General features: G+C 40.3%; 3 protein-coding genes across 4 annotated transcripts in view; 2 read left to right on the top strand and 1 right to left on the bottom strand.

Moving 5' to 3' along the window:
- Positions 1 to 3,145: 3,145 nt before the first annotated feature.
- Positions 3,146 to 54,459, bottom strand: SYCP2L (synaptonemal complex protein 2 like). The gene is made up of 33 exons (XM_034759561.1): positions 54,451 to 54,459; positions 52,328 to 52,393; positions 51,033 to 51,170; positions 50,811 to 50,930; positions 49,691 to 49,795; positions 45,610 to 45,634; positions 44,650 to 44,735; positions 44,380 to 44,468; positions 44,047 to 44,081; positions 43,120 to 43,262; positions 41,792 to 41,844; positions 40,768 to 40,813; positions 39,697 to 39,789; positions 39,550 to 39,610; positions 38,418 to 38,570; positions 34,802 to 34,908; positions 34,319 to 34,394; positions 34,130 to 34,208; positions 32,574 to 32,631; positions 31,598 to 31,659; positions 29,150 to 29,201; positions 24,831 to 24,886; positions 19,015 to 19,160; positions 17,754 to 17,803; positions 16,065 to 16,161; positions 14,657 to 14,733; positions 14,435 to 14,504; positions 11,240 to 11,371; positions 10,072 to 10,184; positions 5,984 to 6,175; positions 5,835 to 5,893; positions 4,865 to 4,934; positions 3,146 to 3,208 (listed from the first exon to the last, which is right to left on the bottom strand). The coding sequence occupies exons 1-33, from the start codon at positions 54,457 to 54,459 to the stop codon at positions 3,146 to 3,148; spliced, it is 2,781 nt and encodes a 926-aa protein (XP_034615452.1).
- Positions 54,460 to 60,199: 5,740 nt separating this feature from the next.
- GCM2 (glial cells missing transcription factor 2) lies at positions 60,200 to 68,724 on the top strand. Its single transcript, XM_034759427.1, has 5 exons — positions 60,200 to 60,289; positions 63,778 to 64,030; positions 64,868 to 64,980; positions 67,469 to 67,594; positions 67,846 to 68,724. The coding sequence occupies exons 1-5, from the start codon at positions 60,200 to 60,202 to the stop codon at positions 68,722 to 68,724; spliced, it is 1,461 nt and encodes a 486-aa protein (XP_034615318.1).
- Positions 68,725 to 91,155: 22,431 nt separating this feature from the next.
- MAK (male germ cell associated kinase) overlaps positions 91,156 to 123,614 on the top strand; it is a 50,202-nt gene continuing 17,743 nt past the window's right edge. Inside the window, exons 1-11 of one of the 2 annotated variants that reach the window (XM_034762296.1) lie at positions 91,156 to 91,238; positions 96,635 to 96,977; positions 100,948 to 101,002; positions 101,873 to 101,994; positions 103,026 to 103,105; positions 105,390 to 105,522; positions 105,610 to 105,781; positions 107,204 to 107,371; positions 113,718 to 114,053; positions 116,250 to 116,440; positions 117,443 to 117,573. In XM_034762296.1, coding sequence (XP_034618187.1) covers positions 96,877 to 96,977; positions 100,948 to 101,002; positions 101,873 to 101,994; positions 103,026 to 103,105; positions 105,390 to 105,522; positions 105,610 to 105,781; positions 107,204 to 107,371; positions 113,718 to 114,053; positions 116,250 to 116,440; positions 117,443 to 117,573 — 1,489 coding nt within the window. In that variant the 5' untranslated portion in view covers positions 91,156 to 91,238; positions 96,635 to 96,876. Of the gene's footprint in view, positions 91,239 to 96,634; positions 96,978 to 100,947; positions 101,003 to 101,872; positions 101,995 to 103,025; positions 103,106 to 105,389; positions 105,523 to 105,609; positions 105,782 to 107,203; positions 107,372 to 113,717; positions 114,054 to 116,249; positions 116,441 to 117,442; positions 117,574 to 123,614 lie in introns of those variants that run through there. The other variant, XM_034762297.1, reaches the window with a different exon arrangement.

Here is a 123,614-nt window from a genome sequence, read left to right as displayed (position 1 = left end):
GCTGCGCTGGGGAAGCGCCCAGCCGGGGGCACAGGGTCTGGAGGCTGCCCGGCAAACCGTGAAGCCGGTAGCGCTTGGGCTTCAGGCAGCCCCCTTGCCTCCGGACCCTGCGCCCCCCAGCCGGGCACTTTCCCTCCCGGGCTCCGGTGGCACAGGGTCCGGAGGCATGGGGGCTGCTCGAAGCCGGTAGCGCTCGGGCAGCCTGGCTCTTAAACAGAGCCGAAGAGTCAGGGGAGGAGCAGAGCCGCCGCGGGAGGGGAAGTGCCTGGCCGGCATTTTCCCCGGACATGTTCAGCTTTTTGGCAATTCCCCCCGGACGGGGGTTTGAGTGCCGAAAAGCCGGACATGTCCGGGAAAAAGAGGATGTATGGTAACCCTAACTAAAACAGTTGAAAAGAAGGTTCAGGGTTTTGTGTACAGAGACCTCAGCCTGCTTACTACCATGGCAATTACACTATTAAAAAAAAATCTTTTAAACCTTGTATTAAAGATAAAGAAGGAAAATCAGTTCAAGCATTTGAAATGCAAAGTATTAAATAAGGCTTTTGTTTGATCATCCTTTGTTCCCTTTCCCTTTTGCTGGACAGAGGTTTTTTAAAAAGAACCCTTCCTCCCTGCACGCCCCCCACCCCTTGCCTGACAGTCTTTTAAATGGCATTCAAGATAATAAACTGTCCTTTTGAGGAAGAAGTTAGCAGAGATGGGCTGTTGTTGCAAGAGGCCAGTCCCTTCTCCTAGCAGACAAAACAAGGGGAAAGAAAAGAACAAAGAAAAGGCAGCTTCTGTCTCTGGTCTTGACTCTCATTTGCAAATTCACTGCTTGAAAACTAAAAAAAAAAGATAGAAACAGAAACAGCTCATGGTCTTATCTCCTATTCAGAGACCTGGCAAACTTGTATCAGCATTGGACTTTTTAGGGAATTACATTAGCTGCCTTTTTGGTCACCGTTTACAGCAACGTTGCAAACTATGCAGTCTTGGCCAGCTAAACAAGACTACTGTTAGACAGAAAGCAAAAGGAGAGAGAGATCGGAAAGATGAAAAAAATATGGCAGGGAAGAGAAAGAGAAAGAGTGTCTCGCATCCCAAGTTGTGTTCAGGATTTAGCTAAAGCCAGTGGAGGTGGTGCAGCCTTCTGGCTCCCTCTGGTTTGGTCAGGACAAGACATCACTCAAGAGTAGGAAGAAGAAAGTCTCAGGAGATGGCAGGGTGGTAGTCATGATGGAAGCTCATGCCTTCCCCTTCTTTCATCTTTCACTCAGCCAGCATTCACATCCCCTCCTTTAAGTCAGCCAGCATTATGGTAGCCAACTTCACCCCCCCACCACCCCACAATCTCTTTTTGAGGATCCCCCAAAAAGGAGCGATGAGTGGAATAATCCATCCCCTCATTAATTTATCCACCAGTTAGGCCTAATTTTGGACATGCCAATTTTGGTTCATCAATTTCTAGTCCTACCCTTCTCTTATTTACCAGGCATGATCTTAACAGACCTTGAGTTACATCAGCAGGGCTTTTAGTTTGGACTACTTTAGTCAGTCTCTTTTGTTCTCCTCCCCACCCCCCCAAATCAATAGTTCTTGTTATGGGTTATTGTGACATTTTATTAATTTTCACTCACTTTTCACAGTTGAGCTCACAATTATGGTAAATGTGTAGGCCCAAATATCACAACAGACCCCTTCCTCCACCCTTCAGAGCCAGTCCTGGTGGGGAGAAGGTTGTGGGGGACCAGGTCATCCTTGTCCTCAATGGCTGTCTCAATGCTGCTGGAATTTGAAAGGTTGTGGACAGCCATAGCAACTTGCAAATTTACCAAGTTTAGGTTTCCAGTGAAGTCCTTGATACCGGCACCCGGTATCTCTCTATAGGTCTGTCGCATCTTACGCTCATTTAACATGCGCGATTTCAGCTTTACGCGGTTGGCAAAAACAAAAACAAAAAAGAGAAAAATAACAATTTTAATACTGTACCTGTAGTGCGGGCGATTCCGCCCGCCATTGAACTCAATGTAATTTTGACTATACGCGGTTTTTGCTTTACGTGCTGACCGTGGCACGGAACCCCCGCATAAGATGAGACAGACCTGTACTTTCTGCTATACTATTAACTATTAAATGCAATTTGTCTGTACAGGGCAAACATGATTTCTGAACTCCATTTAAGTAGGAATCTCCATTAACTTAACTTTGCTTAGTCTCTGTCCAAGCCCAGGAAACATTTCCTGAGAGCCAACATTCTCTCTTCCCTGCGTTTTGGGCTCCCACAGGCCATAGACACGAGCCTCTCCAGTGCCAGCCAGCTTCAAAGTAGAAGGTGCTAACTGAAAGACAATGGCTTCAAATCTAGAGAGGTGGGAGTCTGGGGTTGGAAACCTGGAGCCCAGTGAAGAGCATGGAATCTTCTAGACCCAAGAGAGGCATCCTTGTGGACTTTGAAGTCTTCCAGCTGGGATTGGGGGTGGGGGTGCGCACTGGAGCTCAGATTTCAAAGTCTATTATGGCAACTCCCTTGACATCAGGTGCACATAGGAGGTAAGTGAGCAACAGAGTCAGAGATGCACCCTAGATTACCCATTAGGCCCTGGTAATACATCCCAGCTAACCAAAACATAAGAATAACAGGCTTTTCTTAAGTTACTAAAGGGTTAAAAAGATGGAGAAATTGATATTTTTCCTCATTTAGAGAAAATTTTCTCCTTTTTATAATACAAAGAAACGAAGGGGAATTTAATTGTCACAAGGGAGCAACATGTTGCTTAAATCATTAAAATGAACAGCCTATAGTGACTAAAGGAGTTTATTTGTAAAGGTATTAACAAAACGTCTAATGCAATCCATTTTACATCAATTTGTGATATAAAGCATGTGTAAGTATATCAAGTATTTGGATTTCTGTTCATCCTTGAAACTCATCAAATATAAGTTGGACCTAAAGGTAGCACTGCAATGGAAGGAGACATCTGAGAAATTAGCAGCACCTTCTTTTAAAAAAAGTCAAAAATAGCATCGTAATTATTTTGAGAGGGGAGAGATTGAGGAAAATACATCTTCCATATTTTCCACAAGACTCAAAGTTCTTCTATAGAACTTCGTAAGGTGTGTGATGTCTTCAAAAATTGTTTTACAGTACAATAGTGTTTTGTTAATCAGAAGCAACAACGAACACCTTACTATTTTCTTCCACCTTCTCCTGTGGATGTTCATACTGCAGGGAGAAAAACACAAGTATTTTAGAAAAAAATATGAGCATATTAATATAAAGACTTGCAAAAGTAATCTGGAATTAATTGAAATTTAGAAATCAATTACTTTTTTTTAAACAACCTGTGTTTTATTTTTAATTGCCAATTGTTCAGTTAAGAGCATAATACTGCAAGGTACTGAGCATCTTCTGTGATGTGACAACTCCAGGATTCAGCATTCTACCTTTCACTTTCAAAAGTGCTGCCCACAACAGAGCAAAGGGCTGCACTCCCTCCACTGGCAAGTGCTTGCAAAGCCATCAGTTTCATGGGAAACAGAATCATGAATTCAGGATCTGACATGTAAGTGAAAGAAGGTTTTCTCTGAAGTGCCACATGAACATCACTTTAGCTAGTATAATTATCACTAGCATACGGTTTACCCTCCTTGGCATGGGGACTTGGCCTTCTTGAGTTCCTGAAGCACCATGCACACCAATAGCATTATGCACAAATCATGAAAACCAGAAGATCCCACCATCACAGGAATACTAAAGCAGTGGTCACAAGCTTCTAAAGCTATGCCAGAGACATTAAACAGGTCTACATATAAGAAATGAACAGTGGAACTAGTGTGTGGGGTGGGGGTAGAGCTTGATAAAACCTTTGTAATTCATCTATAACATTTTGAATGTTTAGTTCATCTGAACACGCTGTTAAAGATTCTCCTGATAGGAATCTATCACCTGCTCAATGGCTTATGCAAAAATATGTAGCTTAGATCCTTGGTAGAGTCATAATTCAGCATGAGTTATATCGTCTCCTACTGTAAAAGGAACCAGTATTTATTTTAGAGATTTTTCACATTTTACAAAAATTAGGGTTTGAATTTTGCTTTAAAAAAATAAAGCAAACAGACAGAGGCAAGAGAAAATGCAAGTGACCTTCTACAGTTATTCTCTTTAAATAATGAAGTGACCACAGGAGAAGTATTATTCTAGCACTTTAGAAGATTAATGGTTCTATTAGGCCATTAAATCTTAGCCATAAGTAATAATCCCAAGAGGAGCCCCAGAAAGGAAAATCCTTCCTTGTCCCCCATGGGTGATGGTAGAGACCCCTGGGGGCACTAGAAGGAGGTATGACTGTGCCTGGCTCTTTCATGGTATGAATGCAAGAGGAGAAGGACTGGGCAAAAGGCTAAAAATGGCACGTAACCAATTCTGCAGTTTTGTACTATTTTTAACTGGGTCCATGAAATGCTGATTTCACTGTTCAAAGAAGAAACACCAAGGTGACTTTATGGCAAGAAAAGGGACAAAAAACATGAATTAGGAAAAATCTCATCTCAACAACATTGGTTGATCTAGAGTCTGTTTCAGAACAAGCTGAAGTTTTATCATCAACATGCATCGTGTTTAACAGATCTTGTAACAAGCTGTTTAATAGGTTGGGGAAGGATGAACTGTGCTTATATGCACAGTGTTCCACAGCCAACCATCCCAAAGCATGTTGAACCAGACGATGAAACAACCTAGATGGGATAATCTTGCCTTATCTACTTAATGGAAAAGTTTCTCATTAACAATTCCTCAGCAAATAGAGTCATACTTCATTTGCTTATCAACTGCTCCCCAGCTCAGAATCCGGATACAAAGCGGCTGGTGTACAGCACCTACCTTTGTATTTTGTATTGTATCTTTAAAACTCCTTGCAGTTTCTTCCAATACTGAATCCATAGACTGAATCCTGGAAGAAAAATAAAAATAAAACTTGGAAAATCTCTTTGGCTGGCCTCATTTCAGTGTGTCCATGCTTACTGTTTCATAAATAAATTCCTGGGATTCCCCTAACTGCAGCTCAAAGGCCAACATAATAGCTAGCATAAGGAAAACCCTAGTACCAAGTGCACACGGCTCTCACTGTTAGCCACAGAGTGAACATGCTTTTATTTTGTCCACTGTTACCCAGACTGAATAGCGAGAGCCTCCAGCCTCCTCAAGAAAACCATTTCAGAAATTTGGGGGGCAAATGCATACCAGACATGCTCTCAAATACAGAAGATAGGGACTAGCCCTCTGGCACCTCCTCAAAAATCCCAGTCAGAGGCCAACTGCTCCAGAACAGAAGATACTGGAGCAAGGATGCTGGACTTGACAAGCTATTTTAAGGTGGTAAGGAGGTACAAGGACCAATTTGGGGGAGTCAAGGGTTTCATTTGCATTTTGGGTTTATGCAAAACCAAAACTCCAGGGAAGCCTGTAAAGAACTACCACCACGTTACAGTTTACGAAACCTGCTAACCAAAGTAAGTTACTTCAAGCACATGTAAGCAACATAAAGGTGGTCCTGTACCAAAACCTCAGATCCAAACACCTGAAAACTATGGAACTATTTAAATCCAAATTTTGCTGCTCTGGTCTGTATCTATTAGTTACAGGTTTCCAAGCAGCACTGGTTAAAACAGAACAAAAGCTTGTTTCTCTCACCAACAGAAGTTGGTCCAATAAAAGATATTACCTCGCCTACTTTGTCTCAGAAGTAATGACCAGCATCAGAACTGATCATTTAACTAGATGACTAAGACTGAGCAAAGATATTTCCTATCTCTAAAATGACACATTTAAAAGACAGCTGGAAGATAAATACCTTTGCTTTTGATGATTACAGAAAGAGCTCAGTTTGATGGACTGTTTATTCCAAAAGTCCTACAAGAGTTTCCCAAAGAGTACATGTGTTATTTTGGAACTGGACATACAATCCATGTATGGGTCAAAAACAAATTAAGACATACACACCACTGTGTCCTTCTCAAGGATGGATAAAATTTGAGCATCCTTCTCAAGATTGGCAAGTTCTTGGACAACCACCTTGTGGAAGTTCTCCAATTTATTCAGTCTGTAGGCAATAAATATAAATTCAATATCTTTAAAATGCAGTGTCACAAGGCAGCAGATGACTGCTGCAAGTTGGTTTATGTATTTTGCAGGCTTTGTAAGGAAAAAACAACAACAACAACAAAAGCAGGTGTTTTCTTTCCAACCCAACATCAGCTGATTTTTTAAAAAATATCTATTTAGCAGAACATAAACAATGTGTGACAAGATAGCCAGCACAGGAAATACTATGCCAAAAAACGGAGTATACGTCTTCAGACAAGTGCAAGGGCAACATATTGCAAAGGTAAACATAAGGAAATTCTTGGAAATAAGGCAAAAGCAGGTACATTTCTCAAGTCAGAACTATAAAAGAAATTAGAAATAAAAAAGAGAAATTAATGGAGATATCCCATCTCCTAGAACTGGAAGGGACCTTGACAGGTCATCGAGTCCAGCCCCCTGCCTTCAGTAGCAGGACCAAGTACTGATTTTGCCCCAGATCCCCAAGTGGCCCCCTCATGGATTGAACTCTCAACCCTGGGTTTAGCAGGCCAATGTTCAAACCACTGAGCGATCCCTCCCCCCCTGGATTTAGCAGGCCAATGCTCAAACCACTGAGCTATCCCTCCCCCTCTGGAACTATCCCCAGGGACATACATTGCCAAGATACCACAGCCATATACACACACGAGCAAGCAAGAATAATTTGCACACATGGGGATTAGAGGATTCAGGGGATTGGTTATAGAACGTAAAGGCTTTACCTTCCTAGGTTACGGCTTTTAGGTAGGTGCATGAACAGTACGTACCATAGGTGTTGTACTAGATGGCAGCTTTTCAGTGGTCTGCATTAGACAAACATCTCTGTCCAGCTCATAGCAGGCAATTATAAAAGTCACTGACTCCTACTGCTCGTGAGCACCACTAAAGTCAGTGGGCCAAAGGTGCAAACACATGCTTTAAGCCCATTTTACAGTGGGTTTTGGCACAACAGGACAGCAACTTCATCAGCCCGGCTCCTCTGAAGAGTATATTAATTCCATGGAACTATCCAGCGACATCACTATTAAAATGGAGCCTGTTGCTGATCAAGCATGTCTGTTAGTGGGAACACAAGGCCATTTACCAAGTTTTCCCAATTACAAATATTCTACTGAATTAGAAAGTGACAGAGAGAAAGTAACCTAAGAGCTGGGTGAATTTTTTCAAATCTGAAAACTGACAAAATTTCATAATTAGAAATAAAGACCAAAAGTTTTGATTTTTTTTCCCTGTTAAGTAGCGGTTTCCATTTCTGACTGGTTCTAGAAAAATCAGTGTACAAAGGCACAACAGCAGTTTTCTATTGTAAACCCACTCTAAACTTCTGTGAGAGAAATTAACAGATTTTTATCGTTGCTTCTGCATTTACTTTCATCAAGACAAGGGCATAGTACCATGCAAGCGATATATTTTATACAACAGTGATACAATGGGTAGTACTTGCATCCTGTGTAGTTTATAAGTTAAAGGTGCAATACTTGCCACGAATTTGGAACTATTTCTCACTGCCAAATCCCACACACTGATGCACATTTGCGAGAGATGTTCATGATTATTCTGTATCAATATTGATCCCAAACTGTGCTTGTGCATTATTTATATACATCCATATACAATTAGATTTATATTTATGCAGTTAAGCACAACAGTTTAACGGACTATAAAGATGACATTAAGAGTATGAAGAGCTTTCTAGAAATTGACTTCTGTTTCATTATTTTTCTATTTAAAGGGGAGGCAAGTGATGCCGTTTGAGGATAAACAAAAATAATTTAATGGAAGCATACTTTTTAACCTGGCCTGCCAGTCAATGGCACACAAAATGCCTCTGTTGTCCATTCTCTTGGCTCCAGTACCCTTTGCATTGACTCCATGCTCATTGCCCTTGCAGGGAAAGTGGTTCATGCACAGGGCTGGCTCCAGGCACCAGCTTGGCAAGCAGGTGCTTGGGGCGGCCGCTCCGGAGAGGGGTGGCATGTCCAGGTATTCGGCGGACGGTCCCTCACTCCCGCTCGGAGCAAAGGACCTCCCGCCGAATTGCCACCACAGGTCGCGATCACGGCTTTTTAATTTTTTTTGGTCTGTTTGGGGCAGCCAAAACCCTGGAGCCAGCCCTGGCCTACACATACAGCTCCATGAGTTCGGGAGGGATTCGCCTATACGTGAATAGCCCCATTCACCACAAACGAGTGAACTTCACAGGAGCTCTGCTCCCAATGTTGTTGTTTTTTAAAAAAGTCAGATAGTGTCATTTTGTTTTGTAACCCTAAGAAGTACAACACTTTACTGCCAAGTTCTATTACAAAAGGCATTAATTTTTAAGGATTACTAGAAAATTCATGCAAAGTTTAAGCTGTTTTTGGCACGTAGCAAACTACTTACCTGCATTGATGTATCTGATTTAATAAAGCGGACACACTTTTTTCAGAGGTCTTCAAAGCATTCTTTGCACAAATCTCCATTCTTTTGTACCTGGACTAGACCACAATATATACATCTTAACATGCAATGTCAAAACAAAACATTAAGTCTAAAACTTGTCCATCCATACATTTGTACTGGTTTAGTTGAACTGGTGCCACTCCTTATATGGCAAACTTATTTTGGTTTGGTTTAAACCTACTTCTAATCAACATAAGCTAAACTGAAATAAGACCCAAACAAAAAGAGTGTCTACACCAAGGTTCACACTGGTTTAACTAAATCAATTTACTTTTACTCCTTTACTTATACTATTGGAACTCTGTAGATAAAGCCTTAAATTACACAGAGTATGCTACAAGTGAACATCTAACCCATAAAGAGATCAGTTTACTATCTGAGACGTTACTAAGGGCCTTATCCTAAAGTCCTTACTCACACCCTGAAATGGGACAGAAGGGCTGCAAGATCACACTGTTAGTTAGCACCATCTCAAATCAACAATAATATGAATTTTTCCAAGTGTGTGTTGGGGTCATAACCAAATTCCATGGTAAATGCAACTGCATGCATGTAATATAAATCCAAAGAGACATGTCTAAGTCCTTATGAGTTTGTCTATACAGCATCTTGGAGCAAGCCTTCCAGCCTTGGTCAATAGGCTTGAGCCTACAGGGTTTGTGGCATGCTCTAAAAATAGTAGTATAGACAGCGCTTTGAAGTTGTGACTCAGGGTCTGAGGCCCACACCCTTCCTTCCTACACCCTAGCCCGAGTAACATCTTCAAAGTGCTGTCTACACAGCTTTTTGGGGGGGCACTAGTGCGAGGCCCGCTAGCCCAGATCTGTTGACCCAGACTGGGAGGTCTGCTCCCACAAACGCCAAAATGCTGTGTAAACATACCTACAGGTCTACGTAAGCTCTAACTACTAAGTCAGACTATATAGTTTTTTGTCTCATTACAGAAAAAAAATGCTTAGTTTATGGACATTACTGGTCACTGTTCTGTCTGTACAGTAGCTAATAATTTCCATAAATTAAAGAATCCACCCAAAACAATACAATCTCTATCTCCACCCACCGTATATGTACACGTATACACTTAAATATATATGTGGCCCCAACCCTGCAACTAGAAGAAGTAGATATGCCACTATTATGTGGGATAGGATTAAAAAGTGTTGTTCCTTTCCTTCTTTCCATCAAATTATTTGGAACATCTAAATACAACTAAATTGACATCACAGAATAAAGTTTCATTTAAAAGAACTCTCCGTTCCAATTAAAACCATCCTCTCACAACCAATCCATTACCGCCCCTTGGACATTTCTGGGAATAGCTGGGCCTTGCAGCATACCTAGATGTGGTGGGATGAGCTCCTGAATAAATTACTCTCCAACTAACTCCCTTCCCCCAGTTGTATTAATTTAGGGACAGTAAGGTCAGGCATCTCAGCTAATCTGCTGTTTGGTTGCTTTGTTTAGGTATATGCATACCACACACTGGATACACACTAGGAAAATCATGCACACTGTAGAGTTACCCAGAATGTTTTCGTTAGTTGTTTGGTAAAGCTTTCAAAGGCAGCAATGACACTGACGTCCTCATGCAGTATCTTGGAGACAAAGATGTCATCTGATTCATCCGATTCCCCACCTGCAAGAGAGGAAGGTGCAACTCCATGCAAAACGTTTCTAAAGCACTCGAGCAGACCTGATCCTAATCATTATATGTTGCACTACACCACATTCCTTCACTCCAACGAGATGCAAGTGACAACCTATGTTAGGGGTGAGACGGTGTTTCATGGTCACTCTTCCAAAGTTCTTGGAAACTGAAGCGGAACAATCTCAAAATGGAGGAAGTCTGAGAAGGAATTGTCAATCTATTACAAACGACTGCATTGTAGAACAGATATTTGGACACCAACCAAGTACACAATGTATTAACATGTAAATATGGGGCAATCAGACCAAAAAACATTGGGCCTCCTAATATCTTACTGATGAGCAGGCTTGTTTCCAGACAAACACACTTTACTAGGAATGGAAACTATGTACAGAAATGCGGCAACAAAATGCCCTGCTACTCTCTGGCTGAAACCTGTGACATCCCCATCCTGGGCTCCTTTGCTTCCGTTCCCCGAGGGAAGTGTGTCCGAGGAAAACCAAAGACTATACACTCTTCATAAAGTGTGTGGTGTCTGCACTTTCAGGCCCTGATACCACTGCTTTGCCTCTTGTGTAGTTCTTTACAGTCACTTTGCGTTGATGTAACCCACTCCCATTCTGATTTGGTAGTGATTTCCATGTACTTTCCACAAAGGTTGCTAGTAACTATAGAAGGGGCAAGACAGTGGGCTCGACTGTCAATTAAGTTGACATCTGAAAGCAGGTACACTTGAAACTGCTGTCATTTCTGGGTATTGATATGTCAATTCCATGCAGCTTCCCCACCAGAACTTGCAAACAATGGGACCAGTTCTCCTCTCATTTAGACCTCTAAACTCCATTTATTTCCATGGAGTGAACAGTTATTTACACTCTTGCAAGTTCACAATCTGATCCACTATCTACCCCATTAGAATGGCTCACTTGTAAAGGAGTTCACTATAGTTCTGTCTAGGCTTGGACACAAACTACAATTTCAGTCAATAAGGCCAAGTGACAAAGACTTTGAAATGCTCATTTTAAACACTGGCTTGGTGTTACCTGTTTGAATCTCCTTTTTCTTCTCTATTGAATCAAAAAGTTTTCTTGGCTCAGGGGAAATGCCAGGAGATGACTGACCCATTTCCCATCTTGAAAGTTTGCGCTTTTTAACGACACCACCAGGCGATAGATCTAAAAGACAATAATACCGGTACAGTAGAGATCTAGAACTTAGTTCCACATTGGGTATTTAGCACGACTGCACAGTGACCTACCACCCTTGCAATAGCTAGCACTGCTTGCTGGTTTACAAGAGTCTTGGTGAGCAATCTGAATTTATCTGAGACATTGGTTTTGCATCTCTGCAGGACAGTTTGGAGTCTCCTTATTCCTCTGCACAGGCTACCTGCATCGTCAGACCCTGCACAGCCTCTGCAGAACTGCTGCTTCTCCCATGCAAACATGGCTGGAGGCAGGAGCGCCGCCAGCTTTTCTGCTGCCCCAAAATGCCACCCCCCACAAAGGAGGTGGAAGGTCCCACCGCCGAAATACCGCCACTGTCACCGACCCCCAAATTGTAGCACCCGGTTGCCTAGTGGGTTGCGCCGGCCCTGGCTGGAGGAGTGAGTGGATGAGGGCAGTGAGTGCACATAGCCTCATCACCACTTCTTCCAGCATGCCAGCAAGAGCAGCTGAGCTGCTGGAAAGAGGGAAATAAGGATCACAAGTAAAACTTCAAACTTCACATACCAGTTTAATGCTATTAGGACTTGGGCTCATCTAAGGAGATGGAAGCCATATTTTAAGGAGGAGATTTATAAAACCAGTCCTCATTGTCAGCTTTAATGTTGTGCGATGGATGGTGTGTGCATGGTACATGTGCTTTTTTAAGTTTACGCAGGGCTAGGAGAACAAAAGAGAAATAGGAACTCTGTGGATTATTCCTAAACTCCGTAAGGCAGTGCACAGCAGGAGCAGCTGGGGCCCCTGAGCGGCTCATGAGCTCCACAAGGCAGTGGTATCTTGGGGTGCTGGCACCCTCCCAGAGCTCATGAAGTACATATTCAATTACACCCCTAAGTAGATCTCCAAACAAAAGCACTCACAATATCACCATGCATGTTGTCCATAAAATAACCTTAACTCTGCCACCAGATAGCCATGCAACCATGTAATAGGATTGCATTTACACTGTAGACTAGAGCTATCACAACTGCTGACTTAAAGCCACCATTAACCGCAAATGATAATAAATTCAGACACGCTGACTCCCTTCTCTCCTGTTTGATAATTAAGAAAAGTGCTATCCTGATCTGGTGTATGGGTACTCATAGGTTACATCTACACCTGGTGCAGGGGAAGTGATTCCCATCTTACCTAGACACACCCACTCTAGCCCTGCTTGAGTTAGAACACTAAGAACAGTAGTTTAGCTGCACTAGCACAGGGAGTGGTGGCATGGGCTAGCCTCCCTGAATACATACCCATGGGTTATGGGCAGATTTGTACTCAAGGTGGCTAGCCCATGCCATTGCTGCTGCCCATGCTACTCTGGCTGGCATCTCATCTTGAGCACCTCCTCTTGAGCAAAGCTAGTGCAGGTACGTTTACTCGGGCTGGGAACCACACCCTCTGCTCCAAGTATGGACGTAGCCTGAGGTTTACTTCCTACAAACATTGGGTGGATATACAGCCTGTATCTGGAAAATGAGGTCTCAGACTCACAACAGGTTTTTGGTGTGTGTGTGGTTTTTTTTTTTAAGCCAACAGTTCCTTGGTATACCATATATACACATAGTAAAATAGTAGCAACCTTACAGTGAACCATGTGTTTTATCTGATAATTGGATCAGTGTCGAGAACATTTGCATGAACACCACACACCAAAACCCTATTGTTGTTTAGCTAGCATACAACTGGTTTTCTTCCAACAAGGAAGGATCTGCTGCAGCTCCACTTGAATAGCAGATTAGAAAAGGATTATGTGAATTCATCCTCACTGAAAACATGTCCTTACATGTCACTGGTAATGTATTTACTTAGAGCAGATGACAGTAGTTTGTACTGATGCTTTTTAAGTGTGGGAATTAAATATTCACAAACAGCTTGCAAACACAAGCAATACCCCACCATTAAACTGTACACAAAATAGGTTACAAGAGGGGGGAAAAGATATAAAAGAAAGAAGTGATTAAAGGAATTTCTCTTTCACTAAACCCAGGAAAAATTCTTTGATTTTGCTTCAACTAAGATTTACAGCATTGTCAAGAAGCCGTTCTTACAGAACACCTTTAATGCAGTAAAAGTCATTAGCGACTTAATGAAGAACTGAGTGGCCAGGCAAGATATGGGTCATGCACCACTATCAGCATGACATTCCATTTTGACGCCTCAGGCCAGAGAACCTGAACCCTTATGCTTCTCTAACAAGATGCTAACCCTCCACATGCTCTTGGCTTTGCCTTCTTCTAGTTGCCAGATAGTTATGCAGAAAGTGTTAGTAGAGAAAAGTATTATGGAAAGACGATCCTCTGAAGATCTTCTGCTTCCTACAGAAGCAGTGTCATATTGCTAATTACAAAGATAAAGCACACCCTCAAGATAAATACAACTACACATACACTCTGCTACAAATGAATTGTGCTCACTCAAAAAAAGACAGCAGATGGTAACCAAGCAAAACAAGAAAAGAATTGGATTTCTACGTGCTGGTGTTCAACAAGAGAGCAGCTAAAACATTTCAATATTGTGAAGCTTCACACTGTACTCGCCTTTAATAGAAATAGTGTGCAGTAAAACCAAAAAGGTTATTATTGGAAAGGGGTTAAATATAAGGGATAACCTTGAGCACAAAGTTTACCCTCCGCTCTTATACCTGGGGAATGTAACTGACCATTTTTAAATGAAGTGCTGATTTAATTACATCATAGTTCCAAATCTGTAATAAGTTTCAGATTTCCCCACCCTCACGCCATTCTTAGGGTCTTCGCTGTGTGTCTCTCTGCTCAAGATAGTCACATTACTGACTAACTGAGGCCAAAAATAAATATGAGAAAGCACTAGACAGGAGTAAAGTTGTACAAGAGCTACAGCATGGAATTAACAGTCTCACAATTTGCACAAGAAAATGAAGTCTAGTCAAACCCTTGACATATAGGGGGAGATTTTCAGAGATGAAGGGCAGTTAGGTGCCCCACTCCATGCAGTTATGCTTTTGAATAGCTTCTGTGTTTACTTAGATGGTGTCTACTATACCTGAACCTTTTCGTTTAAATTTGGAGACTTTATCTTCTCCTGGTAATTTACTGGATACCTCTGCATATTTCTAGAGAGAGAGAGATGCATTGCATTAGCTCTGTATATGGGGAAAAAAAAGGCCACCTCATTTCCAAACAAAACGTATTGTTCTCTAACTATTCGTATTAAAAGTAATATAAACAGAATAGAATAAGGTAAAATAAGTACTCTAAACCTCACCTTCTTCTCTCCAGCATCAGAATACTCATGGGAAGATGCACTTAATGGTAGTGTCAGATCGTCTGCTTCCAAATCATCTGAAAGAAGTGCATAAGTGATGTATTATTAGTCAGGTAATACAGGCAATTGATTTTGGATTGTATATTGACCAAGTCAATATCTCTGTGCATTGAATAGTGAGTAACAACCACCACACCACCACCACTTTCTTCTACAATCAATATACACAATACAGCTATTGTATTTTGAGCTGCAGTTAACAGCATTCTTTTCCCTTCACAGGACTGCTATAGTGGCAATACACACATCACTATCTATTCCAGCCAGTATGCTCCTGGAGGGAACAAAGTAAGGAAGAGCAAAATGAAAATACTTCAGAGTACTATATATAAAATTCTGTACTACCAGACAAGCTACAAGCAGGGACACGACCAGCAGGATAATTTTTATGATGCCAGGACATGAAAGGAACGAGATAGCATTTTATTACAGTAGCTTTTTCAGACATGGAGACATTAGGCTGTAAAAACTGTTGGACAGATAGCTAATTTTTCCAGCCCCAAACCGTAAGGTTTAGCATACCATAATATACATCACACTAGCTCCAAATATCCTAGGACACAACAGCATTGTGTATGTAGATCCATAACTGCTATATAGTTATTTGCATACAGTAGAAGCACTGAAGGCAGTATCTAAATGTATGACAGATGCACTAATATACTTACAGTTTACAATGTAATTTCTTTCCACAGATCAGTGTTAGGAATTTTAACGTCATAAGAGAGACCAGCATTCCAGTGGAATGGAAAAATCTTCAGCAAAGATTTGTTTCAAGTTTAAAACAATACAAATCATTAATCAGTTTAACGGCCTCTTTACAAATTTAAGAGTCCTAGTCAGAAAAGAAAATTCCAATTTTCATGGACTTGGGAACTGAACATCTGTGGCTCAAGTGCCAGAAATTCTAAATCTGATTTCTTCCCCTTCCTCTCCCCTCCATCTATTGGGATTGGAAATTCAAGCATGGATGACAAACCAGTCTAGCACAAAGCATAAGCATAAGCAGCCCTCCTAATGTAGTGATGAGCTGAGCCGACTTGAACCTGTGTATCAGGAAACAAAATATCACTCAGTGCCCCCCTCCCAAAACAGCTTACTTAAAACACTGATGAAGTCTCACCACTGCTATAAGAGGGGCAAGTAGGCAGGAATTTATGGGGTACAGGGGGATAAAAGAAATATAAAATGTATGTGACCTCTTTCTAGTAGACTGTATGGGAATGGGGTTTGGGGGGGGGGGGGGGGAAAAAAAAAAAAAAAAAAACCGGGGGAGCCCCTTTGGAGGGAGGAAGGGTGGGGGGGGGGGGGGGGGGGGGGGGGGGGAGAAAAACATAATATAACATACCAGGGAGCTCCACTGCAGAGAAATCAAGCCTCATTGCACTGGATTTAATTTCCTTCTTCAGCACTTCCCTGTGCATTGTTGGTCTTGAAACAGCAACCTAAAATATATGTATTTTAAGTACCTATTTTATTCAAGAAGTAAAATTAACATTAGTAGTAACTAGGCTATTAGCATGTATAGACTCCTAGAGGGAGATTTCCTGAAAAACCCAAGCGGTTTAGGAACATAGGCTCCATTGATTTGCAAAGGACTCACGCTCTTAAATCTGAGGCAACTCTAAAATTTCCTCCTGAGCAAGCAGTTACAGCTCAAGTCACTCTTCATATGAAACACCACAAAATGTTTTAACAGAGCAGAAGGAGTGAAAATTTAAGAAGCCTGATATAAGCTTTCTGATGTTTGCAAAAACATGATAAATAGTAACTATCTTAGACTTCATACAGTATCGCCTATGCTCACAAGACATGGCACTAACATTTGGAACACTGGAAAAGTTTGGCATCACTACTGTCCATTGTTTGAAGTGTAGTTTGGCGGCATGCCATGCAGCCTGTAGCCATGTTTATGGCCCATATTTCTGAATCAAATGGAAACATTGATTTGAAGTGAGGGTTATCCAGGGAGCATGTGGGAGTATGGGAACATGAGCCCAAAAAATGGCCAGAGGGAATCCAGTCTACCACTGAAGGAAGTGGGACAGGAGGCTCAGACAAAAACAGAGGAAGGAGGGGAGAGGAGAAACAGTGTCGGGATAGTGGAGCACAGAGCCAGACATGAGGTTCCAAATATTCAAATAAGCTGCTGTAGCTCTTGGATGCTTATCTGAAATTGAAGTACCACTGGGTTTCCAAAGCTGATGTTGGATTATGCACATTAATTCCTGCCCTGCTCCCAAGAATGACAGGTAAATAAAATCTAAGTGAGGCTCATTTGGGGTAGAAATTGTAAAATTTTACATGTTCCATATACCCCTAGGCCTTAAATCTCTAACTAAAATACATCTTATCCCTAATCTCTAGGGGATTCCTTACTAAAGATAGAGGAGAATGTAGGTAAGATCCTTTAGTGAACATTGCTTTGAAGTGTGTAGTATACACGAAGGTGCACTCCAGGACTGTCACTGCACTGTAGCAGTGTCCCCCTGGCTAGTGACTGTGAAGCAAGCTGGTGCACTGTAGATTCACACTCTGGCTTGCTGCATAGTTACTCACCCTGTAGACAAGCTCTGAGATGCAACACACCTGCAGCTAACAGCTCAGTATAGCTTGATGATAGCAGACTACAGTAGTTGACTAGTCTATTACTATACGTCTATGACTAATTATGAACTATATGTTTCCTCAAAAAATAAATATTTAGGTTGTATTTGAAAACCCAGTTACACCTCTACCCTGATATAACACTGTCCTTGGGAGCCAAAAAAAATCATACCGTGTTATAGGTGAAACCATGTTATATCGAACTTGCTTTGATCCACCGGAGAGAGCAGCCCCGCGGGCCCCCCCGGAGCGTTGCTTTACCACATTCTATCCGAATTCATGTTATATCGGGTCGCGTTATAGCGGGGTAGAGATGTACAACTCTTGATATTTACCTAGCTACATGCTACATATTCATCCCTTAATATGCTTCACATAAGTAATGCATTAGCATCAGTAGCAGCATAATCTAAATACCATAACATCTTACTTTCTTTGTGTGGTAATCACTGCCACTACTTGCAGATGATAATGGCAACACTGTAAGAGAAAAAGAAGGTTTTAACCAATTATTGCAGACATTGCACACTTTTGCTCCTCACCTGTCGATTTACAGTTATCTGCAACATGGTTAAGTCTCATTCAGTTTTATTTGGATTTTCATAGCACGTACAAGGCCCAACTTAATGACATCTCCATACAAAAATGTTAAAAAAAAAAAAAAAAAAAAAAAAAAAAACTCATTTGCTTACAGAGCTGCCCATTAGCACAAATGCAAATAATATTAAGACTATTTCATCCTCGAACATCTGGGCAAAGAGGTGGACCTTGCAGCTTGTCTGGAAGGGCAACAAATCCAAAGTCTGGCGAACAAGTGTGGAGAAATGGGAAGAGGTCTTAAAGTTGAGGGACCCGCACTGAGGACATTCTGCTGCCACTTCCTTTTATTTTATTTAAAACACACACACACACACACACACACACACTCTCTAAAGGGCTCCATCATGAGTAGTTGTGCACTTCTCATCTCCTCATGCCGATGGTGAGGAGGTTCCAACCCATTCAGAAGATTATAGGTTAAACTCAAGGGTGTCAGAAACCACTGCTGATTATGGAGCACTGGAGCTGTGTACTACTTGGGAGAGATATACAGTATATGATGTGAGAGTGAAAGACATCAAAATTTAGAAAGTCCATTTATATTTTTTTTTGCAGAAGATGAGCACTCATGAGTCTGAAAAAGTAAAAAAGTCGGCAGCCTCTTTCTGCAGCAAGTTTTGTTTCTGCTGGGTTTGAGGATGCAGCCCCACGTAGCTCGCATTTCAGCAATCTTAAAGATACAAAGGCATGGAAAATTGAAGCAGGGTCCCCAACCTCAAGGAAAGCTCATAACATTCTTGCTGGGCAGAGATCGAAAGCAGCACTTTGAACATTGCCACTACCTGAGCATCCATGAGCACCCCAAGATCTCATTTTATACCCAAATTACAAACACGTGTTGCTAAGAGCTGATGCACTCCCTCCAGGCAGGGACAGGCAGACAAAAATCTTGGCCAAATCTTCCCTAACCTATTAGAATACCAGCATGATTTTAGTCTTGTGCAAACTGGGCAGTTTTCATCCAAGTCCTCAATCTCACAAACACTGCCTAACCGAAACCCAGACTTGGACATTTTCACCATTCAGTTTACACCTTTGTTACACAGTAGGTTACATCAGCTATGTTGTGCCACACATGACATAGTCCTTACCTTTTAATTTACTCCTGACCCTGGGCCTTCTTCGGGTATAATCTAGGGTTTTTGGTAGTGATTTTTTCTGAGAATCAAGGATCCAGCTCTTTTCACTGTGACTATTGCTTGCAGTGTCACGATTACTTTCGGAGAAAAGATGTTTCCTATAATCAGACTAAATATACTAATAAGTCAGTTCTAACTCCCAAAAACAAATGACGGTGCAAATCTTTTTACCATCAGATGAGCAACGGCCCACCACACCACCCTGTGTGGTGGGAGGGTACCAGACCTCCGGCTCGAGCCCAAGCCTGGAAGGCTACACTGCAAATGGAACAGTCCCACAGCCCGAGTTCAGTGAGCACAAGTCAGATGGCATGGGTCCATTGAGAGTGTCTAGTGGCTGTGTAGACATACCCCATATGTCTACAGCTGTCGGTCCAGCACCTCTTATCAGTATTAAGATCACATACACATTTGGGGTGCAGGGGCAGCCGCTACCAAATCATAATTTTAAGACACAGCAATAAAGTCACCAATGGACGCAGGTTTTTCTTTGCTGTCTAAACATACTCTCAGCTGCTCTGAATTACAAAACTGTAGCAGCATGCAACATAAGGACTATCTATACAAACGGTTTGCCCATGGCAAATGGAGTATAAATCTACCCCAGGTTAGCCTACCAGTGTGCACCCAGCTGATGGGTGTTATCAGTTCATTAGAGTGCTTTGAGCTAGTTTGCTTTGAAAACAGGACTAGCTCAAATGTTCTAACAAACTTAACACATGTCAACAGGATGCATATGGACAGACTATAGTAGGCTAGTGTGGGGTAGATTTACACCACAGTTTGCCATAGTCTAACTGTTCATGTAGATAAGCCCCTCAGCCCATCTATAAAGCCCAGTTCCCTGCTCACCCATCTCACTCATTTAAGACTCCATTAGACACAGGGCCCAGGCAGCGACTTACTTTCATAGACTGATAGATTCCAAGGCTGGAAAGGATTACAGTGATTATTAGTCTGAGTTCCTGTATAATACAGGCCATAGGATGGCACCAAAATAAAGCCTAGAGCAGCTCTCAGAACAACATCCAATCTTGATTTTAAAATGGTCAGTGATGGAGAATCCACTACAACCCTAGGTAAACTGTACCAATGGTCAATTACTCTTAACATTAAAAAATTACACCTATTTTCAGTCTGAATTTGTCTGGTTTCAACTTCTGGCCTTTGGATCATGTTAGAACTTTCTCTGGTTGATTGAAGACCCCGTTATTAAATATTTGTTTCCCATATTCCCATGTAATCTAATCACTCTAACTTTCTCTTTGTTAAGCGACATGAGCTCCTTCAGTCTATCACTATAAAGGCATGATTTCTAATCCTTTAATCATTCTCATGGCTCTTCTCTGAACCCTCTCCAATTTATCAACATCCTTCTTGAATTGTTGACACCAGAACTGAACACAGTTATTCCAGTAGCAGTTGCACCAATGCCAAATACAAAGGTAAAATAACATCTTTACTCCTACTCAAGATTCCCCCTATTTTTGCATCCAATGATTGTGCTATCCCTTTGGCCACAGCATTGCACTAAGTAGGTGCTCATGTTCAGCTGATTATCTATCACAATCCCCAAATCTTTTTCAGAGTTACTGCTTCCCAAGAAAGCAGTGTAAGTATCCTGTAAGTATGGCCTACATTCTTTGTTCTAAATGTATACATTTAGATTTAGCTATAGTAAAAATACATTGTTTGCTTGCACCCAACTTACAGAGTAACTTGGGTCGCTTGGTATCAGTGACCTGTCCTCTTTGTTATTTACCTCTACCTCAATTTTTGGGTCATCTGAAAACTATCAGTAATAATTTTATGTTTTCTCTGAGGTCATTGATTTATAGAGTAGGGTCAAAAACTGATCCCCTGTGGGACCCTGTTAGAAACACACCTACTCAATGATGAGTTCCCATTTACAGTTACATTTTGAGACCTATCAGCCAGCTTTTAATCCATTTAATATGTTCCATGTTGATTTTGATTTAAAAAACTAGAGTATGAAATTAAGTCAAAAAGTCTATTATATCAACACTATTACTTTTGTCCACCAAATTTGTCATCCCAAAGAAGATACCAAGTTAGTTTGAGACGTTCTATTTTCCATAAACCTAAGGTGATTGGCATTAATGGCTATCCTTTAAGTAAGTCTTATATTAGGCACTCCATTATTTTGCCTTGCATCAATGTCTGACTGACAGGCCTATAATTCCTCAGGTCAACTCATCTCATTTACCATGTTGAAATATTGGCATAATATTAGTTTTTTTCCAATCCTCTGGAACTGTCCCAGTGTTCCAAGACTTAAAATCATCATTAATGGTTCAGTGAGTTCCTCAGCCAGCTCTTTTAAAACTCCTGGATGCAAGTTAGCTAGACCTGCTGATTTAAAAAGTGGAATAGATAGTGTGTTGTTACCATATGACTAAATCATCTGGTTTTCCCCAAATACAGAACAGAAATATTTATTGAATACTTTTGCCTTTACTGCATTATTAGTAATAGTTCTACCATTTCCTTCTAGAAGATTCTTTTTTGTTCCAAATGTAATTTTTTTAAAATCCTTCTTACTGTCCTTAACTCTGCTGGCCATAGATATCTCTTTGTGTCCCTTTGCTTCCCTTATCATTTTTCTACAATTTCTAGCTTCTGATTTAGACTCATTACTATGAACTGCCCCTCCAACCCCATTCTGCACCCACCTCCACTAGCTGCCTTCTCTTCCTTTCAAAACTGGGTCAGTTTTTAAACCAGTATGGGCTTCTTTCTTGATTATGACTTTTTGGCACCTAGTAAAATGTTTTTAAACAATTTCCAATCACTCTCAGTTTTTCAGATTAAATTCTTCCTCCCAGTTGTTTTCATAATTGTTTCCAGCTTTGTAAAATTAGTCTTTTTAAAGCACCAAGTATATACATATAACTGGACTATATGGCACTTCATTCTGCTTGCACATTGTAAATGTGATTTAGTTAATGTCACTTGTACCTAATCCAATTTTTAGTTCTGTCATCCTCTTATCTCTTAAAACAAGGTCTAATGTTCCAATACTTTGTAAGATTAGGAAATTGTCATCTATAATGTTCAGAAATTCCATGGATGTTTTAGTCCTGGCAGCATGAGACCTCCAGCATGTGTCACTCAAACTGAAATCCCCCATGAATCATGCAGTTTCTTTCTTCTACACCTTATAGATAGGGGTGTAAGGAGCCAGTCATCATGTTCCCTTGGGTAATGTGGTGGTCTGTAGCAGACACCAACTAATACCCCATCTTGCACTTTATCTATTAGCACCTTAATCCATAAGCATTTAAGATCATTTTCTTCTAAGTTATCAGTGATTCAAAATGGTAAAGCCATTTTTGATGCGGAATGGTACTCCTCTTCCCTTTTGCCCGCATGATCCTTCCTAAATAGATGATTGGCATATTAAAATCAATGACTATAATGTGAACCATCCTATCAGGTTTCAGTAATACCAACTAGATCAAATATTCTCTCATAAATGAGCAATTGTAATTCCTCTTGTTTGTTACCCAGGCTCCTAGCATTAGTGTACAGGCAAATGAATAATTAATTAATTTTCTTCATGTTGTTTAGTTCCTTGATTAATTTTGTTCTCAACACCTTGATTTTTTTGCCCAGAGGTCCTATCTTCCTTCTTTTTACACTCCCATTTTACTATTAGTTTAACCCCTTCCTGACTACTCAAGCCAGGCTGTCTGGGCATCAGCTGTCCGACTTCAGATCCAGAGTGCTGGGCACAAGAGTGCGCATCTAAATTTTCAGTTCAGTGGTGATCATGACCAGGGCTGGCTTTAAGCCAATTCGGCGGATTCCCCGGAATGGGGCCCCGCGCCTAAGAGGGCCCCACAACGTCCGGGGTGAGGAGGAGGAATGCGGCAAAGATGCGGGGCCAGGGCGGAGATTTGGGGAGGGATCCAATATGGTAGTGAGGGGGTGGGGATGGGGGCAGGGCCAGGGAGGGGCTGGGGCAGGGGTGGGGGGGTGGCACGAGACAATTCGCGTCCCGGCATGGGGCCCCACACCTGCTAATGCCGGCCCTGGTCACGGCCACACAGAGTGCCCCAGAGATGCTAGCCTCTATAATAGGTTCTCTAAAGGTATGCAAGTTTGGTTAGGTGGGAGAAAGTAATCATGCATCTGAATAAATATGGGGGAGGTTTGGTTCACCATCACCAATTCTAATCTCTCCATTTCCCCAAGTTAATTTAAACAGGCCATGCTTTCAGTTTATTTACATGCAGAAACAGGCCACATTAATATTTACACAATCTACCATAATGAAATATATATTACCTACCGGCCTTCTCTCTAGTTTGCTTGATTCCCGTTTCATGTTTCCATTTTCATGACTTCTGTTGAGTAATCCACAATTATGCATGTTAGAACTAATCAATTAAGCTTGCAACAGATCATTATGGATTAGGAAAGATATGACCATTCTGCAAGCAGGAGCATTGCCAACTCCATGCATTCAAAAATCATGAGTCAAACAGAAATAATAATAAGAAGTGGGCTGTAGTCCACGAAAGCTTATGCTCTAATAAATGTGTTCGTCTCTAATGTGCCACAAGTACTCCTGTTCTTTTTGAGAAATAAGATTTTTTTTTTTTAAATATTTCAGTGTGGAGTTTATTTGCCTTCTGGTTTCTGAGTCTTTAGGATGCATTCATTTCACATGTTCAACTTTTTCCCTGCAACACTCAGGACCAGAAGCTTTTAATTTTTTTTTTTTTTTTATTTATTTTATCTAAGTGGAAGCCAAGATTCTCAGACCAATTTCTTGATTCCAGGAGCTTTTGCTTTAAGAAAGATACCAACTACTGTGAACCTCAGGATAAAGATGTGAGAGTTGGCAATGCTGCAGGAACAGCTTGCATTAGCAAGGGGTCTGAAGGGCAAAGAGAGATAAAGGTGATATGTTTGCGCTGCTAAAAGATTTTCCATATTCCCCCTTTTCTAACACTCTACCGGCTGATCCTTTTGTAGGCACCAGACTTCAAAGTATCCTGCCTCTTTCCCATCAGAAGACAGATATTTGGTCAGTGATTTAAAAACAAAAAAACAAAAAACCCCACCCACACACACGACGAGTAGCAGAGAACTCCAATTCTTCAGATGCACAACTCCCCCAACCCCTCCAACAAGGGCAGTCATAACAGCAGCCATCATTTAGAGGCAAAAATGAAGGCCAGATCCTACTTTCCACATTTCACACAGGTAGTCATTGGCCAAGATTTAAAAGGACATCTAAACTAGGTGCCTTAGTGGCCTGATTTTTCCAGAAATGCTGAGCCCCCCCACAGCTCTCTAACTTCACAGGGATGCTGAGAGTGGTGTAACTAGCACTTCTTGGGGGCAGCGGGGGGAGGGAAAGAGATCAGGCCATTTAGTTGGGCACCTAAAGTTAGACGCCCAAGTTGAAAATCTTGGGCACTGAATAGAATAGGATCTCTTTTGTGAGAAAAACGTACAGGATTTAGATGGTTATTTTCTTCTCCCAGAGGCTGTGTGTATCAGATATAATACCAACAACTAAGATATTTCTAATGAAAAATATATTGCATCTTCCTTTTTGTTCTAACCTCATAAAAGCAAGTATCAGGGGTAGCCGTGTTAGTCTGTATCCACAAAAACAAGGAGGAGTCCAGTGGCACCTTAAAGACTAACAGTTTTATTTGGGCAGAAGCTAACGCAGCGTGTTCTTTACCAATGCAAGATGTTATTATGAAAGAATATATATGATGCTGTACCTCTGGTTTTGTAAAGAAACCCTCTGGCCAAGAATTTTTTGTTTTGCTTCAGAAACCTAAAATAGAAGCAACATAATTTAAGTTTCAATATCCCATACAATAATCTATTAAATGAATACATGTCAGATCTTGGAAGGGATAAAATGGGAATTGACTAAAAATATTCTGGAATAAGAGTGCTTTATAAATAGAAGGAATTAGCTAAGTGAAACAATTTAATATATAGGGAGACAGAGGTTTCTCAAAACAGCATTTTTTCCACTTTTTCCTTGCTTTATTACTAAAAGAATTCTGAATCACAGAATATATTACTGAAATGGCATTCAAATCAGGATAGTCCTGATAATTGCTAAGGCACTCTGGATAAAACACAAAATGATAGACATGGCAAATGTTGGATAAAGATATTTAGACGGAGATAAACAATAATAAGTGTAACATATTGTAGAATGTATGAGAGCAGTGCTTTATGCTGACACCCAGTGGTAGTGCTGAAAGGTGTAAGATGCCAAATACTTGACTGAGATTCAGATTTTTCTTTTCAGCTAGAATTTGAGGGATATTAAACCAGAAAGAGGTAATAATGGAGTTAATAGCAAGCATAGGGGCAGTAAATGGAATCTGGCTGAGAGCAGTTAAACTGCTGTTGGTTACAATAACCTCATTTCTTTGCACCATCTGTTTAAATATTTCACTAAGGGCTGACTAACATAAGTTCAGTTAATTCCTAGGAGAACAGTTGAGTTTTGACACTTTGCTTTACATCAAAAACACTCAAGGTGCATCTACATTAGCAAACGTCTTAACTAGGTTTCACCAGCGTTGCAGCTGCACCATTCTACTACCAGAAACAGAAGCTTTAGGGGCAACTGTAACTCACCACAAAACAAACATGAATTCTCCTGGCATAATGGCACTTAGTAGACTGGTCTTACCTTATGTAGGCTAGTTAATATCTCACACACACACACACACACACACACACACACACACACACACTTTAAAAACAAACAGTAAAATTGCAAAGCCAAGTACTCCAGAGTTAAAGTGCCAGAATTAAGGTTGCCCATGCAACCTTAACTTGAACCCCCTTGTGTGTGTATGTATTGTGAAACAGTCTTTAAATTACATGATCACATACTACTTTTTCCACAAGATCCACTGCCTCATTCAGTGCACAGGATGGACAGTTCTCATGTAACAAGCAGCTATTCAATTTTTCATTTCCTCCTCTTTGTTCAATGTGTGACCCCAGGCCTTATTTACTGTACACTATTCAAATCCTGAAAACAGAATTATTAATTTCCTCGTGGGCTTTTCCTGGTGCCCATCACTATAGTATCTGAGTATTGCATAAACATTAATTTATCTGTACAACACCCCTGTGAGGGGGTATGATCTCATTCTTACCAATGGGGAACTGAAGCACAGAAGGATTAAGGTAAAAAAATATCCATTCATTTTGGGTACCCAGTTTGAGATCCCTAGGAACTCATTTTTCCCCAGAGTATTTAGCTTTACATATACACACTAAAGTATATAGTTTTATACATACAAAGCACAGCTCCCATTGACTTCAGCTGTAGCTGAGTGCTTAGTACTTCTACCAATGAAACCCTAGGGTATCAAGTCAGCTATTCATCAGCCATGGGATCATCTCTTCTCTTCCTGCAATCCTCTGCCTCATTCACCACACACATTCCAACTTATGCAACAAATGAAACAGAGGTCCTAAAGTCTTTCACCACACACCCCATGATCCACCCCTGAAACAGGTCCAGCCTGGGCACTGAATGAGGCAAGGGTCCTGTAAAAAAATATATATATTATATGATCATGATCATAATGTATACATGACAGAGTTGATGATGAATCCCTGGTATTTCCTACCTTGTGAAGGCTTGACTTTAGAATAACCTTTTAATTTAGGTTTGTGTGTGCAGTTTTCTAGGTTGTTGGGTTTTTTTTTAAACAAACAGTCTTAAATAAAAGAAATTTAGTCTTGTTCCATCATATTGACATCCCCATGGGTAGAGTGGAAACCTTTAAATCCACTGGGGAGACATCTGCCACTTGAAATTACAATGCATTAGTAGGTTATCATCCTCTTTGTGGATAACCATTAGAGGGGGATGTGAGACATGACAGCAGAGGAATGGTGAGACTCAGGAATCTTTGGGTCTGTTTCAGGCTCTAGAGAAGACTGTTCTCCAGAGGGCATTGAATCTTTTGCCCATTCCTCCCCACCCTGTGCCTAACTCCTTCTATATCTGTGCCAATCCTAGCTCTCCCTATCCTGGCTCCTTGTCCCAGCCTCCTTCCCCAGACAGTCCTAGTCTCCTCTTCTAGACTCCCCATCCTAGTTCCCCTAGGGCTTTATATGTCCCTTTCACCCTTCTTGCCAAATCATTCTCAGTTCCTGCCCACCCAGCTTCCGTCCAATCTGTCTCTGACCCCCCACATACCCTCCAGTGGCTCCTGCCTCCCATGCTCACAATCCTTATCCCCACTGGCTCCCAGTCCCTCTCCCCAGCCATCCCATCGCGGTGTGATTCATTCATTCATTCTCTCTCTCTCACACACAAACACCCCTTGACCCCTCCTTGTTCTGTTCTCTTTACCTAGCCAAACGCAGTTCTCAATCAACACCTTGACTTCTCATCAGAGATGTTCCCCCCCAATCCCACCTCCGTTCCCCCAACCGAATGGTTCCCAGTCCTAGTCTTTCTGCCCAGCCTGTCTCAGTCTCCTCTCTCCCCTCTACTTCCAGTCCCAGTGTCCTTTCCAGGCCAGCCTCCAGCCCCTCCCACCCTTGCCAGCCTCCTTCCTAATCTACCACACCAGGTCCAGCTCTCATGCCCTCTGCATTTGACTCCAGCAACTTTCTTCTCTATGCTGCCTGGGCATCAAAAGGGTACAAGGGGCATTGAGAGCACAGGAGAAAGAGCCTCCCTGCTTTCAGTTCTGGTGCCCAGACCTGGCTCTGGCTTGCAGCAGCCCAGAGCTGCAATTGCAGAGAAAACCCTCCGGAGCCTCCAGGTGGAACATGCTCAGGATGGATGGAATCTTCAGAGATTTTTAGCTGTGCTTCTCCAGCAAGTCCCAAGTACCTACAAATTGTGACTTTTCAAAGGCTTAGAACTTTTTTCATGAGGATGTTGAGAGGCACATCCATGACAAAGGCTATTGGCCTCACCAGCTCCCGATACACACACCAAATTTCAAGTCCATGGTCCCAAACATGGAGTGTTAGAACTTCTCAAACAAAAAGGTCACCGGAATTTTAACGTGTGCGAACACTTTTTCCCTAGCTTTGTTCTCAGAAGTGACAACCATTTTGGCTGAACTTTTCCAAACCATTTCAGCCTGAGGCAGAGACCTGGCATGAAAAATTTCAGCCCAAATGGTTAAAGTCGGAAAATTATAAGCAACTGAGAACAGGATATGAAAACGAGAAGAAGAAGTGTTAGGCAACCATAATACCAGCCCTGCCTATACCACCACTTTGAAGGACAGGGACCAAAAGACTATTTTTGTATGCTACCAAATGGTAATGATAATTACAGTAACAAAAATCAGAGGTTTTATGTGTAAAAGCTATCCTGAAGAAAGTTATCAGAAGTACTTATTAATTTCTTGTAAAGACATGCACCATTCAGGCAACTTTTTGGCTTTCATTAAAGTTCTTGACAAGTTTCAGGCTTAAGTCAGACACCTATTTTATAACGAAGAGTATCTTCTCAATTATTGACTTAGTTGGGGTTTCTCAACCTGTGAGATATGACCACCTTCCATTTCTCTATGGCAAGACCAGGATCCCAAAACATTCTGTTGTAACATGGAGTCATGATACGAAAGAGGCTGAGAACCACTGACTTTAGTTCATCCTCTCTATCCAGGGAAGGGAAAAAATTGGACTATTTAAACACAACAAGATATTCTCAACCTCATTTAAATCAAGTTAATGTACATTGGTAAGGAAAACAAACTTGATGGTCTGGACTCAAATGCCTGCACCATATGACTTCCACTACTACCTGCAACAAATTATGATTACTCCTTCAAAGAGAAACACAAGCTTTTGCGTCCAATCCTGTGAAATGAGATATGAGTCTCACATCTCCGGTTTTCATCCATGTCTATCATTACTTGATCCTAGCTTATAGGATCAATTTCAACCTTCTCAGAAAAGCTTTTCACTTCATCTGCAGTTAAGAGACGCAGCCTATTGAAAAACTTATTACCATTGACTGGTTGCTGAATATAAAGCAAACGTGATTTAGTTTTGGTTCCTATGCCAATATTTTCCCAAACTTTACCTTCTCATAATGCAGAGAGTCAGATGAATTTTCAAAGTCATAGGAATTCATCCTGCAAAGCAACACATACTTAATATGTGAAATGTTTCTGGCTTACAATTATGAAAGAACACTCAACTTGCCTAACTTCACTAAAAATAGAGTGCTGAAAAAAACTGCAGCCATTTACAATATTTATCATTAATATTATTCACAGAGTTCATGTATCTAAAACTTACCAAGATGCATTAACAACAGTCAGAGCAAACATTTATTCTTATTTTAAGTCTTGGTTTCTTATCTCTTTCCCCTCCCCCTTATACTTTTTTGCGGGGGTTGTTCTCATGCCTTGTTTCCTTAGAAAGTAAGTTCAAGACAACTGTGCATCTTTTGTATGTCCTTTAAGCCAACTTAGCATGTTATGTTATATAAATTAAGTATCTCTCTGCTCCCCAAAAGCCATCAATAATAGTAGAGAAAGGCAAGGAAAAAAATATCACTAGTGGATGCAGACGGGATTTTGAAAAGAATTTAAGAGGCTTTAAAAGGGACCTTTTCCCTAACCACTTCTGAAAATGTCACCTCTTAATGGTTGCTCTCTAGTCACATCTCTATATCGCATCTGGAAATAGGCTTCATATTTCCCAACATTAGTAAAAGTGTGTAAAGTCGTCAGTGTTTATTAGATTCAGCACCATTTAAAAATTAGCTGTCAAAATGGCTGTGTATTCTACTCTTCTGTTTAACAGCGGAAAAGCGGTGCACATACAGAACTAGGTCCTTTCTCCCATGCTGTGGATTCCCAACAGGAAAGACAGAAGCCACTTTGCTTTCAGAACTACATTGGAGCAATCCTGCAGTGGCAGAGTGATGGAGAGCTAGACAACCTAGTATTTCATCTTCTCCATTTCTAATGTCTGTGAAGTCAACCCCTTCCTCAACAGGAGGCACCTGTTGTGATAGAAATCTTAGTGAATATTTGAATTTATGTTTTGAACCAAAGATTTTCTATGTCAATTACTCAGTTTCCATTCACAACCACTTCAAAAATTCAGCTAAACATAAAAGTTCTTTTTTGTTTGTTTGACATCTCATTTTTGAACACTTGGGGATTGAAACTGCCACATTTTTAGCTAACTGCAATGTAAACCTCAATATCACCCTAATTTTAAGAAGAATAATTCTCATTTGTTCTGATAACACTAAGAATCTGACAGAATATTAGATATTCAAAACTTAAAATGTTATACATATGAAGCATAAACATATCATCTAAGGATACAAAAAAAAAAAAAAAACCACCCAGATACTGTGGAGAACTTTGTGAGGGAAGTTGCTGTTCCTACAAGCAGCAGAGAATTGGTTTCCATAGTTTAAATGATATACTTGTGTTTGAATCAACACCCAGTCATATGGATGAGATTTAGCGATGTTCTTCCTTCCTGTTTTTCTGCCTGCAGATTCAAGACAACAATGCCTGAGTTTATAGTGGTATGGCTCTCAGAGATGTAGGCACTAAAAAAGATTATATTCAGATTTTAGAGAAAACATGTATTTGAAAGAAGCAACTAAATTCTTTCATTTCCTATTGTCTTCATGTGTGAGTGATCGTCTAAACCCTCTAAATGGAGCCAGTCAGCTAAACCCCATTTCCTCTCAACCTTTTGGAAGAATTTCTCAAAGTTTCACTTTTAACGAGTCTAGAAAATGGCAGTCAGCATCCTTTGCTACAGCAGACCATGAAGTACTCCATGTGTGCCTTTGGAATCCAAGCGACCGGATTTTAATTCAGCGGCTCACAGAGTGGTGTTGGGTTGTTGCATGACAAAGGTGCAGTTCAGGAGCATGGTGTTAAAGCATGGCACTCTGGCTATCCTCTGCTCCCTAGGTCCCTAAAGGGGCTACTCAAATGCTAGGCAGAACCCTTCAAAACCGAAGATGACATCAGTCTAGTGCTTTCAAGTTTAAAAAAAAATATATATATATATATATAAAAAAACCTATACGCTACATGCAAAAAAATTATTGATGGAACTTACTATAGGATGTCAAATAATTTCAGAACAGAACAGATTAGACATTTGCAAATTAAGTCACCGGCAGCCATACTAAAGTAAATTTACAGAGGCCACCAGTCTTCCACTGATTGATTATATTTATGCCCTGAAAGAGGGAGTCAAAAAGAAATTTCCTCTGTGGTATATCAGTTAGCTCTTGTATGTTATTGGCAGTATAGGAATGGATCCTCGTTTGAAGCACTGGTAATCTCAACCAGACTGATTAATTGCTATACTGGAAAATATCACTAGAGGGCATGGCTGCTCTAGTCAGTTTACACTCGATCTTAGCTGAGAGCAGCCGAGAAGCATTTTTTCCTTAATCCAGTTTTAACACTGAACATGAACAGTAGGAACATTTAAGCAACAGTGCACCAAGGTTTAATATACATTCAAGACTCATATACCGTACTTTGCTTCTATTATTTCTTTGCCTACGCTTGTTCTTCTATTTTTCTTCTCCCATTCATCAATCTAAAGGAAAGGAAGTTACAGGATTTAAAACTATGGCACACAGAATAAAGTAGGGTGACCAGATAGCAAGTGTAAAAAATTGGGACAGGGGGTGGGGGGTAATAGGTGCCTATATAAGAAAAAGCCCCCAAAATCGGGACTGTCCCTATAAAATCAGGACATCTGGTCACCCTAGAGTAAAGCTATTTACTCAGTATGTTGAAACTGAAAATAGACACACCCACCCGTATTAGTTCATAGAATCACTCCAAAACTAATTAATAGCATAATCCACAATAACAACATGTTCTATAATACTTTATACCCAGAAGTTAAGGAAGGGGTGGACCAGTGAGGAAACAACCAGAAGGAGGGTAGAGAAGATAAAAGATTTTAAGTATTCTAATTCATTCACAGGATAGGTATAGTCATGAAAGTTTTGACCTCGCCTGCCCAGAAAAGACAAAAAAAAGTAAAAGTTTATTTCATGGTACCTGGGCACCCAAGGCCAGGCACAAGTTATAGTAGGTTGTATTTTCATAGGTACTGACCACTAACCTCAAATCAAATATCACTTTTATTTAGGTGTACAAATCCTTCTGAAAAGACATCAGGCTACTTCTGCTGAGGTACCCTATTTTAGGCATTTATGTTTGAAGATTCTAGCTAAGATTTCTAGGTTCTGTATTATTATTTCTCTCCCACATTACAAGGGTGAAAGAACAGACCAAGAGGCAATAGTGGTAACACTTAGGAGCCCCAGTCACAGGCCTGGTTACTGTACAAGTACTGTACAAACACAGAACAAGACTGTTCTGTCTCAGTATGTAATCAATATTTGCAATGTTCTAATTTAATTGTTCTACTGTGAAGGAAAAAAGCACTTGAAGAAAATTTTTTGCATGTAAATTGTGCCCCAAGACAGACATACCTACCTCTGGGGAATGTTCTTCTACAAACTGTATATCTGGCTGTTCTTCTATGGATGGCTCACTATAAACAGAAGGAAAGGGCAAGAAAACAGTTCTAAAGTACCATCAATTTAAAGCCAATTAAAACAAGTGATGTGAAAGTAATGTCATAGCCCAGTTAACTCCAATGCAATAAAGGTTGGGGGAAGAGGGGAGAGAACTGTTCAATTCCAACACCACAAACTAGTAATAAGGGAAATACTATTCTGTACCACTATTAAGAAAGAGGAGATAACTAGGCATTAAGGTTGGAGCCAGTTAGTGTGACTACTACATGGTAGAGATAAAACTGTTTATATAGCTACTTTACAACCAAACAACCCAGAGCACATTAGAAAAGTTAACCCTGTAATACAAAGTATTTTAACCAATCTAAAAAATTGGTCAATTAAAAAAAACAGCAGTTAAGTCACAGCAAGCCACTAAAAACAGGAATAGCACTCGGAAGAAAAGTTTATAATCAGAACTTCTATAATCACTAGGCAGCTTCTCCCCACCTCAACCCTTTTTCCTATTAATGTAGTGTAACCCCTTTAGAGTCCAGACCCACTAGGGACTCACTCCTGGACTATAGCAGCAATGGCTACAGAGGCTCAGGATCCCGTTGCCCAGATTGCCCAAGATCCAGGGTAGAGAGAGACCTGGTAGTGTTGCTAGCCAGAACTCAGAGACAAAGGGTTTGGTTTTACTTTTGTTTTTTGGCCGTGTAGCAGGGAGAAAAACCATCACAGCCAGGGAGGACCCTGCTATTCTCCACACTCCTTACCAAGAGAAAAACCTTTTGGGATTCCTGGCTCAGTGTCCTCTCAGCAGAGACCAGAAACTTAGAAGGCTGAGGACAATCATGGAATCCAGACCAGAGAGCCACAAGGATGACCTTGCCATCCTTGGTGTGGATGCTTTGTAAGAATACCCTTGTTTGTTTATTGTGCTATTTTATTTTAAGATGCCCACTGAGTTCTGCACTGCACAACCCATCACAGACTGAGCCTAAATTCACTGTTTGCCTAGGCATGTTCTGTCAGGGAGCACAGTGTTGTTTCTTCTGGCTGTAAATATTGGGAGAGGTAGAGTTATGTATTATTGTTTGTGCTTATCTTAATTCTCTTTGACACTGTCCCTTATTCTGAATGCCCCATACCTAATAAAGCCCCAGTTACTGTTTTATTACTCTGGGAATTGTGACTGCTGTTTTATTTGTGTGTTCTGACTGACACTCCTCTGTATGAGATTGTGTGTGAAATATTTTTACAAGGAACCAGCCCTCTGTGTTCTCTGAGCTAGGAGGGGTTTCCTTGAGTGGAGGCACCAGGCACCTTATAGGTAAATCCAGGACCCATAACTATGAAGAGAAAAGGAGAAGGCTGCAGCCATGCTTTAGGGCTAGGTTTACAGTAGTAAATACCAGTTTTGATTTAGTAACAACTAAGTTCTGGATGTCTTGTTAAACAGAAACATACAGAAGTCCCCTAGGAAATTTTAATCTTTTGGACAAGATCTTGTATCTCCAAAGTGCTTACCTGGTTTTATCATTCAGTTTAGGTGATGGAGTTTTAGACTTTTTTGCTGAAAGAGTTTGGGAAACTGCAGCTTCACACTCTGAAAATTTTAAGAGGTAAAACAGTATTTGTGCAGGTCTACAAAAGCAAACCATTTCTTAAGTGTTATACATGAATGATATTTATAAACTACAAGAAGTCATGCCTGACCTTGGCTTAGCTTAGCATCTTCGGTTTCAGTCTGTTGGCTTCCCATGCTCGTAGTGATACCAGAACTAGTTTTATGCTGGTTTGAGATATGAAATTAACAACATGATATGCACATGACACTAACATTTATGTTCCTACTCCCAGAGAAGTGCAGCTAGGAAACATTCCTGAATATTCAAATGTGTTGTTTCATTTGGTGGGAAAGTGCTAGTCTGTGTGACTTAATTATGGCTACACTTATGAACCGAAATATTCCTGGGCAGTAAAGTCTAGCATCTTTTTTTGAAAGTTTGGGAAAAAAACATTTTTACCTTCCCCTGATAGCTGTGAGACTTGGAAAGACTGAGTAAAATTTTCTAAAATGGCCTAAGTCACTGAAGCACATTTGAAAGTACCATCCACCAGGTCTATGAAAAGAAGGGAAAAACTATTACATTTCTACATAGGATCCCAAACACTCATACTTACTGTAAAAGTACTTACTGATTGATCACTATATTGAGATGTCAGGATGTCAGATAAAGAGTCTGTTTTTTCAATGTTTGTAGAATCTTTCTTCCACTGTAAGTAGCTGGATTCATTAGTTATTACTGTGAAACAGCAATTTGGGAAAGAATATCTTAATACATAGATTTTCTCCCTTCTATATTTCCTGCAAAACGTGAAGGGCACTACAGCCTTCTAGATCATATTGAAGAACAAAAAAAAGATACAAATCCTCCACATTGAACACATAGCCAATAGAAGCAACTAGGTTCGTATTGTCTGCCCCCTGCTACCTCTCCATTGTGTACTACACCTTTGTCCCTAATCAGGCTATATGCTCTTTGGAGTAGGGACTATAATTTATATCTGTACAATGCACAGCATAATGGGACCAAACCCTTCCCCACAAATCATGACTGGGTCCTCTCTGTGCTATTATTCTGCAAATATCAAACAACCAGCGTTCTGCAGTTGGCATTAACCCCACAAATACATTCCATGGAGCATCTGGGTGATCAAATACTTTTAAGGGGTATCTATTTTGGTGAGGTTTGCCTTCGTGCATATTTCAGATGGACAAAGAATGAACAGCAGCAGCTTCTAATCTACCTGCTGTCCACTTTACATAGCTGAACCTCCATTGAATTTGGGGACCTTCAGTGATAGATTGATTTAGGGGCATTAAGGTTGGCAGGGAGAGGGGGGAAAAGCTACTAAACAAGTGCTAGTTATGGTCATAATTAACATAATTGGAGCTAGAAAACATAGTTGAGTAGCTGCCTTAGGCATTTCTAATGCTCTAATTGTGGCATCAATGCATCACCACAGTGAATAGGAAAGTGGTGAGTTGTCTTTATGTTGTACATCAAAGGGAGAGTGTTGCCTAAGAGATTTGCTACAAGCTTTGTCAATTAAATCCAGAGGTAACATGAATGGTGGTAGTTAAGGGCTATTGTAGGAGAAAAAGCAACCCAGAGGATACAAGACAAAACTGTGGTGCCTTCTTTGTCTTACACCTTCCTGCAGTATTTTGCCCCATCAGCATATAAAGACAGCACCAAGGTCTAGTCTTCATTAGAAAATTGGGTAATATTAGAGCCTTTGCAGTTAGTGTGAACAAGGACAAGTTATGTTTAACATCTTATCAACGGGTTGTGATATACCCAACAGAAACTAGGGGTTTTACCCAAGTCCAGGTGACACAGTGTTAAACAAATTTGTACCTGTCAATATTGACTGCAAAAATGAGATTAATCTGTTCATTAGTATGACTTCAAGGTAGTCTTTTAACATGACCTAGTTTTCTAGAAGAGGTAAGCCCCAATTTACCAATGTATAACTACTTGCATTATTTCTGAATTTGGCCGTATAATATTATACAAACAAACAAAATCAAAGAGGCAGATTTACTTGCCAAAACAAGTAACCATTCCATGGGTTCAATATGCAAGATGAGTTATGAGAAGGTCTACAGTTTTAAGATTTTATTAGGAATGCTTTATTTTTCAATTTCAAAGTTTGGAACCAGGATTTAATTTGAAAATAAATTGGACTCAGCATCATTAAGAGTCTCCAAGGCAGGAAAAAAAAACGTAACCATAAGAACTGCAAGAAAACATTGCAGCTCTGGAAACGAAAGGAAGCCCAAAATGCACTTACTGGTGTTCTTATTGAAGATGACTTGGTAAAACTTTTTGAGGTGCCTAGGTGACTTTGGAGGGTAAGTCCCAAAGTGAACTTTTGAAAGTTTTACCCAGTCTTCTCATTCATAGAAAACTTACATTTTAGAGACTAATGCTAAGACTTCATATTTGAGTCTTCCATCTTCCATAGATATTTTTAAGGCATAAATTCTACTTCAGCTGCTAAATCCTGTTTGCAATTTTGAACCTCTTCATTAATGTTGCTTTTTGTCTTGAGACATTTTCAATATAGCCGTATGATTTCAGCAACAGTATCTCAGTTCCCACTATTAAAGATCTAATCACTATGGAAATTATGTAGAAAGTTACTTTAAGTGAAAATCTCTACAGCTGCTGATGCTTTCTGGAGAATATGCCATTTTCTGGTGTCATTCATAATTCTTAGAATTTCATCAGCTACAGGAAATCTAGGTTTTTAAAAACTCACATGTTCCATTTTGCTTTGTTTGTTCCTCGGTGCCAATGAGATCCTCTCTATCAGTCTTGATCTGTTGGTATAAACTAATCTAACATTACTGTTATCTTTAAAAAAATTGGTACTGCTTTGAGCAGGGGGTTGGACTAGAGGACCTCCTGAGGTCCCTTCCAACCCTGATATTCTAGGATTCTATGAAAAACAAACAAAAAACAAAACAAACCAGAATTCTTTATCCAAGAATTCCTATACAGAAATATTTTAGGTAACAAAGCATTGAATAATGCTAGTGACATATAATGTTGTTGCTCTCAGTGTATTACTGTAGTCAGTACTTGGAAATCATTTACTTTGCTGCCAGGATAAAGTATGCTCATTTACTACACATCTTTATTCCCTCGGTATTTAGGTACTTCTATGGGTTCCATAATGCAAGTTTCTCCCAAGTACTTAAAAAAAACAAAGTCAGTCTTCCTTCCTTCCTTGCCCATAGAGTCTCATTTACAGAGTATGATCATAGTTTTTACTTTCATCTGAACATTTGAATTTTGCAGGACCCACAAGCTTCTCTTTTCCCAATGCGCATGGCATGGTCCATTTTACACTATGAGCCAACAAGAAAACACATTTGTATTTTTAGGTTACCCATTTATCTAAATAGAATGATGTACTTCAAAGCGCAATAATAGGATAAACTTAAATACTCTTATTGATTCAACTATGCAGGTAAACAAACCCATTATTAGGCAGCCAGTAATAGCTCAAGGCCTCACCTTCTAAACACAGCCATTCTTTTGGGCATTAGAAAGAAACTTTTTAAAGGGGCGGGGAATGTCTTCCCTTTGGGTCAAAGTGCCACAGCATCTAACTTACATATGGACAGTTACTGAACATTAGAAGGAGAAGGAACATTTAAATTACAGATATCCGTAAGAGTGCAGACATCAGCATTAACTTGAGTTCATGTCCAGTATTCTGGTGGAAGACCAGGTAGACAACCTGAATTTCTAGTGTAGAAGACTAAAGACTAGTCTATACTACATAGGCTTTGCTGGTATAACTAGACAGGTATAGCTATTCCAGCAAAGCTCCCTAGTGTAGCTGTAGCATATGCCAACAGAAGGAGTTGGCCTGCCAATATAGCTGTCTCTACACTGAAGGTTTTGCTGGCATAACTATGTTGTCTAGGATGTGGGGGTTTTCCCATACACTTGACCAACATATCTATGCCAGCAGAACTTTTTAGTTTAGACCTGGCCTCAGTAGGGGAGACACGAAAAAGACTGCATGGTATACTAAGAAGGCTTGAAAGATTTTTCCATAGCATCAAAACAGGAAACAAACATTTTTCTTCTTCTCTGGTTAAATCTAACAGCCAAGATCTTCAGGGCTAGTTAAACTTTCAACCAATGCATTTGAAAAGCGGGTGTTAACTAGGATGTTAAAAAAGTCTTATGACTGTAAAGGATTATACAATAAAGCCGAAAACTAATACTTGCCATCATTTTGTCTTTTCCCAGAACTTCATTGAGTGTATTTAAAATATCAAATTTGGCACTGAAGTGAATTTTGATTTTTGTTACTTCTTTGCCATTGATCATAGTAGGGTTCTTCATGTAAATTTTAACTATCTCTTCTCCGTTATCCTCTATTTAAAAAAGGAAATTAGAATCTGCTTTAGAATTACACAGAAAGCGCCACTGAAATAATTTGCATGCCATTTCCCACACCAAGAGAGTCACTCTTTTGAAAAGTGAATAAATGTTGACTATGCACAGAGTTTTATCCTCCTCTCTTTACAGGGTACAAATAAGTCTATAAACCATGTCCTGGGCCTCTCCATAAACCAACCAGTGCACTTAGATGACACAGCCCTCATGGAGCTAAACTCTATACCACACAGAAGGTTACAGAGTCCCCCTATGAGCCCTCTCTGCAGCCTTGCCTCCTGCATATCTAAACTGTAGCAGCTAGGTCATGTTTGTGGCTGTCTACTTCACCATCACAGCTAGAAGTCTTTACCCCTAAGGATCCATGTTTGCCCCCGATGGGAGGGAACTGCCAATTACATCCATAGGAGTAGGGGGAGGCCTAAATTAGCATTTATTGCTTCATGGTCCCAGCACATATTTGATCTCTATTTTAGCTATGCTAGACAGAATCTAGTACATCCCTAAAAAGTATCCTTTGCTAGGTTAGCCTTAGAAAAAAGTCTTTCGGGGCCCATTCTCTCTCCCAGTGAGAGCCTTTCCATTGACTTCAGTTAGCATTACATTGGGCCCATGGGGAAAGAGAATTCATTTTCATGGTAGGTATTCATAGCAGCAGACATTTATGTATATGCAGAATACTTAAAGTTATTTCAAAAACATGCTATTTGTTACAGTGGATTGAACTTAATTTCAATTCTTATTTAAATATATTGCAGAAAATAAAGCCAAACACACAGTGAGTTTTATGAGTTAGACTCTCAACCTCAAATTATGTTGCAAATTTTCGTGTGTTAGCAGCTGACTACACTTGGCAACTGTGATCCTATTGGAAGTTCAGTGTAAGGTATGAATATAAATCTGCAGTTTCTTTTGGCTACTTGGATTGTAAAGATAATATCCTTTGTATAATCTTACCTCTCAGACTGTAACTACTGACCACTTCCCTTGGCAGCCTCACTGAGTCCCAAAGAGCACCCTAAAAAAAAAAAAAAAACAGATTTGGGAGTGAATTCTCTTCAAGTATTTTAGCCTAATCAAAAAGTAATCAGAGGATATGTTTACCTCAGCGCTGTCTATGTAGAAAGACACACTTTGACTTCCAACATTGAAGTCAATCCAAAACTCCTCCAGTTTCTCATCTGATGGCTTCTTCACCTTAAGAAACAGAACAGCCATTGCCATTATTTCCAGAAGAGCCCATACAAAAATACAGTACTAGTGCCCTCAACTGTGTTAACTAGCTTAACTAGAAACAAATTATCCTTATCATGAACACTTACATTTGTTTCTAAATGGTATGAAGAGGTGAACTACTAGCCTGTAACTGACTTACAATGCCAGCAGAACCAGAAAATTGCTGTATATTAGCCAAGGGAAAATGTTTACTTAAGACTGAAGCAAATACTGCACAATTGTTTTGTTCAAGCTTCTAGGAAGTCCTATGTATTTGTCAGTACTTATTAAGCAGAGCTGATGGTAGCCTCTTCAGACTAATACTTCTGTTACTTAGGTTAGTTTGATAACCTTCTAAGGAGCACAGTGCCATGTACTTAACATTCACTTACATAATTAAAGAATTGTGAAACCTAGCCATGATATAGGGATCCTCTTGTGGATCTGTAGGGTGAGCTGCTAGCCTGTGATCTGTTCTGTGGGGTTAGGGAGGCAAACCTTGCCCTTTAACACCTATTTTGGGAGGAACTGTACAAGGGCAATCTAGTTCAGTTTTGATTTAGTTGGGAATTGGTCCTGCTTTGAGCAGGGGGGTGGACTAGATGACCTCTTGAGGTCCCTTCCAACCCTGATATTCTATGAATCTCTGTTTTCCTCCCTGTTCCCTTCCTAGTGTTTTACTACAGGAACAGGTGATTCATCTCATGGTCTTTAAGAGAGAACCAGTCTATTCAGCTTCTTTATTGTTTGGCTGACACAAATAGTAGGTAACTAGACAATAAAATGGAAAGAGAAGTAAAACAGCAGTTTACAAAGCAAACATGTACAGGAACATTCCTTTCACATGGTTGTAGGATGCAGCAGAACTAAATATCTTTTAATCACATGAGGTTATTTTGTCCATTTTTAACAGTGTAGTAACAGTATAAGGAGTGCACCTCAGTATATAAAAACACTTACCTCCTCCATGTCGGCAAAAGCAGATATGCAGGGAAATGAATAAACTCTGCAAAAGAAGCATACTTGAACATAATAAATTGCTCCTGAACACAAGTCAGAATGGGAATTTAAATGAAAAACCAAAAACCTGAATGAGAGGTTAAGTCTCTCTAGACTTGTTGATCAAAGGCTAATTTTTCTAGCAGTCAAATAAGTTTGTTTTCCTTTAAGAGACTGCAATATCCTTTTAGGCAGATACTATACAGGTATTGGGTGTTCATTCTGTCAGTAGAGGAGATCAACTGTAATAATTTATTTTCTAGTGTAAGGTGACCCACTGATAGGTTACAGAGTTAGTTTTAAAATGTGTACTTTAGAAAATAATGTGTGACCTGTGGGCCACCATTTCATTTATAAACAGCAGTAAAGGAAGGAATACTAACTGATGAGTACAGATGAAAGAATAATATTATCCCAGTGCCTTCTTTTATGAATATCTAAATAGTGTAAACAAACAATCTTCCAAGGGAAGTATCAGTAGTTCAGCACATTGGTTGTGTAACATTGGACTGAGAAAAAGGCTAGATAAATTTATAGGAGCCACTTTGCACTAACTGGAGACCAACTGAACCAAATAGATTCTCACCCATTGGTAGCTTTTATAAATCTATGCATCAGACTTTTAGAAGAGCTTGAATAAGCTAGAATACCTCCCTCATCACTGCAGTTTCTTAGCACCTTTCAGAAGGGCATTAAGTGATGTGACTAGCATAACATCATTAATTTCCTTTCTGAGTGTTGATAAACACATAATAATAAATGAATTCAGGTTTTTAGATGTGAAAGTTTTCTCTTCCATCAAAATAAATGCAGATACCAGGATTGTAAAAGGGGTTTATTAGCCACTCATTTACAGACATGTTGCAATTTACACACCACATAACCAAAGGTTTGCATTTTTCTTCCCAATATGTATAGATCGAAAGTCACTGTGACTGTCTAGCAGGCCAGATACTATATTCCATGTTCACCGTGGAGAACTTACCTTTTTTTATCCCCAAGTCTGTCATTTAGTTGATTGAGAAATTTTCTGCAGTCCTTCAAAACAAAGGACAGCTTGTTACACACACAAAAATGTGTTGCTGTTTATACTTGTAAGCAATATTTTGTTGGGCAAATAGTGTAGTGACTAAGACCACACACAGGAACACTGTTGAATGATCCAAACCCAAGCTGTTAGTATAGTTGGAGTTATCAGTTGAGTCAAACCCAATTTAGTTAAAGCCCACATTGGAACCACACAAGTCAGTACGGGAACACTTGAGAGAAGGGGAACAATTCAAAGGAAGAGAACATATTGTAACATCACAGGTCAAACTAATGTATGTTCTCTAGGGGGCTTAGTTTAGTTACCACTGAAATCAGTGAGAGATGGATTGGGCCCATAATAGGAAAAAACTCTCTATCCAAATTCTATGTACCATATCACATTAAGCTTCTGCTCAGTTTTCTTGAGCTGCTAGACAACACTAAATGGCTTGTCATTTAAAAAGTAATTCCCCGTGGTTATTTATATTCACGTTCTATTTGAGCAATTTTCTTCACAGAAAAGAATGTTATTGTTACGTTTTTGTCATTCATTGACTTCACTCAATTGAGGGCACATTACATGCCTAGGTAGAATGGTCCCACATGCTTGCATCTTAGCATAATCTGTCCTCTTTCTGCTGTAACTGTCTATACTACATTCGTTTTCTAGTGGTGGGAAAGGGCATTTTAGCGTGGATATAAAGCTTTGATGAATAAGTTAGGCCACTCTGGAATGAGAGGATGCATGTGGAGAAGTCTTGAGCACAAATTTTAAAAAAAAGGGCTTGACATAAGATGGAGGCTTGACAAGACATATCTAATAGCAGATGACATGATCCAAATGGCTTGAGTCAGCTGTCCTTACTTACAGTGAGTCACATCTTACTCGCATTAGGACTATTTAAGAAGTAGGGTTGTGAGAATCTGGTCATACAGTTAAATCAGACTTTAGAAGGTCTGGTGTAAGAAGAAGGAGAAAGCAAGGCACAACTGTACTTGTTCTTGTAGCCTCTATTCCAGGTGATTAGTTCTATTTTGTAATTAATATTTTTAAATAAATAGCATTAAAAAAAGTACATAATCATAACAATATGAAATTTCTTCTTCAGCTTACTGAAGGATACATTGTCATTAATTGTATTAACATAAGGTAATTGAACCAATTTTTTACAAGGAAATTAAAACTTCTCTTTGACATTATCAGGAACTTTATATACTAAACCCATATGAAACTAACCCCTATATAGAACTGTCAGTTTTTGTTTTCAAAATAAGGACCCTTACCGTCTCAAATTCTCTATCCTTTATCTCTTTGAAAGCTTCAGCAAGATAATCATCTTCAAACCAGTTGTGAACAAGGTCATCCCTCCATTTTTTTGTTATCAGCCTACACAGTGCTTCCGAAAGAGCAACCTGAAGGTCATAATCTACATGTGATAAATACAAGAATAGAAGCGTCCCTCAAAAAACCAGAAGGTTAATATGATGGTTTAATGAATATCAGCCCACTGCATAAAATTTTATCCTAAGAAGCTGGTGCTTTGATTCAGTGATGACAAAAGCCAAACTGTCCTGCAAAATATCACAAGCTATTTTGAGATCTTATATAGTCCCTTTATTTTATTCAACCAATTATCGTGCACTGTTAACTCTCTGTGCATGAGTGTCTGGAGACATTCCCTGAAGTAAAAAGGAAGAGGACTTCACCTCCAAAACTCCTTAGGGCTGTTATTTCACCTACCAAAACACAGATACCTCAAAATGCTGTTATTACAGAGAAAGGCTATGATCTACATTTATATTATTTACTTGGTCAAAGCTATTATATTGGGAAAAAACAGATGAAACTCATAAGTTTTATTTTTAAAATGTTAACAGGAAGATGGACTTCTTAACCACTTAGCAGGCTAACAGAACAAAATGCTACCACCTGACGCTGATCTCCCACCAGTTCAGTTTTGACTTACTGTACCTCAGCATAACCTTTCCTACTATTTAATTACTTGAGTGTTTTTAAGGTCAGTATTAGTAGCTTTTTGGTTTAAGAATGAATTTGTCCTAAAATATATTTCATCTTAATTTTTTATTTTCCTCAACAATCCTATTCAAAAAGTTAAAAATACAATATGAAGTATAACAAAGTAACAATTCATTAGGGATTTTAGGGGAAAGAGCTTCAATTCATGAAAATAATGACTAAGTATTTCTTACCACCAACCTCCAGAATTGTTTTTGCCAGATCTTTCCTGAAACAACATAATCCATTAATGTTTTTTCCTTCCATTTTAATCTATTCAAAGCATATGGACAGTAAAAAATACATTTTTTTTCTATAAAGTTGAACAAAAGTGCAACCACTCATTAAAATAAAATGAAAAGCTTGCAACTTTTATCCATACTTGTACAATCCATCAGCTTTTCACCAATTAGGTTCTATCTATAGATTATGGCCTCAGATTGTTGAAAAAAAAAAAAAAATTACACCCCATAACTAAATGCTTTTCTTGCTGCAACAAATGTTACAGTTGCTGTAGAGATACTTACGTAAGCGAACACATTTCTTCAGACATAGGAAATTTTCTTCTCTCTTCCCGTGGTACACTGTCCAGCATGGAGTTCAGAGTCCTCAAAGCCTTTTTTGCAGGGATTTTTTTGTAGAGGTGTGGGGGGGGGGAAGGGAGGAAAGATGGGGGAAAGAGACAATATGGAGAAGAGGAGAAATAAGCCATTAAAACGTTTGTGTGTGGGGTTTTGTTTTTGTTTTTTTAAATAATTTACATACATTTGTAGTTTGTATTCTCATTTGAGTCTCACCTCCTGCCGAAGTGCACAGCCAACCTTTGTTTCAGTCACTAGCTGTCCTAGGTCAGGTAAGAATGAATCCAGCAACTGTTTCTTTCCTAGGTGAATAGTCAAAGTTTTACATCTGGCTTAAGGCTTGTCTACACACAGAATTGCACTATTTTAGCTACATCAGTATAGTTGAAACAGTACAATCGCCTAGTCTGGAAGCAGTTATACTAGTATAAGGGGGCTTTCTACATGGTAAGGGGAATAAGCTATTCAGATAGAAGTCACCTTTATATAGTTATAACTGCACCCATCTAGAGGGGTTGTACCAATTTAACTATTTAAGTAGACAAATCACACCCCTAAGCAAACTAGTTAAATTGATCCAAAAAGTGTGTAGACCAGGCTATTAGACAAGCATGTTCTGAATAATGCCATTTCTCCTCTGCTTTAAAAATAGCAGCTAGAAGAGGAGTAAGCAACTTATCTCTTATTCCATGGGGATGCCCATATAGATCATTCCTTTTTGCAATTCTTATTAACCCAGAATTCTAGTTTCTATACACAGACAAATTAAAAACTACACAGCCATTTTCAGTGGCAAATGATCTTTTAAAAAAATATTCTTGTGGAGGAGGTGGGGGAAAACAACATCAGGATTTTGACTATACTAAACCCATTTCATGAATACCATTTACCTTGGAACAAGCTAATTACTTACTACCAACAATTTGAAAGAAAATATTTCATTTTAGTTGTAGCACTAGCAAGGCTACATGTTCTCAGTATATCCCAATAGTTACTAAAAAGGTTTAACACTCTTATTTGCAGGTTACAGTAAAATTTCCTGTAAATAGTTATACATGTGGCTTTGGATGAACTCTTACTCATATAAGATCTATTTTTCCCCCCTTTTAAAAAAATGATACAAAGAAAAGGTTACTGAGACATGTGCAGAATAAAAGTATTTGGGAAATTACTGACCTTCACTGTTGCATTTGCAAATGACCTGATTTGGGGCGGGGGGGGGGGAGGGGAGGGAGAGAAAGAAAGAGGGGAATCTGGATTACATACTGGATACAGTAATAATAAACAGTGTTAGTAAAGTGAACCGCTATGTGTTTATGCAGCCAGCACCATCCCACTCACCCCTCACTGGCATTTCTGAGACACTAACTTCAAATTTACATCCAGATAAACCCTTCAGAAGCTGCAGTTACATTAATTAAAATTGTTCACTAAAACTTATATATTGAGATTTGCAGAAGCACTTAATGGAGTCCTCATAAACGTCAAGGAGGGTTGGGTGCCTAATTCCCTTAGACATGGTTCCTTTGAAAACCCAAACCATAGTGGGAAAAGGGTTATTTTTGCCATCTATTTGTATATATAAACACAATTGAAACTTGTATGGTATAGTGCTAAATGTCATAACAAGACATTGATATCTGAACAGTATCTGAAGTTCTGGGGGAAATTTAAGTAGTTTTAGAAAGTCAAACTGACCTGGTTTAAAGGGGAAGTGAAGGTTGCTTTTAAAAATAAAATAATATAACAAATGGAAGAAAGGGTAAATTGATAGTAATTAATATAAATCAGAATTTATGGCCAGCAGAGTTAGTGATAATAGGGAGTTTTTAAAATGTATTAGGAACAAACAGAATCCTGACAATGGTATCAGTTCATTACTAGATGGAAATGGTAGGATTATCAACAATAATGTAGAAAAGGCAGAAGTATTAAATATTTTGTTCTGTATTGGGGGGGGGAAAAGATGATATCATCATATATGATGACAACGCTTTGTCCATTCCACTAGTAGCTCTGGAGGATGTTAAGCAGAAGCTACTAAAGTTAGACTTCTTTAAATCACCACGTCCAGATAACTTGCATCCAAGAATTTTAGAAAAGCTGGCTGAGGAGCTCACTTTATCATCAATGTTGATTTTCCATAATTCTTGGAGCATTGGGGAAGTTCCAGAAGACTAAAAGAAGCTAATGTTGTGTCATTTTTTTTTTTAAAAGGGGGAAAATAGGATGACTTGAGTAATTATAGGCCTGTCAGCCTGACATCGATCCTGGGCAAGATAATGGAATGGCTGATATGGGACTCAGTTAATAAAGAATTTTAAAAGGGTAATGCAATTAATGCCAATTAACATGGGTTTATGGAGAATAGATGCTGTCAAACTAGCTTCATATCTTTTTTTAAATAAGATCATATGCTTGGTTGATAACAGTAATAGTATTGATGTAATATATTTAGACTTCTGTAAGGCTTTGGACTTGGTACTGCATGACATTTTGATTACAAATTAGAATGATATAAAATTAACATGGCACACATTAAATGGATTAAAAACTGCCTAAATGAAGGTCTCAAAATGTAACTGCAGACAGGGAACGATCATTTAACAAGTGTGTTTCTAGTGTGATCCCACGGAGGGGTGGGGTGGGGTATGGTGAGCTCCCAGGGTGACACTGTGGCCAAAAGAGCTAATGAGATCCTGGGATGCATAAACAAGGGAATCTTGAGTAGGAGTACAGAGTTTATTATACCTCTGTATATAGCATTGGCAGGACCACTGCTGCAATACTGTGTTCAGGTCTGTTGTTCACAATTGAAGAAGGATGTTGATAAATTGGAAAGAATTCAGAGAAGAGCCACGAGAATGATTAAGAGATTAGAAAACATGCTTTATAGGGTAAGTCTACGCTGCAATAAAATATCCACCATTGACCCATGTCAGCAGACTTGGGCTCGTGGAGCTCAGACTGCGGGGCTATACAATTGCAGTGTAGACATTCGACTTTGGGCACCTGGGCTCCAGCACACTCCTGAACGTCTATGCTGCAATTTTATAGCCCCACTGAATGAGACCAAGTCCACTGATATGGGCCAACCATGGGCATTTCATTTCTGTGTAGACATATTCATAGGGATTAGACTCAAGGAGCTCATCTGTTTAGTTTAACAAAGAGAGGGTTTAAGGGGTGACTTGATTACAGTCTATATGTATTTACATGGGGAACAAATATGTAACACTTGGCTCTGGAATCTAGCTGAGAAAGCTGTAACATAATCCAATAGCTGGAAGTTGAAACTAGATAAATTAATTCTGAAAAGAAAGCGTACATTTTTAACACAGAGTAATTAACCATTGGAACAATTCACCAAGGGTCACAGTGGCTTGCCCATAACTCACAATTTTTAAAGTCAAGATTGGGGGTTTATTCTAAAAAGATCTGCTCTGGGAATTATTTTGGGGAATGTTCTGTGGCCTGTATTATACAGGAGGTCAGATTAGATCACAATAGTCCTTTCTGGCCTTGGAATTTATGAATGGACACAAATGAAGGAACACAAAAGGAACTGACCTAAACTGAGGATAGGAAGACAAACCAGAATATAATGTAATTATGTATTTTTATTTTTTAAAATATAGTAATTGCCCCTTCCATTTCCAATCGTGCATAAATTATGGATATAATTCCACTTCTGGTTTTATTAGAGCCCTGAACAAGACAATTTAGCTCTGCCAAAGTATCTTTTAAAATGTCTTAATTATAGGAAGACTTCAATTATGATTACCTGCAATTGCTAATTTACTGTGTTCAAAACAGATTTTGATATGTAGACTTCACTGTACAGCTCAGCTCATGTACAGCAAAATAGGGTACGACGTCTATACACACATATATTGCAAGATCGCTTATACAACCCACTTTCCAATTCTCAATAATGGGGGAGGGGGTGAGAAAGAAAGAAAGAAAGAAGGGGAAAAAAATCTTTTCCGATAGTCAAAGCCTTAGCACCGCAAAGCTTAATAATTACTTTAATCACATTTGCAATGAAAACAAGAGAAATTAGAGCAGATTGAAGATAGAAATTTCTAAACCACAGAAAATTCTGATATTTCAACATTTGTTTTTGTCCTAAATTGGCGAATGAAAAGTCAATTTGTTTTTGTGTGGAGTGGAATGTTCAGAAAAGTGTCTATTCAATAATGCTGAAACATTTTGTTTAGCCCTTATTCAAGATTAAATTTGTCTCTCCCTGAATGGCCAGACTATATCTTCGGTTATTCACTGTGATCACAGGACTCCCATTCTATGTTATGGCAGTTAAAGAAAAGTGGAGACCATGGTAGTCTGGCCAGGCAAACCAGAAAGGAAGACTGGGGCATCAGTCACCTTCACTACAATTTTCATGAGGCATTGCAGCAGCTCAGGGAGACAGATTACATGTCTCATTTTGGCTTAGGTCAACATTTCAATTCTATTTGACTAACCAAAATGTTTTAATTTGGATCAGCCTGACATGAAATATTTTCTTTTCATTTCTGGGAGAGGAGAAGTACAAGAGTGTCAAAAAAAATCCACTAGAAAATTTTGATTTTTGTTATTTTGCAGGATTTATGTTTTCATCAAAAAAACATTGATGGAAAATTCCCAACCATCAGGTATGGTTAAAGGGATCAACAGACAGTACATTTAACTTACTCTAGAAGTATTAGATAGGGTGCCCATCAGGGCACAACTACCTGTTCATAAAAATGAGCACTAACATGCATTAAAATCTAAATTAGTCATAGCCACCTCGTTGTCACATCTCCTTTTTTAAAGGGGGGGGGCTTTTTAAGAGATGCCTCCTTGACTACCTAGGATTGTACGAGATACTCATACACAATTCTAACCCTTCAAATCACTATTACACATTAGGAACATCTCAAAATTTGGAACACATTTGTGAGGGGAGCATTCAAGGAAAAGGCATAACACCACTGTGCAAATTCTGTGTTGATGTGCTTTTTTGAGCAACAACAGTCCTTTACCTCAGATTTATGTCTCAAGAAACAACAAAAGGGTGCCAAAAGTTTCCTTAGGTGTCTTTTTTTCCTAAGTTTGTTGAGTTATTAAAATAAAAATGGTGTTCATTTTTTTTTAAGGCAAATTCTTGTGTTTCTTTTCTGCAATGGTGGTGCTCTGAATAAACAAACTGCCTTTCTAGTAGGGGGCCGTCTCCATTGAAGAAAGCAAACTGATTTTTGAATTGTGTACTTACCAACGCAGAGTCAAAGAAATCTTCCACAAGTCTCAGCAGAGATTTATTCTGTGCTGGCTCTATGAGGATCAAAAATTCTCTTGCTCTTTCAAACCAAGATACCATGTAAAAATTAAAATAAATGAATAAAGCAGAGATGGCTAACAATGATTCAGTTGAATGGATTTTCACCTCAAGTGCATCAGTGGCTAGATACATTACACAAACACACAAGATTCCTTGATCACTGAGCTTAGCAGAACCACACTGCATTAAAGGTCACTTGCAAGTGAAATTAGTAGAATCCCATCTTTTTAACAGTCCTTTGTGTTATTATTGCCTCCTCTAGTTAAGAAAAAAGTAACAATGAGCAGCAGTTTCTTTTTTTCAGCAACTCACCTTTCCTCTGACTTTCATGAAATCTACATCCCCACTGCATCTGACCCCTGCTCTGCTGTGATGCTCCAGCACACACTATGCTGGTGACATTATAACTATTGGGGAACTCTTCTGGAGGAAGTCCATTTATTTTTTATTCTCAATTTATGGTTTTGCAACATCTCATTTTATAAAGCAATGCTGTTAAACTATGTGAAATAATACACAAAGGACATCTCTCCATCCTGTATCGGTTACAGGGAGATCTAGGATTCTGTAGAGGTTTTGTAGTAGGTGCGTGTAAGGGCTTTGCAGAAGCTACCTGGGCAGCCTGCAACAGTGGATTGCACATTGCAGGATCTAAAAGGAAGTGGGCAAGGAAAGAAACAATTTCAGCTCACATGCAGACTGTCCCTCTGAACCTGGTTAACGGTGAGTATTCAGTACATTGTTTATACAGAGTTTTTAAAAATAAGATTGCTTTCTTTTAAATACTACATAAAAGTCATTAGCTTCTATTCTAAGCAATGCAAAACAAATGTAACATTTAACTGAAATTGAAGACAAAGCAATTTAAAAAAGCCCTACTCAGTTTGGTGACCTAGTTCATTTCATCCATTAAAAAGGATCCCTGGGATTTGATTTCAGAACAGCTAAGTCACATTCTAATGTTTTCTCTAAAAAAATAAAATAAATAAATAAATCCCATCTCAACAAATTGCAGTCATTTGATTACAGAACTAAATGTGAATATTATACTTATCTTTGGTATCAGCCCTTGCTGAATAAGCAAGCTTGCCCCTTCTTGAGGATCACTTTTAAAGTACATCTGAATGCATTTCAACAACAAGGAAACATTTTGGAATTCATTCTTGTCCAACTCCTATAAAACATTTTCCACCATATTTTGATTACTATCTTAGCCAATTATGTTAATTATTTAATTTGAGTCTTAAAATGATACAGTATAAGTTAGCCAACTTGCCTTTTTCAACACTTTGTCAAGTTGGTTAAACAATTGTTTGCTGTATTTTTGAGGAGGGTAAATTTCTTTTTCTTCAAACAGTTCATTTATTTTCTGAAATCCCTTTCCCTTAAAAGCATCAGTTATGAGTGATTCAAGCTGGGAGGAAAAACATGAAGAATGATCACTTTGAAAATAATCTTTATTCTTAAAAAAATGTAATTTATATTTCATAAACATAGCTTATCTTCCCACCTAAAGCTATTATAACAGTGCTTGTTATTTTTGGGGGGGGGGGGGAGGAAGGGGGGAGGAGAGAGAGAAGAAGGGGACTTTCAATGAGAATTAAAGCATTAGATTTTTAACTGTATACACTTCCTGTAAAAACATGGGCCTAAATTTTCAAAAGTGACTAGTGATTTGGCATGTTTCAATTTTTCAGCATTTAACTTCAGACACCTTCAAAGAACCTGATTTTCAGAGAGTGGATATTCATAATTCCTCTACTCAGCCATTTCATAACTAATTTTATCACTTCTTAGCATTCTCTAATCAAAAGATGAAGTTGAGAGTCAGTTACCTACTTGACTTGTAAATACTGCTATAAGATACCAAAATTAACTTTCGTCATCTCCATTTAAGAATTTACTTTTTTAGAAAACACTGTTTTTAATATACATCGCCCATTTGTGTGTGTGTGTGTATATATACACACACACACACACACAGCTCCACCCAAGTACATCAGATGGACTCATTAGCACTGACCCAACTGTAGGATTAGGGTCTACATTTGGCTCATACCATACTAGCCCTCTTGCTAAATGTTCTATTACAGGGGTAGGCAACCTATGGCATGTGTGCCAAAGGCGGCACGCGAGCTGATTTTCAGTGGCACCCACACGGCCCGGGTCCTGGCCACTGGTCTGGGGGGGCTCTGCATTTTAATGTCATTTTAAATGAAGCTTCTTAAACATTTTAAAAACCTTATTTGTTTGATGTAAAGTACTCATTTAATTATATATTATAGACTTATAGAAAGAGACCTTCTAAAAACATTAAAATATATTACTGGCACGCGAAACTTTAATTTAAAGTGAATAAATGAAGACTCCGCACACCACTTCTGAAAGGTTGCGGACTACTGTTCTATTAAATATACAAACTGATGGAAATGGAAAATGTATGTCATTATGTATTCACTTCTTTGACCACATAAAATTAGGAATTTGAGAGTATGTTGAAAATTAATGTATATAAGGTCATGTCAGTAATGGCTTTCAAAAGAAGGTGAAAATTTGGAGAGGGTTATTTACATAGTATTCTGTTCTGGATGCCATGTTTTCCTTTATCTCACTGCTCTGTTCTTGACTTTCTTCCTCCTTTAAATGAAAAGGGAGAAAAAGGCACTCATTGCTGCTCAAAAAGTGAAAAAATGTACTTTGTTATAAAAATCTCTTTTGATCAACTATTTTTACTTGCATGTTTTTAAGACACTATTTCAAAATTTCTCCCCATCTGTCAGATGACCATTGCTTAAAAGTAATAACTAAATCACTAACACACAATTATAAATATGGCAAGCCAAGTTCTCATTCCATTACAGATCACTCTGCAACTATTCAGTTTTACAACCAAAAATTCCAAATTCAATTATTCCCTCCCCAGCCTCAGCTCCATCATAAGAGTTTCCACAACTAGGGGAGGGAAAACTACAGCAGTTGGAACTGTAAGAATCCACCAAAACAAAGACAACCAATGTATGTGGAAGAAAAGTCTTGTTACTTATTTACAGAACCAAGGTAAGTTTTATAGTTACCATCTCCCAAATAGTGGTAAACTTTCATTTACAGAATGAATCCATATTTAAATTTTGCTCTAAACGCTACAGAAATCTTAATTAAAAAATAAAAGCCAGAAAAAGAAAGTAAACCTTCCTTAGAAGAAGCCTTGTTTCTGTAACACATGATGAAATTAACCGACCAGATGAATCCTTAGCAGCATTCAAGAAACGATACAGCCACAGTGACATTCTAATGTTGGTTTGTTTTTTTCCTTTTGGTGGCTCCATTCATCAGCAGAAAGAAAATGCTCCACAAAGGGATCAATCTTGCAACCCTTACTGAGGCAAGTAATCCCAGTATTTTCATCTTAGCTCTAAAGAGCCGAGAAGCGATGGCTAAGGAATAACGCAGGACGTTAGTTCCAGTGTGTTACAGCACCAAGGTTTTTTTCTTCTAATAAATGAACATCTGACTTACACGAACTTTAAACAGAGCCCTTTTTGTACATGTGATGTTTCCTTAGTAAAGCATTAATCAGGATTTTATTAATTATTATTAATTACTTAAGAGAAAGAATCAAGCACTGAGTTACCAGAATACTCCGGATAGTATGTAACTAGATAAACGAGAGATTTGTTGCTGAGACTCCAAAGGAAAGTAAAAATGGCTCAAGCTCTGGCTACCAGTGGCTCTCTCCTCCCTCCCTTTCCCCATCATCACAGCAGTTGGGACTCTTGAATTCAGTAGCAGATTTTAATATCCAAGGACAAACAGGGAAGAGCTTTCGGCTCTGGAATTCACTCCCCTGATTTCTTACAGAACCAAAAACTTTTGGCCTTTAGGTCACACCAAAGGCTAGACACTACATTGAGGGATAGTTTTTATTTCATAAATAGCCTTTATTGACACCATGGTTCCTGTACCATATTTTTGTTTAACCAGAGACAGATCTTTGCAGTGGGGACATGAGATGGTAAATCAACATCCTTATAGCGCAGCCCAAGAGAGCCGGGGGACAAAGTTGCAGTTAAAACTGCGTGGGGTAGCATGCCTACAAGGATCCTTCGTTGCCTTTGAGGGGCGGGGGAAAGAGAGAAGAAGAGTATGATTTGAAAGGGATGAACAACAGGGATCAGACCTTAAAACCATACCACTGGATAGACACCGAGGGTTGGGGGCGATGTGCTAATCGATTTTAAAGCCAGTTAGAGCTAGAGAATAAAACTGGCTTTAGATTTAAGGTGACCTAACCCTGGGTTTTGAGTGTGGACTAGTCCCAGTTGAGCAGGGAACCTGACATAAGTCTGGGCAGAACTAGAGCCCCTTTCCTAGGCAAAGGGAACTAAGAGCAAAGGAAGGGAATTGGAGAGGGGCCCAGGGCAGAAGGCCGGTCCCTTTTGCACTTGAGAGGAGGAGACTTGGAGAAGTAAGACTCCCCTTTACCTGCCACAAGAGGCAAGGGACAGCCCCATGGAGAGGTGGGAAGAGGAAGGAGAGAGAGAACGAACACCTCCCGCCCCGCCAAACAGGAATAGGGGGAGAAGAGATTGGAGGGAGAAATATAAGCCACAGTCAGCTAGGGAACTAGAGAAGCTGATCCATGGGGCAGGGACAAGGCCATTTCCCCAGCTCGATCTCCGGCACCGCTCACTTACCTTCAACATGGTGCAAATCCCCGTAAAAGGGAAGAGGCGACCATAAGCCACCCAGCTGCACCCTTAATGAGACGCCGAGCAGCCCTCGTGTACTGCCCAGGTGCAGCTGGTTATGGAGCTCGGGGCGCCCCCTGCCTCGCTCGAGGGAACAGGGACCCAGTCCCGGGAAAGGGGAGCCCAGAGAGAATCCGCGTTGGGAGATCTGAGGGCGCTTCTCGCTACTGAGCGTATCTCCAGCCTGACTAGCGGGCATGGCGCTTTACGCTCCTCCAGAGGGGTAGGACTGGAGACCAACCCCGGGGGGCTAAGCTTCTGGGAGCACGCTGCGGGATCTGCATCGCAGGGAACTTGCAGCTGGGGACAGAGATCTCCTCACAGAGAACTTACAGTGAGGGCTGGTTTCCACGGGGAGGGAAGAGAATAGGCAAGAACTGAAGGGGTATTTCTCCCTTCCACTGTAGGGGTGTGTGATTTGGGGGCAGGTTCCCCTCCGCTAAGCCAAGAGGAACATGGAGGCTGCAGTAGGACTACAAGATTTGACCAATGATTTGCAAACTTGTTATATGGGGGAAGCATGGCAATTCTGTGTAATGAATTCAGCAGTATCTCAAAGTAGGTTACTAATTGTGCAATTACAGAGGTTTTGATTAACTGAGTCTTGCGCGTGGGGAGAGTTGCACAATAGAGAGCTCATGTAGATGTTACTGCACTAGCCTTTACAATGCAACCAACTCCAGAACAAGGAGCCTAAACACCAATCCTTGGCTTCAATGGGACTACTCATTCATACGGAGTACTCCCAGCAGTTAATTGGCGGAAGAGGCCCATGGATTTGTAATTATATTGGTTCTGAAGAACTACTGATCAAACCCATGAAATATTTTGTAGGAGCAAAGCCTTCGATTTGAAAACACTTTAAGCACGTGCCTGACTTCATTTATATGGGTTCCATTGAAGCCAATGTTGAAGTAAATTTATGCAGGTGTTTAATTGAACTGATTAGGAAGAGAAACAATGAAACCGGTTCTACACAAAGAAAACAAACTGAAAAAGATGAGAAAATATTTTTGCTAATCTTTCAGTTTTAGAAACTTTAAGGGCCACGTGCAACTATACTAAATACAAAATTTGCAGACTATTTCCAAATTGATTGTGTTCTTTCAATCTGATACTAAATAAATAACACGTGAGCCCGCTTAAACTATTCAGGAGGCGCCTGAAAAGTTGTTTTGGGGTGTTTTTTTTTTTTAAGTAAAATAAATATACATTGGGCCTGATTACGCCTGTGGAAAGTGGTAAAAATGCTACCAAATAAGAGTTTTCCACTTACACTGACAATAGGTTTTACATTCACTTTGCACAGGTGCAAATGACTCCAGGGGCGCAAGGCAGTGGCGAACCACGCGCCTTAATTACAACTATTTCACCTGTTATATGTGCTCCGCAGGGAGAACAGTCTCGCCACATTTTCACGGGCACTTCCATTCTGTAGCATTATGTTCTTTTGAATGACTGCTCAGTGCTTCCCTTCAATGATATGATCATGCGAGGGCGAGTAAGTGCTTGACATTTAAACCAAAACCAACAGGAATTAACGATCCACTCCTTCCTGGACAGATCTTCTCAGTCCCCTCAGCCGCCTAACAAAGCGTCTGGCCCGCAGCCCAGCTCAATCCACGGGAGCCCAGGGCAATCTGTGCCTGACGTCTCAGGGCATTCCCTGTGGATGGAGTTGCTCTGAAGGCTTCTCCCCCTGACATTCCATCTCAAGGGGATTGGGTCCTCAGTACAAGGGGCTCTGCTGTAAAGTTAGGGCAGACTCAGACACCAATAACTTTTCCTTGGGCTCCCTACGGCATCGGCCGTGAACTTGCTTGGTCCCCTGAGAGGATTTTCCACGATTCTAAAGCCACTAGCACTAGAGACAACTGACCTTCCCTCCCTCCCAGGACAGTTGAAACTGCAACGAATACTTCTCCAAGTGGGGCTAGGAGGGGCTCTCTGACCCGCATTGTTTTGGATCCAGCCCTTCTTCCGTTAATCAATGGGCGCTTTGCTATTGACGTCAATTTCTTGGCGTGTGGAAATTGCCTGGTTAAGAAAGAACGTTCTTATGAGCCTTAACTCTGGCAAAAACACCATTGACTTCACTGGAGAGTTTTGCCCGTGGAAAGATGGCTGGCATCTGCTACAAATGCTTCGCTACCGCTGGCAATTCCAGCCCGGGAAGGTTATGCTGAACGTGTCAAGTATCAAGCGGTAGCCGTGTTAGTCTGTATCCACAAAAACAACAAGGAGTCTGGTGGCTCCTTAAAGACTAACAGATTTATTTGGGCATAAGCTTTCCTGCGTAAAAAAAACACTTCTTTAGATGTATGGAGTGAAAATTACAGATGCAGGCATTACAATTCTTTCCCTAATCTCTGTCAGATTTCAGGAAAGAAAATGTCTCTTGAATCCATTAAGGGAGGGAACCGGGGCCTTTTCTGCAATGGAGAAGGAAGAGTCTCCTTGCAGATCGCAATTATTTTTGTGTGAAAAATATTACACAACCCCCAAAGTTTTATACAGCTAAAAGGACACACACTAAACAGTTGAACAAAGTAGTTAATGGGATTTTGGGGGGGTGCCGTTGTGAGCAGAAGAGGAGAAACGGGACCCTTGCTGGCTTCAGGATTTATTTCCCGATGTAAAGGAAGAAGGGAACTTCTATTAAATTAAGGCGAACATTTTGTATATTTCACAGGTGAACGAAAGAGGAACCTAGTCAGCGATTCGGAAATTCTGTGGCAAGGCACACACTCCTTTCACGTACTGTAGGAACGCAGATGTCCAATTTCTTTCCAGCTGAAAGACAGGGCTGCCCAGAAGATTCACGGGGTCTGGGGGCCAAACCAATTTTGGGGGCCCCTTCCATAAAAAAAGTTGCAATACGATAGAATACTACATTCTCGTTGGGGCCCCTGTGGGGCCCGGGGCAAATTGCCCCACTTGCCCCCCCTCTGGGCGGCCCTGCTAAAAGCTAAAGCTGGCTTCCAATGTCTTGCCACATCTCCATAATATTAAGCGACAACAATGTTTTACTTATTAGGTTCGCTAATGAAAGAGTCAAAATAAAAAGTTATTTCTTTAAATCACACCAAATATTGTCATGCTTCAATCAGACAAGTTCCACTGCAGAAGCTGCTACACGTTGATGAAAGTAGTCGTTATTTTATTTCGTAATGTAGAGTAATGTAACCATTTCGAATAAGTGTGTGTAGAAAGGGCACAAATACGAATAGCACAACAAATTAATTCGTAAGAGCAGCATGTTTTTTTGGTATATATGCATAAAGCTAAAGAACAATAGGCTACATCATAGTTATAAGTATCACCCCCAAGCGGTCTTTTCAGATCATAACAAACTTGTTTAGACATATTTGAAATTAGAGGTTAGTGATCTGGATTTCTTTAATAAGTGCTAGTTGTGTCAAGCTGCAAATAGTGATATATCGTGCAAAATAAAGGTTCAATCCTGGACTCATTGAAATCAACGGTAAAACTCCCATTGATTTCAATGGTGCAGGATTAGGCCTTTAGTACTGTGTCCGTTTATATTTTCGGAAAGCACCTCCGGATAAATGAGGATACAGACAGCCGCTTGCGTGATTTTGTGTCTCGGGGACACTGCAGCGGAGATGAGCAGCAACTTGGTTCCTGCATCTGGAACCTCTGAGTAGCTGCAACCACACAACAGAAAAGGCAAATCCACTCGAGCAAGATTCCCATCGGTTTCCATGAGAATTTTGCCTGAGGAACGATCGCAGGATGAGTTGGCTCTGCTAAATAGGAAGATATCCGCAATCGCAGACCTAGTTCCTTTACAAACTGTATCCCGCAGCAGCTACAAAAATGATCACCTGCACTGTGGGAAAAAGAAAACTATTGCATTTAATTGTGCTTGGAAATAAGTAAGGAATACATTGTCAAACAATGATTTCAGCTGATGCGTGTTCTTGAAATAGGGTGGTTTATTGTATAGCTCTGGTGCCCTGTTACCCGAGAAGAAGTGAGTATGTTTCACCTGCATCCATTCTTCTCTGATTTTCATTAGGAGGCTTGACTGGATGGAACTTGGGATAAATAGATTTGCAATGTAGATTCCAGCCGTGTTTAGCAGATAGAACTCCAAGTTTCACACACGACGCGGGTAAACAGCAGCTACTCCACAAACTCAGGGGAAAGTGAAGTGGAATTATTTTTGTAGTGCCGAATTTTAAACAACCACAAAGTGTTTTTAGCTGCTGCTGAATTCGATAGCAGTAGCTAGAGAGGAGACTCAGAACCTAGCGATTGATCGAAACATCTTCCCATGTACCATACCCGAAGGCTTGGAGGAGCATAGGTGTATCATGCCCTCCTGAAATTACAGGGCTGGATAAGAATCAGGCAGTTTTTGCTACAAGATCAGCAAAAATGCAGCTCTGTAGAGTTTGCACATATGTAATCTCGTGCCTTTTGCACTGATTCTAGCATGCAGGTACTTTTAGAAGCCCCCCCCCGCCTCCCCTCCGCGACATAAATCATGATCGGAACCACTGTGTGCACAATATATAGAACATATTGTCTTACTGGGGAGGCAAAACTTTGGACACTTGCTACTTGCCTCACTCAGAACTGTAGACCAAATGAATAAGGCTTGATCTAAAACCGAGAGACAAGCTGTGATCTTGGTTATTTAGTATAGCCTTAAACTCATTATTGTCCTTCATGTCTCATTTCTAGAAATCAGACGGGGAGGGGGAGGATGAAATTTCATACAGTAGCAGTATATTAGTTGTCAACTTTTAGGACCGTTTCGGAGGTTCATTCATTCTGCATTATTTATCGGAGTAAAAACTCCCACTGATGCAAGTAAAGGTGCCTGCCAGATTTCAGGACTGTGCTGTGAATGGGGAACGCCTTTCCGTTTGCCTTCCAGCTGTGTTTTAGAGTTAGTCTTGCCCTAAGCCTGGTATCAAAACAGAATAGATAAAAAATAAAATACTTGTGGAAGTAGCTTCGTGTTTTCATCCTGCCACTCATAGGCGCTGCATTCAAAGCCTCCCTTCGAAGGTGCGCCTGGAGAGGACTGTAAAACCAATTGTCCAGGTGTGACTATCACCCGTAAGCCGTTATTCGGCCCTGTCAGTGGAGATGGTTGCGCTCTTGGCTAAACACAGGGTGATTACAAACCAAAGCGGCCTGCGCGCTGACCTTGAGGACTGGGACTGATTTTGCAATATTGTAGTGCTTCTGCTGCCCCCTTTTGCCTTTGCGGCTGGCTCTGGTTGTCCAGTGACTCGGTGTTCAAGTGTCTCGGATTTCCAAACTTTTCCTTCGCGCTCAGTGACTAGACTGGAGGAGTCGGCCTTGAAACAAAGCAACCCCCCCGCCCCTCCTGCGTTTAACACAGAGCAGCTATGTGGGAGGGAGATGGACAGGGCAAGCCGGGAGACTGTCTCACATCCAGGCATAAAAGCGGGAATCAAAGGGCGGAGCAGGAGCAGGAGCTGCCCGCTCCTTTCAGCACCGCTGTCCCGGACAGGGCAAAGCGCGAGCACTGCACGTGCCTGCTAAACTCAGCGCCTTGGCCAAGCAGTAGCTGCCCCGCGCGCCGCTTCTCCTTTGCCATTCGGTGTCTGTTAAGTCCTCCTCCCGTTTTCAGACTCTTGCTGCGTAGCGTCCCGGAGCAGAGGGGGCAGCTCCCTGCCAGCCGATGGTGAACATGTCCAGGGGCCCCCTGGAAGACTCGGACTGCGTGTGCTCCTACGGGATGAAGCTAACCTGGGATATCAATGACCCCAAACTGCCTCAGGTAGGAGGGAGAGAAAGGTGGTTGCTGCTGTGGGTTGGGGGAGCAGGGATTTGATCTCTCACGGCGATGCTCTTCGCTCGGCTGTAGCCAGCCCAGAATGAATGAGGGACCACTGCCCCAACTGAGCAGCTAATATTTGCCTATACAGAATTCAAGCACTTCTTTAAAGCTAACAAGGACATGCTTCAGAACTGTACAGCCTGGTCCCGTGGCTGCCTCGGGGCACTGAGAAGTCCCATGCACAGGAGACGTAGATTCTGGACTCCGGAGTAAAGGTTTTAATAAAACTGGTTAAAACTCAGAGTTTGTCTCATATTGGCAAATTAGATCGGTGAGGTTAAGTGGACTGGGGAATCGGAATGTAGACAACCAGGAATCTGAAATTGTAAAGGAAAGAAACCAAAATTATTCTTCTGCTATGTTTGTTTGCTCAATGGTTTTGGTCTTTGTGGTTTCTGAAATTTGTCAGAAAAGAAACGAGATCTCAGAGTGATCGCTATAGTTTAATTCTGTGGTAACAAGAAATTATAAGATAGACTGTGTATGTTTGAATAGTTTTGTGCCTGGTCATATCATTGTATATTTATCGACTACTTTACTTAGACTGGTATAGACTGAGAAAGACAAGGGTAATATCTTTTATTGGACCAACTTCTGTTGGTGAAAGAGACATGATTTCCAACTACAGAGCCTACGAAAGGTACTCAGAAGCGCCCAGCTCAATACAAGGTGGGGCATACTGTTAAGCATGCGGATATCAACTGCTGATTTCTTGAGAATGATGGGGGACAGTCATATTTTAATCCTTTATAATTATACTCAGATACTTCCATATATATTTAAGTGATTAGAAAACATTTATGAGTGCCATAGAAAGCCCCCCTTAAAATAAGTTTAAAATTAGCTATTACTGTAGGTCCAGTGGCGAAATGGTTCTCAAGGGTTCCCAGACCAATGTTAAAACAGAAACAAAGTTTCAGGATCCTCTTCCCACCTAGCTATAAAGAAAGGGAGGCTAGTCTCAACCTCCCTGAAACCTGTTTTAGACAGACAGACACACACGCACGCACGCTGTGGTTGCGCCCCCAAGTATGAGAGCTCATGCAACAGGGGATGAAGCTGGAAGAAGAGATTTCCTGACTTTACCTACCCAAAATCCCTTTTAGCCTCAGAACTTTCAGTATTTGATTGGATTCTAAAGAATATAAAGTAGGCTTTGTTATATAATTCAAAAACTAATGGTTTGGAGAATGTTTTCTGCTGAGGAAGAATTCAGTAGTATGGAGCATTAAGAGCCTGATTCTGCGAAAGATTACTCGCACAAGGAGTCCCATTGAAATCAATGAGACTACTCAGGTGACATTTACTTCACTGGGATTCCATGCCTCAATAAAGTTGCTTTTGTGCATACATTTTTGCAGTATCAGGACCTCAATGTCCAAGTTACAAGTACAGAGTGAGAGTTTAAAACCATTGATTTGCATTGTTATAAAAGACAACGTATGCATTCCTGGTTTCATTCAAATCAATGGCAAAACTCCCATCAATTTCAATGGTGCCAGGATTTCACCTCATTTATTGCTCCATGGAATAGAGGGGTTATGGAGAAGAATTTTAAGGCTTTCCGTATTCACGCAGTAGGTTTATCTGGCAAATCAGAAATTGATTCTGGTGATTCAAAAAATCTTCTCTAATGGACCTTATGATACAACATAAGTTAAAACATTCTCTCCAAATCCTTAAATTTTTCAGAAACTGCCTTGCTTGACTCTTCAATTATGCAGGCAATTGGAAACTGTAAAAGGTACTTCAATCTAATACAGGGGAAAAAATCATATATTCCTGCACATGGCTAAAGTAATACAATCACAGGATTGAAAAAAAATAATGAATTTAAGAGCTTAGTTTATATTTTTTGGAATTACAGTTTCATTATAGCCTCTGAGGAAGTTGAGTGTTGTGATGAATGAGAGGAAACACTTCCATTTTCAAATGTAAAATGATATCTTGATAGAGACAAGGTAGGTGAGGTAATATCTTTTATTGAACCAACTTCTGTTGGTGGAAGATACAAGCTTTCCAGCTGCACAGAGCTCTTCTTCAGATCCTGGGAAGGAAGCAGAGTGTCTGAGCTAAATATCTTGATGTCCATCATTGCTTATAGAACAATTAGTAATAAAAGTCGGACTTGACAGATGATGATTTGAACAGCTCTGGATGAATTATTTATTTTTCCTTTTTAAATCTTAGCTGCCTTTGACATCTCCTTGTTAGCAGATGGTGTCTATCATTCAAATAATGTAAAATGTTTTACAAGTTTGTTGAATTGTCTAGTGGTTTAATGGATTCTAATATTTAATACATCATTCAGGATTTTTAAATAATGGTTTAGCCCCCCAATAGCTTGTTTCTTTTAAAATCTATTTTTTAGTCCCTAAAGCTTGTCAATTAATCATTTGAGCTTCAATTCTGCAAACACTCATGGACAAGTTTAATTTCATGCACATGTGTAGTCCCATTGCGTATACTGGGGGATCACTTACAGGCATAAAGTTAAGCAAATGACTGAGTTTTGCAGGATCAGGATCTTACTTTTCTTTACTGGCTATAACAAAGAAAATAGTTTTAAAAAAACCCTCTTTCATTCTATCATTTTTCTAATAAATTACATTTTGGTTGGCAACTCTTTGAAAGCAAGTCTTAATATCCCAATTTCAAAACATGCTTCTTTTAAGCTATATTGAGCATATTCCACAAATATATATTATTTATACTTATAATCAATTAACATTATTTTGGTGACGGGTCTATTCAAGTCTTATTAAATACATTATAAGAAATAGTGACATAACCAAAACTTTTACTCAGAATATTTCTGGTTTTTATTAATCTATAAATCCTAAATCCTGAAATGGGTACAGCATAAGAGAATGAGAGCTGGATTCTATTTGTCCTTGTGCATCAAACTGTTTATTAAGTTCCTGTTGCCGGCCAATCAGTTACAACTGTGTAAACCAAAGAGTTTTTCTATCGCAAAGGTGTCACTGATCACAGACAGTTTTATTATTGGTGGAGTTGGGCAAGATGGAAGGAGCCCAGTTTGATTCTCACAACCCAGATTGAGTTTACAGGGCTGGCAGTTTTTTAAAAAAATTCTTTTTGCTTGTAAATTGAGCACATTTGATTTAGAGTTATTGAGCGGCATTGGACATGGAACCCGACAATGTTATTTTTACAGGATTATGTTTTAGAATAGAGCTGTGCTTTAAGGACAGTATTATTTCCTTTTGTTGTTCTAAGCTTACTGCTCTTTAACTTCCTCAGGTAACTTCTTGTTATGTATAATGGGACAGGATAAAAAGGATAGACTGAGTAGTTTTTACTGTGCTGAGGTACTCTGTTAATACGTTCTCATTCTTTCTTGCTGGTCTCCACTTCCCCCTTCCTTTCTATTGTTGCCCCTCTCCCCTAACCCAACTGTGGTACAGGAGCCCAAGCACTTTGATGGCTTCCAGGAGTGGCCAGATGGCTATGTGCGATTTATCTACTCTGTCGAGGAAAAGAATGCACAGCGGCATCTCAGCGGCTGGGCCATGCGCAACACCAATAACCACAACTGCCAGATCCTCAAGAAGTCCTGCCTTGGAGTGGTGGTTTGTGCCAGGAACTGCATGCTGCCGGATGGTACCAGGCTGCAGCTCCGACCTGCTATCTGTGACAAGGCCCGCCAGAAGCAACAAAGTGAGAGAAGTCTGAGGGGTGGGATTCCAAATTAACCTACTGTAATTCCCACTCACAGACAGAGCTGGCTTATCCTGCTCTTATTATTAGTGGCAAAGAGGATGTAAAGCAGTCGCTCCAAATTTCAAAAATGTGTGTGTCTGGTAAAGGGTCCAGCAGAGATGGGCCTACATAATGGACTCAGATTTAAATCTAAACATCCCTGATGTCCAAAGTGAATATATCAAGTATTCATCTCGAGTCCATTAGTATACACTGTATATACTCGTTCATAAGCCGAATATTTTTGGTAAAAAGTGACGCATCAAAGAGCGGGGGTCGGCTTATAAACGGGTCTACACCAAAATTTGATGATTTTAAACTCTATGGAATCATTGAATTGAATATCTAATACATTGTTGTTTTGTGGTGTGCCACTTCCCGCAGCTCCCATTGGCTGGGAACAGTGAACCGCAGCCACAGGGAGCTGAGGGACTCCGTGCCTGCAGCTGTTCCAAGTAAACAAAACATCCCACCAGCGGCTTACCCTGATGGGCTGGGAGCCAAAGTTTGCTGACCCCTGAAATATAGGATCAGCTTATGAAAGGGTCATACAGTTTTAGCTATTTTTACCTAACCATCTTGGGGGGCTTGGCTTATAAACGAATGGGCTAATGAACGAGTATATACGGTAGTTCAGCTGTGCTTCTTAGTGTACCTTATATTGTTTGAGTATTATACTTTGATTTGGAGTTTAATTGAAGGATCAGTTATAGAGTGGTTGAACCTGACGGTGTTCTCAGCTGATTTCTCCATTTTAACCATGCTCTTCAATACTGGCCTTATCTGATTTCACAGAGAAAGTCTGTCCAAACTGTAACTCAGCGCTAGAGATAATTCCTTGCCGGGGACACAGTGGCTACCCAGTCACTAACTTTTGGAGGCTTGATGGCAAGGCAATATTTTTCCAGGTAAGATATAAATAGTCCTTAAACTTACCTTACTTCTTATTATTGCTATGGATTTATAAAAGCTCTTGATGAATATTACACACAATTACAAGCATGAGGCTTGTTCTTTCCTTCACACATTTCTTACAATAGAATTTCATTAAAGGCCTAATGCTGTAGTCCTTGCACAGACAAGACTCCCAGCCCTTAACATGGGCTGAATCCCATATTACTTAAAGAAGAAACTCTCCTGCTAAATTTCATGCATAAACTGTATGGAATCAAGTAAAATGGAAGGTTTGCCTGCACAAGGACTGACCAGGATTTAAATATGTCTATTGGTTAGATTTTACCCCATTAAAAGAACTTTCATTTAATTGATTGTTTGATTAATTCACTGTGTAGGAATTAACATCAGAGGTTTATGCTTCATATTTAACTTTTACTGAATTAAGAGGAAAGTGAAAGGAAAGCTTGGCTAGTGTGGTACACTGGATAAATGTGATTACTCTGATCATGTTCCCTAAACTTCTGTGTGTTCCAAAATATTCCCTTCTGTTACTTCACAGAAGGGCAGAAACTGAAAAGCATATTTCTTTAGTAGAATAGTCACAGATTAAAAACAATTTTACTCTTTCTATTCAATACAGGGAGATTTTTATACACTATTTTAGTTATTCCTATACTTAACTTTACCTAGCTGAGTAGTGCCACTGAAGCTAATGGGACTATGCTTGTGAGAAAAGATAAGCATGAGCATAACTGTTTGCAGGACTGGGGCCTAAATCTAAAGGGACCGCTTCACTGAGGCTCATTAGTGCGGTTTGCTTTTTAAAACTTAAATGGCCTGAGTAGCATTTAGATTAAAATCCATATTTAATATGAACATTCATAAATTAAATAGCAAAATGATAGTATCCTATAGCAGATTTTTATCATTTCAGCACATGGGGATTCTTTCTTCACCAATAGGTTCATATTACAATAGTGATCATCTGGATAGGGTTCTACAATTTTTTTTTTTAAACAAGCTAAAAGCCCTTTTCTGCAAACACTTAAGCATGTAAATAGTCTCATTGATTTCAAAGAGGATCAGGATCTAAAACTAAGACAAAAATCACAACTATAGAAAGGTAGAGAAATGAAAGTTTTAGATAGAACCATAATCCTTTTAACAGAAGAGCAACTCTGGATGTCCTTCTACAGAATGCATTTCAGTTCTGCTTGAGAAGAGTTGTTTTTAAAGTAAAGAACATTTGTCAGTGAGTACAGTGCAAGCTCTTTAAAGCTGATGTATACTGTTTTAATGGTGGCTGTTATGAAGCAGAACTAAGATTTTTGAACTGCAGAACTCCTAATCTTTCCTCCCAGATCCTCTCAGCTACTCCTGAGCTCCATGGACAACATCTGTATTCTCCTTCATCCAAATCCAGAATTTTGGAGTCATATTTGACTCCTCCCTCCCTTTTCCTTCTCACCCACATGCAGGTGGTGACCAAATCCCATTGTTTAATTCTTCACAGCATCACTAATCTGCAACCTCCCTCTCCTTTCCACTCTAATGGTTAAATTACTGGCCCATGCTAAGGTCATCTCACACCTTGCACTGAAATCTTCTCCCCAGTCTTCTTTTGTTACTAACTTCACCCCTTTCCAACCCATCCATAATGCTGTTACCAAAATCATTAATCTCCCATATCACTGCAACCATGTCACCTTCTCCTTAGTATCATTTCTCTGGCTCTCCATAATGCTGCCCATCAAGTTCAAGCTTCCCAGCTTTGTTCTTAAGTCTCTTTATCCCATCTACATCTACATGTCTGAGCTGGTCCCCTTTTGTATTCCACATCAGCCACTCCCAATCCCCTTTTCCCGAAATGCCAACCTTGATACCCTCTCTGCCACATTTCCATGCTCTCTGTGTGCGGTCCCTTTTGCTTGGGATGCCCTTTCAAAATCTATTCTTCAACCTCCATCTGCACCTCACCTCGTTCATGCCTAAAAACTCACGTATACAGCATTGATTAAAATAATTCTTTACCTTGTTGTTTAAAAATAGACACAGCACACAAAACATTTGAACTCTGAAGACATCTGTCTGCTTACCTGAGTAACCATGACATCATACCTCCATAACACATGCTCCTCTATCTGTCTCCCCTTCCCAGGGGAGCTGGAACAATTTGTATAGTGGGGGTGCTGAGAGCCATTGAACCAAACTGTAAACCCTATATATAATGGAAACCACTTCAAGCCAAGGGAGTGTGGCCACACACCCCACACCCCTAGTTCCAGCACCTATGCCCCTTCCTGGTGTATGTTACACTTGTGCAATAAGTCCATTGTTTAGACTGTAAGCTGTTTGAGCATGCACTTTTCTTCTCTCTTTTCTGTGAAGCACTGAGCATTCTCGTGGGTGCTATAAAATAATAAATAACCATAAGCTTTAGTTGCCTACTTATTAATGTCTTTAGATAAGCAAATTATGAATGTGTTAACACTACTGCAGGCCAAAGGAGTCCATGACCACCCTAGACCAGAGAGTAAATCGGAGACAGAGGCAAGAAGAAGTGCCATTAAGAAACAAGTGTCCTCTTCTCACCTTTCCCAGAAAAAGAAGCTTATAGACTCGGAGGTAACTGTAGATCTGCATTTTCATTACAAAGATGGTGTAACCATGTATTGTGAGTCATACGGTATAACAAAATCCTTACAAGACACCACAGCAGCTTGCTTTGCTCCTATGCGCAGAGGGGGTTGTTAAAGCAGTGAAGAGGCTGTCAAAGCTGCAATGAGCAATAATACAAGTAAACCTATAGAGCTGTGTGTGCATGTGTACAATATTTATTTCTGGATCTCAAAGACCTGTTTTCATATTCTTTTCAGACAAAAAGGTATCATGATAGCAGTGGTCATTTCAACAATATTCATCATTTGTCATGCATGGAAGGCCCAGAAAAATTCAGTATTATTACAGACACCAGCTTCCCAATTCCAGCTCAGCCTTACCCTGCATTTCAAAATACAGACCCTTACAAAGCTACTTATGAGTCAGCCAGCTTCCAAGGGGACACGGCATCACCATTCCAAAAGTGTCCTAACCCAAGAATCTTTCTACCTAGGCCGGGGGGCTATGAATTTGAAGTTCCTAGTTATATAAATTCCAGCTCATATCCAACATTTTACAAAGATTTTGCAAATACCCCAGTGGATACAGACCCCCTTAATTTGACTGGACTTCAGTATAATGGTAATTCATTGAATGCCCATGATAAAAACTTCGATAGTGGACATAATGGGCTGAAACAAATTTTTGGGAAAACTGGTTACGGAGATAGGAGTGATTATGGACAGATTCAAGCAAATGCTAATCCCCCTTACTACAGTGGGGAATATCCTTGCAGGTATGGTAGCAATCCCTCTCCAGCTGCTACAGCTTTACAAACTGTTATCACTACAACTACTAAAGTATCCTACCAGGCCTACAAGCCCTCTGTGGTGAAGTACAGTGACAACATGTGTGAGGTAAAAAATCCTCAGAACTGTACCCATACAGCAGAAAACATCTCAGGAACTGTTTATCCAGGGATAAAGATTCAAGAAGACTGTGGTGTCATCAAACCAGCTTTGCTTTACCAGCACGATCCAGTTCCCACAAAGTCAGAACAAGTGGAGACTGTGGATACATATCAGTATGGGCCAAACCCAGGAAACAGCTGCTCTGAGCATGGACAATCATTCAGATTTGAGAGTGGTGAATACTAAATGCCATGTGTTTTAATACTAATCATGTGAATATTAAACCCTGGTGATTGGGAATTAGGGTGATCAGATAGCAAGTGTGAAAATCAGGACACTTTTTTTCAGGCTGTGGGGGGGTATAGTTGCATCTATATAAGACAAAGCCCCTAATATTGGGATGGCCCTGATAACATGGGGATGTTTGGTCATTCTATGGGGAGTCTGAGGAATGACAAGCAAGCAATACATTAGGACAATTTACTTATTCATGACATTTGCCTTTGTGGAGATCTGCTGACTGTCTCAGGTCCCATCCATGCACAAAAGTTCAAATCAGTCCCTTCTAGTCTCTCACATGGGGTGATAGTGAGGCCTAGTCCAAAATATGGTCCCACATTGAGCCAGGCCAGGGTTAATGATCTGCTTTGTAGACAGGGACTTAATAAGCCCCCCTTTGCAACAGCTGCCAAAAATGTCAAGCCCTGAGGGAGGGCCCCTCATCTGTGACTAATAATCAGCAGGTAAGAAATAAGAGTGGAGGGGACTCAGTTTATGAAGCCTGAAGACTGCAGCCAGCTGGTGAGAGGAGAGACAATGGGTGGTTGGGTTCCTCAAAGAAGGAGAGAATTTCTCGGTAGTATGTTTGCTGATATCATGAGTAAGAAAGACTAGGTTAGGTTTCCCTGAAGTAATGGGAAAGCCTAGCAATGTATTGTATGTTCCTCTTTGCTTCCCTGTGTCAAATCTAAAGGCTGTCCAGTCCTCGCACCAGAAAAGGAAGACCTAGATATGGACAAGATCAGTGGTTTTCAACCTGTGGTCCGTGGACACCTAGGGGTCTGCAGACTATGGCTAAGATTTCCAAAGAGGTCTGCACCTCCATTCGAAATATTTTAGGGTCCACAAATGAAAAAAGGTTGAAAACCACTGGACTAGATAACCTCTGGGACTGACCCCAGTCAATACCTGGCTTGGAAGCAATAAGACTTATAGGCATTTTTTCCAACAGCACACAAAGATGTGTCTTTCTTCTTGACTCCAGCTGTGGCTAATTGGCATTCTACCATACAACACTTGCACATATGGTTTTATTAAACCATTTGTCATGTGACTCTCCCTGTTTAAACTGGCTAGGGAAACTGACCACACCTTCATGACCTCCAGGCTTTATCATAACCACCCATTATAGATAAAACAAAGCTCCATCTGGTACAAAATGCAACAGCCCACCTGTTTAGCAACACTGATCACCATGAACATATCAGTCTTGTGCTCCATTCTCTGCCCTGACTCCACAATGAATGCAGAGCCACATGGAAGATCTCTTTCCTGCATGAGACATAGCTTCCTGAGAGATCACCTCTCCCTTTCCCACCATAATCTCCCATGACAACTATGTTTTACTGGTAAAATGAAAGAAGTGAACCAACAGTGGGAGGCTTGTGAGTGCGGGAGACAGAACTTACACAGGAGCTAATGCTACACACACACGACCTCTCTCTGGGGAAACTCACCCACCTATCATCTCCACCACCGCACCCTTCCACCAGTGACCCTGGGCTCTACCAAACCTGGCCGGGCTTCTCCACTTCAGCTCCTGTTTTTCCCTTTTCCTGCCCATCTGTGCATTTAGTTTGGGGGGGGGGGGGGGGGGGAGACAGGGGTTTAGGTTTTCCCCTTCCTAAATTTTCTAGAAAGGAAAACCCCTTCTCCTCCTTTGCAAAGTCTGGAAATGTCCGGGCTTCCTCCCCTCCCACAGGGCAGCGACACTGACAGGTCTACTGTACAGGGAATCACGTGGCTAATTATTAGGGTACACTACTGTTTTGCATGAAACTTTGACTTATTACTAATGAATGTAAGAAGTGTTATACGCAATATAAGGAAATGGTGATGTTTACCTTACCTTATCTGTAGTGCTAGACCAAATAAAAAACATATTGGCGACAGTTGCATTCATTCTCATCTTTACCGCTCTCACATATGAATGTCAGGGACAAAATAACTGCACATCAACTCTTTGGATCAGAGGACAGATAAAACACACTTCCATATTTAGTCTGCTTTGGAAAATACACAGCATAAAGACAATTGCAACAGTTTAATGCTAAGATCAAGTGTCTACTTGTCTGTTTATACATTTACAGGATTATCTTTAAAAGCATCTCTCTCAGGCCAAGCAGCATCCTGGAAGGAGAAATGTTCCCCTTCAGTCCTTATAAGCCGCTCCCTTTCCATTAATCATTCCATTAAAGCTTGGTTTCTGGTCCTGCCTCAAGCAGATGAGCTGGCTGCCTCAGCCCACATTGCATTTTATTTTGTGCATCTTTGTCTAGCAAATTCCCGTTATTGTGACAAAGCCTTAGAAAGTGGTAGCTTTCAAACCTCAGCCACCTGGGGCTCCAGTTTCAGATGAACTATGAGGGCATTACTGAGTAAAAGTGCCACCTGTCCCCCCCATATCCAGGCTGCCCTTTAAATGAAATCGAACATTGTCTTAATGGCAAAGTTTTCAAGCCCTATTTTTAAATGGATCTGACCCACAAATGTCAGCCTATTTAAAAATATGGTTACAAGCTGCCACAAGCCAGCTGAATTCTCTTTCAGCCTCAGTTTTTTGTCTAACCTCAAGAGATAGCTCGATGCGCTTTTCAAACACGCCACAGAAATATACTGAATGATATGCCTACACTTGTACATTGTTTAGTGGTCCATCTAGTCTTACTGCTATCTTCAGTGACAAATGACTACATTGGTAAAGACTAAAGAAAAGGATGGTCTAATCGTTAGTGTGATAGCCCAGGCCTTGGGAGGTCTGAATTGAAGTCCCTGCTCTGCCACAGATTTCCTGTGTGACTTAGAGCAAGTCATTTAGCTTCTTTCTACCCCATTTCCTCCTTTGTATGGGGATAATAGTACTTCACTACCTCACAGGTGTATTGTAAATACATTAAAGATGGGAGATGCTCAGATACTGTGGTAATAGACACCATGTAAATACCTCATAGATGTATAACTAATACTAGAGTTGCCGCCACCCCTCTAGTTGTAGACATAAAGTACCATTTTTCTTTCAAGATGTAAGGCCAAATTCTGTTCTCAGCTACACCAGTGGAAACCAGGTTACTCTATGGAAGTAATTGGTATAACAGAACAAAACTTACCTTGTATGCCTTTTTCTCCCCTCCATTTTTCTTAGGGGAAGCTGTAGAATACAACAGAGTTATACCTGCTCATGAAAGAAATAAGTGTTTTCTGGAGAGCCCCACTTAACAGAATGTGCAGTGCTTTTCTTGGGATGCAGTAGAGTTTTCTAAAGGGCCGGCTGGCTTAACGGATGGCCCACCACAAGTTTAACAGCTCTTTTCCACAACTAAGGAGCCAAAACATGCCTTCAGACGTACCTACATAGTTTCTTACTACCAATGGCAGCCATGCATGTATCCAAGGGAATTTGGAATGCTATTTTATGACATGTCCTTCCCTAAAGGTGAGGATGGAAGATTAATCACTGTAGTTGGATAGAAGGTTAATGCCTCACCTGTCTGCAGCAGAATCAGTGAGAATATTGTATTGTTTTATGTCTGATTAGCTGGATGTTTTGCCAGACTTCACCTCTGAGGAAAAGGTGGCAGGCACAGAATATCTAACCTGGCATTATGCAGTCATTACAGAGCTTTTCCTATGCATAATAGGGCATATCCTCCACAGTGCTGGACAAAAGGAAGTTTACAGAGTTCCCGTGGCCCCTGAAACCATGAGGCTCATTATCCTACACTGGATGGGTCCTTAACGAATAAGACTCATTTCAAACTCCAGATGTAAAGACAGGATAGTATTTTTGGAGAGGTGGGGTTGAAATGGTGTTGTTAGGCTCCTCAGCAAAACTGAAGTCAGTGGGCTCTGCAAGTAGTCAGCATCTTAGAAGCCTTCATATGGAGCCTGGCTTTAGGAACCCATGTATGTGCCTCCATTTTCCCACCTGTATAATAGGGTTGATACTTGCCTGTTGCATAGAAGCATTGGGAGGACTGATTAATGGCTGTTGTACAGTATTATGTTTAGAATTGTGCAAAATGTTGAGTGCATTGTAACCTGACATCTCAAAGAGGGAATGCAGGAGTCCCAATTCTTCACTGAAATCCGTGGGCCTACACAGGTGTAAATCAGTACAGCACAGATTTTAGCTCATGTTGTGCAAACTCACACGAACAAACAGAAGCCAAATAAAGTTTGCAGAACCCCCACGGAGTTTCGCACAGTTCGAATAATGGAGGACAAGTTTATTAAGAGCTAGGTTTCTAGTACACAGGTTGGCATGAGAGCAGGGTGTTGATATCTTTAAAGATCATGAGCAAAGAAGCGTCACCATCAGCTTTCAACAGAAAATAAGAACTGTTGGCTCTGTGCATATTTGTGTGTAAAATGAGTAGGGAAGCAGGTGCAGGAAGATGCTCTCTCAGGTCCTTTTGCAGGGGTTACAAAGTGCATTGCTCTGCATGGATCTCTTAGTCCCCGGCTGTTATCTTTCGTTCAGTGTCCTGGTTCATAGCGAGAGCAAAGCACATTACCTCTGTTATGTCTATAGGATGAAATGAAGTGCTAACTGATTGGCATATGTTGTTGGCCCCACTCCTTTGTGGTGTATTGCTATTTGGTGTAAATAAGGACAGTGCCTCCTGAGACCATTCTGTCGTTTTATGTGTGAAACACTGAGGACTGGTACCAAAGCAGAAAACATGAACAGAAACAAGTAATTGATAACTGGGCCTGATCTTATATTTGCTGCACCTGTAAAACTACCATTCAAGTCAATTCAAGATCAGATCTATAGCTTGTTCCAGAGCACTTCAATATTATTAATCATGTTGATTACAGTAGTGCCTAGGGACCAACCAAGAACAGAACCCCATAGTGCTAGGCACTGTATAAACAGGGTAGGCAGTCCAGCCCTGAAGACAAACACATGGTAGGAGAAAAGCATACAACATATCAGTTTGTGGCTAGCTCATGTTAGTTCCATGATTATTTATTTACTTGGCGTGGGGGTGGAAGTTGTTAGGCTAGGATAAGATAAGTGGAAAGACAATGGAAGGAAGTGTAGGAGGGACTGGTGTAGAGTGAGGCTGAGGTAAAGAGACGGCGAGTGAGGAGGCCAATCAGCACAGGTAAGTGAATGTCACATCTCTCTTTTTTTTTTTTTTTATTAAGAGAAGACACAGATGGACCATATACTTCCCTAGAACTGCATGGACCCCTCCTGTTGGTATCAGTGGTGCTCCCATGTGTTTAATAAGTAGTAAATAGCCTTAACAAGCTGAACCTACAAAGACAATTGCGCTGGTAGAACCCTCTGCCCACATGGCTTTCTCTGCAGAATCAGGACCTGAATTTGGACAACTTATCTGTGATGATGTCCCCTTTCTTTATGTATCACTTCTTTGTCATTGAAAATGTCAATATTCTTACATTTAATAACTAGCGCTAAAGCAGCATTTAAGGTTGCAAAATCCTATGCAAAGAAGTCAGGAAATTTCAAAGCTCTTGCAACATTAATTCAGCAATGTATATATTTTACAGTATGCATCAATAACCCAGAGTAATAAGGGTAAGAATTAAATTTACAAAGTGAAAAAGGAATAGAAAATGTTAAATATGTGCAATAGAATTAAAATGGCTAGAATAATGGATGTTGAGGGGCAGTGGGTTAGTTTTGTATTTGTATAAAACATAATGTAAATATTGTACATATTAAATAAAAATTTTAATTGTGTTCTACTCTCCTCCCTCTTCAGCCATTGCTTGTCTTCTTACATGGTAAACAATTTTATCAGGGTCTGTTTTCCTGTGTGTTTGGCTAGCACCTAGCATATCGTGGCTGCAACTGAAATAAGTAAATAAAAATAACCTTTGCTTTTGAACTTTTCTGATTTATTTAAGTGCTTGATCTCACAGCCTTAGTGATGCAGAAATAAATCTGGAGGTGATCAGCTTGTAATTGCAATTAGCTACCTTTCTCTGTAGCTTTGCCAGCAGAGCCTTTTAGTCTTTAGCATCCAAGTAATAAACAATAAACTAGATGTGCACAGAGCTATTGTTAATCCTGTATTTCCCACACAGTGCTTACATGGAGGAGCAGGTATGAACTTGTGATACTACAGTGCTGGTATGACAGAAGGCCAAAGAACCGGAAGCATTCTCACTGGTGCAGAAGTGCCATGAAAATGTGCACTGTCTAAAATTTAATTTACATAAGGTAAGAACAACCATACTGGGTAATACCAAAGGTCCATCTAGCTCAGTATCCTGTCTTCCAATAGTGGCCAATGCCAGGTGCTTTAGAGGGAATGAACAGCACAGGAGAATCATCGAGTGATCCATCCCCTGTTGTCTACTCCCAGCTTCTGACAAACAGGGGCTAGGGACACTCAGAACATGGGGTTGCATTCCTGCCCACGCTGGCTAATAGCCATTGACAGACCTATCCTCCATGAACTTACCGAGCTCTTTTTTGAACCTTCTTATAGTTTTGGCCTTTACAACATCTCCAGACAATGATTTCCACAAGTTGACTATGCATTGTGGGAAGAAGCACTTCTTTTTGTTTGTTTTAAACCTGCTTCCTATTAATTTCATTGTGTGACCCCTAGTATTTGTGTTATGTGAAGGAGTAACTAACACATCCTTGTTCACTTTCTCTACACCTGTCAAGATTTTATAGACCTCTTCCAAATTCCCCCTTAGTTGCCTCTTTTCCAAGCTGAACAGTCCCAGTCTTATTAATCTATCCTCATGCGGAAGCTGTTCCATATCCGTAATCATTTTTGTTGCCCTTCTCTGTACCTTTTCCAATTTTAACATATCTTATTTGAGATGGAGCGACCACATCTGCACACAGTATTCAAAATGTATGTATACCATAGATTTACATAGAGGCATTGTGATATTTTCTGTCTTATTATCTATCCCTTTCCTAATGGTTCCTAACAGCTTTTTTTCACTACTGCTGCAAATTGAGCAGATGTTTTCAGAGAACTATCCACAATGACTCCAAGATCTCTTTCTTGAGTGGTAACAGCTAATTTAGACCCCATACATACAAAATGATAGTGGGATTATGTTTTCCAATGTGAATTACTTTGCATTTATCAACACTGAATTTCATCTGGCATTTTGTTGCCCAGTCACCCAGTTTTGTGACATCCCTTTGTAGCTCTTTGCAGTCTGCTTTGGACTTAACTATCTTGAGTAATTTTGTATCATCTGCAAATTTTGCCACCTCACTGTTTACCCCCTTTTCCAGATCATTTATGAATATGTTGAACAGCACTGGTCCCAGTACAGACCCCTCAGGGCAGGGCCGGCTCCAGCTTTTTTGCCACCCCAAGCGGCGAAGAGAAAAAAAAAAAAAGATAAAGCCGTGATCGGTGGCACTTCGGCGGCTGCTCTACCGCATTGCTTCATTCTTTGGCGGCTGGTCCTTCCATCTCTGAGAGGGACTGAGGGACCCGCCGCTGAAGACCTGGACGTGCCACCCCTTTCCATTGGCCGCCCCAAGCACCTGCTTCCTGCGCTGGTGTCTGGAGCCAGCCCTACCTCGGGGACACAACTGTTTACCTCTTTCCATTCTGAAAACTGACCATTTATTCCCACCCATGGTTTCATATCTTTTAACCAGTTACTGATCCATGAGAAGTCTTGCGTCTCCTCTTGTGGGTTCCAGGACTAGCTGCTCCAAGAAGCAGTCATTTATGGTGTTAAGAAACTTTCTCTCTGCATCCTGTCCTGAGGTGACATGTACCCAGTCAATATGGGGATAGTTGAAATCCCCCATTATTATTATTATTATTATTATTGAGTTTTCTATTTGTATAGCCTGTCCAATCTCCCTGAGTATTTCACAGTCACCATCATCATCCTGGTCAGGTGGTCGTAGTATAGCCCTTCTGCTATATTAGTATTATTCAAGCATGGAATTTCTATCCATAGAGATTCTATGGTACAGTTTGGTTTATTTAAGATTTGTACTATATTTGACTCTATGCTTTCTTTCACATATAGCCACTCCCCCACCCGCCTGACCTATTCTGTCACTCCTATATATTTTGTACCCTGGTATTACTGTGTCCCATTGATTATCATCATTCCACCAAGTTTCTGTGATGTCTATTACATAAATATCCTCATTTAATACCAAGCACTCAAGTTCACCCATCTTAGTATTTAAACTTCTATCATTTGTATATAAGCACTTATAAAATTTGTCTACCATTTAGCTGTCTGCAATTTGATAGTGCATCTGCTTGTCCAGCTGTTTCTCTGCATTTCCTTACACTTGGATTCTCATCGCAATACATGTTTTATCATATTTGTTACTGTTATGTGAAATCAAAGACACAAAAGCAGTCAGATTTCATTTGGAGGTCTGAAATACTGAGAACAGCACTTACTATGCTCTTGTTAAGACTGTCTAGCATAATCATGACCTGGTCTTGAGTAACGTTACACCAAAACTTTGCTGAATTAGAAGTGAGTAACCAACAGTGACTGACTAACAAAAGCTATCAGTGACCAATATCTGCTGTGTATATGCCTGGAAAATAATTTCAAGGTCACTTCTGATGTATTTTTGCAGTGTCATACACCATAAATCAAAAACTGCAGCTGTATGCCAGTACATTACAATGCTATCATGTTTTCTTGGGGGTCCCTATTGGGTATTAAAGAATCAAAGCACCCACTTGCAATTCATTTATAAAATACTTGGCCTTTTAAAACAGAGTAAGGATTTCCAATAATAAATTATGAGACAGATCCTGTTGCCTGTCATGTTAGTGGCAAAGCTCCTCTTGATTCCAGTTAGAACAAGATCAGTTCCCAATCAGCAGTCTGACCAGTTTAGACACCTACCCTCTTCTTTAACATCTCCCACACAGTCTGCTTTCAGCATCCTGTGCCATTCTACAGACACACACAAATTTAATTTGATCTTGTACGTGCAAAATAGAAATTGCAATTATGTTTCACCTTTAGACTGTTCCTGGGCACTTTTGGCCAATAAGAACATGGCTCACCTTGTTCAAACTGATTTCTCTCTCATAATTTGAAATCTTTGAAACATAATTTGAAATCTTTAGTTGCTCAAGTAAATATTCAATGGATCTTGATGCCAGGTGTTTATAAATTAAAGCTAAAACTAGAAGTAATACACATGAATAAGCAATTTAATGTTAAAGCAGGGGGGACTAAACTTTGTGACACAATTCAACTAACGTGACCCAACTCCGAGGGGTCACAATCAGAGAATTTGTAAAGTTCTGTAAGGACTGTACACTGAGTTTGTCAGTTCTACAGCAGTGGAGTCAACGACAGTCAAAAATAAAACTCAGATTTTCTAACTCCCAGTCCTACGATCTTAACCAAAACACAAATTACCTTGTTTAAAAAAAAGAAAAGAAAAAAAATCCCCTAAAACCTATATAATGTACTCCAAATTTTCCTTTGCAGATCCTACACATTAAACACTCAGCCTATTACATGTACTGCAAGCCTCCAAATAATCACAGATTGGAAGGCAAGGTGCGATTTTAGAAGGGTACCCTTCCATGAGAATGTTTATCTTAATGAGAAAGAGGGAATGGGTGAAATATGCTTAAAGAGAGATGAAGCTGCTGGTTCACTCATTGTGTCTGGTATTGATCTTATTGTCAAAATATTGCACGATGCTGATAAGCAATCTGCCAGTGGGCTCTTTGTCATGGATTCCCTGCTGTTGATTTTCCTTTCTTTTTATTTAAACAAACAAATGAACAAAGAAAAACATCTTACCCTGATTAAGGGCTCGATTTTGCACTCTCACTGGTATAAATCAGAAGTAACTTCACGGAGGTGAATGGAATTACAGTATGTAGAAATGCAGTGAGAAACAGGCCCCAACAGCTAATTGAAAAGTATCCTTTAGTTCTAAGTATGGCAACTCGTTAAAAAAAAATTACACAGAGGAAAGACAGTACTAGATGTGGGCTGGCAATTAGTCATATGAACACAGCACACTTGTAGGATTTTCATTGGCCCAGCTGAAATCAGATCCCTTTCCTATTCAGCAGAGCACATGAACATGTGCTTAATTGTAAGCATGTGCTTAAATCCCATTGAAGTCAATGAGGTTCAAACAACTTCAAGTTAGCCACGTACGTAAGTGTTTAGCTGAACAGAAATGGACTTAAGCATATGTTTGGTTGAATTTGGATCTAAATTTGTCTCTGTGCAGATATTAGCAGTGCTGCATTTTTAGCTTGGATGTCATTGCTTTAACCCTCACCTTGCTCTTTGAACCTGTTTTTACCGACATGATATTTTTGATTGTTTTTTCAGTCAATAAAAGGAACAGGCATATTCTATTTCAGAAAAAAATGATGTAGTTTACTTGTACTTTCAACAAACCATCCTTTGGATTCCAGAAAACAAACTGCCTTAACATAATGTTCTACATGGTTGGCTTGATATGGAATCAATTAATCTGTCAACACAGTTTACATCTATCATAGGGTTACCAATCCTGTTAATGAATGAAAACAAAAATATTTATAATTAAAACTACTTCTTCTTGAGTGCTCCTAATCTGTCTGCACAAGTAAAGCAATGATGACTTTCCCAGCCTCTAATCTTTCAGTTGTATAGAAAAGGACTGGAACGCCTTTACTTTCAAAGTTTTAAAACAGCTTTCTTCCTTTCTCTCCTCAACAATGTGACTGGTAAAAAAAAAAAAAAAGTTTAAAAATATCACACAAGAGTAAAAGAGAGAGAAGAAAGAAAAAATGGCCTTCCAGAGGCCTCCTGTGTTTATAATATGCTACTTATAATTTATATTGGGGAGTTGTGTGTGTGATATGTATGGTACACTCAATAGTTTCATGAATGCCAATAAGATTTGGTTCTTTTTTATGTATTAACTCCACTGTAGGAAAAGTATTGCTTTGCTTAGAGAGCATATGTATTATTCCTCTGCGGGGGAGGCTTCCAAGATAGAAAATTGTCACATGTTTGAAGTTTCATACTTGTGTTAGGGTGGGGATTCTGGCCTTCATAGGTTTTTTATCTGAAAATATACTAACATTCAGTTATTACAGAGCAATCTGCCTGCCTGCTTCTATCTTTGAGTAATACGACCTTAACTTTCTGACAATAGCTCAGTTATGCTGATGGATGCTATGACCCCCCCCCCAATAGAAAGATATTAGCTTGCATATTATTTCTTCTTATATCTCTCATGTGCACCAAGATGACTAACTTATTATGATTACTAGATGACTGTAAAATAAAAACTCTAGGCTAGACCCTTAACATTGACTTCATTTGAACTTCTCTGATTTTACACCAACTGCGGATCATTAGTCCATCTTTCATAGTTCTCTGTATACATTTACAGGAGAATCCACTTTTGCATGCAACTGACTTGATACTTCTCTGAAGGAGCCGACCAAAATGGACTGTTCTTAAAAACCACAACATACTCTATGACCACTGGACCTGGTGAGAAACTTCAAACACTTGTCCCCATAATTCCTAGATTCCAAGGCCAGAAGGAACCATTAAGATCTAGTCTGACCTCCTGTATAAGACAGGTCATAGAACTTCCCCAAAATAATCCCTAGAACAGATCTTTTAGAAAAACATCCAACTTGTTCCATCCAATTTTAAAATTGTCATGGATGGAAAATGCACCTTGACTTTTGCTAAATTTTTCCAATGGTTAATTACTCAATTAAAAACTTACAACGTATTTCCAGAATGAATTTGTCTAGCCTCAACTTCCAGCTATTGGATCATGTTAGACCTTTCTCTGCTAAATTGCAGAGCCCATTATTAAATATTTGTTTCCCATGTAGGTACTTACAGACTGTAATCAAGTCACCCTTTAATCTTCTCTTTGTTAAACTAAAGAGATTGATCTCTTTGAATCTATCACTCTAAAGCACATTTTCTGATCCTCTACTTATTCTCATGACTCTTCTCTGAACCCTCTCCAATTTATCAACATCCCAGAGTGGAATCACAGAGTGCAGGCAATGTTGCAAGTAGCTACAGTGTTCAGTCAATACAGCCCTGTGCTATATTCATGCACAGGGAGAAGGGAAAAGATGAAGACAAAGTATGGAGTATGAACAAGCAGCAGATCAAGATCCCTCCCATAATTGTGTGTAGGAATAGGTTGGGATGGGGTCACTTACTACTGTGCTGCTTCATACACTATGTCCCTTCTAGGCTGCAGATTGTTACCACTGCTTGAAAGAGCAGTTAAACGTACCTCATGATATGGTGCACAGGCCTTCCACTTTGAATCTTCCCCTGGCCTGAAAAATTGCTGGGACAGAGGATGCAAGAGGTTGCATCTATGTTCCCATCTGTGTGCTGATCAGGGAAGGGCCCGGCTGTTAGCACATATTGCAGTATGACAGAATATAAGAAAGCAAACAGTTAATTCCCAAGATACAACAGCTCTTTTTTAAAACCACATTCATTGTTAACTGGCATCTAATTATTCAGAGGAAATAGTATCACTCAGGCTGCACAAGCAAGAAGACGACATACAGGCTGTAGATGTTCTGCTGGGCTGCAGGAAAAAAAAGGGATTTGGTAATTGACAGTACTCAGTTTCCTTATCTCCTCACTGGAGTCAAGCTGTAGCTTGCTTTGGGGTCAGTCAACCTCTTGCTGGTCTGTTTTTACCATGGATAGAAAGCCGTTGAAACAAGAAGTGCTCATTGTAAAACAACAGCTTTATATTGCGTTATTTTCATTGTACCTGCTTCCAAAGGGGCCAGGAAGTGTCTTCTATCCCATTGAGAGTGATTTTAAAGAGGCCACACTGAGGAAGTTCTTACACTCTTGCCATCAATTGCTGAGATTTTAATATATTGACCCAATAGCTCTAACTCCCTGAAATGCAATTTTCTGTAGAAACCACATTGTAAGAAGCTCCTTTTCTGGGGCTGGGGTTAAAAAAACCCAAAACCACATAGCTCTAGTATTGTTTGAAATTCTGTTTTCAGGCCCCAATACAGCAAAGCAGTTAAGCAAAGAAGGCCAATGGCATATTGGGCTGTATAAGTAAGAGCATTGCCAGCAGATCGAGGGACGTGATCATTCCCCTCTATTTGGCATTGGTGAGGCCTCATCTGGAGTACTGTGTCCAGTTTTGGGCCCCACACTACAAGAAGGATGTGGAAAAATTGGAAGGAGTCCAGGGGAGGGCAACAAAAATGATTAGGGGGCTGGAGCACATGACTTATGAGTAGAGGCTGAGGGAACTGGGATTATTTAGTCTGCAGAAGAGAAGAATGAAGGGGGATTTGATAGCTGCTTTCAACTACCTGAAAGGGGGTTCCAAAGGAGGATGGATCTAGACTGTTCTCAGTGGTACCAGATGATAGAACAAGGAGTAATGGTCTCAAGTTGCAGTGCGGGATGTCTAGGTTGGATATTAGGAAACACTATTTCACTAGGAGGGTGGTGAAGCACTGGAATGGGTTACCTAGGGAGGTGGCGGAATCTCCTTCCTTAGAGATGTTTAAGGTCAGGCTTGACAAAGCCCTGGTTGGGATGATTTAGTTGGGGACTGGTCCTGCTTTGAGCAGGGGGTTGGACTAGATGAGGTCCCTTCCAACCCTGATATTCTATGATTCTATGTGCTTAACTTTAAGTGCTTTCCTGGATTTAAAACGGAATCCTGACCCTTGTTGTTGCTACAGGCCTCAATTTTATGAAGTGGTGAGTAGGAATGAGCTCAGAATAAGGAGCCTTCTGGAGCTGCATAGTCTAGCCAAACTCTGCAGCATGGAAGCCTATGTGTAGCCTGAATGGGTGGCATCCATTCCAGGATTGTCTATGTACCCCTTACGTAATACAAAACATCTTTGTTGGATGACATCTATTTTGTTTCCTCTTATACTGGCTCATGGTTTAGAGGAACAGTTTTTCTAAGCTACTTTATGTATTCAGCTCTGAGATGGGGTATAAAAATCCATCACTGGCCAGGAAAGGGTTAATAAGCTGCTGTGGGCTCAGTCAGCCCCACCCTGCTATGCCTGCAGTAAGTAGCAGGCTTGGTAGGAGGAGTTAAAAGGGGGAGAACACAGCTCCTGGGGTGGCTAGTTAGGAAGGAGAGTAAAATCACCAACTCTCTGTGAGAGAAGGTTGATTGGAGGTAGGAACTGCTTGAGAGATGGCTGCCTGTCAGAGCCTCCCTAAGGGAAGGTATGCCTGATATGAGATTATTGTTCTGCTGATTTGTTACTGGTGACGTGCCTGTAGTTCTGGAGGCAGGTAGTGCAGTGGCTGGAGGAGCAACAGCCAAATAAAAAACTTTGTTTCTTCACCTGTGACCAAGGACTTGGTAGTGGTTTGTGCTAAACCCAGGAGCAGCCTGCATCAGCAACTCTTAAAATTACATACAAGTAAAACACATTTTGGGGGAAAAAATCCCAATCCTCCCACAAGATTCAGAGGGAAACACTGAGCCAGTGAGAACTCTGGGATAAAACTGAACAAATTAGGTCTGATTTTCCTGTTGCTTACCTATGTGCCAGTTCTAATTTCAGTGGAGTTATTCTTGATTTATCAGACACCTCTGCACACTTCCCCTGGCCAGATCCTCAGCTGATATAAATTAATATAGCTCAATTGAAGTAAATGGAGCTGTGCCAGTTTACACCAGCTGATGATCTTGTCCATTGACTATTAAGAGAATAAATAATCTGTTTAGTAACCTATGTTATTAACCAGTTCTCACCATGTCTACCCATGCGATGAATATATACATTTGAAAAGAGCTGGTGTACTTTACTGTGCAATAAAAACTGCTTGTAGGCTCCAAGTCATTGAACTGATATCTTAATTGTTCTTTCCTATATTGTAGAGAAAATAGCTTTATACACCTCACCTCGATATAACACTGTCTTCGGGAGCCAAAAAATCTTACCGTGTTATAGGTGAAACCGCGTTATATCGAACTTGCTTTGATCCACCGGAATGCGCAGCTCCGCCCCCCTGGAGCACTGCTTTACCGCGTTATATCCAAATTTGTGTTATATTGGGTCACGTTATATCGGGGTAGAGGTGTATTTCAACAGCCAGATGATATCTATGGTTTAATCTCAACATTTTTGTTAGATGCAGCAGAAATACTTCATTCAATGTCTCATCTATGCTGTAATGTTGAATTGAAAAGTAAAAATTGGCTTTTTGCCACTGCTAGAGAGACTAAATCCAACAGTTTATAAAAATCCTGAGCTTTATTGCTAGTCTAATAGTTTTATTGTTGGAAGCAAGGCCAAATAAACTACCTCTTGAACAACAAAGGAGTGTAAGTTCTTTCAATTGAAATACCCATTTTTAAAAGCCTATGCTATCATTCCTGTCTCATAATCAAACAGCAATCAATAAAAGCCCACCATATTCTGCAGTCAGAGGAGTGATCTTGAGAGAAATAGCAACACACAAATAACCAGCAAAGATCTCTTTAAGGCAGCTTTTTAAATATTGTTTAGCACTGCTCTTTGTGCAGGCAGTGGGAGTGTAAAGGTAAACACAGAGAGAGAGCCTGTAACTATTAGCATCAGAGTATTTTTAACATTCTAAACTCACTTTCTTGTTTTATATCTAGCCACTCCGGTTTATTTCACATGGTGAGGTGTAATGATTTAGGGCAGAAAAAAATTAGTTCTAACATCTCATCTAAAACCTATGGGCCAGTTCCTCAGGTGGTATAAATCACTATAGTTCCATTAAAAGTGGGCAGTAGCCCACGAAAGCTTATGCTCTAATAAATTTGCTAGTCTCTAAGGTGCCACAAGTACTCCTGTTCATTTTGCGGATACAGACGAACATGGCTGCTACTCTGAAACCTATAGTTCCATTGACTTCCTTCCACTCGGAAGGCTACACTGATTTACACCTGCTGAGGAACTGCTCACATAATACCAGTCATTGGTTCAAAGGCTTATCTTATCCTTGTTGATAAGACTGATCTTCTACTGAGGACATTTATTTTGACACGTTTAGACCAGGTGTAAGAATTAAGGAGGTTTTTTCTGCATTTTTATTGGTGGATGAGTATGATGGAAAAATAATATGGCTAAGCAATATGTAACCATGCAGTCATAAGCATTTATAGGTGCTGATCTTGATCTTCTGAAGCTGCCTATCCCCAATCTCCCTCCCCAGATTAGATTATTAATTGTATTTCTTGATATTGAAGAATAAACAATACTTAACAAGAACAGGAAAGGACCTACCTCTCAAAAAAGCCTCTTCCTCGTTATTCAGTGAATAGTTTCAGGACCTCTTCATCTTCATCCTTGCAGGTAGCATTGATAGCTAGGGGTAGTAGTAAAGGGCTTTGAAAGACTGTGGGTGAAATCCTTGTCCTATTGACTTCACTGAGGCCATGATTTCATCCTGTATCATCATTCCCTGTAGAAAACAGCTGTAGAAAGACTAAATAATTTTTGCTTATTGGTCCCAACAACTGTGAACAAGACAATTACAGCCAGGAATTCTTCCTTACACAAGGTAGGTGCAATTTTGCTCTACTCCTTCCTGTCATGCAGAGCCAAGGTGCAGGTGATAATTTTTTAAATCAACACAAAGCAACCATATTATGCAACCAGAGTAAGGGCATTAGGTAAGTGCTGAATTTTAAGGGGCCTAGTATAACAGAACCTGATTACAATGGCATAGAATTTCAATTTAAGCAGAGAGACGTTTCAATAATGCATTTTTTACATAGGGTTTCCAACTGTATTTTGCAACCACTTGAAAATGATACAGGTTAAACTTTGTTGTGACTAAATTAGCACGTACTATGGCTTGACCAGCCAGTATGGATGGCTTGAAAACAAAAACAGGCATTCTCTAGCCTAGTTCTACCTGGATAAAGCATTAATTTTTGGCCAGGTGATATGTAACATGTTCCTTAAAGATATTTCAGAGAATCCATGATCTGTACAACAAAATGAAATGTAGATTTGCCACCTGGCTCTATTTACCCATCAGCATACCCCAAGAAACAGAGGATGTCATTGACAGCCTCAATCAGTGAATCTCTCTCAGCTTCTGATAGCATAAATCCTGAGGCAAAAAAGGCAGAACTCTTTGTTGTTTTATGATAATTTTTGCACTATGTATGATTTTATGCTCTGATAGTATTTGCAAAAGGTCATATTACATCCTGGATTGGATATCACACCTCATCTGTGAGGTACAGAGTGACGTGAAACAATCTCTCCAGCCTATATCTGTTGTGTGTGAAAGCGCTCTTAAGTACTAAACTTAAATTGCAACTTTAGCTCTGCCCCTTAGTGCATATGCGTTATGACGCAGTCTTAAGTTACATGATCACATACTATTTCTCAAAGAAATAATATTTCTTAAGGTATATACCAAGGAAAAAAAAAAGGAATTTCCCGTGTGGAACTATTGTCTGCTCATCACTGGAACACAGCATCCTCCACACCTTAGGAAACCCATAGGAAAGAGCTCTTTTTCCAGTTCAGTTTAGGAACTCTGCAGTAGAGAACTCCTGCAGGTTTCATCTTGCAAGATATGTAGTGCATGAGGCAGAACTTCTGCAAAGTTTGTTTCATTCACTGCATACTTTACAAAATGGATAGTAAGAGTCCAATCCTGAAAAGTAATGATACCTACTATGAACTGTTGAGCTTCCTCAACTTCCATTCCTAAATTAGTGGGATTTGAAGAACCTCAAATTTTTACTAGGAAAGAGGTGTATTTTTGACCTGTGTTAAGCTAAAATGTGTTAACAAACCCATGTTAAATTGTAATGAAGATAAGGCTGACTTAGCTGGCTAAGGTAAAATGTTGGCTTCCTACAGATTTACCTTGACTAGCTAACACATGTTAAAACTAAGGCTTTGTCTTCACTGACACAGAGCTGTCTTTTTTTACAGCAAGATAACAAACATGCAGTAGTTATTTAGCTGTAAAATTCTAATTAGAGACAAGGTACTTGTGGTATTCACCATGAGGTAGCTAGGCAAGGTCAGCACTATAACCCCAGGCAGTGGTTCACCTTACCTGGCTGACCTTGCAGTAAAACTATAGTGCCTTGTTTTTACGGCAGGATATCCCTCAGTCAAAACACATCTATTTTGTCAGTGAAGACCTGGCCTACAACTTTCTTGTCTTAACCAGGATTTTAACATGGGTTAGTTAACACAGGTTAGCATCACATGGGTGAAAAATATACCTGTTTTCTTGTGAAGACCAATACCTGTTTATAAAATACACTGAATCTTTTAAATACTTGTCATTGTTATTTAAATAAATCAGAAAAGCATTTCAGTTCTTCACAATACTGAGTGCCCTCAACTAACACTGAAGAATTGAGTGTGTTCAGCACCTCATATAATTGGGCCCTTTGCTTCACCAAACCTAAATTTTGGGTCCAAACCTATTAGTAGTTTTATTTCAAAAGATATCGTCTAAGTCTGTAAAACACAATTCTGTGCTGTATTCCTCTATCACTTATCCTTACCGTGTGCAAACCAGAAACCATTTATAAAAGGTGAACTAGTTTCATGTGCTTTTAGTTATATTTGAAAATCACACAGTATTTATGAAAACCTAAATAATGGTTAGAACTAGCTGCTATGCAAAATTCTCCATACAGCTGTAACAAGGAATGGTGTCCCTAGCCTCTGTTTGCCAGAAGCTGGGAATGAGCGACAGGGAATGGATCACTTGATGATTACCTGTTCTCTTCATTCCCTCTGGGGCACCTGGCATTGGCCACTGTGGGAAGACAGGATACTGAGCTAGATGGACCTTCGGTCTCACCCAGTATGGCCGTTCTTATGTTCTTAATGTGCATCAGTCTTGACCTAAAATGTGCCTGGTTTTGCAGGCCATGGGCCTCTGAGTAGAAACTATCAGACTGTGTTGTAGTTTTATAAAGCAAGCAAGAGGACATCAAGATACTAGTTTGAGTACCAAATTTATTCTTGCCTTTTAGTTTTACTTACACTAAATCAAATTTGAATGACCAAAAATATATTCAAGTATATACACACTGTAACATCTAGTTCCTTTTTTTTCAAAATGACAAACTACAGATAATAGACAGGTCTCTAGTAATTTTGTATACTTACAAGTAAACCTTGTTCATAATTCTCAAATCCTTTTAAATTATTATTATTTTGATTGCACAAATAGATCTTCTTATAAATGAGCAGAGATTATTCATTCCATTGGTACAAAAGCCTAAAATTGATAAACTGATTTTTCCATTCCAATAGGTCTAGCCACAGTTATGCCCATTTTAGATATTTACAAAACACCTGGCTATTAAAATGCACACTTTCGTAACACTTAAAGGCCAATTTATAAAAGGGGTTGATTTTAATAAGTGCTATAAAATGAAAAACACATGACAAGAGTAGACATACAGTAGAGGTGGAAGCTTACACCTCCCAGTGGCTAGATTCATACATTGCAATAGTCTAACATTTCTTCAGATGCATCTGAAGAAGTGAGGTTCTTACCCATGAAAGCTTATGCTCCCAATACTTCTGTTAGTCTCAAAGGTGCCACAGGACCCTCTGTTGCTTTTTACAGATTCAGACTAACATGGCTACCCCTCTGATACTTTTTTGTTTTTGTTTGTTTGTTTTGGATTTGAATAGTTAAACTGGTCTTTATTTGAACAAAACACAGGAGAAAAAGAGTGAAAATTCTAGACAGCACTCATTTCATTTTCTAAATTACCAAGAGGGTTGACTACTACTCCTGTCTCATGTTACAAATTTAGGTGTGATTACTGCTTGATGGGATTACAGGGGTGGTTCCATTTAAGTTAAAGGCATTACTGGTGTGAACAAGGCAAGCAGGATCTAGCTGTCTGGACCCAATCCTGGGAGGCAGCAAGCATCCTCATAGCCCGCTGCTTTCTATTATGTTTTTCTAGGCACAAAGAAAAACTGTATACTTTGACAGAATTTAGATAAAGTGACAACAAAACATGATAGTAACTTATTTTGCATTTATACAGCACCTCACAATACCTGGTCCTCCATGAATCAGGCTCCTAGCTGTGACTGCAGTACAAATACAGTAAGTAAAAGTGAAGTCTCCATATGAATGTGTGACTTCTGTAACATGATGCACCAATCGGTCTCAAAAATGGCAGCTTCACCAGCAGCCTGCTGGAATTCTGAATCTACAGTACCACCAACATATAAACAGTTACACAGCTGTGTAAATCAATGGGAGTAGGAGCAGGCCCTATGTAAGGAAAACCAACCATATGAAGGCCTGATGCTGAACACCTGCAACTCCTATTGACTGCAGTGGGGCTTGTTTGTGCTTAGTATCTTCCACCATCAGACAACGGAGGTTTCCCATTTGAACTCTTCCAGCCGTAGCCCCCAGACTGTACTGATATAAAAAAGTCACCCAAACAGGTGCATTTATACAGCACCTCACAATACCTGGTCCTCCATGAGTCAGTGGTGCTGGATAAACATTTCTCCTGAAAGAGTCCCCGTGCAGGAAAGCACCTTAACTGCTTAAACTCATGCCTATTCAGGAAAGCACTTAAGGATGTGCTTGACTTCTATGGGGCTTAGCAAATGTTTTCTGGGGTTGGAGCAGGGGTGAACGTAGGACAGTATGGTGTACCTTTTTTGGCCGCCAAAGGGGGGGGGGGCAAAAGGGGCAGCTGTCCCGGGGCTCCCGGTCACCGCTACCATGGCAGTGGCCATAACCCGGGGCCCATTAAATTGCTGCTAGAGCCCCGGGTGGCATGTGTCAGGCAGCACAGATGGGCTGGCTGAGGGAGGCTGACCCCCAGGGCCGGTGCAAAGAAGTTTTGCGCCCTACGCAAAACTTCTACCTTGCGCCCCTCCCCCCGCCCTGAGGCACCCCCCCACGGAGCCGTGCGGCAACTCACCTCTGCTCTGCCTCCTCCCCTGAGCATGCCGCCCCCGCTCTAATTCTCCTCCCCTCCCAGGCTTGCGGCGCCAAACAGCTGATTGGCACTGCAAGCCTGGGAGGTTGGAGAAGTGGAGCGGTGACCGCACGCTTGGGGAGGGGTCATAGCAGAGATGAGCTGGGGTGGGGAGCTGCCGCGGGGGTGGGGTGCCGCCTTAGGGAAAGGGGGAGAGCTGCCACAGGTCTCCCCACCCCAGCTCACCTCTGCTACACCCCCTCCCCAAGCACGCCGTCCCCACTGGCAATGACAATAATTGCATGGAGTGGCCGCTGCACTGGGAGAGGGAGTTGAGCTGCACGTGTCAGCGCACTGCCGGCAGCCCAGCCCAGGAATGCTTTAAAAAAAAAAAAAAATTGGAGGCACTGCTTTTTGGCTCCCCTAAATCTTGGTGCCCTAGGTAACCACCTAGTTTGCCTTAATGGTAGCACCAGCCCTGCTGACCCCCAGCCCTGCCCCTTCTGCCCCAGGCCCTGTACCGATAAGTGGTTAATGTTACTTTCACCCCTGGGTTGGGGTGAGAGCTCTTGTGAATTTCAGCCTGCAAGACTAAGAGAGACAGAGTGCAAAGTAGGCTTCTGAGTCTTCTGCCCTGTAGCCTACAGCAGGGGTTCTCAAACTTCATTTTTCTGCAACCCCATTCTGACAACACAAATTAATACTTCACCCCAAGGGGGGCGGGGCCAAATCCAGAGCCTGCTCAAGCCATGCCACCCCAGGTATGGGGCCCAAAGCCTTAGTCCCACTGCCCTGGGCATGGGGAGGCCACAACTGAAGCCCAAAGGGCCTGTAACCTGATCCCTGCCACTCAGGGCTTCAGCCTCAGGCAATGGGGTTCAGCCTTCACCTTTGGCCCCAGCAAATGTAAGCCAGTCCTGACAACCCCACTAAAGTGGGGTTGTGACCCACTTTGGGATCCTGACCCACAGTTGGCTCTTACAGCCCCATGTATAAGAGAAAGAAAATTGTTCACAGAGGTGGATTTTCTTCTCCCGCTAACGCCCTCCTCGCTGGCTACTGCAGCCCACCACCAGTCCCACCATAGAAAAAAACTAGGCAGCAACCTCCCGGGTAGCAAAACGCCCCCTGCAGCATGGCAGCCCGGGCGAAGAGCAGCTGGCCCTCTCAGGGCTGTATTTGATTTGCAAAACGGTTGTAGCTACAGGCTGACTGCACGCGCACACCAGCCCCTGCGTGCCAGAGCTTGGGTCGCGGCGCTGCCTATACACAACGGGGCAGAGTTTGACGCTCCGCGCGCGCCACCCCGGCCATTGCTACCTCCAATGAGCCCTGCCGGGTCACGTGGTCAGCGCTCGTGCCCGGCCGCGGCGGTGCCGGAAGGTGGGCGGGTTCTCCGCTCCTTGCCCCACCCCCACGCGTCCCCCGCCGTCGCCTAGGAGACGAGTCCCACCCCGGCCGGGCTGGGGGAATTCGCTGCAGAGGCGCTGCTGGCGGTTCGAGGTAGGGATGCGCCGCGCGCCAGAGGGGGGCGGCCCCGGCACCAGCCCCAGCGGCCAGGAGCGCAGCGCTGGTGAGTGGGGGGTGGGAGGAGTAGGAAGGGGGCGATGATGGGGGGACAAGGGGTTGGGAGGATGGTGGGGGGGGGCTGGAGGAGGGGGTAGCAGGGATGGGCTGCTCATCTCCAGATTGACTTGTTTTTGTACCGGGGGGAGGCGCTTTGTGGGGCAAACTAGAGGAGAAATTATTCTCCCTTCTCCACCCCCACCCCCCAAAGTACATGTGTCTGTCTGTGCCCAGTCCCCATGGTGCAGTTTGGGTTTCGTGCTTTAAGAGAGAGGCGCTGCCTTTTGCTCACTTCCTAACGCAACCTTGAATCTCTCTCCAAACAGCTGGGGCTGTTTGGCTGAAGGGAGAGCCCATCGCATTTCTGAGCAAGGCTCTAAATGCCTCGTTTGAAACACGCCCAGCATCCCCAGAGGCAGAGAATATAAACACTCTTCCCGCAGTTAGCCTTACAAATGAATGAGAGACTGGAGAGTTCTGTTCACTCTCTTGGCCAGGCAGCTAATAAAGCAGCAGCAACCTCTCATTGTCACAGCCAACTTCTGTAAAAGTAAACAATAAAGAAGTAAATGCAAGGATAATGCACACACAATCCCCCCCCCACCATCCCTTAGGCTACAGTCCTTCCTCTCAGGCAAAACCTCTTCCATTGCCAGCTGTTAAGGTCAGTGGGAATTTGGTCTGAATAATGACTGTAGACTCTAAAAGGAATGATGATAACTTCTGCAAACCATCCTTGTATTGTTTATCAAGGGGCCTGATTCTCCACTTCCTTACTCTACTTCATCCCAGTAGAATTTACTCCTGATTTAGAGTATGTGAGAGGAGAATTGGGGTCATGTTCTAATTCTGTTCAGATAAATATACAACACTCTGGGAGCCCAATCTGGCTCCCATTGGCTTCCGAAAGAGTAGGCCCAAGCCCCTGATAGTGTTATGGTCCGTAGTAATGAGGAGAGTCTGATTTTATCTGTGAGAACTAAGATAAAATTTCTTAGGAAATCTTGAGTTTCACATCTTGAATGAATGAGAGTTGTGACCTCATTTTCAAGATGAGCATGCAGCTTAATTCTAAAGGGGAAAATGTGTATTACCCTGACTGCCAACAATATAAAAATGAAACAGTGTACCAAACCTCTTTAAAAAGTAAATTAATCTCTTTATTATTATATGTATACAAACAAATATTTACTATGGGCCAGAGCGTAAATCCTTTACTTATGTTGGTAAGGAGTTACTCTCATGAGTACTCCAATAGATGATTAAGGCTGTCAGAATTGAGTCCTAAATGCTCTATGCTCTTCCCTTATGCGATTCAACAGTTTGAATAAGGGGTTCACAATCTGGCTCAAGAAATGTATCCACACATCTTAGAACTTGGTTACTATCTGTTTTAATCGTACTGTATACTAAATATTCAGATGTCTTTAAGGGACATAGTCTTTTTTTAAAATTTGTTTTTAAAAGTATTGCTACTATTTTATTAATAAAGCATTTTTAACAGAAAAGGATCATTTAGGGCCTAATCCTGCCAGCTTTACTCATCTTGGGTAGTGCCTTGCTCTATGAATAGTCCCATTGATTTCAATAATCAGTGTAAATAGGGTTGGCAAAATTGGGCTCTAAGTGTTTTATTTATCTGCATGGAGGCTCCTGAGTGGATTGTATTTTCTAGTTTGTTTGTAATTTACTATATTTTAAGGTTTGGGTAGCTTGTCTTTTCTTGCATGCAATGTTGAATCTGTTCCTTGGAAATGCATTATAAATGTGCTTCAGGGACTTTGGTGATTTGCTGTTTACCCATTGTATATTTTAAAATTACCAATAGACATTTTAAAATCAATGATGGCATTACTGACTGTTACTATTGCTGAAATAAAATAATAAGATGGTAATGCTACAAATAGGAAAATATACTTTCAAAATTGCTCAGATTCTGCAAGTGGAGACAGACTACTAGGGTCTTCCAAGCTATTGCAGTTTGTCCTCCATTTGTCCGCTGTTTTAATCCTTTCTTCACATAAGATTAAGGGATTATTGGCAGTGTGTCACAATGAATAAGAAACAATCTGTTGTTTACAATAGGCTTTCTTCTTTCAACTAAGTAATCACAGTTGATGCTCCCGAATGTGGTGGCATATTTATTTCACAGAGTGGTGTAAGATTCTTGACATTAGGTTGTGCAGAAGAATGTATGGGCCTTATTCTGCTCCGCTAACAGCAAAACTCCCATTGACTTCAAAGGGGTCAGGACAGAAATCTCTGTTGCTACCAACGGTCTGATCCTGCATTTCTTATACTCCCCAATCTCTTGTTTTGGTTCCATAGGAAAGGCAGGATTGGGCTTTAAACTTGCAAAGATAGACATGTGCACAGGGCAAAGAATTAATTCTGCTAGTTTAGCATGTATAGCATTATTTTTGTTTAGTACACATCTGACTTAGTAACAATAATTTAAAATGTTGGAGATCAATTTAAGTAATAAATAGGGATTACTTGTGTCTCTGTTTTCCCTTTGCAGAAAGGAAAGCTTAATAGAGGGCACATCAGTTGGGTATATATTATGTGAAATATGAATCGATGTATACAAATGTCTGTACTGGAACGTTGTGGTCATTATGTAAATCAATATACCATTTTTATTGCAGTTCTAAATTAATTGTGCACATCCAATAAGAGCAACAGTTTTGTATGCAGTTGGGGCTTGATACTTTGATTTGCTGAGCACCCTCACCCAACCTTATTCTGATGTCAGTTTAGGGGTAAGAGTGCTCAGCATTTTGTAGGATCAAATCCTAGATAATCTGTATTTGATAAGTGTACCGTGCATAAGGCAGACTTCAAAATTACAATAATTTGTTCACATATTAAAAATGCAGTTTATATTCCATAGCACAGTAATGGCTGAAGTGGCATTATTACAGCTGAATATGAAAGGGATGGGATGATTGGCATCATTTGACTTCAGTTTCATGCATCTGGCAGTGTGGGCAGAATGAATGAATGACGGTGTGCCAGTAGGAGTATCCTCATGGTAAACAGGACAGTCAACTTTAAAACAAAACCAAAACGTTTTATTTGAATTGTTTTTTACCTAGCTAAGATTACCAAAACAGACAGATATTAGGGAAAAATATTTGTCTTGTAGTTTGTTTACTTTTGACATATGACTGCAATTTGTGTATAGTCAGTTTCACCGTTTTCCCTTCCTTGTCAGAAAAGGCCCAGTCCTACAAACATATATGCATGTAAGTAACAATCCTCCTGCAAGAGTCCCAGTATCCTCATGTGTATGAGTTTGCAGGATTTGGGCCTTATCTGACAACGCAGAGAAAATAGTGAAACTGTTTGGGTCTTAGTTAGGAAACAGAACTTTGTGCCTGCACAGAGCCAAATTGAAATTGGGGGTTTATTTTCCCATCCTTGACTCAGCTACAAGGGAGAAGAAACTTTATTTGGAAAGAGATGGACCATAAACAGCTGAGTGAAATTTTTCATTTAAACCATTTTTAGCTAAAAAATGCAGACTCAGGACAACTGCGACATTTCATGAATTCATATAGATTTTAGCAAATTGTTTAGATTGAAACAAAAAAGTGGGGGAAAATGAAAATGTTGAAACAAAATGTTTTGTTTTTTTCCAGGCTTGGTATAAAATACTTGAACTGTCAGTGGGCCAGAGAGAGAGTGTGAATGACTCTCAGGCCCTGTGTCTGGGACACTTACCTGCATAGGCACCAACTCCAGCCCAGAGCCCCCACGGGGAAAAATTAGTGGGTGCTCCGCAACCACCGGCAGCCAAGTTCCCCCCTTCTCGCCTCCTTCCCCCCTTCCCAGCATGCCACGTTCCCGCTCCTCCCCCTCCCTCCCAGCACTTCCCATCCTCCACTGCCTAACAGCTGTTTGGCTGTGCTTAGGACTTTCTGGGAGAGAAGGGGAGGAGCGGGGATACGGCACGCTCAGGGGAGGAGGCGGAGAAGAGGCAGGGCAGGAACTTGGGGAAAAGGGGTGAAAGGGGGAGGGAAGGGGTTGCGCGCCCACCGGGCAGAGGAGAAGTCGGCACCTATGCTTACCTGGGAGGGGTTGGCGTGAACTAAAGTTTCAGTCTCTGCTGCAATGACTACGTAATTATTTATACCAAGTGAAACAGCTTCAACAGAAGAGATACAGTAAGACCCATCCCAGAACAGTAAATAGCTTGGTAGTTAAGCCACTCACCTGGGATGTGGGAGACCTGGGATATGTGTGTGTGTGTGTGTGTGTGTGTGTATATATATATATATATATATATATACACACACACACACAAAAAACTGGCTTATCAGGATCATTTAACAGTATATAGACTTGTGTATGAGATTTTTCAAAGCTGACTAAGTGACTTGGACACCAAATCCTATTAAAATTAATCCCATTCTATATTTTTTATATATTAATACGCATATATATTTTATATAGTTTCTGATGCTTTTCATGCTGTCGTTTAAAGTGCAAACAACGATGCCTTCAAAGGGCTTTCTAAAATAAATCTTTGAGAGGTTTTTTTTTTAAATAGCTATTTTTAAAGGATAAGTAAAACTAAGCAATAAGACGAGTCTACCATGAGTAGGCCCATTGAAGTTAATAAGAATAAGTGTAAGGGTTTGCAGGATTGGGGCCTAAAATTGCATACTTTAGATGGCATTATAAGGCAGCAGGTTGAAGATTGCACGTCTTTAATTTTTTTTGCTTATTTAAAATTCCCACAATAATTTACTTCCAAATCTGCTGAGTAGTATTGCTGTGCACTATTAAACAATTGTTTCATTTCACCATAGAGGTGGTTGCATTTCGATGAGGGGCAAAATGATGACTTTATACTCTTTGTGGCCAAACTGGTGGTGGACCAATGCACAGGGATTAAACAGAGTGGGTCATCTGCTACTGGTATCATGACAGCCAGTGCGCAATTCCTCACTGATGACAGAGGCACCACTGAATGGTGGGCATGTTGCTGCCTTTTATAAGGAGGCTGTGTTTCAAGCAAGCACATTATGCCGACAGGAGTATGTACTAGTCGGCTGCAGGGTTGGGCATGTCTCCTAAACACCAGAATACACCTACACTGGGGTGTCCTGTTAATGCTGGATTGTTAGCTCCTGGTGCTCTCAGTGATATGGAGAGAATTCTCACATTTTACAGGAAAAATGACATGGATGTAGCAAGTTGCCTGATGCTTGTAGAACATATTCAGTTTAGATCTGCATCTTTATTCCATATAAATACCTGGCCATTCTGACATGTTCCATTATACAGCGGAAACATTAATATGAGATTCTTTATTCATGTTAGATATGAGCATTGTATTTTTCCAAGAATACATTAATGTTAAAATTCACTTTTTTTCCCCTTTTTTTTGTGAAGGATGTATGTAAGAATGGCTGCATTATTCCCTTCCTTGTTACTTTATTTCTGGATCTCAAAGTGGTTATAATCCTGAGGAAGAAGACCAAATGTCTTAATAAATTATGGCAAACAATCCACTGATATAACATCATCATTCTGGAAAAACAAAAATTTGTTTTAAAAAAATTGGATGTAGAAATCCTCTAATAAAAGGAGACATTTAAAGTTTTCAAGGCTTTCAGCAATCCAGGTCTTACAAAATGAACCGTTACACAACTATGAAACAACTTGGCGACGGCACCTATGGCAGTGTACTCATGGGAAAGAGCAATGAGTCAGGCGAGCTTGTGGCTATCAAAAGGTATGTGATATTAAGTAAGTGTACTCTTAAATAGTTAAGATTGTAACTCCTTTATACTATGCTATTTATGCGCAAAAAAATAATTAAGATAATTTTTTCAAGTAAACTAAGATCTTAAAAAACAAAATTGTGTGTTCTTTTAGATGTCCGATTTGATGACCTCAAACCACATTCTCAACTGGTGTAAAACATTGTGGTTCCATGGAAGTCAATTGAGTTACACCAGCCAAGGATATGGCTTCTGAACAAAACCAGAATGTGATTTAAAAATCAATCATCGGTGTTTTTTCTCCTGGAGTAACTTTAGAAGAAAGTAATATAAGTGTGATTTTTTTCACCCAATAGAAGTCAAAGGGCAGAATTTGGCCTACAGTAGCTAATTTAGGAAAAAGCTGCTGGATCAGTGATTATACTTGTTACAGTTATACCATAATGCCCTGAATATTGTAGTAACTAATTTCTTGCATATGGTGTGTGTCAGAAATTTAAGGGTGACTGCAATATGCTTTTTGGTACCCTGAGATACTTTAAAGTGCCCACCAAATTCTTCTCAGGTTTACATATTGAATTCCGATGATAGCTATGTTCCTCTGGGAAAAGCTGAACTGTTTACTTCAAGAGTGGGACTTGAGAGAAGTGTGGGTGAAAGAACTTTCTTGACAGCTGACCTGTCACTGTGGAACTCGGTGGCCAGAAGAGATTGGAATAGCCACAAGCCTCCAGATTCAAATGGAAAATATGCTGCTTACACATGGTCTTCCAGCAATAAATATGTTAACTACTATAAAAACAGATATATTACCTCTTAACTGGCAGATGGAGAGAAAGATCCTTACATGCATGCTTTAGCATTTGTAAGTAAGTTACTGTAATGATGAGCAATGTATAAGTACCTAGTTAAGTAAGTAAATAAGCAAGGTGACCGGTTTTAAATCTCTTCTTAAAACCATTAGGGCCTGGGCACCCTTAAATTCTTAGGACCTGAACCTCATCATATCTGTTCGGTTTTGTGCAGAAGGGCATAAAATAGGTCTACAAAAGCAACCTTTTTGTGACCCAGACATGATCCCATATAGAGCTTTTGGGGCAAATTATTCCTGTCAGGGGAGGGGAGTGCGGTTTCTAACTTCTATGATTTACCAATCTGTGCAAGATGTAGGGCATTTAGTCCAGGGAGCATATGAGAACAGTTACTATTCCCACTGACCCTAGGCTTTGCCCCAGCATGGCTCCTCCATGGGTTTCAGCTGCAGAGGAATACCCCAGACCCTGTTGCAACACTTGTGTCCTGATTGATTAATAATTTGCCCATATACACATTAAAAAGAAATTACCTTACTCTGGTCCATTATAGAACAAGAAGTCTCTTTGTTCCTAAGGGTTTAAATTTGTTGTGCAAGAATGAGGTCTGACTCCATTAAATTTAATTTTGCTTTCACTACTTGTACTTTAGAAATGGTAGAACAGATGCATTTCATGTCTCATTAGATGCTGTAGTAGATTACTGTAAGTAATATATTCCTGCCTGTTTGCTTTGCCACACAATCCACTCTAACATAGCTGCTGGTCATCAGGGAATCTAAATAATAAATGTAACTTTAAGGTTTTCTTGGATCTTCTGACAGGTTAAAGATGAACACTAAAGCAATTCTGTTTCTAAAGGAAGAAACACATTGTGAGCAGGTGTCTTCCCCAACCTGCTTTAATTCAACCCTCATACTGTAGAGTTACAACTCTCTTCCCTCCCGCCCTTGGAATTTGGCTTTGTTTTCAAAGGCTTGGTAACTGGACACAAGCAAACAATATGCATTTTGATATGGCTAAATGTAAAGGTATACATCTAAGAACAAAGAATGTAGGAAGAAGAACAGGAGTACTTGTGGCACCTTAGAGACTAACAAATTTATTAGAGCATAAGCTTTCGTGGACTACAGCCCACTTCTTTGGATGCATATAGAGTGGAATAAATATTGAGGAGATATATATACACACATACAGAGAGCATAAACGGATACAGACTAACACGGCTGCTACTCTGAAAGAATGTAGGCTGTACCAATAGGATGGGAGACTCTCTCCTAGGAAGCAGTGTCTGTAGGGAAAAAAAAAATTGGGGGATGTGGTGGATAATCAGCTGAACATGAGTTTCTGGTGTGCTACTGTGTCCAAAAGAGCTAATGTGATCCTTTGATGCATAAACAGGGGAATCTTGAGTAGGAAGGTTATTTTACCTCTGTATTTGGCACTGGTGTGCCTGCTGCTGGAATACTGTTTCCATTTCTGGTGTCTGCAATTTGGAGTGGGCTCAAAGAAGAGCCATGAAAATGATTAAAGGATTAGAAAACATGTCATAGTGATTGAGCTCTTTAAAACTGTCTATTTAGCTTAACAAAGAGAAGATTGAGTGACTTGATTACAGTCTATAAGAACCTACATGGGGAACAAATATTTAGTAATAGACTCTCTGCAGCCTAACAAAGGAAGGTATAACACGATCCAATGTTTGGAAGTTGAAGCTAGACAAATTCAGACTGGAAATAAGGCATACATTTTTTAACAGTGAGAGTAATTAACCATTGGATCAGTTTACCTAGGGTTGTGGTGGACTCTCCATCACTGGCAATTTTTAAATCAAAATTTTAGATGTGTTTCTAAAAGATCTGTCCCAGGAATTATTTTGGGGAAGTTCTATAGCCTGTGTTAAAGGGAATCAAACTAGATGATTGCAATGATCCCTTCTGGCCTTAGAATCTATGAATAAGTTAGTGAGCGTTTGACTTCGGGAAGAGCAAAATGAAGCCTGATGTTTGGATTCTAGGCTGTACATAACTTTCAGCAACCTGAGTATGTAGTCAGGCTCCCAGACCCCAGCAGGCTTGTACTCAGGCAGCTAGCCCATGCTGAAGTCAGTATCACCATGTCTGCGCACCACTATTGTTATCTACGCTAGCTAGATTGTCGCTAGCCTGGGTATGTCTACAATAGCACTTTCACTTACAGTGTAAACATACCCTGAGGGTATGGCCTCAGAGTTCACAACAAAAGGAAGAGAGGCATCACAACAAAACAAGGAGAGGAACCTTCACTTAAAAGGATTATGGGGAGTTTCTGGAGGTCAATCACTCAGTTACTCCCTGTTTACATTGGAGCACCAGTGTCTCAGGCCTTGGCTACACTTGGGGATTCGCAGCGCTGCCACGGCAGCGCTGTGAAGCGCAAGTGTAGTCTCCGAGGGTAATAGCTTGCAGTGCTGCGAGCGAGCGTGCAGCGCTGCAGGCGCTGATTACACTGGCGCTTTACAGCGCTGCACTCGCTGTGCTCGGGGAGGGGCGTTTTCACACCCCTGAGCGCAGCAAGTTGCAGCGCTGTACAGCGCCAGTGTAGCCAAGGCCTCAGCCACTCCGCAGCAGCTGTTATTCCTCTCGGGGAGGTGGAGTACCTGCAGTGCTGTAGCCACGGAGATACAGCGCTGTAAGTGCTCTGCCAGTGTGGACGGGGAGTAAGTTACAGCACTGGGGGAGGCTTTATTGCGCTGGAATGCTCAACTGTAGCCAAGGCCTGAGTGACCTCCCCTACTTCAAATTCCCAGGCCCATGCCTTATCCACTGGGTCATGCTGACTCCCAGAGTTAAGGATATAGGTCAAATTACATAGGTGGGGTAAAATGCTTGCTGATATTTATAGAACTCCTGGGGATACCTTGGTCTATGTGGCTAGCTACCGTTTGAAAACTCTGTGTAGTGGTTAAATATACATTACGTTTAATTGTGGCAAACTTAAAAACAATGCAATTCAACTAGATTTAATAATTTTATTAATATTTACTAAAGTATGTTTGAAACATATTGAAAATAGAATTTCATTGTTATGGTGCTGAAAAGTGACACATTCCTGATCTTTCTTGGTTCTAAGAATATTTTGTATGTATTATTCATTTAGAATAAACTGTATTTTCTGGATTTTATTTCAGGATGAAAAGAAAGTTCTATTCTTGGGATGAATGTATGAATTTGAGAGAAGTCAAGGTAAAACTGAGAGCATAATGTTTTTTAATGTATATTGAATACTGTGTCTTTACCTTCTTGTTTAAATTTATACCTTGGTTAGTCCTAAATATAAAACCAGATTATTAAGGAGCTAGAGGGAAAGTTTATTCTCCTACCTGACATTTTGGTTTTGAAGTTTTTACATCCAACAGTGTAACATAACATTTTAAATTAAACACTATATGAAGCAGTGTAGTGAACTGATTAATGGTGGAGCTGAAAAAATCTGTATCTTGTGATTTGTGATATTTATATGATATGGAAGGCTCCTCCATTACTGTTTTCATCCAAGTCATATTCATTTATCGTGCATGCAAATGAATTTGGGTTGTGCTCTTGATTTTGATAGCAACCTTAAAATATCCATTTACTGTAAGTTTTCTGTTGATTGGCATTGTCTTTTTTACATGCAAATTATAGATAAACGAGTACCTGGTTGAAAAATATTGGATTTTTGCATGAAAATAGTTTCACTTGCACAAACTTGATACTCTTTGAAAATTTGGCCCTGAAGGTTTATTTTTTCATAAACGTAACACTGATGTGGAGGAATGCAAATAGAAGAAGAAGTACAGAAAAATAGACAAGATACACTGCATTTGTCCAAGAACTAGGGTGACCAAACAGCACGTGTGAAAAATTGGGATGGGCGTGGGGGGTAATAGGAGCCTATATAAGAAAAAGACCCAAAAATTGGGACTGTCCCTATAAAATCGGGACATCTGGTCACCCTACCAAGAACTATTTCTAATGTAGAATTAACAAAACTTTAGGCATTGCACTATTTTAGCTCTGTTGGATGACCAAAATTACTGTCATAAGTTGAATACACATGTTGCTGTATTGCAGTCTCTTAAGAAGCTGAATCACGCTAATGTGATAAAACTGAAAGAAGTTATCAGAGAAAATGACCATCTTTATTTTGTGTTTGAGTATATGAAGGAAAATCTCTATCAGTTAATGAAGGACAGGTATGTTTCATTTGTAAAACGTACAGTAGAATCTGGTGTTTGCAATTTTTTTCATGAGTTCTATTGATATCTTGAGCAATGTGTTAAAATTTCTGTTTTAAGACCCATTCCATACTTAGTAGAGTCAAATTAATAAAAGCTGAGGTCAACGGAAGTTATGTTTATGTATCTGAGGACAGAATTATGAATTGTTCAGCTTCTAGTATAGCTGGAATAACAGAACCAGATAAGAATTCTGATATAATCATATGCCTTTGGTGTATAATAGCCATGCAGGAATTTGTGAAAGTAATTTTCTTAAGCCCTTTAATGTATGAAGGACGAAATGTAGGCAACCTGTAGCCCATCAGGGTAATCTGCTGGCAGGCCGTGAGACAGTTTATTTACATTGACCATCCGCAGGCACAGCCGCCCGCAGTTCTTAGTGGCTGCAGTTCGCCCATCCCGGCCAATGGGAGCTGCGGGAAGTGGCGCGGGCTGCAGGGACTCGCTGGCTGCTGCTGCTTTCCGCAGCCCCCATTGGCTGGGAACAGCAAACCGTGGCCACTGGGAGCTGCGGGCGGCCGTGCCTGTGGATGGTCAATGTAAACACTGTCTTGCAGTCCGCCAGCGGATTACCCTGACAGGCCACGTGCGGCCTGCAGGTTGCCCACCACTAGACTAATATTTCACGAACTGTCTATATTGTTCGGTTTGGCTTGGAGAGGGTGGGGGCAGTGGGGAGTGGTTGTAGGTACGCAGGAGAGAAAGAGAGAGAAGACCAACATGTTTATATACAGACTTGGAACTTGATCTTTCCATCCTTTTGCAGACAAAATACCCTCTGCAATCAGAGAGAGTTTTACTTGAATATGGAACTCCATATTAAGCCCTTGATTGTTAATATAAACATTTTGCTTTGTTCTTTCGCCCTTGAGGTTCAGTTGCATCATAGTATATTGTGTAAAATGCTGTTCATTACAGGAAAAAAAAATCTCTATAAAAATTGCTTGAAATTGTTAAATATTTTATCTAAATTTGTTTCTTTGCAGAAACAAGTTGTTCCCCGAGTCAGTCATCAGAAACATTATGTATCAAATATTACAAGGGTTAGCTTTTATCCATAAGCACGGTAGGTTTCTTTGTAGAATTTAACTGCAGCCCTCTTTTGAGAAAGATAATGCACAGTAATCGTAGAAAAAACTTTATGGCTGGGGTTATAGGTTAAACAGATCAAGTTGTAGTATTATAGAAAGTATGTGGCTGCCATATGTAGTCTCAAAAATGTGCTATCTTAAGAAAGCTGTCTGGATTTTTAAAATATATTTGGTGGTTCTGTAATCAGAGGCTCTCTTTTCTGAAAGCATCAATAATTATTATTTAGAGACTCCAATATTTCCTGTTAGTCTTACAGTGCCACAGGACCCTCTGTTGCTTTTTATTTAGAGACTGTTTAGTACGTTTCAGCCCTAGATCAAAGATGATTTTGATGCTGAAGAAAATTGCATGTTGTGCTATACAGTGTATTTCTTATTTTTCTCAAGAGGGTATATTTGGGGACAATTGATACTTTGCAGATTGCAGTTTCATTTATCTTTTAAGATATCAAAATAAAGTAGTGCAATATCTACAAAAATGTTGAAATAATTTGTTCACTAAAATACAAACTGAACATGTCTATTGCATGAAATGTAGCAGGTATGAGCAGCCGCAGCTCACTGAAGAAGTTGTGGGTGCACTGCATCTTTCAGAACTTACACAAATTTAGCAAAATATTGCACTTAATTTATTCTGCAAAGCATCTTTTAAACTGCATTCTGATATACTAGTATCAAGTCCCTTTATATTAAAAAGTATCATCCTACTCTCCTGTTCATTTTATCTTTATACTTTTTTCCTCCCCTCATCACTTTCTCTTCAATGTGCCAGAGAAAATAAGATGTTCACCGATAATGAAATAAAGAAAATAGTATTCCAAGTCATCTCTGGCTTAGCTTTTGTACACAAGCATAATAAGACTCTTAGATATAGTACTTCACTAAAAAGAACCTCTCCTATGCTTACTAACGTTGTAAGTGATCCCTAAAGTATTGTTTTAGTCTTTTTGATTTATGACCATAGATTATTCTCTGGTCATCAAACTTTCTATTTATACGCATAAAATAGATGAGTGAGTCACATGTAGAGAACATGTGAAAAAGTCTCATTTCTATAAAATGTTAACGTGTTGTTCTAATCTTAGATATATGGGCATAGAAAGATGATGAAATTTACAAAATTACCTTTTGCCTTCATAATTAGAGCTGAATCCTTGTGATTTTAGATTTTCAGTACATAGTTAGTATGCATTATGCCTCTGGCGTTTAGGACAGTGATGAAGCTCCTCCACTCCTGTCTGTTTCTGGCAAGTCTTTCAGTGGTTCCCCAGCTGTGTCCCAGGTTTTTCAGCTCAGCTTCCACAGCTCTTTGCCACGTTGTTTTCGGGCGGCCTCATTTTCGCTTGCCTTCAGGTATCCATCTTAGTATAGTTCTGGTGATGGAATCAGTTTCTATCCGAAGGAGATGGCCAGTCTATCTCCAACATCTCCTGATAATGATGGTACTCATATCTTCTTGGCTGAACATAGAAAACCAATAAATTCAGTAAATACTAAATTGCAGTATTGCTTAGTGGGGTCAATAGATAGATTTGTAGAAAGTAACAACATATTTGAATTAAACAGCAAGGATGATTAGACCATGTAGAGGACGAAACCATGCTATACACAACCTAATTTTAAAACACAGATACCTAAATACAATTTGCAAATCCTGTATTTGGGTGCTCAAATTAGAATGTAGGTGCATGAAACAGACCTTTATATGTGTAACTGCTGATATGAATATCTAAAATCAGAATTTGGATGTCCTGTTAAAAGCCAATGTTTGGAAGCTGGTCCCAGAGTGATAAATAAAACTAACTCTTACAAGAAATGTTAACTGAAGAATTATGTCAGAGACTCTTGTTTATATATAAGAGGAAGAAACAAAAAAGTGCTCTGTTTCTAAAACTGGTTTCAGTTATTTAAAACTATTAAACAAAACAAACTTCCATTAACTACTGTTGCACTGATAGCCAAACCATCACAGTACAAAGTGAAACAGCTATTTCCTGAAAGCTGCTGCATGTTTTCGTTTTAAGTTTAGAGATTTAAAACCAGGTAGTTTGTGCTTATTAATTTACCAATAAATCCAATTAAATTATAGGAAAACTGTTTCCTTCCCTTATAATATAACATACGTATGTTAAAAGTGTGTGAATGAAAGAAAAGCTTATGGTCTCCAGAGAATCCCAAAGTGAATTTTGTATGGCTAAATCAAAGCTGGTTGCTGAACAAGTGATGGCATAATTTGTCTTTTTCTGTATATACTCACAGGTTTTTTCCATCGGGATATGAAGCCTGAAAACCTTCTCTGTATGGGTCCAGAGCTTGTGAAAATAGCTGATTTTGGATTGGCTAGAGAACTAAGATCTCAACCACCATACACAGATTATGTTTCTACCAGATGGTAAGTGATTTATGCAGTAAACGTATGACCTTAACTTACTCTCGCTTTGTACTACCACTTCTGAATTTGGACCATTATTTCTTATAGGTACCGTGCGCCTGAAGTTTTGTTGAGATCTTCTGTTTATAGCTCTCCTATTGATATATGGGCTGTTGGTAGCATAATGGCTGAACTGTACACGCTGAGACCTCTTTTCCCAGGGACAAGCGAAGTAGATGAAATCTTCAAAATTTGCCAAGTATTAGGGACTCCAAAGAAGGTACGTCCTATTGTAGATTTGTAGTAGTATACATTAATGAGAATAAAATGAATAAATCATATGGAGTGCTATCTTGCTTTTAGTGGGTGCATATAAACTATTGCTGTTGTAGTAATTGCTTGTGCAAACATTTGATGCTTTCTAAGTTTTACTTTTGTTCTTATTGACGTATAGAATAATATTCCTGTTTTGTGTATTAACACCCTTTATATGATGTGTGATTTTTATATCCACTTACTCTACATCATGATGAAAGCCAGATAAATGAAAACTTCCTTTTTTAAAAGAGAGGTTGCACCTGTGGCTTTAAGGATATTTGCATTAAAATATTTTTTTAATTGTAACATTGCCAAATTAATATTCTGGAAATTATTATGATGTCTTAATTAGAGAATTGTGAGGAAACAATGGAACACATAAACTGTTAAGATAAAGTGCTTCTGTTTTAATGTAAAATATTGTTAGCAATAGCATAAAGGGAGAGAAAATGTACATAATCTGCAGGGTGTTAGAATTACTTTCAATTATTTTAGGCACCATATGCTATTTAAGGGCCAAGTTTTGATAAATGTTGGCTGAATAGTGCTTACAAAAATGTGCACATGTACTTGCATTTTTGCACACACAGAAATTGCTTGCATAAGTAAATATCTGAGCAGGCAAATATTCGGGTATGCAAACATTTATTTTTTGCAGGTACAAATCGGGTTTTGTTCTTTTTAAAACAATCGTAAATGCTTGATTCTGCAATGAGTTACAAAAGTACTACATAGGTTATTATTTGTAGTACACGCTAAATGCGTGTGCCACTTTACACAACACATAGAAAGACAGTCTCCACCCCAGGAGCATACTGTTCAATTTGGACACAACTAACCATAGCACAACAGTTCAAATGGAAGGGGGTGTGGAGATGCAACAGTGTGGAGACTTCATGAAAGAAGGTTTGAAGGAGGAGGTGAATGATGCTTGGTGCACGGGAAATGAGACCAGAGGATGACATGAAAGAACATGACAGGAGCAAACAGTGGTATAAAGGAAAGGTACATGGGAGTCAGAGGACATGTAGGATTAATCAACAGAAGAGAGACGTAAGCAGGGGTGGAAGGTAAAACTAGAAGCCTGAACTTAATGCTGAAGATGAGAGGAAGCCGGTGAAGGGATTTCAGGGGGCATTGGGGTAATAGGGTTGCAGTGGAAGCAGAAGAAGACAACTTTACCTGCAGAATTTTTAATAGACTGAAGAGATGCAGGTATGCCAAGGCATTATGGATTCTCTCCACAAGATTAAGGATTCCAGCTTCCACCACTTGGGCTGTGCACCTCCCTCCTCAGCATGCAGGTTCTAGAATTCTGTTTTAATTTGATCAAAAACGATGTAGTGTGTTAACTCTCTGCCATCTTGTTTTCACTTTTTAACAGAGTGACTGGCCAGAAGGGTACCAGCTTGCGTCTGCCATGAATTTCCGCTTCCCACAATGTATCTCTATGCACCTCAAAACTCTCATTCCAAATGCCAGCAATGAGGCAATACAGCTTATGACTGATATGCTAAACTGGGATCCAAAGAAACGACCTACAGCAAGTCAGGTAAGACTGCCTAAGTGATGGATTCATTATAAGGCTAATAATTTATATAGTGCTTTAGATTAAAATGTTACACACACTAGCAAAATGATCATCCTAGCACTGTAAGAAAGTAAAAGTCAGCCTCCGATTTTGTAGATGTGGGTGGAAAGAAGACAGAAGAGAAGCCCAAATGTTCAAAGTTGGGTGGTTCAATGAATATCAAACCCTGAGTTCTGTTCTCTCTGTAATTTGGTCTTGTTGATGCTGTCAGCACGGGTCCAAATCAGAGACTCAGTCTCTGTCACACCCGACTTGAATAAATGCAGTCAGCAAGTGAAACAGTGTGAACTAAGCAATGTGGTCTAATGGACAGATCACTGACCTAGGATTCAGAGGACCTGGGTTGTTTTCCTGGTATCTGACCTGCTGTGTGACCTTGAGCAAATTACTTCTCTCTGTGCTTCATTTTCTCCATTTATAAAAGGGATAGTGATAAAACCTTCCTTTGTGAAGTATTTTGAGATCCATGGGTGAAAAGTGCTATATAGGAGCTAAATATCTTTATTTGTAGATCTGAGGTGACCCTTACTATCAGGGACAACTTTTGTGGGGACTTCAACAATGGTCTATCACATATTTTTCCATAAGAGTTCATAAAAACCCCAAATATGTGTACTGCCAAGTACCAAAGGTGTCTAAATTGGATACCTTTTTGTGGATAGCCAAAGTTAATGTAAGTACACTTATAGGATGTAAAAGAGGATTACAGTAGGGAATGCAACAGAAAAATGGAATATTGCAGGACAAGATGAAAATCCAACTAATCACATTTGGATATAATGCAGGTGACTCAAATGTGACTAAGCTGATGGTACAAAATAAATCAACCACCTCTCTCCACTTTAAAAAAAGAACTAGTATTACAAGAGTCACCTCTAGCACTGTAGACATCATACATACAATGCCACACAGCCCTTCTGTAAAAAGAAACAACTAGGTTTAACCTAAATTGCATTCTCAAGGAGTCAGCTGTGCAGTGCATAAAGGAGACTTTAGTGTGTGCTCATGGAAACAGGTGATGTAGTGCTAAATGTTACAATGTTGGAGCCCTGTAGAAATGTACCTATCACACATGCACTTTTCTCCCTCTGTTTTCTTCACCCACACCTACTATTCATGTGTCCTTCCTCCTGCAGGGCAGAGCCAAGACATTCATTCTGTCTCTGCCCATTTGAAGCATGATACATCACAATGTTCTGTCTTCCTAATAGGAAGCACTGCTCTGGGGCCGCGGGTGGGATGAGGGCGCCATACTGTTGTTACCAGAAGTGAGTGTTGCAAATTCCTCCTTGAGCTGCAGGGAGTGGCCTAGCTTTCCCATCACCTCAGAGTTCTGGAACGTGGCTGACTCCATCTCCTCACCTAACTCTGCTCTGCTGCTGGCCTGGTGCCCTGGCTACTGCTCCCCACCACTGGGCTGGAGCCATCCTGAAGGGGTAAAGGGCAGTGGGGGGAACAGGGCTGATGGGATAAGGGTGGAGTTGAGGGGTTAGTGGGGCATCATTATTAGAGTGAACATGCCATTTCTTCTGAGTTTCTCTGCTGCTGGGGAGCCTGTTCCCCAGAGCTCCTCTTTTTCATCAAATACATTCTGGATTTAGTAATAACATTTCAAATATACACAGTTCTTCTCATCCTGGGTGATCTCAAAATATTTTACTACTTGCATACATATTGCCCTGTTCAAATGCAGCCTCCTCTGGGGTGAAAGGCAGCAAGCTGGTGCCCAGAGCAATGCAAAAAGGAAAAAAAGGAGGAGAGGCAGTGTGACGTACCAGAGTACAATCCAGACTAATGAGCAGCTGTGTCACAATTAAAATAGCCTATAAGAAATAGTTGCCTGAAATGAATTGTATTACTCTATTTGGGTGTGTTTATCTTCCCCAGTCCCCCTGCCTGCAACGCTGGGTGCCTTACAATGCCTTGCTGAAGTAGCTCCCACCTGGACCACACAAACAGCCTTGCAGGGTGCAAGCCACACCCTGAGAGAGAGAGTGTGTGTGTGTGTGTGTGTGTGTGTGTGTGTGTGATTGCAGCCTGCAAGCCACACTTGGGTTATGCTCTGGCTCTCATCAGCCTTGGTTATGCTGCAGGGTGACCCCAACACACCCCCAGTCTTAGATTTCCCCCCAGAAATGTATGTCTTATACCATACAGCCCTCTCCTGGACAGTAAAAATTGAATCAAGTCTTATTTATTTAAGAGAATAATATGCTCACAACTTGTCACTCTAAATAGTTACCCAGACACTTCAATTTAAACACACTGTGTTAGATAAAACAGGTTTGTATTCAATAAAGAGAGCTTTTAAGTGAGTACAAGTACTAAGGCATAAAAATCAGAAATGGTTACAAGAAAAATAAAGATAAGACATTTACTAATACTTAACTTAACAGACAATAGCCGATTCAAGCAAAGTTTCTCACCACATGCTTTCATCAGTCTTACTGACCAAACCCTTTAGGTTAGTACCCCTCCCTCAGAGTCCAGTGAATTCTTCCTTTATCTCTTCAGGTGCAGTGAATGCAATGGACAGGGAGATAGAGAGGGGTGCCTTGGGATGTTTATCCCTCCTTTTTATAGTTTCAGTCTCCCTCTTGAAAAACATTTCCTGCTGGGAACTCGGAGACAAAGAGTTGACGTGCAAGGATGCTCCCTGTTGGCTTTTTCTCATGCGGTTTTGATCTTTTTGTTTCCCTCCCGGCTTGATGACTCTGTTTACTGCTTAAGTGCAAATTAAGGCAAGCACTCATCCTTTGTTTAAGATAGATTTGCTTGCTAAATTCTGCTTGGGCAGGGCATCATACAGGGAGGTCTTATAACTTTACATATAATGTTGACACACATTTTACCAGCACAATACTGACCAGAAAATTATGAGTTTTTTCAAATGATACCTTACAAGGCATATCTTGTACAAAGATCATTACAATAGTGTGTAGGATGTGAATATAGGGGTATATTCTATCATGGGGGGAACTTTGGTTTATAACATTGGGCTTTACTTCTTGGAAAGTGCGATAGAGTTCTTTAATGTCCATGGAGAGCAGATAGACCCTCACTCAAAATATCCAATGTAATAAGTACATTGAGTTCAACTTGGATGGAAAAATGGCTGAACTAACCTGAGGAGAAATTTAAAGTTGTGTTTTCAGGGAAGCTTGATATTTGGAGAAGTGGATTATAAACAAAATCAGTTAAATGTTTGTGCAGAACTTGTTTTCCTTAAATGTTGAAATTCACAATAGAAAATTGTTTGGTTCTATGTAGTGTAGTGCCAGAAGCTGCTTCATGGGGCGGTTTTTGTATACATTACAACTTTTACTAAAAATCCATGATGGTACTTAGAATGTTCATTGCATATCTGCAAAGCGCTGCAGTTTTCATTTTGTATGATTTTGTATTTTAGTGCTTGTGATCAAGCTGTCTCCGGGTATGTGGGTCACTGTGATATCAGGTCATAGACTAGATAAGACCAGCAGTTTATAACTCTCAAAAGGTGGGGTGGGAAACCCCCACTTTTCTGCCAATGCAAATATTTGATATTGACTTTACCCTAAAAAAAAAATATATATATATATATATATATATATATGCAAAGTTGACAACAGGCATTTGATCAGATTTGTCTTTCAAAAATTCAGGGATCTAATCATATGAAAATCAGGCAGCAATGCAGACTACCACAGTTTAGTTTTTAAAATTAATCTGATGGCTAGTACAGTACTGAATTGAATACCCTGTTTTTCAATTGTTTGAAAGAAATTTGTTACACTTATAAAATAGTTGATCTGCTCTATTTTAAATAGATCTTTAGTCCTCTGTTTTAGACAGTTTCACTTTAGAATATTAAATGAAGTGATGCTCATATCTGTTAACTGAAGAAGCTTCAACCCATGTGGACATGATGTATAGCCCTAAAGTCTTGAATTGTAATTGACTATTGATGTACAGCATGCACAGAGCTTGTTCTGGATTGAGTTTCCCCGGTACCATTCAGTAACATCACGAGTATCAAACAATGGGGACAAATTCATTCTCAGTTCTATTTTATGGGCTTACCTGGGGTTGAGATCATCAAAGATTATTTTGGTTCTATGTTTCAGTATTACATGTAGTCTTAAATAAAACCCTAGATCCAGGTGTTTTGGAATCAGGACCCAAATCCAGATCTGTTGACCCAAACTGAAATTTTTCACATCTTGTGTCCTGGCCCTTTAAAATTCTTCCTATCCTTCAGGAGATTTCGTGTTCATTGGAGTGGATGCCATGGAACAACATTAAGAACTTCCTTTCCTGTAGGACAGGAGGACATTTACATGGCCAGGATGGTGTATTTCTTTCATGCAGTATGTTGTATGCAAAGTGAGTGATCTAATCACCTGAATTGCATTTACAGATTCACATTCTAGTTTATGCATGTGCAAAGGCTAAGAGCCAAATTCTGGCAGCCCTCTCCATAAAGCTCAATCCAACTCCCACTGAAGTGAATGGAAGTCTTTTCATTGACCTTAATGAAAGTGGATCAAGCACATAATGCATAGTAATTTACTCTGAGAAGTCTTTTTAACTTTAATGAGATGGCTCTGGGAATAAAATACTACTAATTATGAGTAAGGGAGGCAAAATCTGGCCCTAACACACACAATATTTCAGCACATTTTTACAGGTCCCTTAATGCTTATCCTTATTTCAGCAACCATCAGTTTCATAACTTTTGGTACACGTCTGCTATAGTATTTAAATTAATTAGAAACACATTTGAAAAAAAAAATACGGACACTTAGATTTCCTCATAGGCAGAGTGAAGGAGTAGGTGGGGGAGAGAAATTTATAAGTGATCTGAACTGGAGCATGCTGGTACTGTTTAGCTCTTTTTACTACCTCAGCATGAAGCAGTTTATTCTTAGGCAAAATAACTTGATTTGCCTACATCAGAAAATGAAGATAGACAAGGTTTAAAAAGTTAAAGGTGCACATGCAAAAATAAGAAGCCAATGAAACCGTTCCAAAGCCACATAATCTGAAAAGAAAAGATGTCACTCCTACTCTTTCAGTGGTTCACTGTAAAACTTAAGAATCCTTCTGCTGAGAAAAACCTGGTTAAAAAGTTAAATGCTACCTTTGAAGAGGAGTTGGTTAAAATTAATCCTGCTAGCCCCCCAAGTCCAAGCCTGCCTGACCCCCTGGGGCTGAGTTTAGGCAGTTAGCTTGAGCCACCACCCATGCCAATGTCCACATTGCTATTTTTAACATGCACAGATCTGTCTCCCAGTGCTGGGAATCACACCTCCCAGTGGCAGTGTAGACATACCCCAAGGCTCAGACAATGACAATGACAATCCCTCCTGGATTTCAGGTGTCAGAACAATGCTTTGGGCTGCTCTGGGAAACTACACCTTTGGAGCATATCGTATTGCTGTGCTGTGCACCCAGCAGAGGACATGAGGATGCCATGGAAAAAAGCAAAATGAATAATCAAGGGCAAGAAAATAGGTGCTGTCATTTACAGATGAACATCATGAGAGTACAGCAAGCACAGTACTCTGGATGTACGCCACAGTAGACTACATAAAACAAAACAAGCGACCTGCATGGATGTGACCATGCATAGAGTGAACTGAAAATGCAGGAGAAACTCATTAGCGTATACCAATTAAAGAACAAAGACTCACTCACTCACTGAGAATAGCAGCCATGATGCATGTGTGTAAGTCACCTATGTGAGACTGTTTCCATATACATCAATAGCTGTAGCCTACCTAACCTAAGTAAGAGGAGAACTTCATTCAGAAATATGCCCCTTGGGGATGTTCCTGATTAGTGCTGGTAACCTAGGAAACAATGTGAATTGAACATTGCAATAGAGAATCCACCCGTGTGCTGGGATGGCAAGAAGGCTCTTAACTTACAAGGAATCTCCTCTATCCATTATCTGTAAACTATCTATCCATCCATTCATCTTTTTAAGGTATTTCTAGGCTTCATGTTCGCATAATTTACAAGCACCAGATTGTAATCACATCCCCCCCCCAAAAAAACACACCCTGCAATACCTGCCAGTCATGTTTTTGCATGCCACCCCAATACCACAGTCTTATTTTACCCCTTCCTCACCACAGAATTGTATATCAAGTGTACACCATTCCATATGCTCCACTTACACATGTGAGTTCATTTTGCATCCATCTTGCACCTGCACTGTAGAATTTGTTAACAAGCTTGAGACCTGCTTACATCTCTGGTGAAGAAGTTACTGCATTTTAGTTATAGAAATGTATTGAGTATGTTTTACATTCTTTTTCAGGCTTTGAAATACCCTTATTTTCAAGTTGGCCAAGTTTTAGGACCTCCTCCACAATATTTGGAACAGAAACAATCTGTTGTTAAACCTGTTCAGCCAACAGAGCCAAAGCCAAATCTACCGAAATTAGAATCTGTATCAAAACTAGAATCTGTATCCAAGCCAGAATCTCAGTCTTCATCTGATGCACTTCACGAGACTCAGCCACAACTTCCGTCAAAGATTAACCACCAACCTCTCCAGCAAATCCAGCTGTCACAGAATACAACTAACCAACAACTACCCCAACAGCAGCAGCCACAACCACTTCTTCCAGCCATCAATAAAAATTCATCACCAGTAAGTTATCAATAAAAGTTAAGAGCATATATATGAAATAATTTGTCCTTGTTAGCTGGGGTACAATCACTAGATACCTTTTTTTAAAAGGGGTCACATTTTCCATTAAATACTGTCACAGTTCAGGGCAACTACACCTGTATTTCCCCTCTGTGGTCCATCCTGGGCCCCCAAATTTAGGGGCTCCCCAGCTGTTGCCTTTCTTGGTGGAGACATGTGTCCCTCTCCCTCCTGACTAGGGTATGTTCAGACTGCACAGTTTCCTTCCTTCAGCACAGCGGTTGCTCAAGTACACATGCTTGCTTTCTCTTTAGAGACAGTTAACTAGTGTAACTCTACAGGTATGTAACCATGCAGCACTTCCTATGCAAGCCTGCTTTATTAAGGTAAAGAGCATTACAGAGAAAATATATTAAAAACAATAAAAGCACCTACACACATGCTAATAAGCTACCAGAATTAATTCCAACTCTAACATGGGCTCTGGCAGGAACCGTCCTTCAACCCCCACCCACCCAAAGGGATTCCTTTGTGATCACAAGTTCATTCCAGCCTCTGCATAGAACAAGCACCCAGCCTTATGAGACCTCAATAGGCCCAGTTCTTCTAATCCTACCCTAAGGATTGGGGCATTCCATGGAGCAGGGATCCTGTTCATTTGCTGGAGCAGGAAGAAGACCATGAATCAGTTTAAAACCAGACGGTTTATTCAAAAACCCTTTATTTGTCTATTGGTCCCTGGAGAATCCAGTTTGAACTAGTATTTGCATATCTCTCCAGGAGGTAGCTTCAAAATGTTGATGAGGGAGGAAGTATATCATTACCCGCCCCCCCACATCCCTCGTCAAGAAGGCACATAAACAACTGCATTTTAATGGTGTACCTCAAAGGTGTTATCCCTAATTCAATAAGGTTTAATGTAATTAATTAATTAAATCTTAATTCTGTATGGTTTGTTTAGGATATTACAGGATGTTGTCCATCTGTCACAAGAACATCTAAAAGTGGTTTATCAAGGATTAATAAATGATTAATTGATGATTTAATAATGGTTAGTTATTAACTTCTGGACAGTGTAATAGGTTATTTATAATGATGACTTAAAAGCACATCAGTAGAAGGAATCATAGATGAATGTACCAACAGTATCTGTAACACATACTACTCATGTCTGTAATATGATTATCTAGTAATCATTCCTTTTATAAATTATTTATAAAAAAATACCATTAATATAAAGCGATACCAAAAATGTTTAAATAACCACTTGGAAAGGGTTAGTGCTTCTCCTGCTTGAACCAGGAGTTGGACTAGATTATTTAAGACCACCCTTCCAGTGCTATTATATGTGACATTACTTCTCCAACTGAGGTCTGCCAGCATAATCCTGCTAAGTAATGAGTACCTACATAATCCATAAAACTCATGTCTTCTAAGCTTTAAACCGGGTCTTGAAATCTTCATTTTATTTCTAAACACTTTTTAATTCTATACAGTTCAAGCCAAAGCTGGAGTTTGAGCATAAAATATCTTATGAAATTAAAAAGATATCCGGTATTTTTTGTTTTATTTCCCCCTATGATATTCACTGACCTCTAATATGAGAAGTATTTATAAATAGCGGATTTCCAGAATCATGCTAATGCCCATCAGCTCAACTGCAAATGAATGAAGGAGAGAATGTCTTTAAAACCTGGTTAGGACTTCACAGGAGACCCTATGGCAGAGGGTGCCTGGGAGAGGCTTGGCCGGCCTGGCCCTGCTCCCTCCTGGGCAGGCCAGTCTACTTTTAGGGTTGTGCCAACTGGCTCTGGACTGCTGTTGATGTGACTGGCTTGTATTACTCTGCCTCCTATTCCTGTCAGATTTTCCCAAGTTCTTTCTGCAGGCTTGAGCCAGTGGAACCAAAGAGATGAACTAGGCCCAGCAAATTGGTACTAGTATATGGTCTCTAAACTGACTTCTTCAGGTAGATTTGGACAACTAGGGCCTGATCCTGCATTGAGCCACACTCAGAATTCCTACTGATACTAATGTCTGTTCAGACATTCAGAACCACTGCAAGATTAGAGTCTGAATTGCTTACCATGAGGAGAGAAAAATCTCTCCAAGCACTTCAGTGCATTCACGCAGGCAATGAACTAGATTTAAAATATAAGAATAGAGAATATTGAAACTTTTTTCTATTGAAAACAGAAGCAAGCAATCACAGGCCTTCAAAATGGTGCAGTTGGTCTTAAAAATTGCAGGAGACGATGGGGTCAGACTCTGTTAAAGACTATGGACAGTTGGGATGACTTGGAGGACACAGAATTTGGAATTTCGTATTCCAAGAAGCCCAGCATTTCACAGTTAAAGGAAAAGAAAACAAAAGAGTTTTTGTTTAGGTAAGTCCCACAATTACATAAGACACTTGATTTGTATTGTGTTTTATTTTATCTTCAATTGGGTTTTAGAGTGAGTTTTCATATATTTTGGTGCTTGACTAAAATCTAGAAACATTAAACTAACTTTATTTTCTTTATCCACTAAGTTAGGGACAAATTCTGCCACCCTTACTAATGTTCAGTAGTAACTCACTCTTAAAGTAGCCTGTAAAGGGGTGGGCTGCCCCTCTGCTCCCTCTCTTGGCCATATCTGGCCCTGCAGGTATGCCTCACCATACTTGAGGCTGACTGGTTATTAACAAGTGTACTTACTTTGATGGAGGCAATGAGAAACCAAACAGCCTAATTCACATAAGTAAGCCTCCCTGTAGTGAAGCCCCATAAAGGGAGCACTTGGGCAACATTTAAAGATTTTGGTCTCAGGTCTTCATTATTGCCTAATGTCTTTTTTTTTTTTTTTTTTTTTATGCTCTCAGTTGAGGAATGTGGTATATGATATTGGTTGGGGAGAGTGTTTTTTTTTTTTTTTCCAATGATTCTTTCACCTAGTGCTGCATGTTTATTTTTATTTTTTCAATTTTCAGGATGATTATGTTCCTTTGCTCTTGTGTGTTTAAAAAAAACCACACATACACTGAAAATATACTCCTGTTCAGTCTATTTTACACCAAGTGATAAATGTTTACTTGTGAACTGATTTGTGTATCTCAGTCCCCAGTCAGAGATAAACTTTAAGCATTCGGTAGTCACCAGGCACTAGTGCTCTTAGAATAGACCTGGACACACTTTTTTTTCCCCCACATACGGCCTCAGTCTACTCCCATTGAAGTAAATAAGAGTTTTGCCATTAACTTCACTAGAAATAAAATCAGGACCACAATCGTTACTTGGAAAAGATTTGTGGAGTTTGGATGAGAGCACTGTACTTATCAGGCTAAAGTAAATATCTGTAATTCTGAGTCTAGAGTTATTAGTTAAATTACTAGATATCTTGGTTTTCAGCATGCCAGAGCCAAAGGCCTTGGGCTGTATCCAATCAGGAGGGGAAAGCAAAGCTCTGATGCGAAATGACTCTGGAATATCAAATACATCAGCAAAACAATACTACCTGAGACAATCAAGATATCTTCCTGGTAAGGGAAAAATCTTTGTCATGGAGAACACAAGTTTTGAAGGGACTATCTGTGATACCTTTTATTTTTGTTCTTCTGATTTGATAATTTCACCTTTCATTGACTAGTTTACATTTTCAGACTTTTGGCCTAATACTATTCCAGTTCGTCAGGAATACAGGGCCCTCAAACACAGCATAGTTGGCACGAAAGGACCAGGCTGGGTAGAGAAGGTCTCAGCACCACTTGCATACTGTGGCAGTTCACTCCACAGGTCCACTTAGAGGTAATGTCCAAACCTGCTGACCATATCAGTACCAGATACTTCTGTCCATTGGTAAGAGAGGCTCATCAGCTAACACAACCAGTACAGTTCCCGATATCCAGAACTATAATCCAGTTGACCAATATCAAGGAATTTGAGGACTGAGGACACTGCCAGAGTTGCCCCAGCACAACCTTCTCAGTGACCGCCCCTAATAATAAGAAACTGGTTATGTATTGGTGAAACAAATTGTCAGGATCAATATTTAGTTTTTTGAACCTTATACTCACAATGGCTTCTTAAAGAACTACTGTTATCCTGTTCATCTATAGGGAAAGGCTGACAATCTCAACTGATAGTAGAGTCAGTCTACTATTAAAATGAAACGCTGAAGTTTAGTTTCTCTAGGGTTGCAGCCAGGTACCCAGCGCTGAAGGCAGCGCCACTGCCAGCAGCAATGGAGAAGTAATACCATCCCATGCCACCTTTACTTCTGCACTGCTGCTGCTGGCACTGATTTCAGAGCTGGGTGACCAGCCAGCAGCTGTCATTCTCTGCTCTGCCTTCAGAGCTGGGCAGCCAGAGTAAAACTAAAAATTTTCTGTAAAAATGCAAATTCTGCATATTTCCTTGGCAAACAGATTTCTAGGATCCATGCTAATAAGTCAAACTCCGAGGCTGTAGATTGAAGCCATCTCCCACCTTGATAATCTGAATGATTTTTGGTTTGTCTGAAATTCAGGCAGAGAGGACGACTACATATTTGTCCCCTCAACACACATCTGTTTTCTTGGGAGTAGAATAGGCAGCTCAATTAAAATCTGAGCAATTTTGTCTACAAAGTAATAGGAAAATTCTTTAATCGCCAGGAACAAGAATAGGGAGCTAAGAAAGGAAGGGGAGTTGTTTACCTATAAGTAGTTGTCTCTGAAAGTAGGCTATAATAAGTTTTCTGGTGCCATACTACTCATCTCCTCTCCACTATTCCACTATGTTACATTCATTTCTATATCAACTTAGCTTGAAAAGGAGCTTTTGGTTCGCTTTCAAGTGTCCTCTGCTCTGACTGGTGCAGACTGACCGGTAGAACTGTAGCTAGCAGTAGTTGTTGGGGCACTCATGTCCTCCCTCGCCCCTCTCTCAGTGAATGTCGAGCGTTCCAGGGTGAGGATATAAAGGAGCGTGGTGCTCAGTTCCTTCTAAGCTGCAACCAGCTGAATGCTTTTTGTCTGAAGCTCTGGAGTCCTCCCAGATCTGTGATTAGTTAGCTAGTTTTAAGTAGTTATATAGTTATAGTAATACAATTCCTTACTTGGCATGGAACTGAAGAACAACTCCGGTTTCAAAAGATGTGTATCTTGTCTGGCATTGTTCTGACATTGGATATACATGTAGATACCTGGCACTCACCCTCTAAGTGTTCAGTTTGATGAATGTTCACAACAAGAGCAAAGAAAGACAGAATAGACTTCAAGTAATCCTTTTTAAAAGAAGCAGTGGAATGGGTTAGCTAGGGAGGTGGTGGAATCTCCTTCCTTAGAGGTTTTTGAAGGTCAGGCTTGACAAAGTCCTGGCTGGGATGATTTAGTTGGGGATTGGTCCTGCTTTGACCCGGGGGTTGGACTAGATGACCTCCTGAGGTCCCTTCCAACCCTGATATTCTATGATTCTATGATTCAGTGTTGGCAAAACCATCTGGAAATGAAACAGGTCCAGGAGCTAAGAAAAGCCCACAGACCGGAGTGGCACTGGACGAGTCTACTAGAAATAATGAGTCTTCTTCCTCTGTTGTTAGGAGTCACTGTGATAAAGATCAGAAAAGGAAATCCTCCTGAGGCTCTAATGTCTAGAGCCAATACTTTTAGTAAAGACTCAGCTGGTAGGGTAGGCATGACTTTCCAGTTCTTTGTGGTGTCAGCCTCTGTGGGGAAAAAAAGGCAATCTGCAGGAGGAAGACTCCTGTAAACAAAGTATTTTTAAGGAGCCATTGTTTTGATATATATCCTCATAGGAAGGTGAGGAGATGTTCTTCCTCAGATCCGGATGAGCTGGTTCTGAAAGTGAGATGTTAAGGAACCATTGAGATGAAGGAATGCTATGGAACTAGTGACTAGTAGCAGTGTGGCACTGCAGCAGTTAATAGTCAAAGTACAGATTCATGGATCCGATACATCCCTGGTTCAGCCAGTGGTTGATTCCGTTTATAGTAGTGGAAAAGGAAGCAGTTATACTGAAACAGTCCCAGATACGTGTTTTCCGGAAAAGAGAGATCATGTAAAAGAATTGAGAATTTCTTCTCTTCTCCCATCACTTAAAAAGCCTTCTGGTTCCCCGGAGAAGAATTTTTCTCCGATGTCCCATATCCAACCAAGGGTAGTATTATCTCCAGTTCCTTCTGACCTGAGAATAACCTTGGATCAGAAGAAGAAAATATGAATTGTGAACCAGACCTGTGGAAGGAATATTATGGACAAAAAAAGATGAGGGGTTGCCCTATTTTGGATTAAGAAAAATAAACAATTTTTATTGAGGATTTCTATGTATGATTAAGATCCATATTCAGTACCAATCAGTTAAATTTTACAATATTTATTGTAGCTCAAGAAAACAGCTTTTTCACTATCCTTAGTAAAGGTTCATCTCTCAGTTATATCAGCACAACATGTACCTATGGAGAACAAATCAATATTTATTAATAATGTAGTTAAGAGGTTCTTAAAAGGCCTCAATAATTTATACCTTCCAATAAGACATCCTTTGCCATCTTGGAATTTAAACATAGTGCTCTCACAATTGATGAATATTAGGGTTGGAAGAGACCTCAGGAGGTCATCTAGTCCAATCCCTTGCTCAAAGCAGGACCAACACCAACTAAATCATCCCAGCCAGGGCTTTGTCAAGTCAGGCTTAAAAACCTCTAATGATGGAGATTCCACCACCTTCCTAGGTAACCCATTCCAGTGCTTCCCCACCCTCCTAGGAAAATAGTGTTTCCTAATATCCAACCTAGACCTCCCCCACTGCAACTTGAGACCATTGCTCCTTGTTCTGTCATCTGCCACCACTGAGAACAGTCTAGCTCCATCCTCTTTGGAACCCCCCCCTCAGGTAGTTGAAGGCTGCTATAAAATCCCTCCCTCACTCTTCTCTTCTGCAGACTAAATAACCCCAGTTCCCTCAGCCTCTCCTCGTAAGTCATGTGCCCCAGCCCCCTAATCATTTTTGTTGCCCTCCGCTGGACTCTCCCTAATTTGTCCACATCCCTTCTATAGTGTGGGGGGCGGGAACTGGACGCAATACTCCAGGTGTGGCCTCACCAGTGCCGAATAGAGGGGAATAATCACTTCCCTTGATCTGCTGGCAATGCTCCTACTACTACAGCCCAATATGCCATTGGCCTTCTTGGCAACGAGGGCACACTGCTGACTCATATCCAGCTTCTCATCCACAGTTATCCCTAAGCCTTTTCTGCAGAACTGTCGCTTAGCCAGTCGGTTCCCAGCCTGTAGCAGTGCATGGGATTCTTCCTTGCTCTGCACTTGTCCTTGTTGAACCTCATCAGATTTCTTTTGGCCCAATCCTCCAATTTGTCTAGGTCACTCTGGACCCTATCCCTACCCTCCAGCGTATCTACCTATCCCCCCAAGCTTAGTGTCCTCTGCAAACTTGCTGAGGGTGCAATTAATCCCATCATCCAGATCATTAATGAAGATGTTGAACAAAATCGGCCCCAGGACCGACCCCTGGGTCACTCCACTTGATACTGGCTGCCAACTAAACATAGAGCCGTTGATCACTACCTGTTGAGCCTGACAATCTAGCCAGCTTTCTATCCACCTTATGGTCCATTCACCCAATCCATACTACTTTAACTTGCTGGCAAGAATACTGTGGGAGACTGTATAAAAAGCTTTGTTATACCTGTACATTTGTAAACACATCCACCACCCATATCCACAGAGCCAGTTATCTCATCATAGAAGGCAATCAGTTTGGTCAGGCATGACTTGCCCTTGGTGAATCCATGTTGACTGTTCCTGATCACCTTCTTCTCCTCCAAATGCTTCAAAATGGATTCCTTGAGGGCCTGCTCCATGATTTTGCCGGCGACTGAAGTGAGGCTGACTGGTCTGTAGTTCCCCGGGTTCTCTTTCTTCCCTTTTTAAAATATGGGCATTATATTTGCCTTTTTCCAATCATCCGATTGCCACAAATTTTCAAAGATAATGGCCAATGGCTCTGACATGAGACCTCCCTTTGAACCTTTGACAAGCTGTAATTTATTTTGTTTGTCTATTAAGACAGTGGTTTTTTTTATAGCCATCACCTATGCAAGACACATACGTAAACTACGTGCATTAATGGCTGATCCACCATTCACTGTTTTTCATAAAGACAAAGTAGTTCTTTGTAAATACTCTAGACTTTTATCAAAAGTGATCTCAGATTGCCATATAAACTAGTCTGCAATTTTATCAGCTTCCTTTCCCAAACTCCAATCTCACGATGGAGAGGATAAATTACATACTCTGGCTGTTAAAAGGGCTTTAGTCTGGTATTTAGACTGTCCCTAAATTTGTTTAGCAACTAAGAAAGAACAAAGGGAAAGCTGTATCTGTACAAATGCTAGGGTTAGAGTATGTATTAATGAAGCTTATAAACTGATGGGGTTGCCCATTCCTCAGGGAATTAAAACACATTCTACTAGATAGAAGGAAGCCTCTATGGCTTTTTCTAGATATGTTCCTCAGAGATTTTTATGGCAGCAACATGGAGTTCTGTTTATACCTTTTCTAAATCTAAGGAGTTGTATTTAGATCTGATGCAAGATTTGGCAAGGCAATACTGCAGTCCTTATTCAATTAGGATTCTGTCATCCCGTCTACTGGGTCAGAGTACTGCTTAAGCTATGTCATGAGTGGGAGTATGCAGAGGACACTTGAAAGAAAAATGAAGGTATTTGCCTCTGAGGTTCTTTGAGGTGAACTCTGCATATTGACACTTCCTGCCTGCCTTTCCTCACTACCTTAGAGTCCTACTTACCAAAGGGCTTGCAGTCATAGGTAAAAGAACTGAAGTGGCTGGAGCACCACACCCGTTTATACCTTTGCCTTGGGACCCTGGATGTTCACTGATGGGAGAGATAAGGAAGGTGCCTGAGCACTGCAATGGCTACTGCTAGTTAGAGCTCTACTATTCAGGCTCCATTAGTCGGAGCTTTTCATAAGTTTGAATATGCAGAGTCCATCTCAAAGAATCTCAGTTACAGGTAAATAATCTTCATTTGCCAAAGAAATGAGTTTGTTATTCACTTTGTAAAAAGTATAGTTGAGGCCTTTCCAGTGAATTCCCTGCGGGGAAGAAAAAAGTCAATTCCTTAATGTCAGATAAAGGCCCCAAAGACTCAAGAACATTAATCTCTAAAGAATGTGTCTCTACCTATAGATGGCTCAGTTGATAAATAATCCTTCCTTTTTCAAGGACATTTCTAATATTCCTCTGGTTCAGAGCCACATTTTTGATATGAGGAGTGTATTAATATATTCATCCAAAAATAGAAACCAACTTCAGCTTGTAAGAAAATCATAGCACCAAGGCAGATTTAAAAAAATGGTATTTAATAGTCTTTCTAAATATTAAATCTGGACACTTATCTCTTACTTTAATTCCACTAGATCTGGGTGCTGCTTTCATGCTGTTTAATCACATCCACCTCTTTCAATACATTGTGTTTTAGAAATACCAATTTTTCTTTTAGTCATGGGAAGCCTAATATTTTGCATTCCCCTTTGGTGGT

This window comes from Trachemys scripta, chromosome 2 (assembly GCF_013100865.1).
Source record: "Trachemys scripta elegans isolate TJP31775 chromosome 2, CAS_Tse_1.0, whole genome shotgun sequence".
Taxonomy (NCBI): domain Eukaryota; kingdom Metazoa; phylum Chordata; order Testudines; family Emydidae; genus Trachemys; species Trachemys scripta.
This window is presented reverse-complemented; position numbering and strand designations above follow the sequence as displayed.

Coding starts and splice junctions, on each gene's coding strand:
- SYCP2L (XM_034759561.1), bottom strand. Junction 44,469..44,649: donor GCTGTGCACTTCGGCAGGAG/GTGAGACTCAAA, acceptor CCTGCAAAAAAG/GCTTTGAGGACTCTGAACTC. Junction 41,845..43,119: donor AGGATAGAGAATTTGAGACG/GTAAGGGTCCTT, acceptor TTTGTTTTGAAG/GACTGCAGAAAATTTCTCAA.
- GCM2 (XM_034759427.1), top strand. CDS start 60,200: ATGTCCAGGGGCCCCCTGGAAGACTCGGACTGCGTGTGCTCCTACGGG. Junction 64,031..64,867: donor GGCCCGCCAGAAGCAACAAA/GTGAGAGAAGTC, acceptor CTGATTTCACAG/AGAAAGTCTGTCCAAACTGT. Junction 64,981..67,468: donor GCAAGGCAATATTTTTCCAG/GTAAGATATAAA, acceptor ACACTACTGCAG/GCCAAAGGAGTCCATGACCA.